The sequence below is a fragment of the Chanodichthys erythropterus genome, chromosome 1, assembly GCF_024489055.1.
Source record: "Chanodichthys erythropterus isolate Z2021 chromosome 1, ASM2448905v1, whole genome shotgun sequence".
Lineage (NCBI taxonomy): Eukaryota > Metazoa > Chordata > Actinopteri > Cypriniformes > Xenocyprididae > Chanodichthys > Chanodichthys erythropterus.
In genome coordinates, this window is record NC_090221.1 from 35437500 (window position 1) to 35576740 (window position 139241).

At 37.0% G+C, this 139241-nt stretch overlaps 6 protein-coding genes across 10 annotated transcripts; 4 read left to right on the forward strand and 2 right to left on the reverse strand.

Annotated features, from left to right (window-relative positions):
• The first annotated feature begins 19946 nt into the window (after positions 1-19946).
• On the forward strand, positions 19947-30842 carry pmt (phosphoethanolamine methyltransferase). Its single transcript, XM_067391737.1, has 12 exons — positions 19947-20234; positions 21467-21644; positions 22639-22794; positions 23649-23785; positions 24152-24309; positions 24379-24573; positions 25943-26032; positions 26282-26371; positions 28146-28268; positions 28816-28947; positions 29191-29307; positions 29536-30842. Exons 1-12 carry the CDS (start codon positions 20225-20227, stop codon positions 29644-29646), a joined length of 1497 nt encoding a protein of 498 aa, XP_067247838.1. The 5' UTR covers positions 19947-20224; the 3' UTR covers positions 29647-30842.
• A 508-nt stretch (positions 30843-31350) lies between these two features.
• On the forward strand, positions 31351-52657 carry zgc:152774 (uncharacterized protein LOC553526 homolog). 3 transcript variants are annotated; one of them, XM_067391941.1, is made up of 17 exons: positions 31351-31626; positions 31719-31791; positions 32832-32964; positions 33077-33297; positions 37331-37478; positions 38795-38951; positions 39772-39900; positions 40114-40233; positions 40405-40508; positions 41714-41890; positions 43387-43506; positions 44197-44274; positions 44420-44459; positions 45917-46083; positions 46701-47316; positions 51126-51391; positions 51876-52657. In XM_067391941.1, the coding sequence occupies exons 1-17, from the start codon at positions 31585-31587 to the stop codon at positions 52024-52026; spliced, it is 2742 nt and encodes a 913-aa protein (XP_067248042.1). In that variant the 5' UTR covers positions 31351-31584; the 3' UTR covers positions 52027-52657. The 3 variants fall into 3 exon arrangements, with proteins under 3 accessions (XP_067248042.1, XP_067247952.1, XP_067248138.1); XM_067391851.1 differs by having other exon boundaries at positions 31353-31626; positions 51873-52656; XM_067392037.1 differs by lacking the exons at positions 31351-31626; positions 31719-31791; positions 32832-32964; positions 33077-33297 and adding an exon at positions 37113-37145 and having other exon boundaries at positions 37333-37478; positions 51873-52656.
• A 1460-nt stretch (positions 52658-54117) lies between these two features.
• Positions 54118-83693, reverse strand: LOC137024508 (TBC1 domain family member 9B). Of its 2 annotated transcripts, XM_067392163.1 has the most exons (23): positions 83440-83693; positions 81920-82030; positions 78928-79046; positions 77987-78215; positions 77045-77303; positions 75614-75821; positions 75351-75530; positions 74456-74623; positions 73219-73369; positions 71237-71451; positions 70965-71082; positions 70667-70869; positions 69700-69782; positions 67573-67702; positions 67385-67483; positions 67237-67305; positions 65793-66033; positions 64990-65055; positions 64483-64554; positions 58700-58750; positions 58359-58418; positions 58177-58274; positions 54118-57180 (listed from the first exon to the last, which is right to left on the reverse strand). In XM_067392163.1, the coding sequence occupies exons 1-23, from the start codon at positions 83555-83557 to the stop codon at positions 56539-56541; spliced, it is 3690 nt and encodes a 1229-aa protein (XP_067248264.1). In that variant the 5' UTR covers positions 83558-83693; the 3' UTR covers positions 54118-56538. The 2 variants fall into 2 exon arrangements, with proteins under 2 accessions (XP_067248264.1, XP_067248348.1); XM_067392247.1 differs by lacking the exon at positions 58700-58750.
• A 1828-nt stretch (positions 83694-85521) lies between these two features.
• On the reverse strand, positions 85522-88822 carry bbs12 (Bardet-Biedl syndrome 12). The gene is made up of 2 exons (XM_067383378.1): positions 88794-88822; positions 85522-87514 (listed from the first exon to the last, which is right to left on the reverse strand). The coding sequence occupies exon 2, from the start codon at positions 87512-87514 to the stop codon at positions 85805-85807; it is 1710 nt and encodes a 569-aa protein (XP_067239479.1). The 5' UTR covers positions 88794-88822; the 3' UTR covers positions 85522-85804.
• Positions 88823-89019: 197 nt separating this feature from the next.
• Positions 89020-99825, forward strand: cetn4 (centrin 4). Its single transcript, XM_067392373.1, has 5 exons — positions 89020-89143; positions 89924-90079; positions 97478-97606; positions 99139-99276; positions 99517-99825. The coding sequence occupies exons 1-5, from the start codon at positions 89141-89143 to the stop codon at positions 99604-99606; spliced, it is 516 nt and encodes a 171-aa protein (XP_067248474.1). The 5' UTR covers positions 89020-89140; the 3' UTR covers positions 99607-99825.
• Positions 99826-129796: 29971 nt separating this feature from the next.
• On the forward strand, positions 129797-132855 carry il21 (interleukin 21). 2 transcript variants are annotated; one of them, XM_067383394.1, is made up of 6 exons: positions 129797-130114; positions 130216-130263; positions 131368-131496; positions 131631-131675; positions 131990-132073; positions 132381-132855. In XM_067383394.1, exons 1-6 carry the CDS (start codon positions 129989-129991, stop codon positions 132399-132401), a joined length of 453 nt encoding a protein of 150 aa, XP_067239495.1. In that variant the 5' UTR covers positions 129797-129988; the 3' UTR covers positions 132402-132855. The 2 variants fall into 2 exon arrangements, with proteins under 2 accessions (XP_067239495.1, XP_067239488.1); XM_067383387.1 differs by lacking the exon at positions 132381-132855 and having other exon boundaries at positions 131990-132318.
• Positions 132856-139241: the final 6386 nt, after the last annotated feature.

Consider the following 139241-nt stretch of genomic DNA (forward strand, 5'->3'; position numbering starts at 1 on the left):
GAGGTGTTTTATTATATCGACATATGTAGCTTTCTGAGATCCTTGTAAAGCATCATCTATTGTGAAGGGTCATTTCATTATGGTTGTTGTAATGCTGTGCTGGGATTTATTTTCAAGCAAGTATTGTGGCTATTAATGGATAAAGCTACTGTAAAGTTTCAGCAAGGATACTTTCCATCTAAACCATCTCTTATCCCTAGTAGTGAATGTATAGTGAGCAGTAGGAAATCCATATTCATCTGCACAAAGCCGAAGCACAACCAAAACAATGTTCTTCCGCAAAATGCAAGCAGCTTTGTTTGAACCACTAGAGGGCCACTAACCACTAAGTTACATAGTGTAGAAATAATAAATAGAATATTAATGTAAACATTCAAAATATATTGTATGGACTTTTGTTAATATTGTAAGTTTTTATTATTTTTATTTATTTATTTTACCTAAAAAGTGTATAAGTGTTACGTAAAACTGGAAAATTAAGAAAGGGAGACTGATATGTGTATTTTTACTGGACCCCTCTGAGTCCAGTAAAATGTGATTTTAGCTTGTCGTATTCCTCATTTGTAAGTCGCTCTGGGGAAAAGCATCTGCTAAATGAATAAATGGAAATGTAGTCAGCACAGGCTCTGCACTGGAGAGCATGTAAAGTATCTGTTGATTTCGCTGCATGGCTCTAGTTTGTCTTGGCCATGTTTAATCTTTGGTACACAATAAGATTCCCAGGACAAACCCAGACTTTACAGTCACTGGATGTTGTATGCAAATCAGATCAGAATTACAGTAGGAATCTCAGAGGATGCTTTTCTTATCTGTACTAACCCAAAGCTCCACAGCTTTACACCTGCAGTGTGACGCAGACATTGTGAAGCACAACGGATCGGAAGAACACCGGATGCATTTAAAGTCATATTCTATCCATCCTAAATAATATGCAAGATTTAGGCCCAGTTCCACAGACAAGGATTAGATTAAGCCAGGATTAGGCATTAAATTACTTAAATTAGAACATGTAAGTAGCTTTTATATATGTGTCTTAGAAAAAACATTTCTGTTGTGCATCTTGAAACAAAAACACACATATCTTTTTTTTAAAGATATGTCAGTGCAGGTTGTTTTCAGTTGAAACCATTCAAACATGCACTTTAGTCTAGGATTAGGCTTAAACCTTGTCTGTGAAACTGGGAATAAGATTAGTGAGTCCAAAATCATAGTGCATATAGGAAATAGCATGCCAAAGTTGCCGAGATTGTGTACTATTTCCAGTGGGTTTTCAAATTTCAAAACTATCAGTTTGCTCTTCATTTCTTCTCATTGTTGTCTATGAAAGAGATCTGTATTTTATCAAATTACTAATAATTTGAATTCAATATTTCAACAGTTTTTTTGAGAATGTTTACTACGCAGACCTTATTTACAGAAATATACTATTCAGAGAGATGTTGTTATAGGGACTTTCATGCACACCAATAATTTATTTTCCTCTGTATTCTCGGTGGTGGCGGAGATGCATTAATGCAAATATTGAGAGAAAATGTATCTTAAAAAACCTTTCCTTGTGTTTTCTCTCTTTCTCTTGACCCACCATAATCTCGCTGAGCCCACATATATTCAGGACTGTTTATCTATGAGTCCTTTAATTGAAAAATGAACCCCTCTGTTCCCACAAGCAAAGAGCCTCATCACTGGAGGAAGTGCAAAGATGGAGAGGAAGTTATTAAACCTTGATGAAAGGCAGAAAGAAAGAAAGAGAGCGAGCGAGCGAGCGAGCGATGTGTCTGACTGAAGGAAACTTGGCCCGTTTAGCAATGCTGCTTTCTGCTTTATGGCTGTTCAAATGTTTGGTGCTTGGAACAGTTTGTGTTATCAGTCAGTTCTTCCAGGCCATCGCTACAGAAACAGTATGGCGTTAACATCACATTGTTACAATATATCTGAAAATGTGTCTACTTTGATGTGAAGAGAGGAACGGATGAGAAAGAAAGAATGAAAAACGATGAAGCAGTTCTGCGAAACTCACTGCCACAATGCTTAAGTGGTTTTTAATGCATTGTTATGTGGTTGCTAGGGTATTATGGATGGTTGCTAAGTGGCTTCTTAAAGGGATACCTCACCCAAAAATGATCCCTTCACTGCTGGCAAATATCAATAAAACTTGGCTGCCTATACAGTAGAAAGGTTGCTGACAAAAAAAAACATTTTTTGGTGGATTGAGTAAAAATTGTTCATTTATATATATACTACCGACAAAAACTCTTTAGTGGTACGGTGGTGAAAAGTAACTCCTAAACCGCTAGACATAGGCTCAAGTGTCTTATATCGTTCAAATCCTTGATTTAGGACAGAAATGTATGTGTCGCAAAATTTTCTGGAATTTTGGATTTTCTGAAAAACCTACTTTTTGCGAACTAGTCCTAAGATTTTGGTCCGATCGGAACCAAACCAGTGTTAGCAAGAATCTCTGGAGTCTGATTGTCAATAATTTTCAAAAAAAGGGCCGCCAAAATGTTTAAAGTGGATGGAGCCAATTTTACTAAAATGGCTATAACTCGTGAATGGAATGAGATACTTTCATACTCAGAACATGTGTGTATGGGCTCAATCTTTGGTCACGTGGGGAAAAAAAAATAAAAAATCGCAGCAGTTGGCCACTTGGTGGTGCTATAAAAGGAAAAAACTTCTAAATGGCTAAAACTACTTCGCAGTCAGTCCGATTGACTTGAAAAATGGCATGCAGTGTCTTTGTCCAAGGTGCTGCGTTTGTCTATGAGGACATTGACGCATCTCAACAAACATGTCCGAAATCGACCAATGAAGACATTTTAAAGAAATTGGCAACCATTTTTCACATGCGTCAAGGATCTTATATCACGCAATTTTTCATGCATAACATTCATGCCACATGGTAGAACTCCTCTTTCTGAGCAACTTTGCCTCTAGGACCAGCACTGTCCTATGAATAGTTTGTTAAGTATTGGAGATAATTTCATAAAACAACTTTGGTGAACTAGTCCTTAGTTTTTGGCTCAACCTTAATAGAACCACTGCAGCAACATTCTTGGGACTCTCTGGGTTAATAATTATCAAATAAATTTGAACTTTGGCCTTTGGATAGCTATAGCAAGATCATTACCCAAAAGCCTATCATTCCTAAACGAAAACTTTGCATTATTAGGTGAGCATGTGCGGCACATGAATCTAAAGAAAATGGAAACTTTTATGGACATCAGGCAATAGGTGGAGCCATAAATGTTAAAAAGGTGTAAAAACCATATATTTATAAATTGCCTGTATTGGCTGTAAACGTCTTTTCCATCTATGACTGAGATGGTTACAGACTTGCAAAATTAAAATATTATACATTTTTTACGCATGTGCTTTGTGATTGAACCCCGATAACTGTCTTTTCATGAAAATGCCATGTTTGATTCAGTGTGTTACTTGCCATTTGTTTGTGAAATGTACTATTTCTGAGTGAAAATCATCCAGCAAGTGCAAAAAAAAAAATTAGATGTAAATGAGGATTAGGGCTCAAAGTATTAAAAAGCATTAATAATGATTTGAGGAAAAGCCAGTGCAAAAGACACTATGTTTTCATATAAACCTTCCTGTTTGGATTAAAAGAACAACAGAGAGATTGAGGAGCATTATGAGATTTGCATAAAGATGCCGATATCTGTGAGATTTGGCTGAAATGAGTTTGTTTACTCTGTAAAGGATGGAAAGGAAAATGATTCTCTGTGTGAAGAATGAACCTGCTTATCACCCATGTGATTAAAACAAAGATTAAACATGAAAAATGAGAAGGATTCAATAGAAAAACAGGAATGTGTGAGCACAAGAGAAAGAGCCTGCAGGAGTGTGCGACAGATTTTAACAAGTCTCTAAATTTACCATCGGCCCCTGAGATAGACAGATAGACAGACGAAAAAACGCCTGCAGGGAGAAGAGGAGAGAAACAGCAAACAAAAGGAAACAAAAGCCTATGTTCTGAGCAATCAGATCACTCACAGAGAGAAGAGGGGAGAAAGAGAATGAGCAATAGATTGATTCATTCATAGTCTCACAGAGCTCTAGTAGATCAAACAATGTTAAGTACAAATAATGAAGTGCAACTAGCCATGTAATCATATAGAACAGCAAAATAAATGGGTAAAAATGGAAGAGAAACCCCTTCACTATTTTGTATGTCTGTTGCATGTTTTATCCTGCTACATTTATGCTGGTGTTTATGCATTTACAAAATTACAAAAACGTTTTCATATTCGGCATTTGGCATATGAAAATTCTGCATATTGTTGGGTCTTTTCAGTTCATATAACTTAAACATTTTTGTTTCTTTTGTATGATTTAAGGACTGTGTTGGTTCACCACTTGATGCCCAAGCAAAACCATTTGAAAACCATTGACTTAAACTAAGATCTCATGATGCAAAAACAAAGAAAAGAGAGCCAAACACTATTGCTCTGGAGATGCTTTTTCATTGCACACGAGATTTACGAGAATTTAAATAAATGGGTGAAATGACTTATACAGCCAATTTGATTATAGGTAAAAATTTAAGGCAGCAAGTGAACTTAAGTTATTAAAGGTGCCATCGAACGTTTTTTTACAAGATGTAATATAATTCTAAGGTGTCCCCTGAATGTGTCTGTGAAGTTTCAGCTCAAAATACCCCATAGATGTTTTTTAATTAATTTTTTTAACTGCCTAAAACCTATTTTGGGGCATCATTAAATATGAGCCAATTTATGCTGTATGGCCCCTTTAAATCTCGTGCTCTCCGCCCACAGAGCTCGCGCTTGCCTTAAACAGTGCCTAAACAAAGTTTACACAGCTAATATATCCCTCAAATGGATCTTTACAAAGTGTTCGTCATGCATGCGTCAGATTATGTGAGTATTGTATACTGTTATATTGTTTACATTGATTCTGAATGAATTTGAGGCTGTGCTCCGTGGCCCCGACTTTTACGTAACAGTCAGTGTTATGTTGAGATTCGCCTGTTCTTCAGAGGTCTTATAAACAAATGAGATTTATATAAGAAGGAGGAAACAATGGAGTTTGAGACTCACTGTATGTCATTTCCATGTACTGAACTCTTGTTATTCAACTATGCCAAGATACATTCAATTTTTCATTTGAGGGCACCTTTAAGTTGTATTAGTTTTTTTTTACAGTGAGTATGTATTAACTTGGTCTCAGATTCTTTCCTAAAATATCTTATGAGAAATAAAAATACACACAAATGAGTCAATACTGAGTTTCGTCAAACAGTGCAACCATATTAATCACTCATTGTGCCTGAACCACAATTTGAACTGTATTAATCCAACTAACATGCTTTTTGGTTTGACTTATAATAAAAAAGCTGTATCGAGATGCATAAGTTGTTACCTGTTGCTGGAAATTCAGAATACTAAACCAAAAGAATACTAGAATAATAAAGTAAATCTTTGTTGTTGTTTTAAACAGACACAAATGAATCAATATTTGTCAAGAGAGTTAAAATGAATATGGTTAGCATTCGATGAGAAATGTTTATAACAAAATCTGAAATCTTTGGTGAAACTCTAAAGGAGATGCTTGTGAGATTAGTGGAGCTTTTTCTCAGGAAGTCTCAGTTTGCTGTCCATCTAATCTGATTGCCATAGGAGAATCTCAGAATCATCTAAGATATTAAATTTATGATTTGTCTTGCCCACAGGATGACACACAAGACAGTCTGCCTGAGCTACATCACACACACACACACACACACACACACACACACACACACACACACACAACTGTCACATAAGGGTCTTAGAAACAGCTGCTACCCTTGGAAACATCAGATCGTCTGGGGCACACAACACACACACACACACACACACACACACACACACACACACACACACACACACACACACACACACACCCACACACACACACACACACACACACACACACACACTCTCTCTCTCTCTCCTTTAGTGGATAACTGATTTGCTTTCATTTAACACATAAATTAGCATGCTTTGCAGGCAGACAGCAAGAGAGTGAGAGGCTGGGTGAGATGTGATTTGCTCTTCTGGCAAAGTGTTGCTGGGTATGAAATATTCTCTCTCGGTGCAATTAAATTCATGCATTATGGAGCAGTTCTCTGAGAGAGAGAGAGAGAGAGAGTGTGTGTGTGTGTGTGTGTGTGTGTGTGTGTGTGTGGGTGTGTGTGTGTGTGTGTGTAGGTGTGTGTGTGTAGGTGTGTGTGTGTGTGTGTGTGTGTGTGTGTGTGTGTAGGTGTGTGTATGTATGTGTGTGTGTGCGTGTTTTTGTGATTTATGAGGACACAAATTTGTAGGGGGATAGAATGTACAGTTTGTACAGTATAAAAACCATTATGCCAATGGAATGTCCTCACTTTGATAGCAAAACAAACATGTGTGTGTGTGTGTAGTGAGTCAGTGTGTGTGTGTGCTCTCTAATAAATTTTAAATTAGTGACCCCAAACATCTCTCTTTTTGTTTCAATTTCAGAGTACATTATCATTTTCATGATGTCTCTTAATAATGTCTCATAATTGTTTTATTTATCATACTGAAAAAGCATCAATACTAAGGAAATAAATCATTTTAAATCATTCAAATAAATAAAAATAATTAAATAACAAAATAATAAATTTGAATAATTTTGATCATTTATATCAATAATAGTATTACAAAAAAGTCTTCTTGCCATGACCTTTTCCAACACTATATCTTAAAGAACACTTATTTATGTCAATTTAAAAAGTATAAGTAATATTTATGTGCTTTACCTTTTGCACATATATTTAAAGGTGCCATTGAACGTTTTTTTTACAAGATGTAATATAAGTCTAAGGTGTCCCCTGAATGTGTCTGTGAAGTTTCAGCTCAAAATACCCCATAGATTTTAACTGCCTATTTTGGAGCGTCATTAAATATGAGCTGATTTATGCTGCGGCCCCTTTAATTCTCGTGCTCTCCGCCCACAGAGCTCACGCTTGCCTTAAACAGTGCCTAAACAAAGTTTACACAGCTAATATAACCCTCAAATGGATCTTTACAAAGTGTTCGTCATGCATGCGTCGGATTATGTGAGTATTGTATACTGTTATATTGTTTACATTTGCTTCTGATTGAATTTGAGGCTGTGCTCCGTGGCTAACGGCTAATGCTACACTGTTGGAGAGATTTATAAAGAATCAAGTTAAAATTGTAATAAAGTTGTGTTTATGCATTATACAGACTGCAAGTGTTTAAAAATGAAAATAGCGACGGCTCTTGTCTTTGTGAATACAGTAAGAAACGATGGTAACTTTAACCACATTTAACAGTACATTAGCAACATGCTAACGAAACATTTAGAAAGACAATTTACAGATATCACTAAAAATATCATGATATCATGGATCATGTCAGTTATTATTGCTCCATCTGCCATTTTTCGCTGTTGTTCTTGCTTACTTACCTAGTCTGATGATTCAGCTGTGCTGATCCAGATGTTACTGCCTGCCCTTGTGTAATGCCTTTTATAATGTTGGGAACATGGGCTGGCATATGCAAATATTGGGGGCGTACACCCCGACTGTTACGTAACAGTGTTATGTTGAGATTCGCCTGTTCTTCGGAGGTCTTTTAAACAAATGAGATTTATATAAGAAGGAGGAAACAATGGAGTTTGAGACTTACTGTATGTCATTTCCATGTACTGAACTCTTGTTATTTAACTATGCCAAGATAAATTCAATTTTTCATTCGAGGGCACCTTTAAGGAAAGACATGTCATTACTCATCACATGAACACTAATGAAACAATATACATGTATAAAATCAACAAAATGCCACACAAACCAAAACACATTAGAAGCGAAACACTTCAAGGGTAAGAATCAACTCAACTAACTGATCACTTTAACAGAGGAACAAACTCATCCTGACATCACAGAGCAAAACGTAACTAAACATGACAAACTCAACAACGATACTGCAAATAATCAAACCATATTAAGCATTCAATGGACCTGAACCACAATTTGAACTGTATTAATCCTTTTTTGTTTGACTTGTACCAGAATATATCATTACAAAAAACTGCATTGAGATGCGTATGTCGTTTATCTGTTTCTGGAACTTCAGAATAGTAATACAAAAGAAAACTATAATAATAATAATAATAATAATAATAAAGTAAAACGTTGTTGTTGTTTAAATGACTTGAATACAGACATCTCTTGAATACAGTATGACGATCAGAGGGGAGCAGCGGCTGGATTCGGATGGTTTCTCTCTCTTCCTCTGGACTCAGACCTCTGAGCAGTTCATTAACTGAGATCAATACATCATTTGAGGAGATCAAAGAGATTTTGATTTAGTTCTCTAACTGCTTTGATAGGATGGAAGATTGTTGGTGTGAACATCAATATAAACATGGTTGCAATCATTATAGTGTTTAATGATCCCTCAATAATCAGATGACTATATTGCATGCAATAAAAAAACACATCAGCTCACCTCAATAACAGGAATCGTTATTGAAACGGTTTCATTTCTAACCCTGGGTTAATGTAGCGCACAAGTCGTAGCTACTACTTTTATGTCTGTTTGGAGCAGTGTTGCCAAGTCTGCTGTTTTTCTTTGGAACTGGGCTACTTTAAAGGATTCACTTTCACAATTCACTTTCAAATAAAAATTAGCTTTACTCACCCTCAAGCCTTCCTAGGTGTATATGACTCTTCTTTCTGATGAAAACAATTGGAGAAATATTAATAAATATCCTGATGCATCCAAGCTTTGTAAAGGCAGTGAATGGGGGTCACTAGTATGAGCTGAAAAAAGTGCTTCCCTCCACATCCATCCATCATAAATATGTGCTCCACACTGCTCCGGGGGGTTAATAAAGGCCTTCTTAAGTGAAACGATGTGTTTGTGCAAAAAAAAAAAGATATCCATATTTAAACAAGTCAAATATTGAGCTTCTGTCAGACCTCCTTCCATATTCAGCATGCAAAGAACGAGTAAAGCTCTTGCAGTTCACAAAGCTTACATTACATCCTATGCCTTCCCTGTTCAACTTACGGAAAGTGTAACTGACGCGATGTTTTCTGGTGGAAGCTTGATATTTGACTTCATAACTTGTTAAATATGGATATTTATTTACACAAACACATAGTTTTGCTTAAGAAGGCCTCATACTAGTGACCCCATTCACTGCCATTATAAAGCTCAGATGCGTCAAGATATTTATTAATATTTCTCTGATTGTTTTCATCAGAAAGAAGAGAGTCATATACACCTAGAATGGCTTGAGGGAGAGTAAAGCATGGGCTAATTTTCATTTTAAAGTGATCTAATCCTTTAACACAGTTGCTGCGGGTTGTTTTTCCATGTCTGCGGGTTGAAGTGAAACCAAATAGCCCCTACGATGCAAATTTTACTGGGGGACGCCCCTGGAACACAATTGGGCTAGTTTTGTGTATCAGTTAGGTGGGTTTTGTTGTGAAAACCTGGCAACCCTGGTTTGGAGCTAAATAACCACTGGTTGCACAAAAAAAAAAGGGATATGCAGCATGTATATGTAATGCACCACTCAAGGGGGCGCCATTTTCCCGAAATCACTCTGAAATCACTTTGAAAATCTTCTTTAATAAAAAAGTTATAATCAAAAGCTTATTTGTTAAAAATAATGAAAGGAAACATCTTTATTTAACTGCTGTTTAGAGTAACCCCTCATCTCCGACTCACCCCGCTCTGTGCAGGCCTCGAACCCCAGTCTCCGCCATGGTGATGTTTATCCGCACAGCTCTTGCTGGCCTCTGATTCCTTAACATTTTAAATTAGTTCAAAACGAGTTATTTTATTATCAAGAGAGTAGCCTACATATCAACTGCTCACCCTTCGACATTACTGTCAGAGAGTCTCATGACCAAAATGAACAGAGGAGGGAGACGTTCTGGGATGCAGAACAGAAAAAGACAAAAGGAAAATAAAAAACAATACATTAAAATGAGGACAGCAATGTCCAAGTGAACAAACAGAGATTGGTAAGCTTCGCCTATCATTTTTGTTGAATTTTTTTCTTTGTAAGTCATGAAGTCAATTTAACATTTAACATTATTGTCTGCGAGGGCAAAATGATTAACGTTAATATCAGTTCGCTCAAAAAATAAAAAATGCTGCGGTATGTTGGTGAATGGGTGTTCGATTTAGGGATGAAAACTAGTCACCTTTCGCTGAAAATGACCATTTTTAATTCAAAATGGGCATTTGTGTGATTAATGTAGATTTTCTTTTTAAACTACTTCATACTTCAGTACAAAAAAGTACTGAACAAGTGTTATAATAGTGATTTTATAATGTTTAAATATGAATCCAAAAGCTAAACATGTGAAAAGAACTATATTAGTGAGTGGAAATGGCAAATGAGCCAATGAATGAGTGATCCTCTGCAGCCATCTACTGGTTATAGCGGTAATATCATGTCATTTTCATTTTAAAAGTGTTTATTTTCCACCAGGTGGAAGAAATCTTCCACTTAAGCATGGCACGTTTTCCAAACAGTCGCCAGGGGGTTAAAGGGGTTGTTATTATACACACTAAACACACACTATCAAAAAATGGGGGGAGGGGTGTCACATCCTCGTCACTTTTTTTTCACCCCTGATGAGTTTTCATCCCTCCAAGCATGAGCTAGTTATTGGGCTTTTGGCCTCATCTTCTGTTAATGCAGATGAGCACATTATGTCTTGCTGTGTGCAGTCAAACATGATATCAGAAACAATTGGATGTGTGAGTATTACCTCATCCAGATGTAATTTCATAATTAGTCATCGACTTGCAGACAGAATATACAGGGAGGCACCAACACTGACTTGCAAACCCCTCAGCAAATATGCAGTTTTGCTTCTGGTTACGTATATTTTCATTGTATATGGACAAGAGACATCATGAAATGACAGTAAAATTCAGTAAAAGATAACATTTTAATTTTTTGGGTGAGCTATTGTGCGCTATCGTGCATTTTCAGTGGCAGCACCCCAGTTGTGGAATAACTTGCCTTTTAGCTCGAGATCGGCCACTTCAGTACAGGTTTTTAAATCTTTACTTCTTTTTAAAAAAAGCTTATGGCCTTGAGTTACTGCTGTATACAGTTTATTTTGTGTGAATTTAGTGTGTGATTTGTTTTATTTTATTGCTAATAGCATTATTCTGTTTCTCTGTGCAGCACTGAAACTGAGCTAGCCCTTTAAATATGCTATATTTGAAAGAAATGTTTTGAATCAACAACAAACAAACAAAAAAAATACTGTAACTGCTTGCGTCAGTCTTTTTGCGTTCTGACAATTTCTAAAGAAAGAAACACAGTTTTAAGTTGATTACTATTTCCAACTTAAGTCACGCCCCCTAGTGGGGAACTATTAAAATTTCAAAACACTTTTGATGTAACAAAGCCTCGTTTACTGAAATCACGTAATTTTGGCATTTTGATATGCGCTCTGAACCACTGATTTGAAACAAAAGATTCGAAAAAGCTTTGAAGCTTCATGAAGCAGTGTTCTGAAATCGTCCATCACTAGATATTGTTGAATAAAGTCGTTATTTTGTTTTTTTTTTGGCACACAAAAAGTATTCTCGTCACTTCATAACATTGAGGTTGAACCACTGTAGTCACATGTTTTAAATATGTCTTTAATAGCTTTCCAGGGATGTGAAAGTGTTAATTGTCTTGCTGGCAATAGAGGCCTCACTGAACCAAAAATATCTTAATTTGTGTTCCGGAGATGAATGAAGGTCTTACGGGTGTGGAATGACATGAAGGTGAGTAATTGATGACAGAATTTTCATTTTAGGGTGAACTAACCCTTAAAACACTTAATTTCACTTCCTTTTCCAGTCCTATGCAAAACATCCTGGGAACTTGAAATCCACTGCCCAATTTCCAAAGGTACCAAGACAATTTTATTAAATATATATGCATATATTATTAAATATAAAACTTAATTTAATTTAAAAAAAACATTGAACAAAAAAAAGTTTAAATTACACACAATATTAAGTTGATGCAATGATCACCATTATTATGTCAACAGAACTCATTCAAATAATGCAACTTAAAAGATTTAACTCCATTAGTGAATAAAATTTTTGTTTTATTTGCAACCATGCATTTATTAAAGTTGTGGTAATGGAGCCGCTGAATTTCTTTTTAGAGTGTGCCACAATATGTTACTCTTACAACACAATTTCTCGGGTACAATGTGTGAACAGATTTCTATTCTGAGACACAAGGAGAGAAAACAGACTCATAATAGAACATGTGTAAATAGACTGAGAAAAGAGAGAAAAAAAATAACTTCCCACTGAACTGTGTTTCTCAAGGGACCGGTAAGCAACATTTGGCGCTGTCGTTTAAAGCTGTCTAATAATGCACACACACACACACACACACACAGCAGTGCATCAGCAGTGGTGTGCACAGAGCCTTCTTTGCATAAACAGCCGATTAACGTCGCCCCGAGAAGCGCTGAAAAACTGTCACAGACTCTGAAAGTGAATGAGGTGATTCTTCAGAGAAACAGACTGCAGTAAAACCACCTGCTTTAAAAGCGCTCCCGGCAGGCGCTATTCAGCTCCTCTTACTCAACAGCTGTGGTGCAAGCAAAATGAGATTAATTAAACACACGGTGGGATGTTGGACTTTGTCAGCAGCATGTCATATGAAATGGGGAAGTAAACCTCGGAGATCTTTGGATCTTCAGCAGTGATTTCAGGTCTGAGACAGGCAGTTCACCCAGAACGCTTTTTTTTGTGTTCCACTGCACTGCTTTCCATTGTTTTTCCATGTGAAACATGCACTAGATGGATGTATTTGACCATTGCACTTGCATATTGCGTTTTTGCAGTGCACCTTAAAAGAATATTTCACCCAAAAATGAAAATTATCCCATAATTTACTTACCCTCAAGCCATCCTAGGTGTGTATGACTTTCTTCTTCTTAGTGCCCAAGTTTTTGAAGCTCCAAAAGTGTAAAAGTAATCCATATGGCTCCAGAGGAGGTGCCATCAAACATTTTTTTACAAGATGTAATATAAGTCTAAGTTTTCCCCTGAATGTGTCTGTGAAGTTTCAGCTCAAAATACCCCATAGATTTTTTTTTAATTATTTTTTTTATAAGCCTATTTTGGGGCATCATTATAAATGCACCGATTCACGCTGCGGCCCCTTTAATTGCTCGCGTTCTCCGCCCCCTTCTGAGCTCTCGACTCTATCATTGCATAAACAAAGTTCACACAGCTAATATAACCCTCAAAATGGATCTCTACAAAGTGTTCGTCATGCATGCTTCGGGTCATGTGAGTATTGTATTTATTTGGATGTTTACATTTGATTCTGAATGAGTTTGATAGTGCTCTGTGGCTAACGGCTAATGCTACAGTGTTGGAGAGATTTATAAAGAATGAAGTTGTGTTTATGAATTATACAGACTGCAAGTGTTTAAAAATGAAAATAGCGACAGCTCTTGTCTCCGTGAATACAGTAAGAAACAATGGTAACTTTAACCACATTTAACAGTACATTAGCAACATGCTAATGAAACATTTTTAGCAAGACAATTCACAAATATCGCTAAAAATATGATATCATGGATCATGTCAGTTATTATTGCTCCATCTGCCATTTTTCGCTGTTGTTCTTGCTTACTTACCTAGTCTGATGATTCAGCTGTGCACAGATCCAGACGTTAATACTGGCTGCCTTTGTGTAATGCCTCAATCATGGGCTGGCATATGCAAATATTGGGGTCGTACATATTAATGATCCCAACTGTTACGTAACAGTCTGTGTTATGTTGAGATTCGCCTGTTCTTCTGAGGTCTTTTAAACAAATGAGATTTACATAAGAAGGAGGAAACAATGGAGTTTGAAACTCACTGTATGTCATTTCCATGTACTGAACTCTTGTTATTTAACTATGCCAAGATAAATTCAACTTTTAATTCTAGGGCACCTTTAATAAATGCCTTCTGAAGCAAAGCGATGGGTTTTTCTAAGAAAAATATCCATATTTAAAACTTTATAAACTATAATCACTGGCCTCCAGCAATGGACGTACGAGCGTTCACGAGAGAGTTGAGTTCTGGCGGATGGGTGACCTCTGAACCGACGTATGACGTAGCTCCTCTTCTCTTATGTTGAAATCCTCTGACGTTTTTCTTTTAAACTTCTCATTTTAGACTTGTAATTTGTGACCAGCATTTTTTTTTTTTGCTCTATCCTCTGCACTTCTGCATTTGTCTATTCTCACCTAAACTTACGCTACGCCCACATCAGAAAACAAAATGTCATACGTCGGGTCAGAGGTCACCCATCCGCCGGAACTTGACTCTCTCGTGAACTCGCGGACGGGCGTTGCCGGAAGCAAGTGATTATAGTTTATAAAGTTTTAAATATGGATATTTTTTTCTCACAAAAACCCATCGCATCGCTTCAGAAGGCCTTTATTAATTATTAATTTATTTATGAATTACTTTTACGATGGATGAATGCACTTTTTGGAGCTTCAAAAAACTTTCAATGACATTACAAAGCTGGAAAGAGCCAGGATATTATTAATATAACTCTGATTGTGTTCGTCTGAGAGAAAAAAGTCATATACACCTAGGATGACTTGAAGGTGAGTAAATTATGGGATAATTTTATTTTTTGAGTGAACTATTGCTTTAAGACCTAAAAGATGAAAATACATACAAGCAATTGCTACTAGTTATTTTGAGCTTATTTTAATGGGCTGACATGTAAACAGTGTCAGAATGCCGTTCCTGCAGCTCAAACAGGGACACCTGACTTGATAAAATGCATGACTTGAATTCAGTGTAAGTTGGTTTACTTAAAAAGGGTCTGTCAAATGCATGTAAATTCATATGGTCAGGATTCACTACACTAATTGCAAGTGTGCAGTCCTGTTGGTCATAGTTTAAATTGAAAATTATGTCATTATTTATTGTCTAACAAACATTGGACCCCTTTTGAAATTTCATTGTATGAGCAGAATATTTTTACAAAGTATCTTGTTAAAGGATTAGTTCACTTCAGAATTCAAATTTCCTGAATTTACTCACCCTCATGTCATCCAAGATGTCATTCTTTCTTCAGTCGAAAAAAAATGAAGGTTTTTGAGGAAAATATTCCAGGATTTTTCTCCATATAGTGGACTTCACTGGGGTTCAACGGGTTGAAGGTCCAAATGTCAGTTTCAGTGCAGCTTCAAAGAGCTCTACATGATCCCAGACGAGGAATAAGAGTCTTATCTAGAGAAACCATCGGCCATTTTTTTTTAAAAATAAATAAAAAAGATATACTTTTAACCACAAATGCTCATCTTGCACTGCTCTGTGATGTGCCACTCATTACGTAATCACATTGGAAAGGTCACGCGTGACGTAGACGGAAGTACAGAGCAAGTGTCTACTGCAAAGAATAAGTCAAACGCCCTTTAAAAAAAAAAAGGTTAAACAAAGACAATTTTGAAGTTGGAGGAGAAAATGAGATGGCATTTTTGCCCTACCGCGGTACTTCTGCCTACGTCACGCGTGACCTTTTCAACATGATTACGTAATGCATGGAGCATCACAGAGCAGTGCAAGATGAGAATTTGTGGTTAAAAAGTATATCTTTTTTTTTTTTTTTTAGAAAATGGCCAATGGTTTCTCTAGATTAGACTCTTATTCCTCGTCTGGGATCATGTAGAGCTCTTTGAAGCTGCACTGAAACTGACATTTGGACCTTCAACCCGTAGAACCCCAGTGAAGTCCACTATATGTGGAAATATGACATGTCTGTGTTTATTTCTCATTCAGCATTTATCTCAGCTATCTGTCCTTGCACTGCTATATGCTATTTCATATAGCCTCATGCACATCTATCCAGAAAATCTTTCCTCTTTCCCCTCATTAGTTTAAATGTTAAGCAGGATGTGATATGGGATATCACGCTCTCTTCTTAAATCATCTCATATGAGGGAATTTCAGATGCTGCCTGAACTTAATCACAATGAAAAGACATATGCAGCATATTTAGTGGTGTTTGCTATTTGAACAAACACCTTTTAAACTTCAGCTTTTACTTGACTAATTCATCAGATGAATCAGGCGAAAATCAGGTCGATTCGGACAAGCAAGCAACCACCTAGCAAACATCCAAAAATCACTAGCAACCACTCAGCAGTGCCCTGGCAACCACTCTGAACAAACTGGCATTATGATGGCAAGTGTACAAGCAAACATCTCTAAGATTTTGCTAAAAAAGCTTTTGGGCTGTTTGTGCTGTAGCATCTTTTGATTTCCTCTCAATAATGTTCAGTCAATGGAAAATAAAGAGCTTCTGCTGATCGGAACGATTTAGTGCCGCAAGATCATTAATTTGTTTTGCAATAATGTTCAGTCAACTGTTCTTCTTCACGGTCTGTGTGTGTGCATGTGTGTGTGTGTTTTCACATTTATTTTCTCTCTCTTGCACATTTTGCAGCACAACAGAACAAACCCGTCCTGCTGCATTGTTTTTGCTGAGGTGTGTGATTTAGACGGTAACACACCTTCCCCCCCAAAACAATAAATGACGGCAATAAACCAGCGTACGCTGCTGGATCTGCCTGCACCAAGGCCAACACATAAACAACAAAATCTGATTTCCAAGCTATGTGGAGTGCTAACACTGAAATTATTGGCATCATACTGTCAGTCCAGTGTTAATATGAGTTGTAACACATTAGTCTTCAATTAAACGTGCGCTACATTGCACACGGAGGGGGGTGAGTGTTTAACTGCTCAATTAAACCTGATTAACTTCATGGAAGACCTTGATGGCTTCTTGAGAATATATGTGGAAATATGATGCCATCTACTGGTGCTAAACAGATGTAACAGAGGGGCTTCAATAGTTGTGTCCTAACTGATACACTATACTCAACTGTGTAGTGTATGTTGAATACAGGCTGTGTCCAACATTTCACACTTCGGTTTTTTGGTTAATTAAGTGCATCATCCGGGTATTTAAACTTTTTGGATTTTTCAGTGTGATCACACACACTACTCACACTATTCATACATAACGGTATAGAATAGTGCATTATTAGTACGCCAATTGGGATGCACCTAATGACAAATAAGTATGTCCACAAAATCTACATCCATATTCATGTTGGCTTTATGTTTGTTTTTGTTTTTTGTTTTTGTTTTAATAAATACTATTTTCACCAATTGGTCTGATTTAATTATTAATGGACAGTGTTATTTCAGAATCATTAATATACTTTTTTATATAAGTCTATAAAGTTATTATTAATTTTAGTTATTTTAACCCTCTAATATGGGATATTGTAGTTTATTTTTAATGGACAGTGATATTTTAGTATCATTAATATACTATCATAATTTTATTAATACTTTAAATTAATTTTTATTTTGTATATTTTCTGTATTCATTTTAATTTTACTTAGAGTTTTAGTAATTCTATTCTTTCCAGTTTTATTGGTTTTAAATTAGTCTATATAGTTTTTATTAATTTTAATTTTAGTTTTACTTATTTTAACCCTCTAATGTGGGATATCATCATTTATTATTAATGGACATTGATATTTTAATACTAATATACTATTATAATTTTATTAATAATTTAAATTAGTTTTTATTTTGTATATTTTCTGTTTTCATTTGAATTTCACTCATAGTTTTAGTAATTTTATTTTTCTCAGTTGTATTGGTTTTTAATTAAGTCTATATAGTTTTTATTAATTTTAGCTGTAGTTATTTTAAGCCAACAAACATCACATTTATTATACTGTGCTTGTGGCATCACTTTAATTGGCTCACAATTAGTCTTGGTGAATACTTTGCATACAAATTATTCCATTAAAATTGTATCACATGAATGTTAAAGAAACAAGAAAGAAGAATAGAAGAACAGAAATAGAAAAAACAATTCAGACATAAACACACAAAGTGTTCTACTGTCAGTTGGTCTAGAATTATACACCAAAATTGGGTCTTGTAGTGAATCATTAGCTACTCAACTGTTTGTTTAACACATACAGGGGTTTAAATAACACAGGGAGAGACTGAATAATCTGTTCAAATCCCACAGACTATGATCAACATCACACCATAGTCCAGCACTGAGAGTCCAGGTCAGACCCACCTGTTCCCTGAACAGCTCATGTTCACACCCAAAGGTGTGCGTTGTTGGACCCATGATAAATATGAAGACCAGTAGAGTAATATCTGTACTTCACTGCCACGTGAGCAAATACAACAGAATCCCTACACATAAAAAAGCTGTAATACAACAGAATACATTAAATAAAGCATAAAACAAACATATAAAACAATAATGCACAAGTGTCTCTGTATAGTGTTAGTATTCTTATGTAATACATTACCAAGGTACTGATGGGTTTTCATAGAGGGCTTTGGTTTGTAGTAATGATGGGGTTTTTTTTATGAATAATTGGGGCATGCTGGGATTTTATGCCCTGTGGTGGGTTAATAAACAGCATGTCTTGCTCTTACATCATCTGTCCTTTGCTGAACTTTGCTGGGTTTTATCTCCACTATCTCACTACAAAGTTCTAGATAACATATGTAGTACTATTAAATTATTACACTGGTGTCATAACATCTTATTATTTTAAACCTGTGAGAAGAGTTGAATTGTCAAGCTGTTATAGCCACATGATTTATATTATTAAGAAAACCCTGTATAGCATTGTACTTAAAATCACAGACTTGTTTGGAGTCAGTAATATATATATATTTTTTAATGCTTTTGGAAAGAAGTCTCTTATGCTCACCAAAAATGCATTTATTTTCCCGAAAATTGTCAAGTTTTTTTGCAAACAGAACCGAAACACAGAATAGCCAGGGAAACTCAAAAAGATCTTTATTGAAAAATAAAAGTTAATACAAAAAAACTGGGCAATAACAAATCCTGCGACATTGACTTTTGACCAGGTTTCAGTTGGTCAATGGTGCAGTCGTTTCAGCAACACGCCAACAATGCACCTGAACACACCTCGTTTTCAGACCAGAATGCCCATGGGCGAACAGATGGGCATGAGTGCATTTCCTATTTAAACAATGTGGCGCTGGACGTCAAAATGATAACTGTGTCGGGCTGAAACTAGCAAAAAATACTTGCATCGCATTGCGCCAGGTGTATGATAGGGCCCTATGAGTGTCAGGATCCTGTCACCAAACTACACTGTAAAAAAGAATTGTTATTAGACCTTTTTTACATGTAGCCAGTAATAAAACGTTAAAAAATAAAACTATCCAGAGAAATGAATTCAAAAAGTTGCTCAATTGTCCAAACTCATCCGTATTGTGACAAATAACCCTTCTTCTCAAGTTTTCATCTGTAATTGCATGCCTGACAATATGTGAAATACTTCTGCTATATGGAATAATAATTGAAAAAAGATTATTCCAACATTAAACATAAAATACAATGCAAAACAACACAACAACAACCATTTAAAGCCTACACACGTGAGCACAATGGAAAAGATTGAATAAACAGATGAATTATCTTATTAACTGCTGGCTTCTTTCCAAACTTCAGCAGCGTTTGGCTCCAGAATGTATGAGGCAATGTTGCGCAAGGAGCGCGCATTCCTGTCCAGAGCGCGCATGGAAACGCGTCAGCACTTTTTCCAGCAGAAGCCGGTGCTCGTGTTGAGCTTTAATTATTGCGTTACGTTTTCCGTTTGTTTTATAATTCTGCATCGCCATTAACTGGCCTGAGGAGGGAGATACCTGCATATTTCTCTCTTCTCCAATATCTCTCCAATCAGAAAGAGTAAGGATATGGTCTCATTCAGCTCTGGCGCCTCCCTCTCCATACGTCCATGAGTGAACCCTCACTGAACGACATATAACAATCCGTACGTAGGTAAGGCTGAGGTGGGGAATCCTGTTCCGACATTGCGTATCATAAAACCTCCGGATTTAAATTAACATTATTATTCATGCGTAAAAGCGCAGGTCTCCGCCCCTCGATCGCCCTATAGTGGTCAGCTGGGTTAATGAGTCCTGAGCCATACAGACTCGGACAGGACAGCGCGCATGAGCATTTAAAGGGACACGGAGACGCGCTGAACAGATTGTTCTGGTGTAAAAGAGTTTGATTTATATCTGTATATTAGTGATTTCGTTGTATTTTATTTCACTGATCATGGCCCAAGGTAAGACAAATACCCATGGAACTTTTTTCCAGTGTCAATATTTTCTATTACACAAATATTGCCTTTATGAGATGATAAAATTAAACTTAGCTCTACCTGATGGAGCATTTTAAACATCTCACCTCTGTTTTCAGATATTTCTCAGTTTAGTCTTACAGAGTAGTTTAAATGAACACTCTAAAAATGCTGAGCCCAAATTGGGTTGAAAATGGACAAACCCAGCGATTGGGTTAAATGTTTGACCAACCTGCTGGGCAGTTTTATTTAACCCAAACTATTGTTTAAAAAATGACTGGCTTAAAATGAACCCAAAGTATGTTAAAAAGCAGACACATCATTAATAGAGGCAACAATAATAATCAAAAGGTGAACATTTATTAATACGCAATTTAATAAATGTTTATTGTTTTATTGTTATTCATTAAACTTATTAATAAATATTCATTTCCAACATATTTTGGGTTCATTTTAAGCAAGCAATACAGTCATTTTTAAACAATAGTTGGGTTAATTAAAACTACCCAGCAGGCTGGGCAAACATTTAACCCAACTGCTGGGTTAAAACAACCCAATCGCTGGGTTTGAACATTTTCAACCCAACTTGTTTTTTTTGTTTTTTTTTTAAGTTTATTTATAATTGTAGATACATTATGCACCCTACTAATATGAATATATTATGTATGAACTAATATGTACATTTAATAGGTACTAATATGCAACCTTTAGGGCTAAATATAAGGTGTATCTTTTGATCAGTGACAACTTTTGTGCCTTTTTTCTTCTGAGAATGTAGGGATCTACCTATTTTTATAGCCAACTGTAATTTGCCAAATTGAAATAAAATGAAAATACCTTTATAGGTGTAAATTTAATACTTTATTACACAACACTTACTCAGAATTGATGGCAACACTTTAGTATGGGGAACACATATTCAATATTAACTACAACTTTTTTTATTAATAGTTAGTAAGGTAGTTGTTAAGTTTAGTATTAAGAATGTAGAAGAAGGTCATGCAGAATAAGGCAATAATATGTGCTTATAGTAATAAACTATTCTAGTAGTATGCAAGCTAATAAGCAACTAGACCCTAAAATAAAGTGTTGGCGAATTCACTACAAATATGCATTGAAGATGTGCAGAATTACTAAAGTCAGTGTTTGTAAAGGTAAGCATGAATAGAACATCTATAGAAACATCCTCAGCATCCCTACCTGTTTTGTCTCTGTAGAAAGTGAGAGGAACACCATGATGGAGTTCTGGAAGGAACATTCCAAGCTGGCAACAGTGGAGGAGATGATGTTGGATTCGAACGCGCAGGAACTGACCCAACATGAGCTGCCAGAGATCCTCTCCCTGCTCCCTTGTCTGGCTGGTTCTGATGTGCTGGAACTTGGTGCTGGAATTGGGTCAGTGATCACATTAGATTAGACCTCGGTGATTCCCATTAGATCGCTGATACCATATGAGCATGCTCAGGTCATATGTAGCCTAAAATAAAAAGCAGAGGAAATGAGGTTTTGCATAAATATAGATGTTTTTTTTTCTATAATACTCATTATTCTCAATGCAATGAATACCCTATACAACTTATATAATATATCAAAGACATATCAATGATCCTTCAGAAATCATTCTGATTTGCTGCTCAAGAAACATTTCTGAAAACAGTTGTGCTGCTTCATATTTTTGTAGAAACTGTGATACATTTCTATCAGGATTCTTTGATGAATAGAAAGTTCAGAAGAACAGCATTTACTTAAAATAGAAATCTTTTGTAACATTATAAATGCCTTGACAGTATTTTTTGATTTGTTCTGTAATTCTCATTATTCTCAATGCAGTGGTTATTCTCATGAGATTCAACAAAAAACTACAGTACAACAAAACAACCATGATGCATGAATACTTTACTACCTAATATTTACAAGGTATCAAAGACGAAACAAGATATAAATGTTATCATATTTTTTCACATAATTGCATGAATTAAATAATGGAAATTATTCTTTATGGTCATAAAAAATGTAATGTTCCTAAAAAAGACTTCATTTTCTTTTAATATTGAGATGTATGACATATTCTTGACATGTTTCATTATATATTTAATTTTAAACCAAAATTTCCATCTTGTTCTACATCTGATTTCTTTATTTGAGCTCATATTGTCCCCTGTGTGGAATTAATTTTGAGAATTTTTAGAAAAACTGAAATGGTGTTTTCTTCTGTAAAAAAAAAAAACCCCAAAACATTTTACAGTATCCAATTATATGCAGCAATAAAATTGTATGTGCCAGAATGATCAAATTTAAATTCTGAGGTCAGATCTGTTTCTTGGCCAGTACTGAGCTTTTAAGCTCGCATTATTTGCTCCATTGTTACTGTGACCTTTGCTCTTTTCAGTCGGTACACACGTCACCTCATTGGCAAAGCCCATCATGTGACCGCTGTGGACTTCATGGAGAAGTTTGTGGAAAAGAACAGAGAGGAAAATAGTCACCTGGGCAACGCTGAGTTCATCCAAGCTGATGTCACAAAACTAGACTTCCCTAAACACAGGTGAGAGAAAAAACCTTCCGCAAAACATTGAAAACAATATATATTTACATGTATATAATATATTTTTGTTAAATATACATGCATTTGTGAGTATTTATATCTAAATAATAAATATACACAGTAAACATACAAATATTATGTAAACAAACTTTTATATTGGATGCAATTAATTGCCAATAATTGTTTGACAGCACTAATATATATACACATACAAATATACATAGACATAAATATATACACTAGTGTTAATTTTGTTAACGAAAACTATGACAACACTTATTTCTATTAGACAAGACAATGACAAGACGATACCAACATCATTAAACAATTACTGTGACTATGTGCAATATTGTTGACGAAAACATAGTTTAAAGAATTAAAACTTTACCAAAATACCTCTATATTTTCTTTAATAAAAAAAGAAGAGAAAGCGGTCAACCAATCACAACAGACTGTGTCATCTGACCAATCAGAGCAGAGAAAACCAATCACAACAGACTGGGTCATCTGACCAATCAGAGCATTCTCAGACATTCTCAATCTAAAAAGCATTGTTTGGAGAAAAATTAAAAAACGCCCCTGAGCAGTCATCAAAATGTTAGTCCATTTTCCTGGATGAGAAAGACAGTAAATTGTAAATATGAATATATGAGCTAGCTACAGAAAAACATCCCATCTCATCTTCATACATCCATCACTTCATGTCTCTCTCTCTCTCTCTCTCTCTCTCACACACACACACACACACACACACACACACACACACACACACACACACACACACACACACACACACACACACACACACACACACACACACACACACACACACACACACACACTTTCTGTTTCAGTTTTGACCTGGTCTTCTCTAATTGGCTGTTGATGTATCTGAGTGATCAGGAGCTGAAATCATTGGCTGAGAAGTTTCTCATGTGGCTCCGTCCAGGCGGCTACCTGTTCTTCAGAGAGTCCTGCTTCCACCAATCAGGTTAGAGAAACAATGTGAAATTTCTTATTTTCACAGATTATATTGCAATCTTATTCTCTGATGGGTGAAAAAAATAATTAGATTAAAAAAAATCTGAATAATGGGACAACTCTATATTCTATATACCTATAGTTATGCAAATAAACCATATTATTTATCTAAACACTGATATAAACATTTTTTTATCATTACTTGAGACTGAAACAGGTTAAAATATGAGATGATTTCAGCAATTGGTAACTGAATGTCTGGTGAAAGTGTCTCTGTGACAGAATGCATTTAGGAATCACAATCTATTGCTTTCATTATTGGTTTTAAGTTTAAGTTTTTCTCCAGGTTTAAATGTTCGTCTTTTTGACTCCACAGGTGACAGCAAGCGAGATTTTAACCCCACGCACTACAGAAGTCCTGCTCACTATAACCATCTGATGACGTCAGTGCTGCTGGACGAATCAGAGAAGATGGAAAAGAAATGCTACGGCTTTGACATGGTGCTCAGTAAAACAGTTCAGACCTATGTGAAGGTAAACCAAACTCTTATGAAGACATGAACTCTGTATAAAAACAATGAAACCAAAACTGTTTTGTTTTAGATGAAGAAGAACCAGAACCAGTTGTGCTGGCTCTTGCAGAAAGCCCGTCGTGATGCGATAGAGCAGCTTCAGGGAGGCTTTTCCACATTTCAGGAGTTCCTGGATAACCAGCAGTACACCCGAAGAGGGATCTTACGTTACGAGAAGATGTTCGGCTCTGGATACGTCAGCACAGGCGGACTCAGCACGACTAAGGTCAGCGGTGCAGAATATGCAGGGTCATACGTTGTCAAAATGTAACGTTAATTTAAATACATACATTAATATTACTGTTCAGCAAGATGTCAGTATTGTGTCAGCATTGTGCAAACGAGGCCACTGCAGAGCTGTTGTAACACCGAGCAACATTTGTTAATGATTAATTTTCAACAAATTGTTTAATGAATTGTTCAACGACTTATACAGAAAGTCCTGTGTCTGTTCATGAAGTTTTTTGAACTAATTAGTTGAACGAATCATGCAAATGACAGCTGCTTATTTTGTTCCTAAATGAATCTTTGTTTTGAACAACTTGGTGGAATGAATGATTCAACGACTTACTAAGGGTACGACAAGATGTACTAAAAATGAGAAAGTTTTTCCTTCATGTTTTCGTATACATACAACAAAATTGACAAAATGATTCCCAAAAACAACTAAAAATGCTGTATTCTGCTGCCAGGCCAGTAGTTGGCGATGTCACTTTGTAAAGAAATGTGCATGATTTCACCGTTTTCCCAAATTCACATCATTGTTGTTTACACAGAGACCTCCAGAATGTCATTGTCATGTAAATGAATGGGCAAAATGCATACATTTTTTACATTTTTACTTGAAAACAGTGTGGTGTAAACAGCCCCTCAGACAGCCCCTTAATTGTTTCCTTCCTAAATGAATCTGTGTTTTTTAACGAATTGCAGTTAAATGAATGATTCAATGACTTGTTTTTTAAAAACTTCTGCTTGTTTTGTTCCTGAATGAATTAACATTTTTAAATGCTAATTCATTAAAATAAATGATTCAGGACTCGTTCATATATGCAGCCACTTGTTTTCGTCTCTGAATGAATGACTGAGCATTTTTTTTGAATAAATCAATTGACTCATATAATACGGCCACTTGTCGCCACCTACTGGAGCAACTTTCAGAAAGAGTAACTGAAATGTTCATATCCACTCTAGATCACTGATACCAACTATTGCCTCATTTTTTCTCTGGACATGAAGTGGCGAACAGAGTTCAGCAACGAAATGGTCTACCAGACTAAAGTGCAACAAAATGTCATTGCAGTGCTTATTCCCAATTTTAACACACAATTTAATATTTAATATAGCATTAATCTTCCTGTTCATATGTAATAATGTAGTTTATTTTGCTGTCCTACCTATGTACAATTATATGTTTAGTTGCGTTGTTTGCCTTTGCCGTTATTTGCCTTTAGCATTGTCCGTTTTCCATGTGACTCATTATTCAGCAATGGAGAATTACTGTTCTCTGCATTCTCAGTGTTATCTCATCATTTAGTGAATAATTAATGGCTTGTTTTTTGTTGATCTCTTTGATATATTAATCTGTAACCCATCAGGAGTTTGTCGATATGCTGAACTTGACCGCAAAACAGAAGGTTCTAGATGTCGGCTGTGGGATTGGAGGTGGAGATTTCTACATGGCCAAGGTGAGCCAAAGGTTGACACATGATGGGTTTATTTGTTGCCACAGAACGTGTTTCACGCTCTTTAAGTCCACTTTCCTCAGGACCTTTAAACTTTCTAGAGACGTCGATGTTATGAAAAATAAATTCGGTTTAATCTCTATTTTAACAGGTGTTGTCTTACAATCTAACTACTTCATCATTCATTGGTCATTCATGATCATTCACAGCTGCTGTTTCTGATTAATTACTGACTATCTGTTTTAATGACAGACCTTTGGAGTGGAGGTTCTGGGGATGGACCTGTCCTCAAACATGGTGGAGATCGCCATGGAGAGAGCCGTCAAAGAGAAACTCCCATTAGTAAGTTTAGTTTTTTAGCAAATACATAGCAACACTTTGGCAACCACCCAAAACACTCTAGCAACCACACAACTAAGCACAATTACTCAAAACAGCTTCGTAACTGCATAGCAACACCCTGGAAACCACCCAGATCACCCTAACAACCACATAGCAAAGTACAACTACTCAGAAACCACATATCAACACTGTAGCAACCACCTATAACAACCTAGCAACTGCATAGCAACACCCTGGCAACCACCCACAACACCCTAACAACAATCTAGAAACTGCATAGCAACACTCTGGCAACCACCCAGATCACCTTAGCAACCGTGTACCAAATCATACACTACTCAAAACAGCTCAGCAACTGCATAGCAACACCCTGGTAACCACATGGACACCCTAGTATCTTCATAGCAAAGGCAAAAAACTACTCAGAACAGCTTCACAACTGCATAGCAACACACTGGCAAAAACCCAGATCACCCTAACAACCACATAGCAAAGCACAACAACTAAGAACAGCTCAACAACCACATATCAACACCGTAGCAACCAACTATAACAGCCTAGCAACTGCATAGTAGCACCCTGGCAACCACCCAGAGCATCCTATTGACTATATAGTAAAGCACAACTACTCAGAACATCTCAGCAACCACATATCAACATTGTAGCAACCACTTATGACAACCTAGCAGCTGAATAGCAACACCCTGGCAACCACCCGGAGCATCCTAGTAACTAAATAGCAAAGCACGACTACTCAGATCATCTCAGCAACCACATATAAACACTGTAGCAACCATCTATAACAACCTAGAAACTGCATTGCAACACCCTGGCAACCACCCAGAGCATCCTAGTAACTACCTAGCAACAAACTACTCAGACCAACTGCATAGTAACACCCTGGAAACCACCCATCACACTATAACAACCTAGCAACCGCACAGCAACCAAACATAACACCATAGCAACCACTTATAACAATCTAGCAACTGCAATAGAACACCCTGGCAACCACCCAGAAAGCCATAGCAACCACAGCAAGCCTATCAAACTACTAAGTACAGCTTAGTAACTGAATAGCAACACCTTGGCAATCAGCCACATTACTGTAGCAACCACCTAAACAACCTAGCAACTGCATAGCAACACCCTGGCAACCACCCATAATACCACAGCATCCACCTATGACAAAACAGAAACTACAACGGCCATGGCAACCACACAGAAAACCTTAGCAAGCCCACAGCAACAGCACAACAAACTACTTAGCAACCGCAAAACAACACCCTAGCAATATTATTCTACAATCTGACTTCATTGACCCTATTGTATGAGAACTGAACTGAGCTGGACGATGACATCACTGTTTTCTCCAGAGCTGCTGTATAGATAAATGAACTAAATTAATAACTAATGATTTTTACAATGGAACTGAATCAATACTGAAATTAAGCTGGACAATGACAATGTTTTCTTCCAGAGCTTCTGTTCAGCCAGAACAATCTTTGTTGCATAATGTTCCTGTTATCACGGTAAAGCTGCTTTGAAACAATCTGATTTGTAAAAGGGCTATAAATAAAGGTGACTTGACATTATGGCAGTGAGTTTTTCCACAGGAAATGTAAAAAATCTGTTATTTAACATGTTTTTTTTTATATATATATACATTTTAAATATGTCTAGCTTTAAGAATAAACAGAGCTGCATTCTGGGACCGCTTTGGCTGTCGTTCTGCACTTCCTGATAGTAGATTAACTTTGTCTTTCCACTGCAGGTGCAGTTTGAGGTGTCGGATGCCACAAAAAGAAGGTTTCCGGAAGACGCATTTGATGTGGTTTACAGCAGAGACACGATTCTGCACATCAGGGACAAACTTGACCTCTTCAGAAAATTTTACGTGAGTGTTCACACAGGTTAACAGGTGCTTGTGTGCATGTTTTCATGCCTGTGAATTTATATGTGGTAGAAGTAGCTTATATTTGTGTATGTGCATGCTTAAGGCTTGTGTGTTTGTATGAACAAATACAAATGATTATCTATATGTGTAAATGTACTGTCGGTGGGTAGCAGGTGTTTGAGTGTGTGTGTGTGTGTGTTCCGGTGAATATGTGTGTTCGGTGTTTGTGGTTTTTAACAGTTAACATCACCTTGAGCCTCCTTTATTTTTTACTAAGAGGATTCAAATGAGATGACACATTACCTATGGCCTATAAAAACAAGCCTTTGTGTTTGTATTGATCTATAGTGGATAGTATCCAACTAGGCAAATGCAATGACATAGTATGCAAATAAAGCTTCTCAGTAAATAAGACTATAAGGGCAAACTGTATGTGCATTTTCTGCCCTCTACTGGACAAATCATGTATTGTCATAGGAGTGCATGGTAACATATTGTTTATTTTGAAGTGAACCATTGCTTTAACTTGTATATGCATGTTTTTCAGTCATGGCTGAAACCAGGCGGTAAGCTGCTGATCAGTGACTATTGCTGTGGAGAGAAGCCCTGGTCTCCAGCGTTTGAGGATTACGTCAACCAGAGGGGATATATTCTCTACACACCTCAGAGATACGGACAGGTGGGACATGGGATACACTAGTACAACTAACAGACCTAATAAAATCATAGTGTACTATAAAAGCTTGCCGGAGACACCGGTTCGAATCCCGCTCAGAGCCATTACATTTGGTGCCGTGACCCGGTTGGGAGTGAGGTTTAGGGGTATGAGTTTAACAGAGGCAAGCTAGTAAGAGCTGTGCATGTAAATCTCCCATGCAGGAGACCCCATGACCATGGTAATGTGTCTGTGTTGGTTTTTCAGTTCCTGAGCGAGGTGGGATTCAGTAATGTTCGCGCAGAGGACAGGACAGTCCAGTTTATTCAGGTCATAAAAACTGAACTGCAGAGAGCCGAGGAGAAGAAAGAGGAGTTCATACAGGTAAACACACACACACACACACACACACACACACACACACACACTACTTTACATTTACAACCTCACATTTGCATACACACTGTTGGAGGAATTTTATTTCCCCTTTCCCCCCTTTTTTATTTTCAGTCATTGAAAACGTTGAGCATTCATTAAAGTTTGTTTGAATATTGTTGGAAATGTTGTGCACGCATGCTGATAGAGCTCTTGTAATCACTGTCTCCTCCACAGGAGTTCTCCAAGGAAGACTATGATGCCATCATAAAAGGATGGACAGAAAAACTGCAGCGCTGTGAGACAGGAGACCAACGCTGGGGGCTCTTCTATGCCACCAAAGAATGAGAGAGAGCAGCAATCCAACTAATGATCAAATCACTATTTTTCAGATTAAACTCACTGTTAATTCTGTGAATTATAGAACAGTGTTGCAACATTTGAGTATTTTCAGAGCCGTAAGACCAACATACTGTTATGCAGCATAAGTGATAAAATCCTCAAAATCCCATGTGCAGTGAAAGTCTATAAAGTGTACAGCTGTTCTAGCACACAATGAGCTTTAGATCTTATTATGAGCTGCAGGAAAATAAAACAGAACAAACAAACAATAAAATGTGCCATTATCTCCCAAGACACATCCATTTTTTTGTTTTAGCTAATATCTCCTTGCAGAGAGAATCCTTTTTTCTGTCATGTTTTGGCTAATGAAATATATATATATATATATATACACACATACAGTCAACCCAATAATTATTTTTGATATATTTTTACTAGTGGGTGCAGGACACTATAGTTCATTTCTGTAAGTGAGGATAACAAAATAAAGTAAACTGTGACATATTACAGCCAAAAATTCTTCATACAGTGAACTACCAGTAAAATTGATAAAAATTTGGAACCCAAAATTATTCTGAGACTTTGACCTGACCATGTTTTGCTGTGTTATCTGACATAATTAATATAAGTTTTTTTTTTTTCTGACAGTTTAACTGTTACGTGTACTGGTGTAGAGAGACGAGGCAGATACGGATTTCCACAATACATATACTACTTTAATATAAACAAGGGCAGGAACACCAAACATACACTTAACATAAACAGAGAACCGACAAGGAGTGAAAGGAGTGAGTGCAATATATGGGGAGTGCTGACAATAGAGTCCAGGTGCAGGTGATGAGTGATGATGAGGAGCTGACGAGGGAAGTGAGTGCAGGTGAAGAGACAGGAGGATCTTGGGAAATGGAGTCCAGGGGTCAACTTTGAGTTGAACTTTTTAAACTATAGTGAATAAACTGTATTAATGAATGAAATTTTGGTTTGACTCACACACACATATGCATACACACATATATTTACAAACTTTTATAGTAGATGCGATTAATTGCCATTAATCAATTTGACAGCATTAATATTATTAAAATGGGTTATACTTTATTATACTTTATTTTAAGATGTCTGTGTACAGTGTAATTACACATTTAATACTGAGTAATAATAATTAGCTGCATATACTTGCTATAGGCTTAGGTGTAGGGTTTGGTTTAGGGTTAGTTGCATGTAATCATGAATAATTTATAGTTATTACTAAAATATCTACATGTAACTTAAGTAACAAGGACACTGTAAAATAAAGTGTTACCTTAAAATGTATTTCATACATCTATAATATTAATACTAAATTATGGTAACACCTTATTTTAAGGTGACGTAGTTACACATTACTACATGATATTAATAACATGATAATAATAAGTAACTAACCCTTAAACCAAACCCTAACCATAACTAAAGTATAATATAGATAATTACTATTACTCAGTACTTATTTGAGTAAGTACAATATAACTATAAACATCTAAATAAATTTTGTTTTATTTGTGTGATAAACATGTTTTATCAGATTACCCAATGATAATGAAATAAATGTTTTATATATATATATATATATATATATATATATATATATATATATATATATATATATATATATATATATATTAATATATAATTCCAAAACAATAATTATATGATAAAAAATTTGAATATCCATTATGATCTTGTTAACATAGAGGAAACATCATCTCTTAAAAGAAAACCCCCCTTTGTAGATGAAGCTGTGCTCTGTGCAGCTCTGGATGGGAGTGTCACCTCTCACACACACTCACACACACACACACACACACACACACACAGAGACACTGAATGAGGAAGCGCTCGAGCTGCACGGATGAAGAATGAACCATCTGCATCTCTTCTCATCTGACGTGTGTTTTCACCCTCATGATGGCGAGACTGAGCGAACACGGGATCCGGCTGAGCTCTGTGTGTACTCTTTCTTATCTTCTCTAAAAGTATTTTCTCACGCACTACCATGTACTTAACGATTGTTATATTGCGTAATGTTGTTTTTATAGATGAGCCCGTCGTACCTGGAGAGCAACTCCACCAGTCACACATGGCCCTTCAGTGCGGTCGCTGAACTCATCGGTGAGCAAAACACAAATGCATTTACGTGTCCGAAGGAAAAACTCCGTTTTGTAAGGAGACAGTGATACTTTCGGTTTAAACTTCCGCCAAATCTCATTGACAATAAACGCGCACAACACTGGATAGACCTTTTCGCACCTGTTGCAGCTCGCATGATGGAGTTTGTAATCAAAGAAAGATGCTTTAATCGTCATTAATGGCGTGATGTTAGAACCACATCATGCATTTTGCGCGGTAATGTTACGTTTTGGATTGTAGTATCACATGTACACTGGTTGCGTAGGACACTTAAACATGTCTGGATGTCATTGCATTTGATGACAAAATCATTTCTGTTGCTGTAAAGCAAAACTAAAATCTTGGGCTCGTGTCTCAGCGAATGCATCAACTTATACGTAATCCTGTAAGCCCGTTTCTATAAATGCATCTAATGCATTAAGATATTAAAGCAAGTTGCATTAATGTAAATAAAGATGCACGAGCTAGCACACTTTACAAACACAGCAGAAGTCTTTTGGGTTTGCTGAAACAATAGATGTAGTGTAGTCACTCTGTGTTGTGAGACACGTTAATGACAGTTAATGTGATGAACTACACCTGTGGTTTCTCTGTTATGATAGATAGATGGTTTATGGTAAAGGCTGATGGAAATATGCGACACTTTCAGGATCAGATCTCAGTACCGTTAGAGACAGGAAACTGGCGTTCACAACATGGAGATGATGGTGGAAACATTTCTAAATGTGCTTGTCTTTGATCACTTAATAATCAAGATATGAGGTTTAACTAAATCCGTCTGAATACGTGTGCAGTTTCTTGTCTACATCCTGTTAAACGGCTTGTGTGTCTGGTTTTGGCTTGTAGACTATTAGTTAAATTTAGAGTTCTGCAATTTTGCAACTGCTTGCAGTTTAAGAGAAAAAAAAGGAAAGTGATTTTTATGGCAAATTGCATTGCGAAAGAAAAAAGTAAAGCACACGTTGTGCATTTCAGTATACATTTTTCTCAAATGATTTGAATAATCCAAATTCTCAACGTAGATAATGCATCTGACCCGGGCGTCACAGCCAAGAACATCTGGATAGATGTCGTGACGCTCAGAGAACAGCTGTGCCTCAGTTTTATGGACAATGGTAGTGGAATGACGCCCAACAAACTGCACAAAATGCTCAGGTGCGTGAAAACAGCCACACCAATGACGCCTCAAATCATGCATCTTGTTCAGCGATTCATTTTGTAAGCATTTTTCAGGGTGGTAATGGTGAATCTTTCTTTCTCTTTTCAGTTTTGGGTTCACAGAGAAAGGCTCTGGTAAAAGCAGCCATCAGCCCATCGGCGTGTACGGAAATGGATTTAAGTCAGGCTCGATGCGTCTGGGCCGCGACGCTCTGATCTTCACCAAGAACGGCGGCTGTCAGAGCGTAGGCATGCTGTCCCAAAGCTTCTTACAGGCTATTAAAGCTCAGGCTGTGATCGTACCCATCGCCCCGTTCAACCAACAGACCAATATCCTTCTGTTCAGCAGAAATACTCATTTATGTAATTCAGAATGGATCTCCCAGCACAAAATTCAACCAATTAAAGGGTTAGTTCACCCAAAAATGAAAATTCTGTCATTAATTACTCACCCTCGTGTCGTTCCGCATCCGTAAGACCTTCGTTCATCTTCAGAACACAAATTAAGATCTTTTTGATGAAGTCTGAGAGGTTTCTGTCTCTCCATAGAGATTCAATGGAACTACCACTCCAAGATCCAGAAAGGTAGGAATGACATCATTAAAGTACTCCAGTGGCTTAAATTCAATTTTATGAAGTGATGGGAGTGTTTTGTTTGCACTAAAAAACATAATTTATCACTTTACTTACAAATATATTGATCTGCAGTGTGCGCTCACAAGAGCTTCAAGAACAATTGTGCATCAACTCAATGCACATGCACAAGTGTTCACGAGAGCTTCAAGACGCATGCGTGTCGTGTTCAGACTCGTGCATCAACTCAACGCACATGCACAAGTGTTCACGAGAGCTTCACGACGCATGCGTGTCGTGTTCAGACTCGTGCATCAACTCAACGCACATGCACAAGTGTTCACGAGAGCTTCACGACGCATGCGTGTCGTGTTCAGACTCGTGCATCAACTCAACGCACATGCACAAGTGTTCACGAGAGCTTCAAGACGCATGCGTGTCGTGTTCAGACTCGTGCATCAACTCAACGCACATGCACAAGTGTTCACGAGAGCTTCAAGACGCATGCGTGTCGTGTTCAGACTCGTGCATCAACTCAACGCACATGCACAAGTGTTCACGAGAGCTTCAAGACGCATGCGTGTCGTGTTCAGACTCGTGCATCAACTCAACGCACATGCACAAGTGTTCACGAGAGCTTCAAGACGCATGCGTGTCGTGTTCAGACTCGTGCATCAACTCAACGCACATGCACAAGTGTTCACGAGAGCTTCACGACGCATGCGTGTCGTGTTCAGACTCGTGCATCAACTCAACGCACATGCACAAGTGTTCACGAGAGCTTCACGACGCATGCGTGTCGTGTTCAGACTCGTGCATCATCTCAAAGCACATGCACAAGTGTTCACGAGTGCTTCACGACGCATGCGTGTCGTGTTCAGACTCGTGCATCAACTAAACGCACATGCACAAGTGTTCACGAGAGCTTCACGACGCATGCGTGTCGTTTCCAGACTCGTGCATCAACTCAACGCACATGCACAAGTGTTCACGAGAGCTTCACGACGCATGCGTGTCGTGTTCAGACTTGTGCATCATCTCAACGCACATGCACGAGTGTTCACGAGAGCTTCACGACGCATGCATGTCGTGTTCAGACTTGTGCATCAACTCAACGCACATGCACGAGTGTTCACAAGAACTTCAAGACGCATGCGTGTCGTGTTCAGACTCGTGCATCAACTCAACGCACATGCACAAGTGTTCACGAGAGCTTCACGACGCATGCGTGTCGTGTTCAGACTCGTGCATCAACTAAACGCACATGCACAAGTGTTCACGAGAGCTTCACGACGCATGCGTGTCGTTTCCAGACTCGTGCATCAACTCAACGCACATGCACAAGTGTTCACGAGAGCTTCACGACGCATGCGTGTCGTTTCCAGACTCGTGCATCAACTCAACGCACATGCACAAGTGTTCACGAGAGCTTCACGACGCATGCATGTCGTGTTCAGACTTGTGCATCAACTCAACGCACATGCACGAGTGTTCACAAGAACTTCAAGACGCATGCGTGTCGTGTTCAGACTCGTGCATCAACTAAACGCACATGCACAAGTGTTCACGAGAGCTTCACGACGCATGCATGTCGTGTTCAGACTCGTGCATCAACTCAACGCACATGCACGAGTGTTCACAAGAACTTCAAGACGCATGCGTGTCGTGTTCAGACTCGTGCATCAATGCACTTGCACAAGTGTTCACGAGAGCTTCAAGACGCATGCGTGTCGTGTTCAGACTTATGCATCAACTCAACGCACATGCACAAGTGTTCACGAGAGCTTCACGACGCATGCGTGTCGTGTTCAGACTCGTGCATCAACTCAACGCACATGCACAAGTGTTCACGAGAGCTTCACGACGCATGCGTGTCGTGTTCAGACTCGTGCATCAACTCAACGCACATGCACAAGTGTTCACGAGAGCTTCACGACGCATGCGTGTCGTGTTCAGACTCGTGCATCAACTCAACGCACATGCACAAGTGTTCACGAGAGCTTCAAGACGCATGCGTGTCGTGTTCAGACTTATGCATCAACTCAACGCACATGCACAAGTGTTCACGAGAGCTTCACGACGCATGCGTGTCGTGTTCAGACTCGTGCATCAACTCAACGCACATGCACAAGTGTTCACGAGAGCTTCACGACGCATGCGTGTCGTGTTCAGACTCGTGCATCATCTCAACGCACATGCACAAGTGTTCACGAGAGCTTCAAGACGCATGCGTGTCGTTTCCAGACTCGTGCATCAACTCAACGCACATGCACAAGTGTTCACGAGAGCTTCACGACGCATGCGTGTCGTTTCCAGACTCGTGCATCAACTCAACGCACATGCACAAGTGTTCACGAGAGCTTCACGACGCATGCGTGTCGTTTCCAGACTCGTGCATCATCTCAACGCACATGCACAAGTGTTCACGAGAGCTTCAAGACGCATGCGTGTCGTTTCCAGACTCGTGCATCAACTCAACGCACATGCACAAGTGTTCACGAGAGCTTCACGACGCATGCGTGTCGTTTCCAGACTCGTGCATCAACTCAACGCACATGCACAAGTGTTCATGAGAGCTTCACGACGCATGCATGTCGTGTTCAGACTTGTGCATCAACTTAACGCACATGCACGAGTGTTCACGAGAGCTTCACGACGCATGCGTGTCGTGTTCAGACTTGTGCATCAACTTAACGCACATGCACAAGTGTTCACGAGAGCTTCACGACGCATGCGTGTCGTGTTCAGACTTGTGCATCAACTTAACGCACATGCACGAGTGTTCACGAGAGCTTCACGACGCATGCGTGTCGTTTCCAGACTCGTGCATCAACTCAACGCACATGCACAAGTGTTCACGAGAGCTTCACGACGCATGCGTGTCGTTTCCAGACTCGTGCATCAACTCAACGCACATGCACAAGTGTTCATGAGAGCTTCACGACGCATGCATGTCGTGTTCAGACTTGTGCATCAACTTAACGCACATGCACGAGTGTTCACGAGAGCTTCACGACGCATGCGTGTCGTGTTCAGACTCGTGCATCAACTCAACGCACATGCACAAGTGTTCACGAGAGCTTCACGACGCATGCGTGTCGTGTTCAGACTCGTGCATCATCTCAACGCACATGCACAAGTGTTCACGAGAGCTTCACAACGCATGCGTGTCGTTTCCAGACTCGTGCATCAACTCAACGCACATGCACAAGTGTTCACGAGAGCTTCACAACGCATGCGTGTCGTGTTCAGACTCGTGCATCAACTCAACGCACATGCACAAGTGTTCACGAGAGCATCACAACGATAATAATATTTTGTCAGTTAGTCAATAATATCAGTTTGTCAATAATACAATGTCAGTTCTCACATGAACGCACTGTGGATAATATTATTTTGTTAATAAAGTGGTAAATTATGTTTGCGTAAGCCGCTGGAGCCACATGGAGAACTTTAATGATTTTTTTAGGACCTTTCTGAACCTTGGAGTGGAAGTTGTCTCGGATCTCTATGGAGAGAGAGAAACCTCTCAGACTTCATCAAAAATATCTTAATTTGTGTTCTGAAGATGAGCAAAGGTCTCACGGATGTCGAACGACATGAGGGTGAGTAATAAATGACAGAATTTTGGGGTGAGCTAACCCTTTAAACACAGTTTGCAATTCTAAAAAAAAAAAATAAGATGCATGGATTTGTTTTGGATGCATGTGTGCTGTTTGTACTCTATTCTTACAGACTGTTCATCTCCATCCTCAGTAGCACAAAGCATCACCCTTAACTCCCTTCTCACAGACGCTGGTGGTAACCGAGGATTCGGAGGCGAGTCTGAGAGCCATCCTGAAATATTCTCTCTTCCAGAGCGAGTCTGAGTTACAAGAGCAGCTGGACTCCATACAGGGCAAGAAAGGAACCAAGATACTCATCTGGAACATCCGCAGGTCTGTGGCACAGTTCTAAACTAGTTGCAAGGAAGCGGTCAGTCGTAGTGATAAAGATGACAATGTTAAAGAGTAAATGCAGACAGAAGAACCATTATGTTCAGTCTCATCATTAGTTTGCATGTGATTTGAATGTTGCGCACAGGCGAGTGCACTGACTCCTGATTTGTGTTTGTTTTGAATATAACCCTGAACTGCTTAGTTTAACAAAGTTATTTTAATCACCCAAAAGCATACAATTCTCTCAACTCTAGCAAACAGCATATTTAAGCAATCAGAAACGCAACTGCCCGTTGCATAATCATAAATTTGTGTTGATTTTTATTTTATTGATGCAAATTTAGTAGCTTTTATCTTTTATAGTTTTTCACTGTATTTACTGATTGCTGTTGTTTGATTTGAAGGTGTTAGATGTTTCATTTAGCAGATGCTTTAAACCAAAACTACTTACAAAAGAGGAACAAAAGTCATTTGTCGAAGAGCCAACAATATTCTTATATAACCAACAATATTCTGATAACTAGATTAGAAAGCAAGCTAGAGAAGAGGAGACATGCACAGAAGACTAGAACCAATGTTTATTAGACACCTTCCTTGCTAGATTAAACGCAACATTCAAGCATGATTTATCGAATTCTGGTAAACTAAGAAAGGGCTGAATCTGATTGGTTGACGAACGTTCTTAAGGTGTGCAATGATTTTCAGGGAAAAGCACGGCTAATGTAGTTCCATGCAGGTTTTGACCGCATTAGAGTTCCATATCACATCGCCAAATGATTTCAGTTATTTCAAAGGTCCTTACAGAATACAACAGCAAAAAACCAAAACCCACAACGACACTGACCAAGCAAATTAACATAGTAAACAATAGGGTAAAAACGACAAATTAGTTTCATGTTTTTTGCCACAAAATAACATTTCATTATGTACGGAAAGCACATATTCTCTTTCACACACTCGCGCAGAAACGTGTCATCAGCGCTGCTCTGATGATTTGATCAGTAAAATAGTTTATCAACGTAAAATCTACATGACATTTCTCACTAGCGAGGTAATGCGCTGTTCTTGAAGCAGATAAACTAACAGTTTCTATTAGTAGAGACTCTGCTGCCGAACACTGTCGAGAGACACAGATAATTCACACACACACACACACACACTCTCTCTAAAACCTGCATTAATAACCACATTAGTCTGGTATAAATGGCTCAAGCCTCTGTTTCTTCCTCTAAAATTACATTTTGAAATTAGCAACGAAGGAGTATGATGATGGAAGTCTAATCTGGAAATCTAATCTTCATCATTTTATCTGACAGAAATAAAGATGGAAAGCCAGAGTTTGACTTTGACACCGATGTGGAGGACATCCGTCTGCCGGAGATCCGGTCGGAGGAGATGCAGGGAAAATGGAGGAGAGATTACAGGCAGCGCAGAGAAAGTAACAGCGTTCCCGAGATGGAGTTTTCTCTCAGAGTGAGTGAGAGAGAGGGACGGCCAACAGAGCGAGAAACTTCCTGATATTTATGGCCTGTGGTTGTTTTACAGTGTGAATGCAAATGTGTGTGTGTGTGTGTGTGTGTGTGTGTGTGTGTGTGTGTGTGTGTGTGTGTAAATTTTAGGTGGAGCTGAGAGAATGTTTGTACAGTGTCACAGTGTGAACTTTGAGACTGTAAAGTAACTTTTTGGTGCAGAAATGTGAAACAGTGAAACAGCCAGAACTGCAATATTCAAATCATAGACTATTATTATGAGTTACTTTTTTTATCTGAGGTACAAAATATTTTCCACAAATGTAAATACTGTCTTCACATGCGAAATGAACTTGCAGTCCTTTTCTTCTTATAGAGGGCTGCAGTGATAATGTAGGCTTTTTGTAGGCTGACCCTGGTTCCCTCTGCAAAAACCCAATAGGATTTTTTCATTGGCGATCCGGATGCAAACATGCCGGGGTCCAGATGCGGACCACGGTGCACCATTTGAATGTCGTGGTTTAGTGTAAAACATGTAGTTGCATATAATTCATTTGGGATTTTTTGGTTGGGGGAATCACGATGCAGGTTTAACATCATGATGTCGGCGATGGACGATGGCATTGTCTATCGGCCCAACCCTATTCAGAACGAGAAATCGTTTTTGCAGCTTGTTTTCTATAAATGCTATTTTTTTGAGGAACTTTTGAATATGTTTTATCTCAAAAGTTCAAGGACAGTTTGATATGAGCCCTTTAAGATCAATGCAGACAAGATTTAAACAAACATTAACACAAATATATTTCCTCTCTCTGTCGCTGCAGGCATATCTCAGTATACTTTACCTGAAGCCCAGGATTCAGATCATTTTGAGACAGAAGAAAGTTCAGACTAAGCTGGTTGCCAAGAGTCTGTCCATGATTGAGAACGACGTCTATAAACCCCAATTCATTGTATCCTTACACTTCCCTCAAAACCGGAAGTTAAAGTTCCCTTAAAACCTGTTTCTGTGTTTTACATCCAAAGCAGGTTATGAAAATCAACTGAAAATGGAAATACCGTTGGGAATGTTGTTTTAGTTTGGATTTATTTGTTATGTCTTTTCCCATCATTCCCCAGTCCAGCTCATTTGGACATTAAAGTTTTCTTTAAATGCTACCGCTCAGAATGAGAGAGTGAAAATAACTTTTGGATTCAACCGGAAAAACAAGGAGCACTATGGAATTATGATGTACCATAAAAACAGACTGATAAAGGCCCATGAGAAAGTTGGCTGCCAAATCAAGGTACTGGAATCATTAATCTGCACAAAAAACTTATACATTTAAATTGTATTATTAATTATTTATTGTACAAAAAACCAGTGCAGAAAACCTTCAACAGATTTTTAAAACATTAACTGGCAATTTGGTGGAAGTATCACTGTGACTCACCACTTCCTGTCTCTCTCCTTTAAGTCATCAGGTCAAAGGTCAGGGGTCGGGGTCATCGGAGTGATAGAGTGTAACTTCCTCAAGCCTGCTCATAACAAGCAGGATTTTGAATACACCAAAGAGTACAGGTGCATTTCAGCAGCTTTCCACAAACTTTCACATGCGACACTACACCAGCACCGGCCGGCTCGGATAGCTCCTGATTTGAATGCCAGACTGACATTCTCATATCATTCAAATCTGCTGCTTCAGAGAGATTATTTTATTGTACATCTGAGATTCCAAAAACTGATCAAACTGATCAAGAAAAACTGATCAAGTTAACAATATAAGTAAAAGAAATGTTTTTACATTCTTGTTTTTTTTTTGTTTTTTTGTTTTATAAAAAGTATAATTTTATTTAATTTCATATAAAATATTTATAATATATATGCAACAGGTATGTTGTGATCAACTATAAAATATTAAAAAATGTATATATATATTTAATATAAAATATTTTAATTGTTATATATATATATATATATATATATATATATATATGCAACAAATATGTTGTGATCATCTTTAAAATATAAAAAATAAAATACAATAAAAATATTTTAAAAATAATATATATTTCATTTAAAATATTTATAATATATATGCAACAGATATGTTGTGATCAACTTTAAATTATTAAAAGTAAAATATAAAAATAATATATATTTAAAATAAAATATTTTTAAATGTGTATATATATATATATATATATATATATATATATATATGCAACCGATATATTCTGATCAACTTTTAATGTTATATGAAAAATAAAATGAAAATATTTTAAAAATATAAAATATTTAAAATGTATATTATAATTTCATGTAAAATATCTTTAATTGTATATATATATATACTATGTCTGTCAAATCGATTAATCGTGATTAATCGCATCTAACATAAAAGTTTATAAATATATATGTGTGTGTGTGTGTGTGTGTGTGTGTGTGTGTGTGTGTGTGTGTGTGTGTGTGTGTGTATATATATGCACATACATACACACACACACACACACACACAGGTACTCACGTGTGTGTATATACATATATACTCAAACTTATGTTAGATGCGATTCATCGTGATTAATCGATTTGACAGCACTAATTGTACATACATTTATATTAAATGTATACATATATTTAATACATGTACATTTACATTTACATTTAGTCATTTAGCAGACGCTTTTATCCAAAGCGACTTACAAATGATGTACATGTATTTAATTGCATTTTGGTATTAATCATTTCCATTTTTAACTGCGCTTTTTCACCTGCTTTTCTCATAGACTTACACTAGCTGCTCTTGGTCTCAAACTGAATGACTACTGGCGTGAAAAGAAGGAAAAGAAAGCCAAAGAGAGAGAGTTTCAAGCCTTAGAGAGAAAAAGCAAAGAAGGTGATACTGAGGAAACAGAGGAAGAGGATGATGAAGAGGAAGAGGAGGAGGAGGAAGAAGAAGAAGTGTATGATTTTTTTTCCTCCAAAACTTTTCACACTACAGTTTTCTCATACCTGCTTTGCTCTGCTACTGAAAGTTCAGCCATCTGTCAGTCAGATGGCCGGAATAGCACCGGCCTCGCTGAACCGTGGGTTTGTGGGTAAAAAATGAGAGATGGTGCAACTTAGCTTACTAAAAACTGACTATTTGTCTGTTAGACCACAAACCTTGCACATACATGCATCACAGAAAAAACTCACAGAAAAAAGTGTGATGTCTTGTGATGGCAGAGGTCGAGTCAAGCTGTTAAATGCAGGTGGGCGGTGCTGAGAAATGTGAAACTGTTAATCACACGGCTAAAACAATAGCGTGGTTTATAGCAGCAGTACATCTGTGAAGTCTGAGAATAAATCATGCAACAGCTAAAACAATTGGATACACATGATTGATCACACATTTGCATTAAGGTTCCCATGATTGCTGTTTTGTTTTGTCAGCATTGCAGTTTAGATGATTCTTGCAAAGACCTAATCAGAATACAAGAATAGTTTTCAAACACCATCAAAGGAAAAACAGTTTTCTTCAGCAAAACCCTCTGTGAATAGAGTGCTGCAGTGATGACGTATTTTTGTAGGCCAACCCAGACGTTTGCATCACCCTGGTTCCCTTCCCTGCTGAAAAATCGAACATAAACCAGCATGAATTCCATGTTGGCCCAATCTGCTTAGAGCTGGTGCTGGACCAGCCCATCTGACAGGGAACGTTCTCAGAACGTTCTGGCAAGGTTCTCTCAAAGTTATGAACAAACATTCCAGTAACGTTAATAGAACGTTTGCTCAAGGTTATCTTTAATAATGTTCTTAGAACATTCTGCCAAGGTTCTCTCAAAGTTACGAACAGTAACGTTAATAGAACGTTTGCTCAAAGTTATTTGGTCTTTAATAACGTTTGCACAAAAACGTTACTTATACATTGTTCATGGAGCATTTTTCCTGAAATTTTCGGAACGTTCAGATAATATTACAAAGTAACATTTCCATAATATTTGCAAAATTATAAAATGTAAAGTTTCCTGAATGTTCACTATGTTTTTTTTCAGAGAAAGTTTTTCAAAACTCCTTTTTTTTCAGTATTACGAATGTATTTTATGTCGATGATTAAAACATGAAATTATCTTAAGCTTGTGTTCACCACAGGCCTTATTTCAGCTATTTAACCAAAAACCATTCAAAAAAACAGGATGATGGAGCTGATTGTGCTAAAATGCAACTCGTTTTTGGTTTTTGGCTATAAAAATATGTAATTCCTGCAGCTCTACCTGCCTTTGACAAGCAATAAATCAAGGCTGAACTAAAGGCTAGTGGCTTTTCTTAAAAGGGACAAGCCCCAACTTTCTGTTTCAACTAAAAATGCATCAACATATGAACAAACCTGCTGCCGTCAAGCTCTTTCATGACTGAAATATCTCCAGAGAACAAACTCTGAACAGCTGGTGTATTAATGGCTTTCTCCTATCATAAGGGATGTGACATGGATTCAGTGCGAGGAGTGTTTGAAATGGAGAGGAATCACCACTCACCTGTTCGCTGGAAGCGTTCCTGATCCGTTCAGATGCTGCATGCACCCGATCCCACGCTTACGGTGAGTCTGTGCCCATATGATTCCGAACGGAACACTATTATGCTACACATGCTTTATTTTCACTATGTTTACTGTTTGCAATAAGCAAATTCACTGTCCGTGCACAATAAGCATGAAGTACCCGTCCCGGATGATCCTGCATTCAACCAGAGCACACTGTGTGAATGAAATAGTGTATCCCACAATGCAATGCTCTCGACCTGACATGTGACAAATGAACTGGAAGTATTATATGCATTGCTTTTTATCTCTATCATGACTTAACTGATTAAACTGACAAAACTTTAAGGAAAAAACGTAACATTTGTTTCAGAGGTAACTGGGCTTTGGTAACTGCTTGCTGAATTAACATGCAACGCTATGACATCATGTGCACATCTATGTTTAGCGTACTATTTTTGAAACACAGTAAAGAAGTTCCCCAGGATTCTTTGATGAGTAAGAAGTTCAAAAGAACAGCATTCATCTGAAACAGAAATCTTTTTCAACATTATAAATGTCTTTACTGTCACTTTTGATCAATTTGACGAATCCTCGCTGAATAAATATCAATTTCAATAAAATAATTTTAAAAAATAACAGACCCCAAACTTTTGAACAGTAGTGTATACAGCATAGTATGCCCTAAACCGCACAATAATATTATATTCCAAAGCGTGTCTTATTTATTCTTGGGTTTTTGTTGTTCAGGAGCTGTTTGTTACCGGAGGATACGGACGAGAATGCTGATGTCAGATCACCCAGCTATGAAAAAACATTCAAAAAACAGTTAAGACAGTATAAATATCTCTAAGCTTTACACTAATGGTGTGGTTCCACATTCACATGCTGAAATTAGAGTATGATTGAACACAATACTGTCAATGTGTGTGTCTGTGTGTGTTTAAACTGCTGTCTGTTTTCTTCTGCGCAGGGAAAATGCCTCAATCAAGAGAAGAGGAAGATCTATGGAGGTATTCACCTCTATTTCTGTTTCAGATGAGGAAGTACTCATTTCTAAGGACAGGAACTTTGGTTTCTGACTTCTCACGAGTGTCAGGGTGTGATCACAGTCTCTGTGGGCTTGTTGACTCAGTGTGTGTGTTTGGTCTGTATAAATGTTTTCTGTAGGTCGTGTGTGGCCATCTTCTTTTGCATATGACAGACATGACAAATAATTTGTGTGCGCATGAATGTGAGAGCTTTGCCTATGCAAACAAACTGTGTGTGTGTCAGTATCAGGAAACTGCAGTACTTTGAAACTGTAGTTTGCCAAGCATCCCATAATTTACAGTTTAACTGCAGTCTGGTCAAATAAATCAATATATAAAATATATTATCTGTTTTTTTTTTTTCAGATAGATAGATAGATTAGTGCTGTCAAATTGATTAATTGCGATTGATCGCACCTAACATAAAAGTTTGAAAATATAGGCTATATATATGTGTGTGTGTGTGTGTGTGTGTGTGTGTGTGTGTGTGTGTGTATATACACCGATCAGGCTTAATATTATGACCACTGACAGGTGAAGTGAATAACACTGATTATCTCTTCATCACCTGGTCTGATGAATCACGTGGATGGCCGGGTGCGTGTGCATCGCTTACCTGGGAATCACATGACACCAGGATGCACTATGGGAAAAAGGCAAGCCGGCGGAGGCAGTGTGATGCTTTGGGCAATGTTCTGCTGGGAAACCTTGGGTCCTGTCATCCATGTGGATGTTACTTTGACACATACCACCTACCTAAGCATTGTACAGCCTTTCATGGAAACGGTATTCCCTGGTGTCTGTGGCCTCTTTCAGCAGGATAATGCTCCTGCCTTAAAGCAGAAATGGTTCAGGAATGGTTTGAGGAGCACAACAACGAGTTTGAGGTGTTGACTTGACCTCCAAATTCCCCAGATCTCAATCCAATGGAGCATCTGTGGGATGTGCTGAGCAAACAAGTCCGATCCATGGAGGATCCACCTCACAACTTACCGGACTTAAAGGATCTGCTGCTAACATCTTGGTGCAGATACCACAGCACACCTTCAGGGGTGTACAATATTAAGAAGGTGGTCATAATGTTATGCCTGATCTGGGTATATCTATCTATACACACACACATATATATTTACAAACTGATGTTAGATATGATTAATCGTGATTAATCAATTTGACAGCACTATATAAATTATAGTGTTTATAATACATAATGCATCTATAAACCACCCTATTACTATATAAAAAAAGAAGAGCTGCATTAATTAAGAAATAAGAAACTGTGTTCTAGTAGTTGGTTCTCATGGCTGCAGTTCTTTACAGAGGCATTTATAGAAATTATCTACATTAATGTGAAACTCCACTTCTTATTTTGGTTTTGACACATTGCTCTCACTTCAGACTATATTAAGTGTGTGTATGTGTGTGTGTGTGTGTTGTAGATGACTAAAAGCCCAGTGCAACTTCTCTGTAGAGGACTATCTGAACCTACATCAGTGAGCAAACAGGATGAGGTCACCGTTGTCATGACGACAGATACACAGGATACAGATGAGGATGGAGTCCAAGTCACTGCCACAGAAGAGGAAGATTCTTCACCCTCCCCGAGGTCTGAACTCAGACATTTCCATGCACTAGTGGTGTTTGATAAGCAAGAATCTCTTTGACCGTCGCTCATCTTTAGGACGGAAGCTAGTACAGATGCAAATGCTCAGTCAGTGCATTAGTACTCAAGGGCATGTGATTTAAATTAAATTAAATGAAGTTAAATTTAATTTAATTAAAAATGAAGTTGAACTATATATACACAACTCTGAGAAACACATTTAAAAATGTTCTTAAAATAATTAAATAAATACTTATGTATAATTTTGCATTATTATTCAAGAGAAAAACTGTAAAAAAGTTTAAAAAATATAAAAATAAATAAAAGTTAAAATATACCAGATTTAATGATGGTGGGTAGATAAAAGATAGTGATTAACTTATTAAATGTAACTAAATACTCTTTATAACTTATTAAAAAGTAAATATTTTGCAGATAATATTTTACACATATTTAAAATATTCTTTATCTTTCTTACAGTATAAGTGGGTCTTTATACATGGAATTATAAAGCTTATTTTATAATTTATTGGATCCCAGAAAGGGAATCATCATATTTTGGCTTCCATGGCATCATGGCGTCTTGGTTTATCTGACTTTTTACTAACTTATTTTTTTAGAAAAAAAAGGAAAGATGCATGTTCACACACTGAAAAGGGCAATCAATCTCCAAACCATGCTGGATCTCCAGACGTCCCATCTGAGGGAGAGACAGAAACAACAGACAAAACGCATGAAGTTTCAGAGACAAACACCGACACATCACCAGCGGTGGATGCGGCGGCTCAGGAGGAGAGCATTGAGCCCGAGGCCGCTGTGCTCGAGGGCCCCGTAGAGCCCCAGACGTCTCAGGGGCCACAGATGGCCAAAGATCAGCCGAGGATCCCGCCTCACCCGCTCTCGCCACACACCTCCATGACCATGGCTCAGACGGTGGTCGTCACTCCTCTCAGCCGGTCGGGATTTCAGCCCGTGTCTCCGTTACCGACGGACGGCTCAGACCGCACCGCTCTCGCTCAGAGACTCGCTCAGCTGGAGCGGGAAGCGAAACGGTTAAAAAGAATCCTTGGCATTCGTGAGCCGGAGGTTGCCATGGTAACAGAGGCAGAAGGGAGCGGGCCTTCTGATTTCACCACGGTTGAGGAGCGACTTACGCAAAATGGAAGTTCAGTGTCATGTGAACAAAATGCCGAAAGATTGAACCCAGTGTCAACAGAGGAACTTTCTGCTTGTCAGGTAAAATTAAAATGTGTTTGAGTTTAAAAACAAGTCAAATTTATTTATATAGCAATTTTCACCGTTTCAAAGCAGAAAATCATGATGTTAATGTTTATGTCTTATTATCTTCATGCCTTGTTGCATTAACAGATTAGAGTTGGATGATAATATAGTTAAATTTTGCGATGATGATCAAGCAATTGAGATTTACTATATGGGTGATTCTTACAAAATCTTAGTTTCAAACATGGAAAAGTTTTTAAACATGAAAAATGTAAAAATGTTTGCATCAACAAATTTCCTTTTTTAAACATTCAGAGCAAGGTCTTAAGTGTTTGTGATCATTCATTTTAAAATATATACTGAAAACTATGTTTTTTTAACATATTTTTCCAAAACAAATCTTTAAATATGTCATTACCGCAACAGTCTGAAAATGCCAATAACGTTAGGAAAGCTTTAAAAATTGATTATTAACAGTCATGCACAGTTACTTGAAACTCTGAAATAATATATATTTTTAAATTAACATTTTTATTTGATTTTGACTGATTTTTCTCATTACCACAACATCTGCCGCCATTTACAACCAAATATTTGTATCATTTTATTGAAACGTCATATTTTCAAAGTGATGTGGCAAACCTTAAAAAACAGATTTTTTAGATTCTGCACATGCATTTAAAAGCAAACTACTATTTTTCCAATTTTTTTTTAAAATAAACATTAAATTATCACCTGTTGCGGTAATGATACATAAGTTACGGAAATGAAAAAAAAATATTAAGAATGAGGTATTAATATTAAAAATATTAAGAATGAAGTGCAGTTAAAAAATAAAAAACTTTAATGTAGAAAATAAATTAGATTATATTGGCACAATTGTCGATGCAAATTCAATAAGTTTGATTTTGCAGTGCTTCAAAAATATAGTCTTGATTAGGAATGAGAAGTTTTTATAAACCTTTTACCAGCCTAAACAAGTGCATGTATGCAGATGTATATGTATCCAACTTTATAATAAAGAGCAGGGCGATAATGTGGAGAAATCAGGCAGTTGAGATTTGCTATATAGTATATATCGATTTACATGTATGTATGTGGATAAAGTTAAAGGATTAGTTCATATCAGAATTAAAATTTCCCAAATTTACTCAACCCCATGTCATCCAAGATGTTTATGTCTTTCTTTCTTCAATCAAAAAGAAATGAAGGTTTTTGAGGAAAACATTCCAGGATTTTTCTCCATATAGTGGATTTCAACAGGGTACAACTGGTCCAAATGTCAGTTTCAGTGCAGCTTCAAAGAGCTCTACATGATCCCAGACGAGGAATAAGAGTCTTATCTAGAGAAATTATCGGTCATTTTCTAAAAAAAATTAAAAATTATATACTTTTTAACCACAAATGCTGGTTTTGCACTGCTCTGTGATGCGCCACGCATTACGTAATCACGTTGCAAAGGTCACGCGTGACGTAGGCGGAAGTACCGAGCAAGTGTCTACTGCAAAGACTAACGGCCTTTACAATTTTCAAAGGTCGTTTCAGTCAAGAGTTTTTCACCCTACCGCGGTACTAACGCCTACCTCACGCGTGACCTTTCCAACATAATTACATAATGCGCGCCGCATCACAGAGCAGTGCAAGATGATCATTTGTAGTTAAAAAGTATATAATTTTTATTTTTTTTGATGACCGATGGTTTCTCTAGATAAGACTCTTATTCCTCGTCTGGGATCATGTAGAGCTCTTTGAAGCTGCACTGAAACTGACATTTGGACCAGTTGTACCCTGTTGAAATCCACTATATGGAGAAAAATCCTGGAATGTTTTCCTCAAAAACCTTCATTTCTTTTCGATTGAAGAAAGAAAGACATAAACATCTTGAATGACATGGGGGTGAGTAAATTAGGTAACACTTTAGATTACAGCCCGGAAAGTACTGTGTAATTGTAACGTTCAATAATTATAGTGTAACTATACAGTAAGTATGTGTAAGTATAGGGGAACAATATGTGAAGTATTGGGAATAAAGGGGTAATAACCGGGAAAAATAACAAATTATTCATACTTTTAATATTTTATAACTAAGGGGTACTTATGACATTACGGGCCGTAAATTAAAGTGGAGCTTGTTACCCTCTTATTTCATGTAGTTACAGGGTAAATATGACATTGCGGGCCGTAAATTAAAGTGGAGCTTGTTACCCTCTTGTTTCATGTAGTTACAGGGTAAGTAATTAATAAAAATAAAAAAATAAAAACGCAAACAGTCATATCACTTGGAAAACTTTATTTGAAAAACAACTTATTTCAAAACAGATTTAAAGTTGCAACACTTCTTATTCGTTTCTCTTGCTTAGCTTCTTCCTCCTCTTGTTCCTCTTCTTCTTTCTTTCCACTGATGAATCTTAAGAGGGAATCCCATTTGCTATTCTGTATTTAAAAAATACAGAACACCCGGAAATGTGCTCACCGTTTACTCATCTTTTACCCTCATGCCATCTGAGATGTATACGACTTTCCTTCTTAAGATGAACACAAAAAGGATTTTAGGAAAAAAATAAATCATCTGGGAACGCTTTATAATGCAAACTCACGTGTTCCTAAAAGTCGAAGCATCAAACAGCACAAACAGCAATAACTATAGTAATCCATACGACCCTAATGGATGAATTGATGTCTTCTGAAGTGAAACGATACGTATTTGTAAGAAAAATACCAAATATTTGAATATTTTTAAAACTTTCGACCAACTGTCTCCTTGCGCGTGCATGCGAGGGTTGAGAGTTTATGCTTGACGTAACTTGAAGCGTGACGTAGGCATGCCGAGAAACTCACGCAGATGTTGGATGCCGTCAGTTTTTTTTTTTTTTTTCATTATTATTATTTTAGTAATGCTCACAACAAAATACACAGAATAGCAGATAATGAGAATGAGAAACAAACAAGACAGAATAACAGAGACGGCAGTTCTCGCGCGAGTTTCACATGAATCTCCCGCGAGAACGTCATGAAAGCTTCACGTTGCTTCGTCGAACGCGAAGTCGACTCTCATGCAGGCGCTGGTGACAGCTGGTCGGAAGCGAAAAGATGAATAGCCTAAACCATGAGAAAATTTCGGGGTGTACTGTATTTTCTTATAATACAGAACAGCAATGAGATTCCTTCTTAAGATTCATCAGCTGAGAAACAACAGCAGGAGGAAGCCAAGCGAGAAACAACAACAACCAAAAAAAGGACAAAACTTGTTACTTTCTGTCAGGACTTTAGAGTTTGAAATGAAAAGTTGATTTAAAAAAATGAATAATAAGTGTTGTAGACCTGTTTTTAATAAAGTTGTTTTTCAAATAAAGGTTTCGGAGTCAGTGATATCAGATTGTTTGCATTTTATTAATTACTTACCCTGTAACTACATGAAATAAGAGGGTAACAAGCACCACTTTAATTTACGGCCCGTAATGTCATACTTACCCTGTAACTACATGTAATAAGAGGGTAACAAGCTCCACTTTAATTTACGGCCCGTAATGTCATACGTACCCCTTACTTATATGTCATAAGTACCCCTTAGATATAAAATATTTAAAGTATAAATAATTTGTTATTTTCCTGGTTGTTACCCCTTTATTCCCAATACTTCACATATTGTTCCCCTATACTTACACATACTTACTGTATAGTTACACTATAATTATTGAAAGTTATGCTGTAAATTCGTTGTAATTACGCAGTACTTTCCGGGCTGTAATCTAAAGCGTTACCGTAAATTATCAGGAAATTTGAATTCTGAAGTGAACTAAACCTTAAATACCTTCAATCTGTAGAAATCAGAAGAACAGGAAAACAGGCCTCCTGCGCAGCAGAGCAGTTCATCCCCAATCCAGCAGGAGGCAGAAACGAGTCCTAGAGACGAGCTCTACTGGAGTAAGACAGTAGCCAAACTCCAGAGTGAGAACCAGGCGCTGTTAACTGATCTGACTGAGCTGAGAACAGAGAGAGACCAACTGCTGAACCGAGTGAGACAAACAGAGAGAGACACACAAGAGAGGAGAGACCAGAGCACCAACACACCCAACCACACTTACAACAGGTGTGTATGTCTGATTACAAAATCACTTTAAAACTTTGATTGTATTCTTCATTTTTTTCTGACCATATATATGTTATATATTCACAAATTCCGTATCATATATATTATTTAGCAATGATGCATCAAAGAATCCTGAAATAAAATGTATCATGGTTTCCACAAAAATATGAAGCAGCACAACTGTTTTCAACATTGATAATAATCAGAAATGTGTCTTGAGTAAATCAGCATATTATTTCTGAAGGATCATGTGACACTGACTGGAGTAATGATGCTGATTCAGCTTTGATCACAGGAATTATATTTTACTATATATTTGCATAGAAAACAGCTATTTTAAATTGGTTTTATTGTATTTTTCCCATCAAATAAATGCAGCCTTGGTGAGCGTAATAGACGTTAAACATTAAAAATCGTACCGACCCCAAACTTGTGTATTTTTTATGTATATGAACATCTGTCTGTCGTTGCTCCCTGACAGCAGTGTGACGTTGGAGAGGCTGCGGTCCATCCGTCGGAATGTGGTTGCGTTACTGTCCTCAATCCTACCAAACCTGGATATGCAGGGAATCAGCTACGACACGATTGATGTAGACAGCATCCTACATCAGATCATACAGGCCAACAACCTGTGATCCTTCAAGCATGATTACAGACGGCTGCCTTATAACAGACGACAAGCGTATCGGATCAGAGAATAACATTCATCTGAAGCCAAACAGAAGGCAGAAGTTTGAAAGACAGATTTAAGACGAAAGGTCACAGCAGCATTGGTGCATGCAAAAACACAGCATTAAAAGTTCTCTTTAAAAAATAAGTTATATGGCAGGTTAAAGCTACATTTCACACACAAACACGTTCATATAATTATTCTGAAAGCTGATGAATTTATATAGATGCTTTGCAACAATATGCACAGGTGTATGAGCCCTGATATTTAATGCATGACATTCATATAACTTGCTTTTTGCATGCAAGCTGTCTCTTTAGTGCAGCAAGTCAAAGTACTTTCACAATCATGTCACAAACGCTTGAGGTTTCACACACACAATTCACTGCCTCTTTCAACGCTCAAACGCATGCATGTGCATGCTACTTTTTGCCTGTACATATTTAAACCTGCTGTTCTTTAACAGCTTTTAATACAAACATTTGTTAGTATTATTATTTTCTATAAAAGTTTTTTAAATTTTGTAACCTGATGGTCTAATTTTGCAAACTGATAATAAACCACGTTTTTTATTTGAACTTTCAGCTATGTCACTTTTGTTCATTAAATAATAAAAGTGTTGTTTTGTAAGAGGTTTCTTGGCACATTTCTTGCAGTCAGTGTTGGGTGTAATGCATTACAAGTTACATAATCAGATTACTTTTTTCAAGTAACTAGTAAAGTAATGCATTACTTTTAAATTTACAACAAAAATATCAGCCCGAGTCTTATTCACTTTTGGTGTGAAAGGGCCTTTACATTTTGCCAAAAATAGAACTTTTTGTTGTTATAAAAACAAACAAACAAACAGCCCAACCCAGATGAGAAAAAGTAACACAAAAGTAACATCATAATTACTTTCCATAAAAAGTAACTAACAAAATTGTAATGCATTACTTTTAAAAGTAACTTTCCCCAACATTGATCATGGCTATGATTACAATGTTTGTCGCCCTGTCGAAGAATATGCAATAATGCGCTTTTTGACAAATCAAGTTAAAGGTACACAATGTAACTTTTTTTGTTCAAAATTAGTCAATACATCATCAATCCTTCTTCCAAAACGTGTTTTCACTACGGTAAGCCTATTAGAAGTGTTTATACTTTAGACCTAACGGGATGGTTTTCACAGGAAATTGCATACACTCATCATTCGTTCATGCATGCCTCATATCCGTAAATAGAAAAGTTGCTCCGGCTACTTTGACATGTGGGAGTGGCAGAGGATAGTTGTCACAAAGAGCGAGAAAGGATGACATGGAGCAGCTAAATCTCCAAATTCCAAGGAATCTCCTGGCAAAAACAAACGCAACAGAGCTTGTAATAAAACAAGAATCAACATTGGTTTGGCTTTTCAGAGATGGTGAGAACTGAGGGATTTGAAACATTGTAAAAGCGACGCAGAGATGGCGTTTTTATTACTCAACAGGTGAGTAAGGTATTTAACAAACTTTCATATGTAGCTCTCGAACAGAGTTCATTGTAAAGCATGATCTATTATGAAGGTTCATTTCATTATGGTTGTAATAGCACTGTGCTGGAATTTTTTTTCAAGGAAGTACCGTGCCCATTAATGGGTATAGCTACAGTGGCCCTGTCCCAAATGGCATAATTCATGTGCACTTGTGGTTTTTTGGACTTCCAATGGCCGCATGTCCATTAAGTCCACAAGACCATAGGGTGTCCCATTTGTTATTTTAGGTTTCAGAAGGGTGCTTGCGAGTGCCCGATACGCGCCCTCGATGTACAGTTTTGCCGAGACTTCTGCCCGACAGTCAAAGCAGCATTACGCCACAAAAGTGTGGACTCAGAGGAAGATCACAAGAGCTTAGGGTCCCATTTGGGAACATCTAAACACAGGTACTGCAAACCATATTCATCCAGCCACGCAAAGCCGAAGCACAACCAAAACAATGTTCTTCCGAAAAATGCATGCAGTTTTGATCTGAAAAGTTAAATAGTGTAGGGCTAACTAAGTGGATGTGCATGAAAACACTAAATACACTCAGGCTTTCCATAACTTGATTTTTATTACATAATATTACACAATACTGGTTTAATGACAGTAAGTTTTGAAACAACTTGAGTGGACATCAGATAATAACAACTGCAGGTCACAGACAGAAGCTTATAGAAGGAGAAACTCTCCACCAAGAGAACAAGAATTCACTCCTTTTGCGAAATGAATGATGAAAGTGGAAACAGTGTTAGTTTATGCATTAATTAACATAGTTAATTAGAAACACAGTGAAGTGAAGCCAGAGTTATTTTCACAGTTAGACAGAGGTCACGGGAGATTCATTCACATTCAGATTTACCGTAAATGACAAAAGTGCGTTTCATAACGGAAATGTGGAAATGGGTCGTACCACCTACATCTGCAGCTATTATCCAATTTTAAAAACATTTGATATACTTTAATGCCTCATTGATTTAAAATCTCTCATTTCTATTGGTTCGAATCTTGTTTTCAGAATTTGGATATCATGTTCATATTTTAAAGCTCTTTAAACAAAATTAATACTGAAGCCTTTCAGGATTTGTTCGTTATGGAGCTGAACAGGCTTAATTTAAAGCTAATTCGCTAAGTACAAAAGCAATTGTTAAAAACCACAAATATAGAATAGAAACGGGACAAACAAAAGCAAAGCGATACATGACTGAAAACAAACAAGAACGATCACTGCAAACGATCTGACGTTAAAACTTCTGATATTAGAACGTGATATGTGACTATTTACAGGTTGAGAAGCTCGATTACATCTGATTAAATGCAAGCTTCCAGATTCTTTCAGTCATGTGATTTGAGATCAGGATGAAAAGGACAAGTCTGTCTTTAAACAACAGGTTCTAGATTCATCTCAATGCAAGTTTTTTTTAATCATGAACCTAGTTCTAGAACATAATGCTATGGCTGAGAGTTCTGGAAATATCCAGGCCAAAGGTTATAGAGTTCTTCATTTGATTAAAAGGAAGCATAGCGAACAAGAAATGAAAATATAGTTCGCAACTTTTACTGCATTTTCCAAAATAAATGTAACAGGGCTTTAGTTATAAAACACAAGCAAAACTAATTTCTGTAAATCAGTCGTAAACCATTTTACGGAATGTTCAACGAACGATTGTACAGAATTTTTATGGAGGAACAAAATCTGTCAACTTATTTTATTTAATGCTATAATTTATATAAGAATGGTTTAACTAAATTCAATGTATCAATTTATTTTAATACAATTTAATATGAATATCATGTAAAGCATACTGAATTTTCTCTTTTAATTCAACACGGGATGCCTTAAAATGACTTGTAAAATTATTTAATACAATTTACATGATTTTAATTTAGTGCATCAATTTACTGTTTTACAAATTTCATTTAACATTATGCAACAGTTTACTCAGATATGGTTGCATAAATGTTTTTGTGCATTCCAATTTACTAAGGTTTTTTTAATTTCAGTGTTACAATTTGCATACAAATTACGAGTGATTTACACAAATGCACTCTGCTTGATTTTCATGAATGAAGCCCAATGATTGTACTTGCTTTGGCCTGACAGCAGAAAATATTGTGGCGAATAAACAAGAAACAAGTCTTGCTTTACATGGTAAAGGCCATTATAGTGCTAAATTAATCTGCTACATTTTTTTACTGTACCTATCATTACGGTTCGGACGAGTCAGCGCTGTAATGTTTGTGTAGCTTCTGGCAAATAAACATCTGAACAATGACGACATCCTCTCAACACCACAACAAACATGAGCAACGCTGTCCTCAACCAACGGTAAGAGTCTTTTAAGCAAGGCAATGACCTACTTAGAAACACTAAATCTGATTTTTAACACACAGAAACACGGCTTTGAACCAAAGCTGAGTGCAGAGTGAACAACTGTTTCCATCCGAGGTGTTAAAGTGAATCTGAAGAGTTAAAGCAGACCTTTATGAGGCAGACGCTTCATCACCTAAAGGACACTTCTTACCGCCAAACACATCGATATATATCCTGCTGTAGCACACGTGCAAGAAAGCATTAGTGATGTACACTTTTAGTGTGAGATAATCGCTCTCATTCCTACCTGGGACTCAAGACGAGTGTGCAAATCAAATATTTAGTGTGGCGTTTCATTCGTTAATCTGTATAATGAGCCGAAGCAGTATAACATACACAGTTCCTATAGATATTTAGATTTGTATGGGCCATATCCCATAATCCTCCATTCCAGACCTGCAAGTTCACGCGTTCAAATGATGAAACCCAGCAAAACGGGACACTAGGATGGAACGTGGTCATCTAAAACCTCTTTTAAACATCATTTGTAGACTATGACGCAGAAGTATCAAACTCCTACAGAGAGCATCCGGACATACATACACATATGCTTGTTTTGCATCTGTATGTGTGTGTTTGTGTGTTCATGCATGTCTGTATGAGTGTAATCATTGTGTGGTCAGAGAGAAATCATGATCGCTTGATGAACTGGTCTGTCTTTCCACCGCTCTCAGCAATTTGCACGCCGCTATTTTGCTCTGGATGTCGTGTTTCTTCTCGAAGTAGTCAACCAGCGATGTTTCCGTCAGGAACGACGCTAAAACCTGCTCGAATGTGATCGACCAATCGGCATCCGGTGCGCTGCCCCGCCTCCGATCCACCCCGTCGCCACCCTCTCCGCTCATGCAGCCAATCAGCACGGTGTCGTCGGCGATGTCCTCGCACTGCAGCGAACCGGCGCTCACCACGGAGTAGGACGAAACGGATGTGTCGTCTTTGGCGTCTTCGTCGGAGCCGGCCGCCGTGGGAGGTGGCGTCTCTAGCTGTGCCTCCGCCAGGGCCTTGGAGACCAGGGACTGTCCTGATCCTCCCTCCCCGGACGAGTCCTCCCTCTCTGGCTGCAGAGCGTCGATGGTGGAGGGCAGCTGGGCCTCGGCTTTCCTTCCGCCGTTGTTGGTGAATTTCTTGCCCACTTCTCCGATGCGCAGCAGGAGACTCGCCACCGTGGCGATGCCGTGATACAGCTCCTGCTCCATGGGATCTTCACTGAACATGTTGTAGAGAGTCTTACACATCTCAATGAACTGCTCCTGGAAACGTATGAACACATGAAAATGTGTTGTAGTCACTCATGTTCATGTCAAGGCCATTTTAATTGGTTAAACACTGCAGTACAAGGTTGCTACTTTTAATACTGATTTGATGTGAATGTAAATAACAGATATAGTCAGATATAATTATTAAAATGATTTAAAGTGCCCCCTATTGTGCTTTTTCAGATATCACCTTTCATGTAGTGTTTTTATAGCCGTTTGTGAATGTAAAAGGTCTGCAAAGATCAAAGTGCAGATAAATGTTTTGTCTGAAATGAGTCATCATGCATGTAGGTCATCACCTATGTAGGTTTGTGACAAATTTGCACTTTGACCCACACTCAAACGTAAGTGTATAGTTGTAGCTGAGACTGAAAGATCCACTTTGATGCTCTTCTAAAGGATGAGATTGAAACGGTAAAACGGACACCATTGTTACTGTGCGTATCGCTGTGTATCAAGTGCTGAGGAAGAGCTGAAAATCATATATGATAATGGGCCTTTGGTTTCCGACATGCGCTGTAAGCAGCTGACCAATTACAACAGACTGGGCCATCTGACCAATCAGAGCAGCTCTCAGAAAGGCGGGGCTTACAGAGACTGAATCCTTGATCGAACATTTGAGACCTTGTGAGAAAAGAGCTGATGCTGCAATGGATATTATGAGAAAATTAAACCTAATTTCGTAGGAGACTTCAAAACATTTAAAATAAGATCAAATGGGCACTTTAAAAGAAAAATAAGGTTACTAACGGTTATTTAACATATCATTGGGTCTAAAAACATTAAAAAGCTTATTATACAGGTCTTTAAACTGGATAATAGCATAAATTTCTCCATATTTGTGTTTACATATTTTTCTTTTTCATCTCAAAGTATGAAAACAGCCCAACTGCACGTTCATGATCAAATTTGACGTGTCAATAGCTACATTTACATGCAAATGTAAATAATCATGCCTTCATGTAAACATGTTAAGTGAATATTGGTCACCTGATTCATCCGCGGCAGATCTTTGATACTCTCTTTCTTTGGCTCTTTTTCTTTGGCCCACATTCTCAGATAGTACTTATAGTCCTTTGGCTTTTCCTCTGAAAAACACACATGAGCTGCAATGAGACACTGCCATTAAAACAACCACCAGAGTCATGAAAAGACGAGTATTATCAGTGCACCTTTTCTGTCATCGGTGTCTCCGGCTGCTGATGTTTCTCCTGCCTCTTTCAGCTCCTCTCCTATTAACACATTAATACTGCATTAATAAACACTAACATGATAATGACATTTAGCCATTAACCATTTAAAAATGTCCACCAGAAAGGTTTTAGTAAAAAAAAAAAAAAGAAAAAACACACCACAAAGGTAAGATAATCCCATGTGAAAGTGAGAGGGTGAGATGATACAGACTTGAAAACACCAAAACCGACAGAGGCGGCGGTTAGTGAAAATCTGTACTGATGCCCAAAAACACCATCAGAGAGAGAAAGCACACTCGAGGTGACGGACAGACACAAACCTGAGGTCACTTCCTGTGCCAGGAAGTCCAGATGAGACAGGAAGGGAGGATCTGGAGTGATCAAATGAGAGAGAGAGAGAGAGAGAGAGAGAGAGAGAGAGAGAGAGAGAGAGAGAGAGAGAGAGAGAGAGAAAGAAAGAAAGAAAGAAAGAAAGAAAGAAAGAAAGAAAGAAAGAAAGAAAGAAAGAAAGAAAGAAAGAAAGAAAGAAAGAAAGAAAGAAAGAAAGAAAGAAAGAAAGAAAGGTGTTAGAGATTAAAAGAAAGCGGGGGGGATAAGGAAGACAACAAATGAGGAAAATGAGAGTGCAGAAGATTAATAATTAGTTATCGATCAGTAAACCTGGAGCGAACCATCAACAGATACATGCGGGACAGATCAGAACAGACAAAACATGCTCATTAAAAATAGTAACATTCATAGAACTAAAAGAAAGTTATATAACTCAGAACAATTAAATTTGTCAACATTTAAATAAATGTAATATTCTCTCAGATAGTGTTAAAGGAATAAAATACAAGATCAGTACAAGTGAAGCTCCATTGGTTGTATTTGAATTCATCCCTCCAAAACAATTATTGTGCTTACAGAGACACTTGGACACAATAGATATGACGATGCAACAAAATAAATTAAATAAAAATGAAATATTAAAAATGACCGGTCATGTTGTACCACCTCTTAACAGAAAACATGACATTTTTGGCTTTAAAAGTCAACATTAAATGGAAGTTTTGACCAACTTTACTACTGTACTGTATATTTATGATACATTCCAATGAGAGAAATTATTATAAAACAAGAATCAAGGACGGGTTTGATTTTATTTGGCTTTTGTTGATTGGATTGTGAAAAATGAGTGCTGTGTACTAGAATACACACAGATCTGAATGTGATAAATATCCAGTGAACAAAAAAATTTACATAAAATTATTTTTTATAGGCCGACAGAGATAGACGGATTAACAGATGGATGGATGGATGGATGGATGGATGGAATGACAGACAGATAGACAGATAGATAGATAGATAGATAGATAGATAGATAGATAGATAGATAGATAGATAGATAGATAGATAGATAGATAGATAGATAGATAGATAGATAGATAGATAGATAGATAGATAGATAGATAGATAGATAGATAGATAGATAGAATGACAGACAGATAGATAGACAGATAGACAGACAGACCAATATAGCGACAGATAGACCGATAGACCGATAGAACGATAGATAGATGACAGACAGACAGACAGATATAGATAGATAGATAGACAGATAAACAGATAGATAGACAGATAAACAGATAGACAGATAGACCAATAGAGTGACAGATAGACCAAAAGAACGATAGACCGATAGAACGATAGACCGATAGAACGATAGATAGATGACAGACAGACAGACAGACAGATAGATATAGATAGACAGACAGACAGACAGATAAACAGATAGACAGACAGACGAATAGAGTGACAGATAGACCAAAAGAACGATAGACCGATAGAACGATAGACCGATAGAATGATAGACCGATAGAATGATAGACCGATAGATAGATGACAGACAGACAGACAGACAGATAGATATAGATAGATATAGATAGACAGACAGACAGACAGATAAACAGATAGACAGACAGACCAATAGAGTGACAGATAGACCAAAAGAACAATAGACCGATAGAACGATAGACTGATAGACCGATCGATAGATGACAGACAGACAGACAGATAGATGGATAGATAGATAGATAGATAGACAGACAGACAGACCGACCAATAGAGTGACAGATAGACCAATAGAGTGACAGACAGACCAATAGAGGGACAGATAGACCAAAAGAATGATAGACCGATAGAACGATAGACCGATAGAATGATAGACCGATAGATAGATGACAGACAGACAGACAGACAGATAGATATAGATAGATATAGATAGACAGACAGACAGACAGATAAACAGATAGACAGACAGACCAATAGAGTGACAGATAGACCAAAAGAACAATAGACCGATAGAACGATAGACTGATAGACCGATCGATAGATGACAGACAGACAGACAGATAGATGGATAGATAGATAGATAGATAGACAGACAGACAGACCGACCAATAGAGTGACAGATAGACCAATAGAGTGACAGACAGACCAATAGAGGGACAGATAGACCAAAAGAACGATAGACCGATAGAACGATAGACCGATAGATAGATGACAGACAGACAGATAGATAGATAGTAAGATAGACAGACAGACAGACAGATAAACAGATAGACAGATAGACCGACAGAACGATAGACCGACAGAACGATAGACCGACAGAACGATAGACCGACAGAACGATAGACCGACAGATATAGATAGACAGATATAGATAGACAGATATAGATAGACAGATATAGATAGACAGATATAGATAGACAGATATACGGATAGACAGATATACGGATAGACAGACAGACCAATAGAGTGACAGATAGACCAAAAGAACGATAGACCGATAGAACGATAGACTGATAGACCGATAGATAGACAGACAGACAGACAGACAGACAGACCAATAGAGGGACAGATAGACCAAAAGAACGATAGACCGATAGAACGATAGATAGATGACAGACAGACAGATAGATAGTAAGATAGATAGACAGACAGACAGATAAACAGATAGACAGATAAACAGATAGACAGATAGACCGACAGAACGATAGACCGACAGATAAACAGATAGACAGATATAGATAGACAAACATCAAAATAAACCAAATCTTCAAACAATCTAAAAATACATATCTGGAACATTGGGATGAGAAAACTAAAACACAAAGTAAATTACAATTCTATCGAACACTGAAATCAAATTATGAATTAGAAGAATATCTCCAAAGTGTCAAAGACACAAAGCAGAGACGGATCCTGACCAAGTACAGGCTCAGTGAGCACAGTCTAGCCATCGAGACCGGCAGACACAGAAAGAGCTGGCTACCCAGAGAGCAAAGGGTGTGTGTTCACTGCAGGACAGGAGAGATCGAGACAGAGATGCACTTCCTCCTTCACTGCCAAAAATACATATCAATTAGAGATCTCTACTTCACCAAATTCAGTAACGTAATAAAGAACTTTACAGCCATGACTGAAGTAGAACAAATAAAGTTAATATTAGGAGAGGGACCGACAGCAGCACTGGCTGCGAGATACGTGTGGATGTGCCACAGCCTGAGAGACAGCAGGTGAATGTGTGTAATGTGTGTGTCTGACCTCAGTGTGATTCCCTACCGTCCACCACAGTGACCCTCCGTACATGTGTGTGTATATTTGTTTAACCACTGTGGTAACAAATGTTCAGACATGTTCTATTGTGTTACACTGTTAATTTAAGTTTGTTATGTTGTAATATTTGATAGCATTATAATATTTTATATTTTCTTCTATTATACAGATGTTTTTATTATTGTTATATGTATGCTTTGGCAATATTGTATTATTTACAGTCATGCCAATAAAGCAATTTTGAATTTGAATTTGAATTTGAATATATATAGACAGATATAGATAGACAGATATAGATAGACAGATATACGGATAGACAGATATATGGATAGACAGATATATGGATAGACAGACCAATAGAATGACAGACAGACAGACAGACAGACAGACAGATAGATAGAGAGATAGATAGAAAGAGACAGAAAGATAGATAGATAGAGATAGACAGAAAGACAGACAGACAGACAGACAGATAGATAGAGAGATAGATAGAAAGAGACAGAAAGATAGATAGATAGATAGATAGAGATAGACAGAAAGACAGACAGACAGATAGACAGAAAGATAGATAGATAGATAGATAGATAGATAGATAGATAGATAGATAGATAGATAGATAGAGATAGACAAAGACAGACAGACAGACAGACAGACAGACAGACAGACAGACAGACAGACAGACAGACAGACAGACAGACAGACAGACAGACAGACAGACAGATAGACAGATAGATAGATAGATAGATAGATAGATAGATAGATAGATAGATAGATAGATAGATAGATAGATAGATAGATAGAATGACAGACAGATAAACAGATAGACAGATAGACCGACAGAACGATAGACCGACAGATAAACAGATAGACAGATATAGATAGACAGATATAGATAGACAGATATAGATAGACAGATATACGGATAGACAGATATATGGATAGACAGACCAATAGAATGACAGACAGACAGACAGACAGACAGACAGATAGATAGAGAGATAGATAGAAAGAGACAGAAAGATAGATAGATAGAGATAGACAGAAAGACAGACAGACAGACAGACAGACAGATAGACAGAAAGATAGATAGATAGAGAGATAGATAGAAAGAGACAGAAAGATAGATAGATAGATAGATAGATAGATAGATAGATAGATAGATAGATAGATAGATAGATAGATAGATAGAGATAGACAGAAAGACAGACAGACAGATAGACAGAGACAGATAGAAAGAATGAAAGATAGAATGACAGACAGACAGACAGACAGACAGACAGACAGACAGACAGACAGACAGACAGATAGAATGAAAGATAGAATGACAGACAGACAGACAGACAGATAGACAGAGACAGATAGAAAGAATGAAAGATAGAATGACAGACAGACAGACAGACAGACAGACAGACAGACAGACAGACAGACAGACAGACAGACAGATAGACAGACAGACAGATAGATAGATAGATAGATAGATAGATAGATAGATAGATAGATAGATAGATAGATAGATAGATAGAATGACAGACAGATAAACAGATAGACAGATAGACCGACAGAACGATAGACCGACAGATAAACAGATAGACAGATATAGATAGACAGATATAGATAGACAGATATAGATAGACAGATATACGGATAGACAGATATATGGATAGACAGACCAATAGAATGACAGACAGACAGACAGACAGACAGATAGATAGAGAGATAGATAGAAAGAGACAGAAAGATAGATAGATAGAGATAGACAGAAAGACAGACAGACAGACAGACAGACAGATAGACAGAAAGATAGATAGATAGAGAGATAGATAGAAAGAGACAGAAAGATAGATAGATAGATAGATAGATAGATAGATAGATAGATAGATAGATAGATAGATAGATAGATAGATAGATAGATAGATAGATAGATAGATAGATAGATAGAGATAGACAGAAAGACAGACAGACAGATAGACAGAGACAGATAGAAAGAATGAAAGATAGAATGACAGACAGACAGACAGACAGACAGACAGACAGACAGACAGACAGACAGACAGACAGACAGATAGAATGAAAGATAGAATGACAGACAGACAGACAGACAGATAGACAGAGACAGATAGAAAGAATGAAAGATAGAATGACAGACAGACAGACAGACAGACAGACAGACAGACAGACAGACAGACAGACAGACAGACAGACAGATAGACAGACAGACAGATAGATAGATAGATAGATAGATAGATAGATAGATAGATAGATAGATAGATAGATAGATAGATAGATAGATAGATTCTGATTTCATAGACTTTGAACTCCATCATAAACTTTAAGTCCATGATATTCCACTGTAAGCTCATCACTGTAACCATGATTCTGCTTTTGTGCAGGAAAAACTGTAAAATCTCTCTCTGTGGAGCTTGACTTGTATTGAACCTGGAACATTTCTTTAATGTTGATTTGAACGGATGTTCAGGGAATAAGCGTGTCTCAGTGTTTGTACCCTGTGGCGTGTCGTCGTCAGTGAAGAACTGCGTGGCCTCCAGCGCTGACTCTGCTTCCTCTGGACACAGCGCTTCAGAGAGAGACAGATCTGATCAGAACGTCACGTCACAGACACACCCGCTCGACAAACCTTCTTATCTTTTCTTCAAATCTTCTTTACACACGCAGACCAAACGAACAAAAACGTGCTAGTTCTCACTTTAATTAGCCTCAAACACACTTTCACACACACACACACACACACACACACACACACACACACACACACACACACACACACACACACACACACACACACACACACACACACACGAGAGTGTTTGCTGAGAGCGGCGATCCAGTATTCTCACGCTCTGCTGATGTTTGCTGTACACTGGTGTCGGTCACACCTCTGTACTTCACACTAAAAACACTAACAGTGTTCTTTAAAAATGTCTTTTGTTTTTCTCTGTTACACTCTTTCTGTGGCCTGTTTAGTAAAAGTCTGGTGTGACTGTAAACGTACCTGGAGGCAGGTGGAGTTTGTAGAGAAGCTTGAGTTTTTCCGTCATATCGCCATGATACATTCCACCTGAGAGAGAAACGAAGCAAAAAAGGTTGCGATGAAGAGGTCTAGATAGATGAAGATGAAGTTTTGTCTTTAAGTTGCTGTTGACTAATTATACCTTCTATTTTCTATAAATATATTCCTAATATCATATGCAACCAAACAGTGTTGCAAAATGTTGCAGTTTTTGTAATCATATCAGAATGATTTCTGAAGGACCATGTGACACTAAAGACTGGAGTAATGATGCTGAAAATTCAGCTTTGATCACTGGAATAAATTACATTTTACCATATAGTCACATAGAAAACGGTTATTTTAAATTGTAATATTTCACAATTTTAGTGTTTTTACTGTACTTTTAATCAAATAAATGCAGCCTTGGTGAGCAGAAGAGATGCTTTTTCTTTCAAAAAAAAAAAAAAAATCAGTTTAAATCAATTCACGGAAAGACACTTTGAACCACTGCATACAAAATAAAAATAGATCAAACCTTAATTGTCTTACAACTTGAAAGAATGAAAGTATTATGAAAGTAATGACAGTGATGCAAAAAAAAATGTAATTTTATATTAATTTATTGTGAATACTCAATATCTAGACATGAGTAGTACATTAATGATTATTTACAAATCAGCCAATTTTTTAGAAGCAGTATCTGAAGTGGTAAAAGATTTTTGGAATATTGCAGTATTTATTATAAATTTTTTTATCCATACACATCATTATTGTTTTAAATTCAACTCAATGACTCTACTCACTGAGTCCGGTGACAAACTCTTTAAAGTTGATGAGTGTGTCTTTGTTTTGGTCGAGCAGGCGGAAGAGTCGGCTAGAGAGCGTGTTGGTGTGAAGGCCGCAGCTCCAGGGTGCCAGAGCGGAAAAGAGCTGAACGAACTGCCCGCAGTCGATGCGGTACTGTTCCAGATACGGCAGGCTGGGGTCGTGACGCTCCGCCGCCGTGCTGCTCGCACCCCAGTAACAACTCATGATGTGTTTCGCCTGGGACACACACAAACATTCACACAATTACACTGACAATAACTAGAGCTGGACAGTATGACAGTATGTATGTAGCTTGGACAGTGTTGGGGGAAACGCATTACAAGAAACTTGAGTTATGTAATCAGATTACTTTTCAAGTAACCAGTAAAGTAACGCATTACTTTTTCAATTTACAAAAGTTTCTTGAAGTAAAACTTTTTCACATTTATTGACTGATAGCTCTGATGTTCCCATGTTGTAAAAAAGCCATGAACCATGAAAAAAGTAACACCAAAGTAATGTTTCACATTATTTTTGCATTAAGAAGTAATGCAATTAGTTAAATTTTTAGGGAGTAACGCAATATTGTAATGCATTACTTTTAAGAGTAACTTTACCCAATACTGGGCTTGCAAATAAACAATCATCCAATTACATTACATCAAGAAAAGAGAAGCACCTTTCATTTGGATGAATGGATTAAAAAAAAATTATCAAATAAAAAAAATAAACATATTTTATATATTATATATTATATATATATATATATATATTATATATATATATATATTATATATATTATATATATATATATAGCCATGGAAAAAATTAAGACCACTCCAAGTTCAGAAATCAATGTTAAGTGGTCTCTTAATTTTTTCCATAGCTATATATATTATATATATAAAAATAATGTTACCATTCCCATGATCTAAACTATAACATACTATACTATAGCTTACACAACTATAACAGTATACACAAATACACAGACAGCTAGTGGTTTCTTTAGTTCAAAATGAGCATTATGGTGCTTGGAAGAACAGATCAGATAAACACAAAAATAAAATAAATAGATAAATAAACTCATAAATAAATTAATTAATAAAAATGAATGTAATACTAATATTAATATTTATTTAATTTTTCAATGCCATATTTTCATGGCAAAAACAAACTTAATAGCAATTTATTAAATTAAAAATAAGTTATTAAATTAATAGCAAAGTCATACAATTAACAAAGATTTAAGATTAATACAAGACAAATATTCTAAAATACACAGGTGATTTTTTTTTTAATACATCAGTTAAACATCTGTGTATAAAAATATTGTCTGTTTAAATTATGTAATAATAAAATCACACAATAGTCAATATTTATTATTATTATTAAAAATTAATAATCAAATAAATATATAAAATCAGAGTTTTATCTTACCTTAAACAGAACATAGAGTTCTTCCAACTCCTCAATAGTGAAAGCAGACTCTGTCATGATAGCTCTCACCTGAACATCACAAATACAAGATCACATGTGGAAATGTCTTAAATTGTTAAATATATCCTCTCGATTCACACACACTTACCACACTCCTCTTGGCTGTGTCTTCTAGTGACTGTATGACCTTTAACCTTTGTTTGAACCTCATCTGTTCAATGACGTCGGCACGCAGGCTACCAAACTTCTGCAATTAGACAAAAACGACATAATCCGTTAAAAATAATTACAGTGGAATTGTTCAGGAAAACAAAGCACTAGGCCCTGCCTCCTCACCTCATAGGACGCTTTAATGAGCTCAAAGGCGTCAATCTCAGGTGGAGGGTTGTTGCCACTGGTCAACAGAGCATGAAGGTGGGGAATGGGTGGAGAAACTGTCTGCTTATTCACAACATTATCCAAATATCTACAGGACAGAGAAACAGATACGACAGCACAAACATTATTAAGAACATCTTCACAAACCTCAGACAGTAGAAGAGGGCAAAGAAAACTTTTTATTTTTAATGCAACAGTTTATTGAACCTTTAGCAAAATTTTAAAGGTGCCCTAGAACTTTTTTTTAAAAGATGTAATATAAGTCTAAGGTGTCCCCTGAATGTGTCTGTGATGTTTCAGCTCAAAATACCCCATAGATTTTTTTTAATTCATTTTTTTAACTGCCTATTTTAAGGCATATTTAGAAACTTTCTAAAGATTTTAGGTTACGGCCCCTTTAAATTGCGCGGTCTCCACCCACTCCCGAGCTCTCGACTCTATCACAGCATAAACAAAGTTTACACAGCTAATATAACCCTCAAAATGGATCTTTACAAAGTGTTCGTCATGCATGCTGAATGCGTTGGATTGTGTGAGTATTGTATTTATTTGGGTGTTTACATTTGATATTGAATAAGTTTGAGGTTTTGCTCTGTGGCTAAAGCTAACATTACACACTGTTGGAGAGATTTATAAAGAATGAAGTTGTGTTTATGAATTATACAGACTGCAAGTGTTTAATAATGAAAATAACGACATGACTCTTGTCTCCGTGAATACAGTAAGAAACAATGGTAACTTTAACCACATTGAACAGTACATTAGCAACATGCTAACGAAACATTTAGAAAGACAGTTTACAAATATCACTAAAAATATCATGATATCATGGATCATGTCAGTTATTATTGCTCCATCTGCCATTTTTTGCTGTTTTCCTTGCTTGCTTACCTAGTCTGATTATTCAGCAGTGCAGATCCAGACGTTCTGCCCTTGTGTAATACTAACTGCCCTTGTGTTATACCTCAATCATGGGCTGGCATTATGCAAATATTGGGGGCGTATACCCTGACTGTTACGTAACAGTCGGTGTTATGTTGAGATTCGCCTGTTTTCCAGAGGTCTTTTAAACAAATGAGATTTACATAAGGAGGAAACAATGGAGTTTGAAACTCACTGTATGTCTTTTCCATGTACTGAACTCTTGTTATTTAACTATGCCAATATAAATTAAATTTTTAATTCTAGGGCACCTTTAAAAGAAAGGCATATGTGTGTTTTTGTTGAGCATCATATTTGACACATCAGGCTTTTATGGCTCATATAGTATGATATAGTGAGAAAATGGAGCTCAAACTCAAGGAGGAAAAACAGTTAAATGTTATACAGAGGACCAAACTGAGCAAAATTACGCAATTGTGTGCAGTTTCTGATATTTATATGGACAAAAAGATGAAAATTCTGATGCTTATAGGTCAATGTAAATCAATGAAATCTTTATAACAGTATTGCAGATATATAAAATGCATATAAATATCAGTCGTCACTCTATATCTACCAATAATGTCTATTTAAGATGATATTTAAATACTTAGTTTTATGAGCTCTATAGTTTTTAAACATAATGCAATGCAATACAATCATGATTGAGAGATGAACAAAAACCTGATTATCATATTTGATACTCACGTTTAAACATGATTTTTCTAAAAAAAAAAATCATGTATGGATAATCAAGTCAAAAAACGTTGCTTCAGTCCAGTAAGTGTTCATCTTGAAATATTGCTAACAATATAAAATGTTTACTTCATAAAAATCAGTAAATATTTCAGAGCTGAAAGAGGACATTTGTACAATTATACTAAAAGGCCTTTTACTTGCTATAAAAGTATAAACTATCGATCAGACGACAGAAGGACTTTATCAAAAAGGTTTGGCGTATCAAAAATGATACTTTAGGCTTTATAATGCGAAAACTGATTTTCGATTTTTTTGAAAACTGATGAAATTTAAAAGAAGAAAACATTAAATGCTTAATGTAAATATCATCTAATAAACTCAAAACTATTAAAATAATACTGGCATTACTCTTTATTCATATTGTACATATAATGAACTATGTAATGTTGTATTATCCACACTCACCGGCCCAGAATGGTCATGGCCTCTCCCTCATCTGAACAGGACAGCAGCTGATCCATGTTTGCATGTAGCACAGCTAATGACACCTGGACAAGAGTCATATTTACATGTCAGACATCATTTGAGAGACTTTCTAATAAAATCATGTTCTAGGAAACTCCTACAGTCCATAGGACTAAACTGCATGATTCACGTGGATTAGTTAGTTTTTACGATCTCTTTATGAACTCTTTGAAGCGTCAAAGTGTTAGTTGCGTAGCTGTCAATGGAGGGAGAGAATTTCATTAAAAATATCTTCATTTGTTTTTCGAAGATGAACGTAAGTCTTACGGGTTTAGAATGACATGAGGGTGAGTACTTAATGACAGAAATTTTATTTTTGATTGAACTAACCCATTAATGGTGAAAAAACAATAAAACTGTAAACTTGTGTGACAAAAAAATGGTCAGAGATTTCCTGTATTATGCAAGCAGGATATATCGGCTACCATATCAGTATCAGCTGATATATGTTCATTTTCAATGCTATCGTTATCGGCCCGATAAGAAAATTTGACCGACATATTAAACCTGATAAATAATGGACTATTTCCTTCAGCTGAAACACTTCAGATGTGCACTGTCTGCCATTATGGTTTTGAATTGTTTGAAATATGATTGAAATCACTTCAAACCGGAAAATACAGTGCAACGTACAGCACAAGTCTGTCATATAGACTACATAATATTATAATGAGAACATTATAATTGTGTGCTTGGGACATGGCTTTTAATGGTGAGACTTTTTGTTTTTGTAATCAGGCTCTCAAAAATTATATAAAAATTTGGATTTTGATTTATCTGCCAATATAACGGTTATCGGCTTTCAAATATAAAGAATTATCGGTTATCGTATCAGCCAATATTTTCATATTAGTGCATCCCTATCCTGTATACATGCTAAACATTTTAAAAAAAAGTTTTTTTGCACCTGGAAAATGACTTTAATGCCCTCGTAGAAGAAGCAGTCGACCAGCAGCACCGCGCTGTCGAAAGGCATGACGGACAGGAAGAGAGTGAGAAACCAGGACAGAGAGATAGTAGAGATGACGCCCAACTCCTGCATGCGCTCGTACAACAGCGGCAAACACTCGCGGGTGAGCTCCTCGAACACTCCCTGATCCACCAGCGCTCCTGGCACAGAGAAATACATGAGAAAATACTGGTGAGAAATATATACAAGCAGAAAGTCACAGCTGCCATCATGTGCTTATATTTGCGTGACTGACCTACAACTCTAGTGTTGTAATAGTCGGGCAGCATCCGTTCACACAGAGCCACAAGCAGCCAGAACGCCTCCTCTTCAGTACAATACAACAACAACACAGACGTAACAATGTTCATCGCCTGGAGAGAGAGAGAGGGAGGACACAGAACACTGTTAAACAGACTCTCTCAAACCACTTTTCTCAGGTAGTCACTGATAATGCATCATCATCAGAATGCAAGACAATAAGTAAAATAAATATACACTTATTTGTGAGTGTGTGTGTGTGTGTACCTGACAGTATCCAATGCCGGGGTTCCTGTAAGCGTAGGCCGTCAGGACTCGTCTCAGCGCAGCGATGCCCATCTCATTCTGAAAGGCGTGATGCTCAGGCATGGAGCGGTGGAGGTCTCTCTCGATCTCCTCCGTCGCTAGAGTACATTTACCCATCGCCTGCTCAACCAAACTGCCGTAGTAACCCGGGTGTGTGGCCATCTCATTCTGAGCACCTGGAAAATGGGAAAAAAGAGGACAAATAAAGCCTGGAATGAAGGGCAGAGCAGCTTTCACAAATCATCAACATGACAAGAGGTGACACCGATCTTTTTCTGCTGACAGTGTGTGATATCTCACACTGATGTGTAAATCTTTGACAGTCACATATACGAGCAGAAGAAGTCGACACACATTTGGACAAGCACACTACTCTCACTCGCATGTTAACTGTGTACAGTATACAAAAACATTCTCTAATGATGTACTGCTGAAATGTGCAGGATATAAACAGCAGAATATTGTATGTATCCCATAATGCAATGTGCTCAACTAGATCTTCCATTTCTAATGTGGCAAATGAACCTGAATAAACACAATTTTTAACTTGTCTTTCTTAACATTAAAAATGTAAAATATTTCCTTCTGAAACAAAAAGCAAAACAATCATGTTACAACGTAATATCAGTGTTGGTATTGTTAACTAAAACTAGAATCAATTTTATTAATTGCAATAAAGCTGAAATAAAATAAAAATAGAAAACAGAAAAACATTTATTTCAAATAGATGCCAAGGCAACACTTGTAATTTTTGTTTATGATTTTTTAAGTTTAAGCAGAAATTACTAAAAACAGAAAAAAGTAAATGAAATAAAAAAGTAACAACAACTACAAAAATGACTAAAACTTAGCCTATTCAAAACAAAGGCGTAGCTTGATGACGCCAAGTTTGAGCGCGGAAACTTGGGATATGTGGTCTCCACCTCAACGGATGGTGCAAAAGAATAAGGATTGGAGTCGGGAAGAAATCATGCTCATGGATGTGATTATTAACGTTACTGTAGTGTGAATCAGAGCAGGAGCGAGTGTTGTGGAGCTGAACAAGGAGCTGGAGCGATTGATCAACACACGCCTCACGAGCAGCGGGACTTTTATTATGACACAGTCGCCGGCGCTGCCACTTTTCCGGTCATGAGTATGAGGTAACGCAGCTGTTTATCATATTACATATATTTGAGAGTGTTGAAAATGATGTTATAACGTTACTCTGTGCGTTCACTCGGCGGCTGCTGTGAGACACTGTTACACACTGCAGTAAGATAGATCCATTTTACAATATGATATTAAATGCTGGATGATTGTGTTGATAAATGACATGAAATTAATTTTAAAACGTATTGTATGATGGAGAAAATTCTTACTGTTACTAAAAATAAAGCTGCATCTGATTATGCTATGTTAGCTACTTCACAAAACAGTGTTTTTCTCTGAGGCATGGTAAAGCATGTTACTCGCAAAACATCAAGAAAATTAGATTTGAACAATAAGACTAAACATGTTGAGCTATATAACAACAATTAGTTTTCTGTCTATAAATATATCAAAACAGTTGTTCCCTTGTCTATTAAAACATGTAAATATTAAAGCGTCTTTGGTGTTTCCATGGGTAACGTGGGTATGACGCAATTGACAGGCGACTCCTCACACGTCCCGGAGCCTTGGTTAAAATTGCAATTTTCTCACAATTTACAAATAGTTGCAAACATTTGGGATATTGTTAGTTCTCAACTGAACAAATGAACAACTGAACAAAAAATATAAAGAAAATAATGATACTAAAACAGCTGTAAAGCACAAATAAAAATATACTAGAATTCCAATCCAAACATTCACCCTTTGATTACAGAGATCTTTGCTGTTGAGGACAGAGCAGACTGCCTCTTGAAAAGCACCGTCAGTGGTCTGGCTGAACGGCGCCTCCTGGTGTTTGGAGGATTCATTACCTGAGAACAGCAGCCACAGCTCTCCTCTCAAACTCTCAGGTATCCCGTTCAGAACCAGCTCTCTCGTCTTTGACGTGCGGTACATACACACTCCACGTCCATACTCAAAGAAATGGATGTTCCATGATTCCTCTTTCATCTTCTCTCTCGTCTGGATGAACAGAAAGAGGAAGGTCAAAACAAAACTGAGGAAACACCAGGCAACTCATGTCCTACACAGCCGTGCTAGTTCCACATCACTCATATTGCAAACTCCCTTCTTACATAAAAATGATTTCAACTCAAATCTATATTTTATGTCTATTTCCACAAATGTTCAAAAGTTTGAGGACAGTAAGATTTGACTTTTGAGAAAGAAATTAATACTTTTATTCAGCAAGGATGCATTAAACTGATCAAAAGAGACAGTAAAGAATTTATAATGTTACAAAAGATTATATTCCAAATAAACTTTCAATTCATCAAAGAATCCAAAAAAAAAAAATGTATCATTGTTTCCACACAATAATGAAGCAGTTTTCAACATTGATAATAATCATAAATGTTTCTTGAGCAGCAAATCATCATATTAGAATGATTTCTGAAGGATCATGTGAAACTATGGAAGAGGATTAGGGCCAAGCAATAATAAAAAAATTAAACCATCTCGAGATTAAAGTTGTTAAATTACGAGAAAAAAGTTTAGATAAAATATTGAGAATAAACTTGTTAAATTAGGAGAAAAAAAGTTGTTAAATTACGAGAACAAATTCGTCAAATTATGAGAAAAACTTCGTTAAATTTTGAGAAAAAAGTCGATAAAATGTTGAGAATAAAGTCATTAAATTAACGAATTTATTCTCGTAATTTAACGAATTTGTTCTCATAATTTAACGACTTTTTTTCTCGTAATTTAATGACTTTATTCTCAACATTTTATCTCGTAATTTAACGAGTTTATTCTCAACATTTTATTTCAACTTTTTTTCTTGAAATTTAGCAACTTTAATCTCGAGATGGTTTTATTTTTTTATTATTGCTTGGCCCTAATCCTCTTCTGTACACTGAAGACTGGAGTAATGATGCTGAAAATTCAGCTTTGATCACAGGAATTAATTAAGCTAGTTTAAACTGTAATAATATTTCACTGTTTTTACTTTACTTTTGATCAAATAAATGTTATGTCATATATAATTTTATGTGTAATTCTTTGAACCACTTCACATGAGGTCTGAAGAGCGTGAGGGGTGTGTCTCACCACTTTGGGCCCCAGCTCCTCCGGGACGTCCTGCTGATAGATTTGCAGTAGGCCCTGCTTGGCGGTGGGCAGACTGGGGCTGTAGTGTTGGTTTTGGGGCATCTCTCCGAGCCCCAGCACAGAAGGGGACGGGGGCAGAGACGGCGGCGTACTCGGGCTGGGATTCTCCTGGAGATGGAGGTCACATGACATGTTTACAACAGACCAGCAATGGCGAATGTAAAAATGAGTTATGCTTCAATGGGGCAAATGTCTGTAAGCATGAAAACTAAATAAGTTCAAAAGTTTGAGGTCAGTACAATTTGTTTTTTTTTTGTTTTTTTTTAAGGAAATTAATACTTTCATTCAGCAAGGAAGCAATTCAACTGAATTGCATTTATAATGTTGCAAAAGATTCTATTTCAAATAAATGATGTTCTTTTGAACCTTCTATTCATTAAAGAATCCTGAAAAAAAATGTATCACAGTTTCCTCTAAAATCTGAAGCAGCACAACTGTTTTCAACATTCATAATAAATCAGAAATGATTCTTGAGCATCAAATCATCATGATTTCTGAAGGATCATGTGACACTGAAGACTGGAGTAATGATGCTGAAAATTCAGCTTTGATCACAGGAATAAATTACACTTTACTATATATATTCACATAGAAAACAGGCATTTTAAACTGTAATAATATTTCACAATATTGCTGTATTTTTGATCGAATAAATGCAGCCTTGCTAAGCAGAAGAGATGTCTTTCAAAAACATTAAAACATTAATCTTACCAACCTAAAACTTTTGAAAGGAACAGTATATAACATTAAATACTATGCAAATTCCTGACATACATCACCTTTATTGTCATAGCACAGGTTAAAATATTCTACATTCTGATGAATTCTGACTTACAGATTGAGCGTTTAGGCCACACGGCCTGTCAGGCGTGCGCTGCAGGAAGTCAGAAATTCGCTGTACCAGGAAGTCACGGTCTTTGAGGTTGGCAAACAGGAAGGTCATCTTGTTTTTAGTGCTGATCGACAGTGGACTGGGCAAAACACTGCTGCTGTCTGCTTTTTCCACTATGGTCACCTACAGGGAGAGAATGAGGGAGTGACACAACTATATGCGAGTGTGTTGTACAAGTGTGTGTGTGGGTGTGTGTGTGTTTTTACCTCTCTCAGTGGAATGATAAGCTGACACAAATCTTCCTCTCGACTGGCAAAGCAGATGTAGTTGTTAGAAACGAACATTTGACCAACGACATGCATCTTAGTGAACGGCGTCCAGAGCGTACAGTCGGTGTGTCCATCCAAACGCTCGTCCTGCGTGAGCCGGAAAAGCGCCCTGTACCGCTCGTTCTTTGCACGTGCATCCAAGTCCCTGAAACATGTGAAAACTTGCTCAGTTTAAAGTAGCTAAACCAAGATCTGTTTATTTATACTGACTCTTTAAAAAAAAGCATCAATTATATTACTATCAAATTACATTATTTTTTAAAATCATACTTGTTTGGCACAAAAACTAAATGAAAACACACATACACAAAATAAATAAATAAATAAATAAATAAAGTATACACATGGTCTGTCATGTTATTAAATTTTTTAAAATCTAATTAATTACACGATGTGGTGATTAATTAATCTAATTGATCACAAATTAATCGCACATCAAATTTGGAAATTACCCCCAAAGATCATTTAAAGTCATTATTGTGTTAAATGACAAAAGCGTCAAAAAGTATCTTTAGAAAAGAAATGCTTTTATTTGATTTAATATAAAATTTATTGCACAAAATATTTAGGCTTGAGTGGCCATGAGGGTGAGTAAATGATAACATTTTTGGGTGAACTGTACATTTTATTAATATGGAAATATTAAATAATTTTTAATGAAATAATACTCTAAATAGGAAACTAAAACTGCCATTAAGTAATGGTAAATGTCTAAATGAGTAAGTCATTGAGTCATTTTTTCATCCGATTTGTTCAAACAGCTGATTCATTCAGGAATTAAGGAAATGGTTCTCTTTATGAATGAGTCATTGAATCATTGGTTCACTCGACTGCTTCCCTCAAAACACAGATTCATTCAAAAACTAAACACCACTGTGTGTTGCTCTGAGACACACAACAGTTCTGCTATGGCTTTACAGTTAATATTTTCATTGACAAAATTAAGCAAAAACAGACAATACTGTGTCTAAAATATAACAATATTAACTTTTTATTAACAATATTAAAACTATGCTTATTCGGGACTTATTCGGGTTATTAGTAACTCATGTGATATTGCTGAACTTAATCATGATATACTGTAAATATGAGACAAAAACTCATACAGGGGCATTTTTGCACTTCATCACACAGTTGTTGCCCTGCTTCATGTTTGTCACCAATCAACTATATGAAATGTAAGATAAAATATGTAGGTCGAAATAGGAACAAAATAAATGAATTATTTAAATCAAAATCCCTAATATATATATATATATATATATATATATATATATATATATATATATATATATATATATATATATATATATATATATATATATATATATATATATATATATATCTCATGTCATGCGGTTTGCTTACCTCTTGAGCGCAGAAACGTTTTTCAGGGTCTTGCCGGGTTTGGGGAGGAAGCGATCGGCGGCGAAGCTCTCGTTGTCCAGCAGCTGTCTCATGGCGATGTTGGCCAACTGCTCCATCAGTTTGAAGGTCTCGTTGATGTTGAGGAACATGGAGAAGAAGTGCTCGGTGTCACGAGTGCTCACGCGGATGCTCTCCGGGAAAACCAGCGTGGCGTTCTTGTCTAACTGCGTGACCTCCGTCCACTGCACCACCAGTGAAACTGCAGTGAGAGGAGATGGTGAAGAGAGAAAGAAGGAAGGAAGATGCAGTTAGAACATTTGAAAAACAAGAAAGGGGATGAACAGATTTTATCAAGCATGGCAGAAGAAAAGAAGCATGCATTAACACAATTTCACACTAAATAAAGAACATTTAATTCAGTATGAATCAGCCCTTTTCAGAGTGCTCAGAAGACTCAAATGACATCACTAAATGACTCTCTGGAACACTGATCCTGATTGTTCAGTCTTGGCCTTCTGTGGTTGAATATTTTTGTATAATGACCACTAACAAGATCTCCTTACTGTGCTTTAAATAGATTTTAACTCACCATGAAATCAAAAAGGACAGTTCTTGTTTTTTTTATTGAATATTGCAGTATTATTAATTATTTCCCCATAGCATATTTTTTTTAAAATTCATGTTCCTAGTTATCTTGAATCAGAATAACTTCCCCTCCCTCTTACAACGATATCTCTTCTCTGATGATGAGGGCGGGGCAACCTGTCACTCACATGAGATCCTCCAATAGCAAACCACAGCCATCCAAACAATTCCTCATGGACAAAATCAAGCCCCGCCCTACATTTGTTCTTGTTCCAGAAGCCGTTCGTGTTCTAATTTTCTTTTGTCATACAATAAATTTAGTTCCACGGTACATTTTGAAGTCTGCATGTGCCTCACCCTCTTTTCCCAGCAAGAAAGAGTAGAAGCAAAGGTGGTTGACGGACAGGTAGATCCAGCCCTGCCGCGGGACTCTTCCCTTCCAGTAGCTGCAGGGGTAATAGTTCACCAGCTTCTCTTCCTCCGGCATGCCGAACAACTTCCGCATCTTCAGCTCAGCTTCACGGAACTTCCCAGGATCTTCGTCTTCCTGAGGTTTGCCGCTTTTATTCTCTTCAGCAATGATGCCCTGCGAAGAGAAACAAACTTCAGATGACGTGTGTGTTTTAAGAATCATTTTGCATTCAGATAGACCTGTTCAAATGTTGAGTCAGTAAGATTTTCTAATTTTTTTTAAATAGTCTCTTCTGCTCACCTAAAGCTGCATTTATTTGATCGAACATACAGTAAAAATTGTGAAATATTATTGCAAATTAAAATAGCTATTTTCTATGTGAATATATTTTCAAATGCAATTTATTTCTGTGAATTTTTAGCATCATTAGTCTCCAGTCTTCAGTGTCACATGATCCTTCAAAAATCATTCTAATACGATGATTTGCTGCTCATAAACATTTATTATTATTATTAACAATGTTGAAAACAGTTGTAATTCTTAATATATTTATAGAAAAAGTGATCCATTTTTTTCAGGATTCTTTGATGAATGGAATGTTCAGAAGAACAGCATTTATTTGAAATAGTATCTTTTATATATTTAGAACATTATAAAAGTTTTTACTGTCACTTTTGATCAATTTAATACACCCCTTCTGAATAAGTATTAATTTATAAAAATAAACCTTCTGAACGGTAGTGTACATATATATATATATATATAACATTTAGACCTAGATCAAGATTTGAGAAGCTAACTGACTATAATTTGTGAAGAAATTAATTGATGTTAATCCAACAGCTCCAATATATTTCTTAACTTGGACAAATGAAACAAATCCCACCTGTATTTTGCCCTTGACGAATGTGGTGATGTCATCATCATTGTCAAAGATGGACAGAGTCTGGAGTAGATTTGTCTCAAGCCACTCCCAGTGTTCAGTGATCTCCTTCCGAGATGAGCCTGAGACACACAAACACACAAACACACACACACACACACACACACACACACACACACACACACACACACACACACACACACACACACACACACACACACACACCCATCAGAGCAGCTCTGTTAACCGTGCCACGGCTTTTAATATGTCACTCAGATTCAGGGCTGCAGTTAAAAGGTCAGGTGAGGTTTATATGAGATATGGTGAATGTTAATGTGGGCCGTGTGACTCAACAACACAGTCACTCTCCAGATTTTCATCACTGTTCTGCTGCAGACCACACTGAGATGTTGCCACAAAATGGCCCTGGGTAAAACAACTACTTGTGAAATCAAAGAGTAACTAGGCTATTTAGGAAAACAGCAAGACAGTTTCCTTTGTTACCAGACTACCTAAACCATGTGTCACCTGACTAACCAAATCTAGACAAATCAATTTGTCTGACAAAACTAAGACAAATCAACTGTTATCTAGATTGGCAGCTCTTGATCACCTGAACACACAGTCAGTACTAGTTTACAGATGTGCATTTTTGTCATTTTGATGGTTTAATCATTGGTGTACTCTGGGTGGACGGAGACTGTTCCGTCCAGGGTTATTATCACTAACTAAAACAACTAAAACCATTAAAAAAATGTCATTACTTGAAAAAAAATATACATTAACTTAAAATTAATATAAAAACAAAACAAAAAACAAGGCAACGTTTCTCATTTTCATGAAGCACTAAAAATAATCAATCTAAAGCTAAAAACTAGAACGTAATAAAAAAGAAAAAATGAAATGAATTATGAATAAAAACTATAATAGTGAATCAATGATATTAAAATAACACTAGCTTTTTTAACATTGGTCTGCGATCATCTGCATTTGGCCGTTGCATCTCACACAAGTGTAATGCTTTAAATTGCATGTTTAGATATAATTTATGTCTGTAGCACAAACAGTGCAGGACAAGTTGCACAAAGTTTAATAAAGAGATTGAGCTTTTGAAACATCAAAGCAATTTGATTTACTGATTCGAAATGTTCGAAGTATTGCATGCTGGCAAAACCTGCTGGTCAAACATTTGTAAATGCAACAAAAACTCATGCATAAAGACGCCATTTAAAAACCAATTGTAAAGTGTAACATTAATTGCATTCTACAAATAATCAAATACAATTAAACATGAAGTGTCTGTATGTGTGCTTTTATTAATTTGCAGGGCTTGTTTTGTGTGTTTTATGGAGGGATTGGCTAATCAGGCCAATAAGAGACAAATAACTTCTTTCTTTTTGTATTATACTAATGTGTCATTAAAATGTCCACATTATAAAACATATCCCAGATTAGTTAAAACCAGACAGACATCGACACTAAGCCATAATGGCAAAACATCAAAAATTTGAAACATTTCAAAACAGTTATGAACTAGAAAAGCCTTGTTTACTGAAAACACGTGACTTTGGCAGTTTAATACGTACTCTAAACCACTGGTTTGAAACAATCTACAATTTTAACTAATATATATATATATATATATATATATATATATATATATATATATATATATTATAATATATATATTTATATTTATATATTATAATATATATATTTATATTTATATATATATTTATATTATTATTATTATTATTATTATTATTATTATTAATATATATATATATATATATATATATATATATATATATATATATATATTATAATATATATATATTATAATATATATATATATATATATATATATATATATATATATTTATATTTATATATGTAATGATGCATCGATGTAAAACAAAGCATCGCTCAAATGACAACAATATGAAGCATCAATGCAACATGTTAAAAAAAGCATTTTTGTGTAAGATATACTAGAGAAACTGTTTAACTGTCTAAAAAGATGTCAAACTATCACTGAGCTGTCAGCAGGTTTTAAAAATTTTATTTTTGAAATTTATTTTTCTGTTTAAAACTATTTTTACCAACATCTGGCGGACCAGTATGTCCTGATGGTGATTTTTTTTTATGATGATTTACTTTTTTATATTCTTTAAAGAAAAAAAAGAAAAAAATAAATATATTTTTTTGTTGTGATGTCTCATTTGAGATACAGAATTGGTAATTTTCAATCACTCATTAAAAATTCAGATAAATATATTGATCAAGGGCTCCAGAAATGAATCAAATCATAATTGTATCACAGCATGATTTGAGGTAGGCCATCTGCAAATTTCGTATCGCTGGCTAAGAGAACTTATGTCAGACTGTACTGTGATGAAACGTCCAATTTTATTTTTAATATACATTATATTTATTTATATAATATTTTATATTTATTTTTTTTTAATATTAATAATAAATAATTTAATATTGTTAATATTATGATAAATATATTTATTAATTTTGTTTGATAATATATTGATTTATATTATAATTTATATAAATATAATTGTTTCTTTATTACGCAAGCATTACTGATAAAACATTTTAAAGCTAAAATCATGTGTTGCTTTTTCATCATTGCTGGCAATTCTAAGTACTCAAGCATGCATGCATGCACATCCCTATTTTGCAGTATTTATAATTAATTATTTATCCGTAGACATCCTTATAATTTTAAATGCATGTGCCTCATAATTTTGAATCAGAATAACTTCCTCTCCCTCTAGCAGTGACATCTGTTCTCTGATGATGAGGGCGGGGCAACCTGTCACATGAGATCCACCAATAGCAAACCACAACCATCCAATCAATTCCCCACAGACAAAATCAAGCCCCGCCCTACATTTGTTCTTGTTCCAGAAGCAGTTTCACTCTGATATACAGGTACGTCACAATAGGGAACTTCTATTACATGCTGACTTAAAATACAGACCACAAGCGATGTTCCAGAAGATCTGAGACTCTCCCGTCTGGTGCAGAATCCTGTACGGAGCCACACGAGCACTCGAGTCCAACACTACATCCAGTGTACCCACCAGCAAACCTGAGAGAAAAAGATAAAAGTTAACAAATCATAGGTCACATCCACATGCTGTGTGCAGGAAAAAACCTCAAAGTCAATAACAGCCATCTGAGCGCAGTGGTTTCCTTCAGTTCTCACTGCTGACACACACACATTCAGCCAGATAAACACACTGTGTGTGAGAGACAGCGAGTTTCAGAGGAATTCAAGACATTTGACACACACCGTCTTGACTTCCTCTAACAGCAGTCACATGGGCAGTTAATGTGTGATTCTGATGGAGAGATAAACACATAATCTGGATCTTAAAAAGGAATGAAGGGTTATTTCGATCTGTAAAACACTGAATATTACACAAGCGTGGAACACATACCGCAACTAATAACAGTCTTGCAGAAATTTGCCAAAATACCCATATGACGCAACTTCCAGACAACAACAGGTTAATGCTGAGGTCTCCAAAAAGTAATTGAATTTATAGTCAGGTTCAGAGGTGAATGCAGTCATTCTGCTGTCATGTGAGGGACTCGTCTTAAAAAGTGCATGTTTGTGTCTGTTTGGTTTTAGGTGCCAGGGAGACACATGTGAATGTCTTTCTCAGGAGGGAATACAAGTTAATATATCTCATTCTCATTCTCATGACACCCAAACCATTTATGATAAGTTTTTTTGTGCCACAAAACTCAAATATATATATATATTTACATGAGTTATATATCATAAATATATATAAATATCTTTTGATATTTAATATTATCCTGAATCCCTAATATACCCATATATATATATATATATATATATATATATATATATATATATATATATTTATATATATATATATATATGTGTGTGTGTGTGTGTGTGTGTGTGTGTCCTTAATATATATCCTTAATATACCTATATATGTGAAATATGCCCCTCCCTCTCTCTCTCTCTCTCTCTCTCTCTCTCTATCTATATATATCTATATCTATAGGTATATTAGGATTCAGGATAATATTAAATATCAAAAGATCATCTCTGAAGTGTAACAAACAGAAACAGAGAAAGTTGTGGGTAATAAATATTAGGCAACTAGAAATATTAAACTTCAATTTCAACCATCAGTTATTTATGCACTACTGTGTTCCTGAACAATAACGAAAAACAGCATACAGTAATAATTGTAAATGTTACACGTAAGATAAGAGTGTATGTACCTTTATATATCTCATAAATTTCTCAGATATAAATAAACAGATGACGCAAACAACGTCAGCATCAATGAAGAGATGCAACATAAACAAACCCACCTACAGATTTCTCCCGAATGTTACAATGAATTAGTTGCAAGCATATATCTACAGTATAGTACAATATACTTCATTATTCATGAGTAATCATGCATGTGGCAGCGATGGTTTATATTTAGATGAATATCTCGCTCGTACCCGTGATGCCTCCTCCGCGTCCGTGTCCCTTCCTCCTCTGCAGGATGAAATACGGATTCGCCCGCTCGCTCACCCACAGCGCGTTGGCCAGTAACACCTCCTCCGGGGTAATCCACATGGCTTACCGGACACGTTCACTCTCTAGCTGCGGTAAATGTGTGAGTTTTAATCATGCCAGAATGGACGGGACTCAGCTGATGTTTGTCTGCATGAGCCGCCCAACTCACTGCGAGCGAAACCTGCCACCGTGGAGCCAAAACGGCCGCCGGAGTTAATGAAAAAATTCAAAATAAAAGCCTTTACCACTACGGATGGATGATAATATATAATTAAATATGTGTTTAAAAAATCATATTTATTGTGACAAGTGCTATACAAACAAAAATTATTTTAATTTAACTTTTTTTTTTCAGATTTATTATTTTTTAAAACCACAATTTAGTCTATTTACTAAAAGAGTTGAGTTGTAAATGTAATATTAAAGGGATAGTTCAATCAAAAATTAAAATGATCCCATTATTTACTCACTCTAAAGCCATCCTAGGTGTCTATGACTATCTTCTTTCAGTAGAACACAATCAGAGATATATTTAAAAATATCCTGGCTATTCCAAGCTTTCAGACAGCAACATAATGCAGCCCAGATCCGGCCCACATCTGGTGCAACTGGAATACATGCAGACCGGATCTGTGCCGACATTATGTTGCTGTCATGGTTATAATGGTAGAGAACAGGGGGCCTGTTTTGAAGCCCCATAAAATGCATCCATCCATCATAAATATAATCCATACAGCTCCAGGGGGTTAATAAAGGCCTCCTGAAGTGAAGCGATAGGTTTTTGTAAGAAAAATATCCATATTTAAAACTTCATAAAGTAAAATAACTACCTTCCGCCAGACGATCGTATATATACTGCGCAAGTCGACTGAGTAACCTCTGAAGCGATGTATGACGCAGGATGTAGGAGTATCATAAGCTTAGACGCCTCTCGCAGTTTAAACAAATAGGGCTGTGCAACAAACTCAAGCTCCTCTTCTCTTATATCAAAAACCTCTGACATTTTTCTTTAAAATGTCTTGTTTTAGACTCCTAATTCATGGCTAGTTCATTGCATCATGCGTCAGGTCAGAGGTCACTCTTCCCCCACAAATTGATGCGTACGGCCATCTGCCGGAAACTAGTTATTATAGTTAATATAGTTATAAATATGAATATTTTTCTTACAAAAGACACATCAGAAGGCCTTTATTAACCCCCTGGAGTCAGATGGATTATATTTATGATGGATGGATGCACTTTTTTGGGGACTTCAAAACACGCACCACATTCACTACCATTATAAAGCTTGGTAGAGCCAGGATATTTTAAAATACATCTCAGACTGTGTTCGTTTCAAAGAAGATAGCCATAGGATGGCTTGTGGGTGAGTAAATTATGAGATAATTTTCATTTTTGGGTGAACTTTCCATTTAAAAGATAGGTTCCTAACCTGTATAATTGTGCTGAACACAAAGGAAGATATTTGGAAGAACGTTTGTAACCAAGCAGATCTTGCCTCCCCATTGACTACCATAGTAGGAAAAAATAATAATACTATGGTAGTCAATGGGGGGCGAGATCTGCTCGGTTACAAACATTCTTCCAAATATCTTCCTTTGTGTTCAGCTGAACAAAGACATTCATACAGCTTTGGAACAACTTGAGGGGGAGTAAATGATGACAGAACTTTCATTTTGGGGTGAACTATCACTTTAAGCGTTGAGATGCAATGCAAATTTATGTCCATATGGTGGCAGTGTTGTACGGTAGAAAAAATAAGTAGTTAGAATGGAAATTACAGATGCGCCCCAATTAGCATTCAAAGTTCTTTACAAATTACATGGAACACCAATATAGTTGGATATATAGTTGGATGGATGGATGGATGGATGGATGGATGGATGGATGGATGGATGGATGGATGGATGGATGGATAGATAGATAGATAGATAGATAGATAGATAGATAGATAGATAGATAGATAGATAGATAGATAGATAGATAGATAGATAGATAGATAGATAGGACAGAGATGGATGGATTATTAGATTATTAATTTCCTAATGTATAATTTACATGTATATTTTTGCATCAAATAAATCTGACAAAAATGAACAAAAAAAAAAAAACACAAAAAAATCCATGTTGTATTCTATTTTACTTTTCCATTAGAACAGCACACATATTGTCATTATCGTAGCACATTTTCACAAAACATTTTCAGGTGTTGGGCTACTTAGAAAAAGTTATTTGGTTTCAACTCCATTCTGACATAAAAAAATAAATAATTATACAGACAAAAAGCTATTAAATATGTGTCCGATGTCAAAGATACATGAGCTTATTGTAAACATGTTCTCCTTCACTGACACCTGTAATGATCTCTGTGTCAGACTGAAGCACTAGAAAGACCAGATCCAGAGCTCTTCTCCAGGCCTCAGTCTTCACTGTCACGTTATCATACACACCAACCCCATCTGTGTCCCTGAAAGCTTGTAATATGGGTTCTCCACCTTTATAAAGTCTCATCTGATGTGCAACAGCAGTCCAAGCCTCTGCTTTAGATGCCACCGACCCGCTGTTCAGCATCAAAGTGGAGACGTAGTCCATCCAGGCTTCGGCCATCAGCTCCAGCACCACATTTTCCTGCGGGTTTTCCGTCTCTCTCCGTTTGTATTGCTGTAGCTGCTGGATGCAGAGGAGTTCAGTGGCTCCTGCACCACGTAGCAACTTCCCATCTGTGAGCGCCTGGTGCAGCCGGTGAGCACAGCTCCAGAATTCATCCTCCAAGATTTGTAGTTTAGCAGGAACAGAGCTGGTTATGACCGCAGTGACCAAAGACGTGCTCGCAGTCGCGATGCTAACGGACTCATTTTCCCCACATCGACTGACTTTCACTCCTCGGCCCACGCAGCGCCTGTCGAGCTGAGTGATGTACGAAATTGGGACGGCCCCTGTGCATGTGCTGAAGTCCTTCAAAACGGTGCTTTTAACACCTTCAATAACCAGTACGCTTGAGCAGCGCTCTTTGAGCTTCACATCAACCACACCGCTTACAAGCACAACACCTATGCTGAACTCATGCAGTGTTTTTAATGCATTCTCAATCCAACGCTCTTCCAGACTCACACTTGGCATGTTAGCACGATCTGTGATGTGCGTGACATTCACAGGCCTGTTGAAGCCCACGTGGCGATATTTCTCGCACAAGTCGCCGTTCACCAAAGCGATATTTAACGCCTGACCCTGAAGGCGCTGAACCACCGAGGCCTGTTCGACTGATAGCAGAGTGACGTACCCGTGTAACACGTGTGAATGCTCCTCGGGCGGGCCCGGTATGGAGCACGTAACCAGTTTTTGGATATCCAAAAATCTGTTCTGTGCTTTAGTTTTGGATTGCAACTTGCAAGCTTTTAAAACTAAACGCATGGAGGCTTGGCATCCGTGGCCGACGGCTTCCGCTATGCCCGTTACGTCATTCAGAGCTGGTTTTGTGTTTTCAGCTTGTGCATCATGTGAGCTAAAGTGCCTGCTGTGTTTGAGGGTGGTCAACCTGAGATTATGAAGGTCCTGAAGCTCAGATTTAAGAGCTGGACTGGGTTTGTGCTCCTTTAATCTCTCGCAGGACACTTCCTGCACGCTTACAGCCGATTGTTTGCACGCCTCCAAACACACCTCCAGTCCTTTGCTCATGGCTGTTTTGATGTCCGACACACTTATTCCTCTGTTGAGACACTCCAGTGCAACTCGACTCCAGACTCCAGCCAGAAACATCAGCGCGCCCGTCCCGGAGTGGAAGACCTTCTGCTGGGCCCGTACCGTCTCATGTAGCAGTTGTCCGATCGAGCCGTCTAACTCCATATGCTCGAGAAGACGTGGACAGCTGCCGACCAACACTGCATCCCTGGCGTCTTCATCCTGGATGAACTTCAGCCGTTTGTTGGGGCCGAGAAAGGCACGTGTGGAGGATGATATGGCCTCTAACTGCTGGAGTCCGATATGGAGGCGCTGAGCGACAGTGGCATTTCCAGACATCTGTGGAAGAGGAATAATGGCATGGCAATAGTCATTTAGCTGTGTTCTGATAGGGTTGAAGGAAAAAACAATGCTAAATTTAAATAATAAAATGCAACTAACCATATACATGAATAAAAATTATACAAAGTTTTTTTATTTTCTTGAATATTTAAAGTCCTTCACTTCTTTTGGGGGATTTCTGTAATCCTTTATTAGACTTAATCATTTGTACATTTATAATTTGCATGTATTTTTGTATAAAAATTTAAAAATAAATAGAAACTAAAATCTTCAGTTTTCTATTCTTTGTTAACTTTCTTCAACATTTTCATTCTTTTCTCTTTTTTTTCTCCATTTATTTCAGGTCATGAAATATAACATAAATATTCACAACAGCACACAAAATGTTATTATTATAGCCCATTTTTACCAAACGCTTGCAGGTTTTGGGCTAACTGTATAGAAAAGTTCTTTAGATCATTTAGCTGTGTGTAGATAAGGCTAAATGCAAATAATAAAATGTAACCATATACTTGTATACATATATATTTAGCAAAATAAATATCTTTTTAAAGGAAGCAGACACTGCTTGAAATATCTTCCAGTCAAAATTATCTGTCACTTGGTTTCTTTTGTGATGAATTGTTGGCTGCTGAAAGCAACCTTAAAATAAATTTTTCTATTATAATTGCATTTGATGTCGAATGTAAAATATGGGCCCAAAAGCAAATCAGGACACTTTTATGACATACAGTACCATTGACATTCATTAACACTTTACATCTAACACAGAGATTTTATTGTCAAGTAGCATTAATTTATATAGCACTTTATACAATACTGATTGTTTGTAATAAACAGGAAATGATGACAGTGTTAATGTTGCAAAATTCCTCTCGTCCGTTAGTGTAAGTACAGTCATATTGATAATATTTTCTGAATATTAATTAAGACCCTATTTTATATTTAACGTTAATAAAGCAGAGTTACGTGAATGTTGCGCACACTTTTCACAAAGACGACTGTAATTAGATTAAATGCTTAAACTAAGCATAAACTAAGTTGATAAAGACAGCAAATGCAGTTATATTTAAGGTAAAAAAACGGACTCTTTCTTGTACGACATAATGGTCGAGGTTGTGCATCTAGAAATGTCTGATTAGCAAATTAGCTTCAATTTTATTTTATGCAAGCAAAACAGAGCATTTAAAATATCCAGGTATCTTTCGAATCAAATTCGAGTCATAAACACTAAAGCTATCGTATATAATGGCCTATACAAACCGAAGCTACAAACCTTCAACGCAGAGCTGTATTGTTTACAACTGGGTCCATATTCTGAAATGCGCATGCGTACTGCACTACTACTCTAGCTAGACTCGTTGCTAAGAGACGGACGCCAAACGAACCAAACTGTCAATTACACATAATATTCCCCGCCCGCTCATGTTTGATTGGTGGAATACGTAATTCAGAGAGTACCTACACATTCTATTGGATCAATCTGCTGTCACTTACTCAGACGCCACGCCCATCCAAACGCGCTCAAGGAAACCAACGACACTGACAGCATTTCGTTCTCTTGTTTACTAACATATCACACAAGTTGCAAAGCTGTGGTTTGGTTCTGCTGATACTTTCGAGATGGTAAGTATAGTTTAGGTTACTTTTAAAAAATTGCGAATGAATTCACGTGAGAATAAACTAATTAAAGGTTAATACGCTGTTTGTTAGCCTAAGCTGTTAGCTTGTTGGCGTTATTGTTGTGGAAACCAACAGAGACTGTCGTTCACTTCATTTGTTGAGATGGATGGCGAAAATTGTGTTTTTTATTTTATATTATGAATGATATACATTTTTTGAGGTGCACATATTCCAAACTGTACAGTAAATGTGTTTGCCTGAATCTAATGAATTAAATTGAAGTTTTGTAAATCTACCCGTGTGATTATAAAACTAATCAGCTCTTAAAGCCTCTCCCCAAATGTAGATTACAGATTACCATAACTTATGTAAACGTGTGATTTAATTATATAACCTTTATTTATCCTTTCAAGTTGCAAATTCAACTTCCAAGTTGCAATCCAGAAACACCATAAAAAAACAAAAGAACAGGTCTTTGAATATCCAAAAATTGCTTAGAATAGTCTATGTATTGTAAGTGTACAGATAATTATAAAACATGCTAAAATACTGTATATGCAATATACAAAAAGAAACAGAGGACATTTAAGATGTGATCACTCGTATCTGTTTTTCCTCCTCTGCTGCAACATGGACAGTATTTTTAGTTCAGTTTATATTCTGATTCTATGATTATTACAAACAAAACTCAATAAAACAGTACTAAAGCCATGTAACAGGTAATGATAACACCCCCTGGTGGATGTATTGCTGAATCTCTCTCTTTCTGCTTTTATTTTCAAGGCTTCCAGCTTCAGGAAACCCAGTGCCACAACAAACCAGCGAAAGAGAGCAGGTCCCAAACCAGAGCTGACAGAGGAACAAAAGCAGGAGATCAAAGAGGCATTCGATCTGTTCGACACAGACGGGTCTGGAACGATAGATGTGAAGGAACTGAAGGTAGAAAGGGTTTGAGAACTGTATCACTAATGTTAGCTAGTAAAGACCACGAGACAGCATCTGAACTTAAGAAGAGGGTGAATCTTGGAATGACCTAATCGCAAAATGCCAGCTGAGTGACTAATCTTACTCCTTACCTACTACAGGCGAATGAATTACTAATAGACTTAATAGATTTTTATCTTTAATAACAGAAATTAGAATTATTTATTGACCTGAAATTTCAAATATATAAAGACTATTCTATATACATAGTTTGTTTTGTAAACAGATTTATACACAGGCATAATTTATTTTTGTCCTCAAATCTAATTTCAAGCATTTAAAGGGATAGTTCACCCTAAAAAGAAAATTAAAGGGTTAGTTCACCCAAAAATGAAAATTCTGTCATTAATTCCTCACCCTCATGTTGTTCCACACCCGTAAGACCTTCATTCCTCTTTGAAACACAAATTAAGATATTTTAGTTGAAATCTGATGGCTCAGTGAGGCCTCCATAGGGAGCAATGACACTTCCTCTCTCAAGATCCATTAATGTACTAAAAACATATTTAAATCAGTTCATGTGAGTACAGTGGTTCAATATTAATATTATAAAGTGACGAGAATATTTTAGGTGCACCAAAAAAAACAAAATAACGAATTATTTAGTGATGGACGATTTCAAAACACTTTTATGAATCAGCGTATCGAATCAGCGATTCGGAGTGCCAAAGTAACATGATTTCAGCAGTTTGGCGGTTTGACACGTGATCTGAATCATGATTCGATACACTGATTCAAACGCTCTGAAGTTTCCTGAAGCAGTGTTTTGAAAATCACCCATCACTAAATAAGTCATTATTTTAAGGTGCACCAAAAATATTCTCGTTGCTTTATAATATTAATATTGAATCACTGTACTCACATGAACTGATTTAAATATGTTTTTAGTACATTAATGGATCTTGAGAGAGGAAATGTCATTGCTGGATATGCAGGCCTCACTGAGCCATCGGATTTCAACAAAAATATCTTTATTTGTGTTCCAAAGATCAACGAAGGTCTTATGGGTGTAAAACGTTAGTAATTAATGACAGAATTTGAATTTTTGGGTGAACTAACCCTTTAAGTCATCATTTGCTGTTTTTCTAATGCCATATGCCCTTCTTTCTTTTAACAAAGAAAGCTCGCGCTCATCCATATAATGGAAGTGAATAGCTCCCAGCAACAAACATTTTTAAAAGAGATGCAGAAGTATCACAGAATGGTCCAGTGCTACACGTCACATATATTCCAAGTATTCTGGAGGTATACGATAAGGGTTTGGTGAAAAACAAACATTTAATGTATTATTTAATGAAAATCCTGACCTTGGTTGTTGGTCTTCTGTGGGTTCATGAGACACTATTAGCGGCGATGTTGACTCGCCCAGAAAAACATAAAAGCTGTGAGAAATAAATACCCGACATGAAATGCAATCCACATACCTCCTTCTCTGCCCAGCCAAAAAAAGTCTCTGTTTGGATTTTAATTGGCAAATACTTAAAAGCCTATGGATGGATCATTATTACAGTGATTATTATGTTTCTAGCATGTTATATGTTTGGCAATGGTTCTTTTAACCCTAAAAGATGGAGTGTGTAGCTTTTCATTTCTTAAAGGTGCCCTAGATTGTTTTTTTACAAGATGTAATATAAGTCCTAGGTGTCCCCTTAATGTGTCTGTGAAGTTTCAGCTCAAAATACCCCATAGATTTTTTTTAATTAATTTTTTTAACTGCCTATTTTGGGGCATCATTAACTATGCACTGATTTTTTCAGCACGGCCCCTTTAAGAGATGCGTTCCCTCTGCCACAGAGCTCTCAACTATATATACATCGCAGTTCACACAGCTAATATAACCCTCTAATGGATCTTTACAAGATGTTCGTCATGCATGCTGTATGCATGCTTCGAATTATGTGAGTAAAGTATTTATTTAGATGGTTACATTTGATTCTGTGTTAGTTTGAGGCTGTGCTCTGTGGCTAACGGGCTAAAGCTAACATTACACACTGTTGGAGAGATTTATTAAGAATGAAGTTGTGTTTATGAATTATACAGACTGCACGTGTTTAAAAATGAAAATAGCAACGACTCTCGTCTCCGTGAATACAGTAAGAAACGATGGTAACTTTAACCTCAATTAACAGTATATTGGCAACATGCTAATGAAACATTTAGAAAGACAATTTACAAATATCACTAAAAATATCATGATATCATGGATCATGTCAGTTATTAAATAATAATAATAATAATCCTTACATTTATATAGCGCTTTTCTGGGCACTCAAAGCGCTTTACATATTGAAGGGGGAATCTCCTCAACCACCACCAATGTGCAGCATCCACCTGGATGCTGCACAAAGTTATTATTGCTCCATCTGCCATTTTTGGCTGTTGTTCTTGCTTGCTTAAGCCGAGTTCAGACTGCACGATTTTAGGCCCGATTTTGGCTCGCCGACAGGTTTTGAGAAATCGCCGACAAATGCCCGAAATCACAGGCAAATCGGTGCTCGTTCACGCTAGTGACAATCACGCAGTGTGAATGAGCAAAGACGCGATCTGAGAGAATCGCCGACGAGTCGCCGACGCCCATTTGGCATGCTAAATATCTGGACCTGTCGGCGATTCAAAATCCTGCTGTGTGAAAAGTGTTCTGACTGAAAACTACATCGGCGATGACTGACAGCCAATGAGAGAGCAAGATCCAGAGCAGCGGGGAGTTCGGGGAGGAGTTATAGACCACAACATCAGCAAGCATGGCTTCATTCACATAAACATTACAATTCTATCAAACAGAAACAAAGCACAAACATTTGCTTGACCATCCGCAACAGCAGCACATTGAAAAGTTATGTATTTAGCTCCAACTCTCATTGCAGAACACACAATCCTTGTACTTTGCGTCTCCCCAAACATTTCCTCCATATTCTTCTTTTCTTTTTATTGTTTTCACTGCAAATCAGCGCACAGGCAATTCGTATTTCAAGCTTCATGCGGGCTACTATTTTTAATAATAATCCCACCGTGTGTCTCAATCAGCTCCCTAGTTCAGTAGTCAGGGCACTGATCAGGGTATCAGCCACATTCACTTTCATTATGTACTGATTCACTACCTAGGGAGCTAAGGAGCTGATTGAGACGCAGGGCCAGTCTCACGTGAGAACTCTGGTCTTGCGCGCGTTGTTTCCTTATCAGGTCTCGCGTGTGTTTGGTTGTGAAACGTAGTTTGCGTGCCAGACAGAGTTGTCGGCGATTCTTCCTATTGTAAAGTCATGCAGTGTGAAACCTTCTGTCGCCGATCCATTGTGCAGTATGAACGCAGCAGCGACTGAATGCTGGCCAAGATAGTCATGCAGTGTGAAAAGAACAGTGACCCGACTACTTTGAAAATCGTGCAGTCTGAACTCGGCTTTACCTTGTCTGTGCACAGATCCAGCCGTTAATACTGCCTTTCCTTGTCTAATGCGTCGAATGGGCTGGCATTATGCAAATATTGGGGTCATACATATTAATGATCCTGACTGTTACGTAACAGTCGGTGTTATGTTGAGATCCGAGTGTTTTCCGGAAGTCTTTTAAACAAATGAGATTTACATAAGAAGGAGGAAACAATGGGGTTTGAAACTCAATGTATGTCTTTTCCATGTACTGAACTCTTGTTATTCAACTATGCCGAGATAAATTCAAATTCTGATTCGCGATCAGACCTCACTAAATAGTGCTGAACACAGTTGGACATAGTGGTGTATTACAGGTAAAAAATTATATAAATACTGTTCAGTTTCTCACACAAACCGATCGTTTCGTGTCTTAGGATATCAATGTGCCGTCACAAGCCGCAGGGTTTAATTTGGATTTGTCAATGGAAGTGTTTTCGACTCTTATTGATCCAAGTTCCCATTCAAACGCATTGTAAGACTGACAGACGGCAGCGGTTGGAGCTAAAAATCATAATTTGTGTTATACTGAAGAAACAAAGTCACCTACATCTTGGATGCGCTGGGGGTAAGCAGATAAACATCAAATTTTCATTTTTGGGTGAACTATCCTTTTAAGTATTTGCCTATTAAAATCCACACAGCAACTCTTTTTTTTGGCAGTGTATTTGTTGTGTTCGTCATAACAAGAAGTTATTAAGCTCAGTCATTCTGACTGACAACCAGAGTTTCGGTCTGGAAATAATTAACTCTGTAAAGAAAGAGCACGGATTCTTTTTGGGGATTTCTAGGTGTTGTATTTCATGTTGCGCTTTTATTAATCTTGATTTCTCACAACTTTTTTTGAACATACGGCATTAGAACACCGGGGTGAGTAATTGATGACTTAATTTTCATTTCAGGGCCCATATGTATAAAACTTCTCAGAAATGCTCTTAAGAATAGTATTAAGTTTTGACTTAAGTGCCAAAAAATTCTTAGTAAAGAGTAGGAGTTTTCTAAGAGTAGGAAACTTTTATAAAGAGGCTAAAAGCAACTTTTAGTAAAGTGTAAGACGGATTCTTAAGCGCTGACTTAAGTGTTGTGAACTAAGGACTACAATGATGTCAACTCAAAATGGCCGCCCTTAACCTCTGAATCAGCCAATAGCAAGCCTGGAAGGGTGAAGTCACAGCAGCACAATACCAGTCATTTAATGTTATTATAAAAAACGATAATAACAATAATATATATAAAAAAACACAAACGTTTTAATATTTAAATTGATTTAAATGCAATAGCTTTGCATTGTACAAAATGATCACAAATTAGTATTGATGATGTGGAATCTTTTTCTATTGATATATGTCTCCTCATTTTCAGTTAGAGCAATGATGTGTCATGAGTTCATCAATGGCTCCAACAACTGCAGGGAAGCCCACAGTCAACATAAAAGTGGCTTTCTTTTGCCGCATGGTTTGATGGTCAGTTGGAAAGTCAATGAACTGCCATAGAGTAGAGGCCAAATGTGATGTCCATATGAAAATTGACATCTTCAACCTTAATTCAACTTAATTAAACTTTTAGAAATGTGTTAAAAGATGTAAGCACATCGACTAGCTGGAGTCATAGTCGTTTCATGTGTGATAATGAAATGAAATTTCAAATTATTTCAAATTATGTTTGGCCAGTCTGTCATACAAAGAAATTATGAAGACATGCAAAAACAAGAGAGAACCAATTAAATATGAAAAATGAATTTTGCTGTATTCAATGTCATATTTTAAAACATTTAAATAATATAAAAATAAAAATATTTTTTCTCATATTTTGATGGTTTAAGCGTAATTGTTTCTGATTAAAGAAACTCTTGTTTGTATTTACTCTTGTGTACTGTATGTACATCGTTTGTGCTTCCTTGTCGTTCCTTCATCAACTGCGCTTTATTTTTCGTGAAGCATTTTGTTTCGTGTCAGCTGTGATGAACAGACATCCACTCTCATTGCGTGTGTAACAGAGGCCAGACTCTGAGAGTATTGCAGGTAAACTTCTGCACACTGACGCCCGCTAGAGAATGAGGTGTTTAAAATCATTGGTAGTGCATTCGCCTCACGTGCCAGCAGCGATCGGACCGGGGTTCTTGACCGACTCAGAGCAGGGTGGCGACTCAGAGGTTAGGATTGGACTGTGGGTTTTGGAGGCGGAGCAATGAATAGAGGGGTGTGTTTGTTTGGGTTGATTTCAAATATCAAATATCAAATATCAGAAATTGCAAAAAGCACCTTTAAATGTATTAAAATGCATTGAACATTAATTATTGGTTAAGTAATATTTATTACATTTATTTAAAGTTATTACATTTCTTATTAGGGCAGTTACAAAAAGAATTGTCATTTTATCAACTCCATGTCATCATATAACTCCAATACATCATATCTTCATTGGAAAGCATATATCTCCTCTTTTTTGCTGCCATCTTGTTACTCTTAACTAGGTTAAGACACCTCTCCATCTCTCTTAAATAATTTAAGAGCTAAGACGTAGTCTTGACACTTAGGAACCTTTATGAATCACACTTATTCTTAAGTCTAAGAATAAGAGTAAAATCACAATATTCTTAGAATTTTGACACACTTAAGACTAAAATTTTACTCTGAGCAGCTTTATACATTACGGCCCAGGGTGAACTATCCCTTTAAGACAAGACAACACTACAGGTTATTACGATAAAATAATTAAAGGCACACTATGTAGTTTTCGCCTCTAGAGGCCGCTTATACAAAACAATGGCGTAGCTTGATGATGCCTTGATTTTGCGGAATCATGGGGGGTGTGGTCTTCACGTCTACATCTGGGAGAAAAAATCAGACAGGATTTGGGTAGAAATCATATTCATTGATGAGCTAATCAGATTTATTAACATTACTGCAGTATGAAGCAGGGTGTCATTGGAGCGTAATGAGGCAGCTGGAGCAATTGCTTTTATTATGCCACAGTCGCCGCTTCCTCTGGTCAAGTGTATGTGGGGTAACACTGTTTATCATATTAGATGCTTTTGTGTGTTGAAAGTTTTATATTGCTACTCTGTGCGTTCCCCTGGTGGCTGCTATGAGGCACTGCAGTAAGCTAGATCGATATTAGGCATGGTAAAACATGGTACTCACGATAAAACAAGATTTAAACAATAAGACTTACTGTGTTGAGCTATATAACATTACTAGTTTTCTGTTGATGAATGTATCCAAACAGTTGCTCACCTGTCTAATAAAACATGTAATATGCTGAAGCATCTTTGGTGTTTCCATGGTTTCTACAAAATAAAACTGGAAGTCGAGGGTAACGCGGATATGATGTCATTGATAGGCGACGTCCTGGTTAAATTGCTCATTTCTCTGTTTTTAAACATTCTTGAAAACGTTTGGGATAATGTAATACACAAGTCAACAGTGGTTCTTTGGATATTTCAATCAAAATATCTTACATATTGTGCCTTTAACTAATAGATATCACCATACTTCCCTAGTTGACTGATTACATTAAGAATTACAATTTTTTTTTTTTGTATAACAAGTTTTCTAAAATGTTATGTTTATATGCAAATGAGGGATTATGTAATTGAATATGCACTAATTTGCATAAATCATAATTCGAGAAGAGAGATCTGAACACTGGATAAAGCCAGGTTCAAAATTCTTGTTTTATTTTGTTGACATTAGTCATGGATTTTGGATTTCTCTTTTTATCATAAATCCATGAATCAGAAAATACTGTCAACAGCCAGAAAAATAACATTTCACCATGTTTTTAGGAATAAAATGTTGCATAAAAAGAAGGCTTTAGAGCAAAAGGCTTAAAAATGAGGTGAAACATAAATCCATTCAAATGCGTGTCCAAACGTGCTGGTTTCACAGGTACTGTATGTACTAACTGACTACTTGACGTGTTGCCATAGGTTGCTATGAGAGCTCTGGGGTTTGAGCCAAAGAAAGAAGAGATAAAAAAGATGATCGCTGACATTGATAAAGAAGGATCGGGCGTTATCAACTTCAATGATTTCCTTTCTATGATGACACAGAAAATGGTAAGTCCGCAATCTAACCTCTGTAGTACACCTCAGATATTGCCATGGAGAATGACGTCAATAATTTCTCACTTATGTGATGTGAACCCATCAGACGTAATATACTTAACATTCAGTAATTGGTGTTTATACCACTTTAAAATATATTTTCAGTGTGCAAGACTGTTTTACAAGTGAGAGCAGGGAAGAAATGTGTCCCAAACATGTCAAGTTGAGGAAGAGCAAAAGCTCAGAAGTGGCTCCTCCAAGTGGAAGTTAGAATTGAAAGTATCCATTTTATAATGTTAGTTTCAATGTTTCAGTCTTTTATTTTAACTCGGGTGTTCCGTGGTTTGTGTTCGCAACTTAAATTAAATACTTTTTATTTGTTAAGTAATTAATTTAATAGATTATCCAAAAATAGGCTTTAACGTGATTATGTATTATATCAGCATTATTTTAGTTTTACTATAGTTTTTGAATTAGCTTTTTATATTTATATTATATTTTTACATATATTTTTAGTTTCATTTTTAGTCATTTGGTATGTGCTTTTGTCATTTTATTAGTTTTTTTGTTTGTTTTTATTTTAATATTGCTATTTAATAACTTTATTTCAGTTTTAGCCTAGTTTTTTATAAAACTTCAAAAAAAGGTTCATTAGTTTACATTAGTCACTTTAGTTAACAACACTTCTACAGCATTTATTAATCTTAGTTATTGTTAATTTCAACAATTGCTAATACATTATTAAAATCAAAAGTTGTATTTCCTAACATTAGTTAATGCACTGTGAACTAACATGAACAATCATGAATTTTTATTAACTAACATTAACAAGGATTAATAAATATTGTAATAAATGTATTGCTCATTACTAGTTCATGTTAGTTAATGCATTAAATGAGACCTTATTGTAAAGTGTTATAGTTTTTATGTATTATTTTATGTATTAGAACTATGTTCTAAAATCTCAGTTTTATTGAATTTAAAATGTTGTCTCACCGTATAGCTGCTACCTTGGCCAGGTCTCTTTTGTAAAAGAGATTTTAATCTCAACGAGACTTCCTGGTAAAATAATAAATAAGTAAATTATCTTAGTGCTTCAGCTCAAACTTATTTCAGTTTTTTGTCAAGGCAACATTTCTTATTTTCATTCAGGTTGTTAAGATTTTTTTATTAATGTTTTATTTCAACGAACAGAAATGTTTTTAATAGTTTTAGTTTACGATAGTATACACGGCAGGTGACGTACGTACGCAATTTCCCGCGAAAACCATACCGTCAGGTCTAAAATATAAACATTTATAATAGGCTTACCATAGTGAAAAACACATTTTGGAAGAAGGATTGATGATGCATTGACTCGTTATTTAAATTTTGTTGATTTTGAACAAAAAAGTTATGTAGTTTACCTTTAAATTCCCAGCAAAAACAAAAATCTTGACGCTGTATACCGTTACTGTGATATAAAATTACTCATACTGTGATTTTGGTCATACTGCCAACTCCTACACTAAAGTGATCTGTGTGTCATTTATCTTTGACAACAGAGCGAGAAAGACTCAAAAGAAGAAATCCTTAAGGCTTTCAGGCTTTTCGACGATGACTGCACAGGCAAAATCTCTTTCAAAAATCTCAAGCGAGTGGCCAAAGAGCTCGGGGAGAACCTCACAGACGAGGAGCTACAGGTGTGTCAGCTTCAGATGTGGGGAAATACACACAAAAAAGGATGTTCCTCACAGATAGATCGGTGTTTCTCCTTAGAAACTGGCTGGTTAGTCAGTGGGTAGTAAATGACATAAGATCAGATAAGATCCCTCATCATGGAGGAACAGCTGACATCTTTAGGAAATATTGCAGTATAACAACATGTTTTTGAAGTTTGTTTTTTAACATGATCGTGTCTCGGATTTTTCTTTTTGAAACAGGAAATGATCGACGAGGCCGACAGAGATGGCGACGGAGAGATTAATGAGCAGGAGTTTCTACGGATCATGAAAAAGACCAGTCTGTACTGAATCCCCCGTAACCGTCACTAAAGCTATTATAACTGTAAGCCTCTTAAGGGAATTAAAGTGTTGTTTTGTGTTGCTTTCTTTTTTACAAGGTTGTAAAAATATTTTAATCTATACATATTTTGTACACTATTAAATAAAAATGTATTTGCATCTGTCCGGTCTGTCTGAACGTCTCCACATAATGACCAAGCCCAAAAGTGAAAAATGCATGAGAATAAAGAGCATATATGTTATATACGGATAAAGAAAAATCATTTAGAGACCCAGCATTTTGTCCGCTGTCTACAGTTTTAAATCCTGGTGTATTTTAAAGTGGAAATCCTTTTCAGAACCAAATTTTAAAAACTTCTTCTACTTTGTCAATTTATTTTTTTCTATTAGATAACATAAAACACATTCATATAAAATAGGCACTATGTAGGAGATGGGAAATATCCATTACACTACAGGTTAATGAGCCAGATAATATTAAGATGACCTGCAATGCATTTTGTGTTGCATTTTAACATTAACAGAGCATTGCAGGCTAACACACATACACACACACACACACTTATATATATATATATATATATATATATATATATATATATATATATACACATATATATATATATATACATACATACTGTATATACATTCATTCACAGACATACAACCACATACTGTCATCATATATATACAGTGCCCTCCATAAGTATTGGGACAGAGAAGACAACATTGCTCTGTTAGCTGTGGTGTAAATATGATTAAAGGATTAATTTGAGGCAGAAGTACAGAATGTCACATTTTATTATTGGCTGTTTCAACATAAAATGTTTTACCAGCTGAGAAGTACAGCACTTTTAGAGTTTCATCCCTCTGCCTAATGTGAGCTTAAGTATTAGGACAGTTTAACTTGTAAGTGTAAAAGCTAATATTTAATTGTAAATCCCTTGAAAGCAATCACAGGAGCGAGTCTGTGACCCATAGACATCACCAGACTCTTGGTTTCACAATTTGAAATACTTTTCCAGGCCTTCGTTTTCAAAAGTTGCTTGTTTTGGGGAGTTTCTGCATGTAGTTTCCTCTTCAGGTGGTGAAATGCTTGTTCAGTAGGATTTAAATCTGGAGACTGACTTGGCCAATCTAAAAAAAAATCTTTACCATGATAATCTTGATTGAGTTAGCAGTACTAGTGTTTGGGTCTTTGTCCTGTTGCCAATTGAAGCACTTCCCAGTAAGTCTGGTGGCATTTTCTTGAACACTGGTTGGCAAGAATCTTTTGTACACTTCTGAATTCATTCTTCTGCTGCCATCATTGAACAAGTCATCAATAAAGATGAGTGAGGCTGTTCCAGAGGCAGACATGCATGGATTTTTTTCTCCACACTTTTGCTTTCCTACTTTGATAAAGGTTAATTTTTGTCTCATCCCATTCTAAAACTCGACTGGTGTGTTTTTGGTACTGATCAGATGTTTGTTCTTGCAGTGTATCCTCTGTTGGTGAAGTCTCCTGCGAACAGCAGATTGTGAGTCCAGCTTTCTGGAGGTTGCTAATGATTTTACTGACAGTTATTTTAGAGGGGTTTTTTTTTTTCACAGCCCTTGTCATTTGTCTTTCATCAACTGCTGTTGATCTTCTCAGATGACCTGGTTGTTGTCGGTTGCTGAAGCTTGCCAGTGGTATCTGTCTTTTTCAGGACATGCCAAACTAAAGGCAGAAACTCCCCAATACAAGCAACCGTTGGAAATGACTAAAGGCCTGGAAAAGCATTTCAAAGTGTGAAACCAAGAGTTTGGTGATGTCTGTGGGTAACAGACTCGTTCCTGTGATTGCTTGCAAGGGATTTACACCTAAATATTAGCTTTTACATTTACTCTGTCAAACCGTCCCAATACTTCCTCCAGAACCCACACACTCGTCATTAATTAAACAAACACTTACAGCCCAAACATTAGATCATTTCTGAAACTGGACAGAAACAGATCAGAAAAACTGTAAGTATCTATGATACTGCTAACATCAATCGTGAAAATGGGTTTATGAAATTTCACTTCAAGTCATATTTATTTTCATTTTTCTTATTACAGTCTTGAGCAAGACGAAACTGAAAAAAGTTCCTCCAGAACCACATAGTGGCATGATACTGTCACATGGGATTTTTCAGGCAGCAATGGATAACATTCAATAACAACACAACACAGCACACGCACACAAAAAAAACTTGAATCACCTGATTGCGCAACTTGTTTATTTTTTTTAAACTGTCCCACAAATAAAGTAAAAACTAAGAAGTCAAGGGAAAAAAGATTTTTTGTTAACAGGCCAAATAATGTTTAAATTAAAATCTAAAACTGTCAAAAGGAGTCTGTATTACATTGTAAAAAATATATATAACTTGCTTCATTCATAAACAGAAATCAATCAGAAAATGTGAAACCAACTAGTATGTATATGTGAGATCGGTCTGCTCTAAAGTTTATGGTGTCTATGTTGTTCTGCTTTTTCACAACAAGCCACATCATTTGAAGTATCATCCACATCTGTGAAACGAATTTTGCTTTAATGTGCTTTAATATTTAGGGTAAAATCCTAACCCTAAAAAACGAGCAATGGTAAAAGTAAAGCAAATACCACTAATAATGTAATTTTTTGTCTTAAAATGCTAATTCTGTAGTTCCATATGCAGTATTATAATATATTATAAGTATTTCACTTTATTTAACACCAAAGGGCATCTATGATATGTGTGTTTAGACAAGTAAACGTGTCTAAAGACCTGTGAGAGCAGAAACATCCGAGACCATCTTGCCATCAGTATGACTCAATGTGAGTGAAATGAATGATACATTAATGAAATGACTGAATGCAAACCCTGATGACTAAGCCATCAGTAAAAGTGATTTTGCTCTTTATGTCTAAAAATGAAGCCGCAAAGACACGCGCACCACCTGACCCTTAATACAGGCCCATGAATCTTCACAGCCAGCTAAAGTGACATTTTCCAGAAGTCAAAAATTATTAAATAGAGCAAATACCTATGTGATAAACAGGATTTTAGTCACTGTTATTTTTTCCAAGCTCTCTGCGAACTACAGAGGCGTTAGCGGATCCGCTTGCATCAAGGTGAAAGTTTGTTTACAAGTTTCAGACACTATAAATTCTAAATGGAAAGTAGGAAATGGTAAAGCAATGTGCGTCAAAGCGTTGAAATTTCAACACTACCTCTGAATCTGAAGGTGGGATCACTCGACTGATGGGTTTGATAACAGGCCGGAATGTGTCCATCTGTAACATCCATCCTATTTTTAGTGCATCAGATCTTTTTTTTAGGTTTTTTTTTTTTTTTTTTTAATGCTTATTGGTGGCTTATACATTTTATCTTCAAGCCATATGAATCACGACAATTAAGCAGCACCAGACTGAATAAAATGGCACATTTTAGTTGTTAATTATTATTTACTTTAAGTATTCAATTTGTGGAAATTGTACTTGTACTGGAGTTCTACTGAAACTGAATACTTGTTCTCTTCTTTATTTTATATGACCAAGAAACAAAATCATTCATTTGACTCTTTCCAGTTTCATAGACCTTCAAACTCTCCTTTTATCCAGCAATGAGGTTCCATTTGTTTACATTAGTTAACTACCTTAGTTAATATGAACTAACAATGTACTAATACTTAATTTAGTAAATCATAGTAAATGTTCATTTTAACCTTTACTAATACATGATTAAAATCAAAAGTTGTATCTGTTAATATTATTTAATGGACTTGAGCTGACATGAACTGAAAATGAACAGTTAATAAGATTAATAAATACTATAACAAATGTATTGTTCATTATTAGTTATTGTTTGTTAATGTTACATTCAATTAATGGTACACTCTAAAAAAGGCTGGGTTAAAAACAACCCAAGTTGGGTTGAAAATGGACAAACCCAGCAATTGGGTTATTTTACCCCAGTGAATGGTTGTTTTAACCCTGGGAATGGGTTGTTTTAACCCAGCGATTGGGTTGTTTTAACCCGGCAATGGGTTGTTTTAACCCAGCGATTGGGTTGTTTTAACCCGGCAATGGGATGTTTTAACCCAGCGATTGGGTTGTTTTAACCCGGCAATGGGTTGTTTTAACCCTGGCAATGGGTTGTTTTAACCCAGTGATTGGGTTGTTTTAACCCGGCAATGGGTTGTTTTAACCCCGGCAATGGGTTGTTTTAACCCTGGCAATGGGTTGTTTTAACCCAGCGAATGAGTTGTTTTTAACCCAGTGAATGGGTGGTTTTAACCCAGCGATTGGGTTGTTTTAACCCTGGCAATGGGTTGTTTTAACCTGGCAATGGGTTGTTTTTACCCAGCGATTGGGTTGTTTTAACCCAGTGATTGGGTTGTTTTAACCCGGCAATGGGTTGTTTTAACCCGGCAGTGGGTTCCTTTAACACAGCGATTGTGTTGATTTTACCCCGGCAATGGGTTGTTTTTACCCTGGCAATGGGTTGTTTTAACCCAGTGATTGGGTTGTTTTAACCCGGCAATGGGTTGTTTTAACCTGGCAATGGGTTGTTTTTACCCAGCGATTGGGTTGTTTTAACCCGGCAATGGGTTGTTTTAACCCTGGCAATGGGTTGTTTTAACCTGGCAATGGGTTGTTTTTACCCAGCGATTGGGTTGTTTTAACCCAGTGATTGGGTTGTTTTAACCCGGCAATGGGTTGTTTTAACCCCGGCAATGGGTTGTTTTAACCCGGCAGTGGGTTCCTTTAACACAGCGATTGTGTTGATTTTACCCCGGCAATGGGTTGTTTTAACCTGGCAATGGGTTGTTTTTACCCAGCGATTGGGTTGTTTTAACCCAGTGATTGGGTTGTTTTAACCCGGCAATGGGTTGTTTTAACCCCGGCAATGGGTTGTTTTAACCCGGCAGTGGGTTCCTTTAACACAGCGATTGTGTTGATTTTACCCCGGCAATGGGTTGTTTTAACCTGGCAATGGGTTGTTTTTACCCAGCGATTGGGTTGTTTTAACCCAGTGATTGGGTTGTTTTAACCCGGCAATGGGTTGTTTTAACCCCGGCAATGGGTTGTTTTAACCCGGCAGTGGGTTCCTTTAACACAGCGATTGTGTTGATTTTACCCCGGCAATGGGTTGTTTTAACCCAGTGATTGGGTTGTTTTAACCCGGCAATGGGTTGTTTTAACCCGGCAGTGGGTTCCTTTAACACAGCGATTGTGTTGATTTTACCCCGGCAATGGGTTGTTTTTACCCTGGCAATGGGTTGTTTTAACCCAGTGATTGGGTTGTTTTAACCCGGCAATGGGTTGTTTTAACCTGGCAATGGGTTGTTTTTACCCAGCGATTGGGTTGTTTTAACCCGGCAATGGGTTGTTTTAACCCCGGCAATGGGTTGTTTTAACCCGGCAGTGGGTTCCTTTAACACAGCGATTGTGTTGATTTTACCCCGGCAATGGGTTGTTTTAACCTGGCAATGGGTTGTTTTTACCCAGCGATTGGGTTGTTTTAACCCGGCAATGGGTTGTTTTAACCCTGGCAATGGGTTGTTTTAACCTGGCAATGGGTTGTTTTAACCCCGGCAATGGGTTGTTTTAACCCGGCAGTGGGTTCCTTTAACACAGCGATTGTGTTGATTTTACCCCGGCAATGGGTTGTTTTAACCTGGCAATGGGTTGTTTTTACCCAGCGATTGGGTTGTTTTAACCCAGTGATTGGGTTGTTTTAACCCGGCAATGGGTTGTTTTAACCCCGGCAATGGGTTGTTTTAACCCGGCAGTGGGTTCCTTTAACACAGCGATTGTGTTGATTTTACCCCGGCAATGGGTTGTTTTAACCCAGTGATTGGGTTGTTTTAACCCGGCAATGGGTTGTTTTAACCCCGGCAATGGGTTGTTTTAACCCGGCAGTGGGTTCCTTTAACCCCGGCAATGGGTTGTTTTACCCCGGCAATGGGTTGTTTTAACCTGGCAATGGGTTGTTTTTACCCCGGCAATGGGTTGTTTTAACCTGGCAATGGGTTGTTTTTACCCAGCGATTGGGTTGTTTTAACCCAGTGATTGGGTTGTTTTAACCCGGCAATGGGTTGTTTTAACCCCGGCAATGGGTTGTTTTAACCCGGCAGTGGGTTCCTTTAACACAGCGATTGTGTTGATTTTAACCCCGGCAATGGGTTGTTTTAACCCAGTGATTGGGTTGTTTTAACCCGGCAATGGGTTGTTTTAACCCCGGCAATGGGTTGTTTTAACCCGGCAATGGGTTGTTTTAACCCGGCAATGGGTTGTTTTAACCCGGCAGTGGGTTCCTTTAACACAGCGATTGTGTTGATTTTACCCCGGCAATGGGTTGTTTTAACCCTGGCAATGGGTTGTTTTAACCCAGTGATTGGGTTGTTTTAACCCGGCAATGGGTTGTTTTAACCCCGGCAATGGGTTGTTTTAACCCCGGCAATGGGTTGTTTTAACCCTGGCAATGGGTTGTTTTAACCCAGCGAATGAGTTGTTTTTAACCCAGTGAATGGGTGGTTTTAACCCAGCGATTGGGTTGTTTTAACCCTGGCAATGGGTTGTTTTAACCCCGGCAATGAGTTGTTTTAACCCTGGCAATGGGTTGTTTTAACCCAGCGAATGAGTTGTTTTTAACCCAGTGAATGGGTGGTTTTAACCCAGCGATTGGGTTGTTTTAACCCTGGCAATGGGTTGTTTTAACCCCGGCAATGGGTTGTTTTAACCCTGGCAATGGGTTGTTTTAACCCAGCGAATGAGTTGTTTTTAACCCAGTGAATGGGTGGTTTTAACCCAGCGATTGGGTTGTTTTAACCCTGGCAATGGGTTGTTTTTACCCAGCGATTGGGTTGTTTTAACCCAGTGATTGGGTTGTTTTAACCCGGCAATGGGTTGTTTTAACCCGGCAGTGGGTTCCTTTAACACAGCGATTGTGTTGATTTTACCCCGGCAATGGGTTGTTTTTACCCTGGCAATGGGTTGTTTTAACCCAGTGATTGGGTTGTTTTAACCCGGCAATGGGTTGTTTTAACCTGGCAATGGGTTGTTTTTACCCAGCGATTGGGTTGTTTTAACCCGGCAATGGGTTGTTTTAACCCCGGCAATGGGTTGTTTTAACCCGGCAGTGGGTTCCTTTAACACAGCGATTGTGTTGATTTTACCCCGGCAATGGGTTGTTTTAACCTGGCAATGGGTTGTTTTTACCCAGCGATTGGGTTGTTTTAACCCCGGCAATGGGTTGTTTTAACCCAGTGATTGGGTTGTTTTAACCCGGCAATGGGTTGTTTTAACCCCGGCAATGGGTTGTTTTAACCCGGCAGTGGGTTCCTTTAACACAGCGATTGTGTTGATTTTACCCCGGCAATGGGTTGTTTTAACCTGGCAATGGGTTGTTTTTACCCAGCGATTGGGTTGTTTTAACCCAGTGATTGGGTTGTTTTAACCCGGCAATGGGTTGTTTTAACCCCGGCAATGGGTTGTTTTAACCCGGCAGTGGGTTCCTTTAACACAGCGATTGTGTTGATTTTACCCCGGCAATGGGTTGTTTTAACCCAGTGATTGGGTTGTTTTAACCCGGCAATGGGTTGTTTTAACCCCGGCAATGGGTTGTTTTAACCCGGCAATGGGTTGTTTTAACCCGGCAATGGGTTGTTTTAACCCGGCAGTGGGTTCCTTTAACACAGCGATTGTGTTGATTTTACCCCGGCAATGGGTTGTTTTAACCCTGGCAATGGGTTGTTTTAACCCAGCGAATGAGTTGTTTTTAACCCAGTGAATGGGTGGTTTTAACCCAGCGATTGGGTTGTTTTAACCCTGGCAATGGGTTGTTTTTACCCAGCGATTGGGTTGTTTTAACCCTGGCAATGGGTTGTTTTAACCCCGGCAATGGGTTGTTTTAACCCTGGCAATGGGTTGTTTTAACCCAGCGAATGAGTTGTTTTTAACCCAGTGAATGGGTGGTTTTAACCCAGCGATTGGGTTGTTTTAACCCTGGCAATGGGTTGTTTTAACCCCGGCAATGGGTTGTTTTAACCCTGGCAATGGGTTGTTTTAACCCAGCGAATGAGTTGTTTTTAACCCAGTGAATGGGTGGTTTTAACCCAGCGATTGGGTTGTTTTAACCCTGGCAATGGGTTGTTTTTACCCAGCGATTGGGTTGTTTTAACCCAGTGATTGGGTTGTTTTAACCCGGCAATGGGTTGTTTTAACCCGGCAGTGGGTTCCTTTAACACAGCGATTGTGTTGATTTTACCCCGGCAATGGGTTGTTTTTACCCTGGCAATGGGTTGTTTTAACCCAGTGATTGGGTTGTTTTAACCCGGCAATGGGTTGTTTTAACCTGGCAATGGGTTGTTTTTACCCAGCGATTGGGTTGTTTTAACCCGGCAATGGGTTGTTTTAACCCCGGCAATGGGTTGTTTTAACCCGGCAGTGGGTTCCTTTAACACAGCGATTGTGTTGATTTTACCCCGGCAATGGGTTGTTTTAACCTGGCAATGGGTTGTTTTTACCCAGCGATTGGGTTGTTTTAACCCAGTGATTGGGTTGTTTTAACCCGGCAATGGGTTGTTTTAACCCTGGCAATGGGTTGTTTTAACCTGGCAATGGGTTGTTTTTACCCAGCGATTGGGTTGTTTTAACCCAGCGATTGGGTTGTTTTAACCCAGTGATTGGGTTGTTTTAACCCGGCAATGGGTTGTTTTAACCCCGGCAATGGGTTGTTTTAACCCGGCAGTGGGTTCCTTTAACACAGCGATTGTGTTGATTTTACCCCGGCAATGGGTTGTTTTAACCCAGTGATTGGGTTGTTTTAACCCGGCAATGGGTTGTTTTAACCCCGGCAATGGGTTGTTTTAACCCGGCAATGGGTTGTTTTAACCCGGCAATGGGTTGTTTTAACCCGGCAGTGGGTTCCTTTAACACAGCGATTGTGTTGATTTTACCCCGGCAATGGGTTGTTTTAACCCTGGCAATGGGTTGTTTTAACCCAGTGATTGGGTTGTTTTAACCCGGCAATGGGTTGTTTTAACCCCGGCAATGGGTTGTTTTAACCCCGGCAATGGGTTGTTTTAACCCTGGCAATGGGTTGTTTTAACCCAGCGAATGAGTTGTTTTTAACCCAGTGAATGGGTGGTTTTAACCCAGCGATTGGGTTGTTTTAACCCTGGCAATGGGTTGTTTTAACCCCGGCAATGAGTTGTTTTAACCCTGGCAATGGGTTGTTTTAACCCAGCGAATGAGTTGTTTTTAACCCAGTGAATGGGTGGTTTTAACCCAGCGATTGGGTTGTTTTAACCCTGGCAATGGGTTGTTTTAACCCCGGCAATGGGTTGTTTTAACCCTGGCAATGGGTTGTTTTAACCCAGCGAATGAGTTGTTTTTAACCCAGTGAATGGGTGGTTTTAACCCAGCGATTGGGTTGTTTTAACCCTGGCAATGGGTTGTTTTTACCCAGCGATTGGGTTGTTTTAACCCAGTGATTGGGTTGTTTTAACCCGGCAATGGGTTGTTTTAACCCGGCAGTGGGTTCCTTTAACACAGCGATTGTGTTGATTTTACCCCGGCAATGGGTTGTTTTTACCCTGGCAATGGGTTGTTTTAACCCAGTGATTGGGTTGTTTTAACCCGGCAATGGGTTGTTTTAACCTGGCAATGGGTTGTTTTTACCCAGCGATTGGGTTGTTTTAACCCGGCAATGGGTTGTTTTAACCCCGGCAATGGGTTGTTTTAACCCGGCAGTGGGTTCCTTTAACACAGCGATTGTGTTGATTTTACCCCGGCAATGGGTTGTTTTAACCTGGCAATGGGTTGTTTTTACCCAGCGATTGGGTTGTTTTAACCCAGTGATTGGGTTGTTTTAACCCGGCAATGGGTTGTTTTAACCCCGGCAATGGGTTGTTTTAACCCGGCAGTGGGTTCCTTTAACACAGCGATTGTGTTGATTTTACCCCGGCAATGGGTTGTTTTAACCCAGTGATTGGGTTGTTTTAACCCGGCAATGGGTTGTTTTAACCCCGGCAATGGGTTGTTTTAACCCGGCAATGGGTTGTTTTAACCCGGCAATGGGTTGTTTTAACCCGGCAGTGGGTTCCTTTAACACAGCGATTGTGTTGATTTTACCCCGGCAATGGGTTGTTTTAACCCTGGCAATGGGTTGTTTTAACCCAGTGATTGGGTTGTTTTAACCCGGCAATGGGTTGTTTTAACCCAGCGAATGAGTTGTTTTTAACCCAGTGAATGGGTGGTTTTAACCCAGCGATTGGGTTGTTTTAACCCTGGCAATGGGTTGTTTTAACCCAGCGAATGAGTTGTTTTTAACCCAGTGAATGGGTGGTTTTAACCCAGCGATTGGGTTGTTTTAACCCTGGCAATGGGTTGTTTTTACCCAGCGATTGGGTTGTTTTAACCCAGTGATTGGGTTGTTTTAACCCGGCAATGGGTTGTTTTAACCCGGCAGTGGGTTCCTTTAACACAGCGATTGTGTTGATTTTACCCCGGCAATGGGTTGTTTTTACCCTGGCAATGGGTTGTTTTAACCCAGTGATTGGGTTGTTTTAACCCGGCAATGGGTTGTTTTAACCTGGCAATGGGTTGTTTTTACCCAGCGATTGGGTTGTTTTAACCCGGCAATGGGTTGTTTTAACCCCGGCAATGGGTTGTTTTAACCCGGCAGTGGGTTCCTTTAACACAGCGATTGTGTTGATTTTACCCCGGCAATGGGTTGTTTTAACCTGGCAATGGGTTGTTTTTACCCAGCGATTGGGTTGTTTTAACCCAGTGATTGGGTTGTTTTAACCCGGCAATGGGTTGTTTTAACCCTGGCAATGGGTTGTTTTAACCTGGCAATGGGTTGTTTTTACCCAGCGATTGGGTTGTTTTAACCCAGCGATTGGGTTGTTTTAACCCAGTGATTGGGTTGTTTTAACCCGGCAATGGGTTGTTTTAACCCCGGCAATGGGTTGTTTTAACCCGGCAGTGGGTTCCTTTAACACAGCGATTGTGTTGATTTTACCCCGGCAATGGGTTGTTTTAACCCAGTGATTGGGTTGTTTTAACCCGGCAATGGGTTGTTTTAACCCCGGCAATGGGTTGTTTTAACCCGGCAATGGGTTGTTTTAACCCGGCAATGGGTTGTTTTAACCCGGCAGTGGGTTCCTTTAACACAGCGATTGTGTTGATTTTACCCCGGCAATGGGTTGTTTTAACCCTGGCAATGGGTTGTTTTAACCCAGTGATTGGGTTGTTTTAACCCGGCAATGGGTTGTTTTAACCCCGGCAATGGGTTGTTTTAACCCCGGCAATGGGTTGTTTTAACCCTGGCAATGGGTTGTTTTAACCCAGCGAATGAGTTGTTTTTAACCCAGTGAATGGGTGGTTTTAACCCAGCGATTGGGTTGTTTTAACCCTGGCAATGGGTTGTTTTAACCCCGGCAATGAGTTGTTTTAACCCTGGCAATGGGTTGTTTTAACCCAGCGAATGAGTTGTTTTTAACCCAGTGAATGGGTGGTTTTAACCCAGCGATTGGGTTGTTTTAACCCTGGCAATGGGTTGTTTTAACCCCGGCAATGGGTTGTTTTAACCCTGGCAATGGGTTGTTTTAACCCAGCGAATGAGTTGTTTTTAACCCAGTGAATGGGTGGTTTTAACCCAGCGATTGGGTTGTTTTAACCCTGGCAATGGGTTGTTTTTACCCAGCGATTGGGTTGTTTTAACCCAGTGATTGGGTTGTTTTAACCCGGCAATGGGTTGTTTTAACCCGGCAGTGGGTTCCTTTAACACAGCGATTGTGTTGATTTTACCCCGGCAATGGGTTGTTTTTACCCTGGCAATGGGTTGTTTTAACCCAGTGATTGGGTTGTTTTAACCCGGCAATGGGTTGTTTTAACCTGGCAATGGGTTGTTTTTACCCAGCGATTGGGTTGTTTTAACCCGGCAATGGGTTGTTTTAACCCCGGCAATGGGTTGTTTTAACCCGGCAGTGGGTTCCTTTAACACAGCGATTGTGTTGATTTTACCCCGGCAATGGGTTGTTTTAACCTGGCAATGGGTTGTTTTTACCCAGCGATTGGGTTGTTTTAACCCAGCGATTGGGTTGTTTTAACCCGGCAATGGGTTGTTTTAACCCCGGCAATGGGTTGTTTTAACCCGGCAGTGGGTTCCTTTAACACAGCGATTGTGTTGATTTTACCCCGGCAATGGGTTGTTTTAACCCAGTGATTGGGTTGTTTTAACCCGGCAATGGGTTGTTTTAACCCCGGCAATGGGTTGTTTTAACCCGGCAATGGGTTGTTTTAACCCGGCAATGGGTTGTTTTAACCCGGCAGTGGGTTCCTTTAACACAGCGATTGTGTTGATTTTACCCCGGCAATGGGTTGTTTTAACCCTGGCAATGGGTTGTTTTAACCCAGTGATTGGGTTGTTTTAACCCGGCAATGGGTTGTTTTAACCCCGGCAATGGGTTGTTTTAACCCCGGCAATGGGTTGTTTTAACCCTGGCAATGGGTTGTTTTAACCCAGCGAATGAGTTGTTTTTAACCCAGTGAATGGGTGGTTTTAACCCAGCGATTGGGTTGTTTTAACCCTGGCAATGGGTTGTTTTTACCCAGCGATTGGGTTGTTTTAACCCTGGCAATGGGTTGTTTTAACCCCGGCAATGGGTTGTTTTAACCCTGGCAATGGGTTGTTTTAACCCAGCGAATGAGTTGTTTTTAACCCAGTGAATGGGTGGTTTTAACCCAGCGATTGGGTTGTTTTAACCCTGGCAATGGGTTGTTTTAACCCCGGCAATGGGTTGTTTTAACCCTGGCAATGGGTTGTTTTAACCCAGCGAATGAGTTGTTTTTAACCCAGTGAATGGGTGGTTTTAACCCAGCGATTGGGTTGTTTTAACCCTGGCAATGGGTTGTTTTTACCCAGCGATTGGGTTGTTTTAACCCAGTGATTGGGTTGTTTTTAACCCGGCAATGGGTTGTTTTAACCCGGCAGTGGGTTCCTTTAACACAGCGATTGTGTTGATTTTACCCCGGCAATGGGTTGTTTTAACCTGGCAATGGGTTATTTTTACCCAGCGATTGGGTTGTTTTAACCCAGTGATTGGGTTGTTTTAACCCGGCAATGGGTTGTTTTAACCCTGGCAATGGGTTGTTTTAACCTGGCAATGGGTTGTTTTTACCCAGCGATTGGGTTGTTTTAACCCAGTGATTGGGTTGTTTTAACCCGGCAATGGGTTGTTTTAACCCCGGCAATGGGTTGTTTTAACCCGGCAGTGGGTTCCTTTAACACAGCGATTGTGTTGATTTTACCCCGGCAATGGGTTGTTTTAACCTGGCAATGGGTTGTTTTAACCCGGCAGTGGGTTCCTTTAACACAGCGATTGTGTTGATTTTACCCCGGCAATGGGTTGTTTTAACCTGGCAATGGGTTGTTTTTACCCAGCGATTGGGTTGTTTTAACCCAGTGATTGGGTTGTTTTAACCCGGCAATGGGTTGTTTTAACCCCGGCAATGGGTTGTTTTAACCCGGCAGTGGGTTCCTTTAACACAGCGATTGTGTTGATTTTACCCCGGCAATGGGTTGTTTTAACCCAGTGATTGGGTTGTTTTAACCCGGCAATGGGTTGTTTTAACCCCGGCAATGGGTTGTTTTAACCCGGCAGTGGGTTCCTTTAACACAGCGATTGTGTTGATTTTACCCCGGCAATGGGTTGTTTTAACCTGGCAATGGGTTGTTTTTACCCAGCGATTGGGTTGTTTTAACCCAGTGATTGGGTTGTTTTAACCCGGCAATGGGTTGTTTTAACCCCGGCAATGGGTTGTTTTAACCCGGCAGTGGGTTCCTTTAACACAGCGATTGTGTTGATTTTACCCCGGCAATGGGTTGTTTTAACCCAGTGATTGGGTTGTTTTAACCCGGCAATGGGTTGTTTTAACCCCGGCAATGGGTTGTTTTAACCCGGCAATGGGTTGTTTTAACCCGGCAATGGGTTGTTTTAACCCGGCAGTGGGTTCCTTTAACACAGCGATTGTGTTGATTTTACCCCGGCAATGGGTTGTTTTAACCCTGGCAATGGGTTGTTTTAACCCAGTGATTGGGTTGTTTTAACCCGGCAATGGGTTGTTTTAACCCCGGCAATGGGTTGTTTTAACCCCGGCAATGGGTTGTTTTAACCCTGGCAATGGGTTGTTTTAACCCAGCGAATGAGTTGTTTTTAACCCAGTGAATGGGTGGTTTTAACCCAGCGATTGGGTTGTTTTAACCCTGGCAATGGGTTGTTTTTACCCAGCGATTGGGTTGTTTTAACCCTGGCAATGGGTTGTTTTTACCCAGCGATTGGGTTGTTTTAACCCTGGCAATGGGTTGTTTTAACCCAGCGATTGGGTTGTTTTAACTCAGCGAATGGGTTGTTTTTACCCTGGCAATGGGTTGTTTGATTTGTTTGATTTAAGTATTCATAAACAAATAAACATGATACTTCTAGATATTGTGCTTTTTGTACTCATGCAGCACCATGCCTTTATAAGTGCAATGACCTTCCTTTCTTCCTCCCACAAGTTAACTATTTAACTGACAAATAACCTTTAAAAACATATATTATTTGCCGGCTCTTCTCAGAAATCTCCCATGTCACCGTGCAGCGCCGTGTAAGCGTACCCTGCATGATCTTGTGCCCCGCTCTTATAGGAAAATTAGCTTTGAAGTCACAAATAATACTCCCACATATGGGCCTCTGGACAGAAACTTGTGTCTTGTTTCCTCTAAATCTCTGTGTTTCCATAACAACATTGTTTTCAGAAGCGGCGATCAGTTAACCCCTAAATGCCAAGGAAATGTCACTGTTTCAGACATGACAATAAAGTGTTAATTGAGTACGAGACCCCTTTAGTTTTCAGTCAGACACCAAACCGTTCGCACTGTAAAGAGCAGAGGCTGACAGCATGAACTGGTATGTACACTGTTTTGGCCTGTTGTTGTGTAGAAATAGCACAGATTTACTGTAAAAGGGTCCCATTGTGTGCAGTCAGTTTAGTGTGGTGATATTAAAATGAATGTTTGAGCTCATGTGCTTTTAACTAACTGCAATGACAATCAATTCAGTGTATGTATCTACAGTATGTTAAAGTGGATTTATATTTTCCTGCTTTAAACTGATTGCAGTGCTTTATACATACTGAATATTGATGTACCTGTGGTGCGCAGAAAGGGCGTGACTTACTCACTCCAGTATTTGAGAATCTGAAAGTGGAATTACCTGTGACAAGGAACATCTACGTCACCTGTAGACATCGAACACTGCTTTAAATCAATGACAAAAAAAGCTATCTGGCATATTACTGCTATGTTAAGCAACATATTTCATTTCATTGGTTTAAATGCACATTTCTTTTCATTTAAAAGAAAAGGTTTATGATTTCTGGAGTGTAACTGCTGTTTATGATGTAATATTTAAGGCATCTTACATAAACCTTCATGTAGATTAAATATTCACATGTTATTGTAACACAAATGCTTAATAGTTCCACATCATAATTAATTTAATTTTTCATATTCATATATTATACTTTACATCCAAGCCTTTTAATTGTAATTTAGGCTTTATTAAAATTATTAAATAAAAGCAATATCTGTATTTTGTTTTTTTAAATCTTTTTATTATTTAATGCATAGATGTATATTTTACATATATAAAAAATAAAATAAAATTATATATATATATATATATATATATATATATATATATATATATATATATATATATATATATATATATATATATTTATTTATTTATTTTCATTTTAATTAATATATACAAATAATAAATGTAAATATAAAAATAATAAATATAAAATATATGTAATTTTTTAAACCTAAATATATAAAATCTCCAACAATTCTGGATTGAGTCTGAGAATATCAGAATCGATTCTGACCTACTTTTTATTCAGATGCGCGATGGCGCTGAGTGTGCTTTAGAAACACCCGGATTCTGTTTGCTTCCAATTCCTCACAAACATAAACAACTCGAACCTTCTGTAAAATAATCTTTCATAAAATTCGGAAAGGTGGAATTACAATGACATTCACGGGCTTCACTGCATGCACTGTCAGCGACGCACGCTTTGTGTGATGTTGCAGTGCGCGGTCTCGCCCGTCAATATTTTCCTTACAAATGCTCTACGAAGACATAATTTATGTCACTTGGAATGCTGTGGGCTTATATATTTAAAATATGTAACTCATTTACAGGCTGCTTTCAATTTCAAATGCTGCCACTTTGTTTGTGAAGAGTGCTCGCGCATGCGGCTGTGCGCGACTCTGTGTAAGTGGTTTAATGTAGGCTACTTGCGTCTCAAAATGGTTTTATGGCACAAAATTAATGTAAACACAGCCATTTATGTCTTAAGGGATTAAATGGACAGGACAAACTGCATTATTTATTATATTTCAAAAGAGATCCGTGCGTGAATGCAGCTTATTAGAAACAATCAAAAGACAGTAAACATGAGAAAGAAAACGTTCAGATAATCTGCAATACAGAAAGCACTCTTTGTTTATTGCTTGTAATATGTTTTGTTGCTGCTCTTTATTATTTGCCACTTGCTTGTATGTTTTGAAGTTATATTAGTTTAAAATTCTTAACATACAATTGTTTTAATTACATTTTTTCAATTTGTAATTATTTTAAAAAGCAGGCCTACTTATAATTAGTTATATAAGGATATGTAATGGTAAGGATTTTAAGGTTTTAAGTCAGTAAACTAATTAATTAATAAGAAAAAAAAGTAGATCAAGAATATATATATATATATAGTTTATATTAAAAAATTATATTTTACCTAGACTTAAATGCACAGTGTATATATATATATACATATATATATATATAGATGTTGATATATATAATTTTCATGTATTTTTTTTTTGTCTTTTTTAATTAATATATATACAAGTAATATAATAAATAATATATATTCAACTCAAATTAATTTGTATAGCGCTTTTCACAATACATACATAGCTTTACAGAAAATGCATGTCAGCATTACAATTTAGAGTGATCTGTTATCAGAGGTGACTGTGTCCAAGTTATGTTTTTCAGAATTGTACATATACAAATCATAGATATGTATTATTTAAAAAAATGTATTAATTTAAAGCAGAAACAATTAGCTCAATGAAGTAAAGAATACATGTTTTTAACAAATGATTAGAAAATATAGAAAAATGTAACATTAGTGCATGCTGATTCATATGTTGATATATGTAGATTTAAAATATTTTTATACATATATATATATATATATATATATATATATATATATACTGTGTATATATATATTATATATATGTATGTATATATACTGTGTGTGTGTGTATATATATATATATATATATATATATATATATATATATATATATATATATATATAAATGTACTTTTAATATATATTATATTATATTTATTTTATATATATTATATATATATATATATATATTTATTTATTTATTTTATTTTTATTGAACATCTACAAATAATATAATAAATTATATATATATATGCAATTTATAAACTATATATATATATATATATATATATATATATATATATATATATATGTATATATATATATAAACTATTATATATTTAATATGTATAATTTGGTGACTTATGTAATACTTACTTTGTATTTTTATGTACAAGGATGACTTTTTTGTGCATGTGATATTTAAGCATACAGTCAAGAGCAGTTCAGTGAGAGTGTTAATTCTTAAAAAAAGACCAATACTGCTTTAAATATCATCACAAACAATAATCATCACGGCATCTGATTCTCCAGATTAAGAAGTAGGACACAAGGAGCCACACGCTCCATAGCCAAGCGTAAACAAGCAGTGCCTCTATTCCCAGCGTACACATGGCCAGGTCGGCCGTCCCCCGCCCACATCGCTCTATCTTCCTGTGCTCTTACCGTAATATCCGCAAAATCGACATGTCTCGCTCTCAGTCTGAATAAGCCGGAAAACTGATTCACCTGTGTCCTCACACATGCCCCCAATATCAGCCGCTTCATTCTGCCGTTGCCTTCAGCTGGCATCAGTCTGCATCCACAGTGCCACTGGAGGTTGTTGTGTCTACGTGTCTGATGCTCTAGAGAGAAAGTGAAAAAGAGAAAATACACAGTCAACTCTCAACCTACACTGAAATGCAACTCTCTGCGCACAGCGAGCTTCATGCTAATGTACAGTAAATAGGCCCACGTATAGAGCTAAGAAAAGAATATGCAACAATATGGTTCACGTGATGAATAAACTCTCAAGAAATAAACATAAGACCTGAAATACTAACACAATTACCTGAAAACAGGGTTAACACCTCACATAACTGATCTCAGCACTGTAAGTCTCTCTATGGGCCATTTAAGATATTACAAGAGTTGAGACAGTAATAAAATTGTATTCAGTATTCATATATGCTAAATTAATGTGTGTTAGTTTGGATGCATTTTGGTCTTTAGGTCAGGGGTTTTTTCAATCACTTGTTAATGGTGAATTTTAATTAAAAATCTGTGAATAAACATTGACTAAACAAGATGAGGGAGCCATGAAACATTTAAGGAACAAACTGATGATTGATCTAAAGCACTCCAATTCATATCTTCCTACTTAAGCTTTTTACATCAAGGTGCTGTTGTGACTATGGGACATTTTAGTCTGTAGACCTTGACTATTAAAATATATGTAATGTTTTTCCAGTTGCATTTAGTATAAATTGATTGCAATTTGATGCTGTTATTGTGGTGATTCTGATTATCTATCATTAAAAAATCTGTTTTGAAATAATATTTATGCCTGTTTGAAAATAAATGAACAAAACTTTACAATTGAGTCTCATATGCTAAACAATAACAATAAAATATTATTGATTACAATAAAACAATGAATTAGCAAACAGACTGATGTAAAAGTCTCGCCAACTTATTATTTTTGAATGAGTGCTTATTTTGCAAGCACTAAAAAAAGTATGTAGTGTGAATGTGTGTAGTGTGAATGTAATCTACATCAACTATGTTATTATTGTCATGTGACCTACCAGCATCAGTTGCGTTGCTTCACTGCGATTCATTAATCCTCTCCCGTGACCTCATGGGATAGAAAAGTGTCCATCGGATGCACACTTCAGAATCTCACCGGAAGTAGTGGGACATCCAGGTACTTTTTCCCTTTTTTATGAGTACTGTGAATACAGACATACTTTTGTGACATTATGTTTTTTGCTTACTATATAGTAGTAAAGTATGCATTTTCATATGCAGCCACTGTGATTCTTACCCACAAGCGAGCGTGAGAGCGCGTCTCAGTTCATTATTATTTGTGCACCCTCATTTGCTTTCCTAGCTGTTAAATCCAATGATGATTAAAGGAAAACAAACAAGGACAGAGGAATTGAAGAAAGACATAGGCCAATTTGTACAATGGAAAGTCTTGTCAGCTGCATTACTTGAGTGCGCTTAATCTGCAAAACTTGATTCCTAATAAATCTAAATAAAGCTGTTGAAGTATGTTAGATTTATTTTTTATTTAAATCGCACTTTTTTTTTATTTAAAGCTTTTGAATTCATGCGTGTCAGCTGTTTAGACAAAAAAAGGTCTTTCAAACAGAATGCTCCTGTGTTTCGTGGCTCGAGCCTCTTCAGGATTTTTTTCAGGTGTGTCTCAATCAGCTCCCTAGTTCAGTAGTCAGGGCACTGATCAGGGAGTCGGCCATTTTTGATTGCAAAATCCTTCCAGTGCACTGAAATGTTCGCTCCCTGAAGTCCTACAATGCACTGTGAAAACCATGGAGCATTTGAGTCCAAAATCGCATTCTTTCTTGAGTAGATATTATTTTGAATAACGAATTACTTTATGGCCGCTAAAAAGGTATGTTCTATATAGTATGAATGTAATTTGGACATACTACAAAAAAAAATGTAAAATGTCCATCATATGCACACTTCAGAATCTCGCCAGAAGTAGCAGATCATCCGGGGACTTTTCGAATACTCTTTTATAAGTACTGTGAATTCAAACATACTTCTTTTGTGACTTTGGTTTTTATTTAAATTCCCCATGAAATCAAAATTGAGCATTCTAGCTATTTTTGTGGATTATAAAAATAGCTAGGATGCTTATTTTTATTTTATGATTTTGTCATCTGGTTGTACCTAGGATAGTTAAGTCCACTAAAGGAGGGAGAGCGTTTTCACATTTGGCTCCAAAACTCTGGAATAGCCTTCCTGATAATGTTCGGGGCTCAGACTCGCTCACCCAGTTTAAATCTAGATTAAAGACGCATCTCTTTAGACAAGCGTTCACATAATGCATCTCATACCAGATCAATTGCACAATTGCTTAATGTTATGAACAGCAGCTACACTAATTATTCTCCATTTACTCTTCTGTTTTACCTCGGGATGGGTGACTAGAGAGCATTTCAGCTTCAGTTTGGATCCAGCCTCTTAAGAAGACCTCAGATGACCATCACCTGTGAAGAGACGCCACCAACTCCTGCGAGGACTTCAGAAGACGCAATCATCTGGATCTACATGCACATTGCACAATTTCTATATCCTAATTATTGTTAATATGTAATTCATTTTTCCAGGAGCTCATCGCTTCTACGTTCAGTTAAACTGCTAACAGTGATTGTAAATTAATTGCCTAAATTATTACATTATTTGCTAACTGCATTCTTTAAATTGTGATGTTGACATGCATTCTCTGTAAAGCTGCTTTGAAACGAAATGTACCGTGAAAAGCGCTATACAAATAAATGTGAATTGAATTGAATTATTGTTTTGAATTCATGTGTCTCGTAATCTTGAATCAAAGTAACTTTCCCTTCCTCTTGCTGCGACGTCTGTAGAGTTCAGATGCAAAACTCTGTCTGACGTTTTCTTTTAAATGAGCATTTTTTTCAACCCGAATTCTGGAAATGTTGGGACGTTTTTAAAATTTGAATAAAATGAAAACTAAAAGACTTTCAAATCACATGAGCCAATATTTTATTCACAATAGAACATATATAACATAACAAATGTTTAAATTGAGAAATTTGACACTTTTATTCACTAAGGGTGTACTCACACAAGGCACGGTTGCCTTGAACCGAGCCCGAACGCGATTGCAAATTTGACATTCTCGTTGGAAATCACAGATGCAGTGTCCTCCGGGCTAAAGAGGAGCGAGACCTTCCAGCGTCTTATCAGTGTTCAGTTCAAAAGCCAGCATCTCTGATGGTATGGGGGTGCATAAGTGCATACGGTATGGGCAGACTGCATGTTTTGGAAGGCACCATGAATGCTGAAAGGTTTTAGAGCAACATATGTTCCCCTCCAGACGATGTCTATTTTAGGGAAGGCCTTGTGTATTTCAGCAGGACAATGCAAAACCACATACTGCAGCTATTACAACAGCATGGCTTCGTCGTAGAAGAGTCCGGGTGCTGAATTGGTCTGCCTGCAGTCCAGATCTTTCACCTACAGAGAACATTTGATGCATCATTAACACGACCACAAACTCTTCAGCAGCTGGAAACCTATATCAGATAATAATGGGACCAAATTCCAACACCAAAACTCCAGAAACTCATAACCTCGATGCCCAGACGTCTTCAGACTTGAAAAGAAGAGGAGATGCTACACCATGGTAAACATGCCCCCATCCCAACTATTTTGAGAGCTGTAGCAGGCATCAAATTTGAAATGAGCTCATTTTGTGCATAAAATTGTAAAATTTCTCAATTTAAACATTTATGTGATCTATGTTCTATTGTGAATATTGGCTCATGTGATTTGAAAGTCTTTTAGTTTTCATTTTATTGAAACTTAAAAAATGTCCCAACATTTCAGGAATTCGGGTTGTACCAGGCTTAGGTTCAGTAATTTCAGGTTTCACTTTAATGGCAATGAAAAGTTATTAGTCAGTTATTGAAATTCTTTATTAAAAAAATAGGAATAGTCCATTTTGTTTTCATATTGATTTCTACGCCCCTGGTTCCACTGTGCCACACTGAATGAAAACATTAAAATGAATGGTCTGTTGAACATTGCCTTAAAACATTTAATAATAACATTTTTTGTGAAATATACAATATACAGTGTGAATCTGTAATGCATGTTTAGGCCATTAATGATTACATTTTCCCAAAGATGTCTTCATCTGTCATGTGATCATGAGTTTTTTTTTATTGTGTGTGTGTTAAAGAGAGGAATATAGTTTATTTTTATAATGATCATTCATAGCTCAGAAGTTCTCAGCTAAATGGAGATCTCAGTTATGTGTCATTTAAGTAAGGTAATAGACACGAATGACTCAATAGCTGTCATGCAGTAAGAGCAAATTGCAAAAAAAAAGAGAAAAGATTACACTTCCCCCTGTTCTGAATAATCATCTATAACCACTAGTAAATGTGCATATATGGCATTAAGTAGTGTATGTCAGTTATATATTGTAGTTTTTGTTCCTTAATGTATGTTGCATATAAACGTGAAGTTCCTTATTTGCAGCAGCATCTAAAAGCGTAAACCATAACGTGACTCAGTCAAGTCAAAACTGTTTGGTCGAGACTCGATCAAGTGTGAGTCAATTTGTTTGTAACCAGCTGTTTTGTTTTGTGGGCTGAATGTCATTTTAATGCAACTGTAACCCACCTCAATATCAGCATGTGTGAAAACATTAGAAAAAGACCATACCTTTTAAGGAACCTTGCTCTGACTAAAAGACTAGTTTCACCAGTTTTAGTGCAGGCTCTAATATTCAAATCATGTGGTTCAAAGCCTTGTTTTAACAGAAAAACAGTGAGTAAGAATACTGTTCAGAATTTTGCTTGGTTTCATCTTTTGATGGAAATATGGCAACAGAAACTGACTCATAACTTGAAATATTCTCTCTATTTTAGCTATAGGTTATCTTTGATCAACATTAGGGTCTTTCCCACATTTAAGCAAAGACTCTTGATTTTTTTTTTTTTTTTTTTTTTTTTTGAGTTTTAGAAATGCAACTTTTTAATGTGGGAACTTAATAAAAGTTCTTTTTGCGTTTTGCCTGCATGTCAATTTTGTGTTGCTGTCGATTAAACTGTCGAAATACATAAAGCCACAGTTTCCTTTAATGGAAATATTGAGTATCACCTTTTAAGGTAAACAAAACTGTTCTCTCAATCTCTTTCTGTCATCTTGCTTCAGACACTTTTCCACTGCATTGCATTATTTTTGTATGCAAATATTGTATAAGAATTTGGGACTTTTGTGACGTTAGTCATCACAAATTTAAAGTATAAGAAAAAAAAGTTTAAAATTAAACACTTTTGCTTTTGCAAAACAGAATGAGACTTTGAGGTTAACAAAACAAACTGAAACAAAAACAACACAGTATGAAAATGAAAATCTCTATCTATCTATCAATCTATCTATCTATCTGTTAAAGGGTTAGTTCACCCAAATGAAAATTATGTATTACTCACCCTCATGTCATTCTACACCTGTAAGACATTTGTTCATCTTCAGAACAGAAATTAAGATATTTTTGATGAAATCTGATGGCTCAGTGAGGCCTCTATTGCCAGCAATGTCACCAAAAAAGTATCCAAAAAGGTACCCAAAACCTATTTAAAAGAGTTTGTGTAAGTACAGTGGTTCTACCTTAATGTTATAAAGCAATGAGAAAACTTTTTGTGCACCAAAAAACCCCCCAAAAAACAATAATATCAACAATTTCAACAATATCTAGAAATGGCTGATTTCAAAACACTGCTTCATGAAGCTTTGAAGCTTTACGAAGCTTTTGTTTCGAATCAGTGGTTTGGAAGTGCCAAAGTCACATGATTTCATCAGTTTGGCACGCGATCCGAACAACTGATTCGAATCAAAAGATTCGTAAAGCTTCGAAGCAGTGTTTTGAAGTTGGCCATCACTAGATATTGTTGAATAAATTCACTCTTTTATTTTTTTGGCGCACAAAAAGTATTCTCGTCGCTTTATAATATTAAGTATCTATTAAATATTAAGTATTATAAAATATCTTAATTTGTGTTCTGAAGATGAATGAAGGTCTTACGGGTGTGGAACAACATGAGGGTGATTAATAAATGACAGAATTTTCATTTTTGTGTGAACTAACTCTTTAACATGAAATACATTTGAAATACAGTTAGTCATGAGACCCTAAACTTATATTTAAAGGGATAGTTCACCCAAAAATGAAAATTATCCCATGATTTACTCACCCTCAAGCCATCCTAGATGTATATGACTTTCAGACAAACACAATCTGATATATATATTTAAAAATACCTTTAGTCCTCCAAGATTTATAATGGCAGGGAATGGTCCAGATTTTGAAGGGGAAAAAAAGCATCCATAAAAAAATGAATCCATACAAATCCAGGGGGTTAATAAAGACTTTCTGATGCAAATCAATGCATCTGTGTAAGAAAAATATCCTTATTCAAAACTTTATAAAGTAAAATGACGAGCTTCCAGCACAACGGCCGTATGCATCTGACGCAGATCCAAAAAGCGCTAACATCTGCGACATATTACACAATGACATCTCTGATTGTGTTCGTCTGAAAGAAGATAGTCATATACACCTAGGATGGCTTGAGGGTGAGTAAATAATTTTCATTTTCAGGTGAACTATCCCTTTAATAGCATTTTTCTGGTTATTGTAAATATGCATGCAGATTTTACCCATTTATTAATCAATAAACTAGTCATGTGAAAAAGAAAGGACACCCTTTTTAATTCTATGGTTTTAAGTATCAGGACATAATAAAAAAAAAATCATCTGGTCAAATACTACCTCAGATGAACAACAACACATAACATATTACACCATGTCATTATTTATTTATTTAAATGGAAAAGCCATGGGTGACAAACTAAGTTTACCCTATGATTCAATTGCTTGTAGATCCACTTTTAGCAGGAATAACCTGAATTAATCATTTTGTGTATGACATTATCAGTCTCTCACATCATTGTGGAGGAACTTTTGCCCACTCCTCTTTACAATATTGTTCCAGTTCATTGACATTTGTTAATGCACAGCTCTCGCCACAGCAATTCAGTCAGGATGAGGTCTGGACTTCACTGGGCCATTACAACGCCTTGATTCTTTTCTTTTTCAGCCATTCTGTTGTAGATTTTCTGGTGTTCTTGGGATCATTGTCCTGTTGCATGACCCAATATTGGCCAAGCTTTAGCTGTCGGACAGATGGCCCCACATTTGACTCTAGAATACATCAGTATATAGTGGAGTTCATGGTTGACTCAATGACTGAAGATGCCCACAGGTGCTGCGGCTGCAAAACAAGCCCAAATCATCACCCCTCCACCAGCATGATGGACAGTTATGGGCTGTGTTTGGTTATCTGTGCATTATGGGAAAACATCTCCACTCTGGTCTTGTCTGTCTAAAGGACATTGTTCCAGAAGTCTTAAAGGGATAGTTCACCCAAAAATAAAAATGTGATGTTTATCTGCTTACCCCCAGGGCATCCAAGATGTAGGTAACTTTTTTTCTTCAGTTGAACGCAAATTATGATTTTTAACTGCAACCGCTGCCGTCTGTCAGTCAAATAATAGCAGTGATTGGGAACTTGAACAATAAGAGTCAAAAAAACTTCCATAGACAAATCCAAATTAAACCCTGCGGCTCGTGACGGCACATTGATGTCCTTTTTATTTATATAATTTTTTACCTCTAATACACCACTATGTCCAACTTCGTTCAGCTTCCGGTGAGTGAGGTCAGATCGCGCTCTGACAACGGAAGTGATGTCTCGCGCTCATTGAAGTATATGGGCGAGACATCACTTCCGTCTTCAGAACGCGTTTTTTGACCTAACAGGAAGCTGAACGAAGCTGGACATAGTGGTGTATTAGAGGTAAAAATTATATAAATAATGTTCGGTTTCTCGCACAAACCGATCGTTTCGTGTCTTAGGACATTAATGTGTCATCACGAGCTGCAGGTTATAATTTTGATTTGTCTAAGCAAGTTTTATTTACTGTTATAGTTGAAGTTCCCATCTACTGCTATTATTTGACTGACAGACGGCAGTTAAAAATCATAATTTGCGTTCGACTGAAGAAAAAAAGTCACCTACATCTTGGATGCACTGGGGGTAAGCAGATAAACATCAAATTTTCATTTTTGGGTGAACTATCCCTTTAAGATTTGTTCAGATGCAACTTTGAAAAAACGACTAAGCTCTGCTGCCATGTTCTTTTTAGACGGAAGAAGCTTTCTCCTGGCAACCTTTCCAAACATGTCATACTTGTCCCGTCTTTTTCTAATTGTACTGTTGTGAACTTTAAAGGGGACCTATCATGTCCCTTTTCACAAGATGTAATATAAGTCTCTGGTGTCTCCAGAATGTGTCTGTGAAGTTTCAGCTCAAAATCCCCCACAGATCATTTATTATAGCTTGTCAAATTTGCCCCTATTTGGCTGTGAGCAAAAACACGCTGTTTCTGTGTGTGTCCCTTTAAATACAAATGAGCTGCTGCTCCAGAAGAGGGCGGAGCTTTAACAGCTCAACAACAACAAAGCTGGAGAATCTCACGCAGCCAAAATGAGGATTGTCAGTAACGGTGTTCAGCCTTACATTGTTCAAACCGGAGTCGACACTGATGGAGAGACTCAGGAAGAAGTTACAACTTTTAGACGTTTCTGAATGGTTAGTGGATAAATTTGAGCCCGATCACATGAAAATGCGTATCAATAGTACGAGTTTGTAATATATAGAATAGAATATATACGGCAAAATGAGTTTTGCCGTGCTTATGGTACGCAGTTTTTCGTGTGCATATGATACGCACTTTATGGCGTATTATACGTACGCAACATCTGCAAAGTTACGACACTCAAAGTTCAATGCAAACAGCTTTGCTGATGTCTTTCCTCCTTGGCATTGTGTTAACACACACACCTGCAGACTCCAGACCAGCAAACTAAAAAAAACGAAATGATCAATTATTTTAAATCATTTGATTAGCAGTGCCTGGCCGTATAGTCCATAGTTTGTCACACATGGCTTCCCCATTTTGGCCTAGTTTTAGTAATATGTCATGTGTTGTTGTTTATCTGAGGTTGTATTTACCTAATTTTAAGACCTGCCAAGGACCAGATTATGTTTTATGATGTCCTGATTTGTAAAACCACAGAAATCAATAGGGTGTCCTTTCTTTTTTTCACTCGATTGTATGTATGTATACATATAAATATAAAAATTATAAAAATTATATTTGTAAAATTATTAGGTTCTAAAGGTCTTGCAGGTAAATAAAGATCCATCTTTCCAGAAGTCTTATAATATCTAAAAGTGTATTTTTTTTTTAGTGTGAATCACTACTGCTCATGCCAGTATATTCTTGGGTTTTACACCATCAGCCACAAAAACACTGATCTGTATCTCAACTTCTGTAAAGTCAACATGAAACAAACAACATTCATGTAAAGTGGCATGATGCCAAGCAAAAGAATATTCAACAACGACAACAAAAAAACAGGACGGGATTTGATCGTATCCATCAGGAATTGATTGGATGGAGATGGGTTAAAAATCATTTATTTTTTCAAAGATTTATGTTAATTTCCAGGTCTACACAGAATCTGCAGAACTGCACAGAAAGATTTCCACAGAACTGGAATATCCGTCACTCATAAAATTCTACATATTCTTTTATGGAATATTACAGCTACAGTCATTTGATTATCTCTGCTCTATTTAATGCACTTTACCATGTTTAACCTTATAAAACCTACTGTTTCATATTATATACACAAATTTCTATAAATGATCAACACGATCAAAACTGAAAAACCAGTATCACACAATCTCCTCCAGTCCTATGTCGTGATTGAAAGTTTATATTTTTTAGCAAGTAAAAGTCTTTAAGTATAATTGTACAAACGTCCTCCTTCAGCTCGTGCATCACGTGTCTTTCTGCTGTCAAATCTGCACTGATTTTTATAAAGCAAACATAAGAATAACTTTTATATTGTTAGTAATATTCCAAGATGAATATTTACTGGACTGAAGCAACTTAGTTTTACTCGATTATCCATACATTATGTATTTATTTTTTTGTAAAATCGTGTTCAGATATGAGAATCAAATATGATCATCAGGTTTATTGATCATCATCTCAATCATTGTATTGCATTATATGTTTTAAAACTATAGAGCTTTGATCATAAAACTAAGCATTTAAATATCATCTTAATAAGACATTATTGAGAGATATAGAGTGAAGACTGATATTTATATATATATTTATGCATTTTATGTAAGTAGTCTGTTTTACATTTATAAAGATCTCATTGATTTACATTTCAAGCATCAGAATTTAATATTACTACTTTTTGTCCATATCACTATCAGCATCTGCACTAAATTGCATATTTTTGCTCAGTTTGGGCATCTGAGGTGTTTTTTATTATTATACTAAAGTATATGAGCCATAAAAGTCATATGGTATATAACAAGTATATACAAAAACACACATATGCAAACTTTTTTTGTATATATATATATGTATATACATATTCAGTCTAAAGGTTTAATAAACTGTTCCATTTAAAAATTTAATCTGAAAATATTCCAGGAAATTCCATCTAGCCTTCTCATTGGTCCTCATGCATCACACACGTTTGGGACGGATTTTCATCATCAGCCACAGAAAACACAGATCTGTATCAGTGAATTTTTTACATGTTTTAAGTATGTCATGATATCGATGTCACCCCTAGACCCCATCCCACATCCTCACACATAAACCCACGCGCTCATTGTGCTTTCCAGGTTGAGGGAAACGATTCAGATCTAGACATGACTGACAGAGGAAAGTTTTGAATCATGCCGTTTAAACCTTGAGCACAAATTACTTCCATGATCCTGCTGAAGGGAGGAATCCCCAGCGCGAACCTGTCCTGTCTGGGGGTCACTAGGGCCTTCCCCTGCCGCTGTGACACTATGGGTATGTCAGCCACCAACCTCCGCCCCCCACTTCCTGTTCAGCGCAGCCCGCGATTGGCCGGCGGAGGGGTTCTTTCACAGGCCTAGTGTGATCTCATTTCCTGCTCTATGATGTGATCGCGTCTTTCAAAGTGTGTCGTGACACTGCGGAACTGAAGCCACAAGCTGTGTTGTTTTAGTATCATTGAGATGAACGCAAACTGCTATTAGTAAAATGCACAAATAATCACAATGAAGTAACACAATTGAATTCAACATAAATAAAACAGTAAAACATATTTTTTGGTAATATTTATATTTATTTTAATAACATTTATTTTTATTTTTTATTGTTAAATTTTTTTTGTGAAAGTTTTTTGGTCATATTGAGTAGTTTTTGTTTTGTTTTTACAGTTTTTAATATTTTTATTTAAGTTTTAGCTTTAATTATTTCAGTACATCAACCTTAGACTAAATGAAAATGAGAAATTATGCTGGGGCAAATAGCAATTTATTTTATTTCCAAGTAATTAAAATGTGTTTTGTTTTTATTATTTATTTTATTTGAGTAGTTTTGGGGGGTTTTTTCACATACACCTGTCATTTTTAAAATCTTTTTATTTAAGTTTTAGCTTATTTTAGTACATCAAGTTAGACTAAATGAAAATAAAAAAATGGCGCCAGGGCAAGTAGCATGTTTTTTATACAGTATATATATATATATATATATAATTTATTTTATTTCAAGCAATGGTTTTAATTTTATCTAACGGTAATAACCTTGGCCACAAGCAGGTTTGACATCCAAACACAGGTCATTCAATGCCCTGCAGGTTTTGGGTGCAAATATTTCATTTCCAGGGTCTATTCTTATCTCACAAGATGAAAAGTACATTAAGCTTCCTGTTTTTGTCTATAATCAATATGGTTTGTGTGGGAAGCCGCAAAGTAAAAAGCACCTTTGTCATATCCACTTGTGCTCGATGATGCTGCACCTATAGTTGCACACACATGTTTCTGATGCTGATTCAGAATGAGAAGAGGAACTGACAGCATTTTGTAGTTTCCTGCCAAGTGTGCAGAAAGTCTGGGTCAGGTTCACACACACACACAGAAACACACACACTGCATCCGTACACCCCCGCGCACACGCCTCTCGATTACATCTTTGTCAACTGACAGTCTGACGAAGGCCAGTGGAAAAGAAAAAAAGTAAATTACTCATTGTAAAAACTCGACTTTCCAATTCTCCATAGAGAAGCGGTTTTGCTCCGTCCTCAAGGATACTTATAAAAAGGTGATTGTGTACCTGTTGACAGTATGAAGGACATCAATCCAACTAGCTTTAGAGAAGGCACAGAAGAAACTTTGCAGCTTAAACATGAAGGCATCCGTGTGTGTTCTGTTCGCAGTGGCGTGTTGGTTCGTTTCGAAGGCAGAGCAGTCGCCGACGCAACTCACGCTCAAAAAAGTTATGAAGGAACTCGAGAAGATTAATAAAGTAACGGTAAGTTGGTTTCCAAAGATCTACGGCATACGGATCTGCAGCATTATTTTTTATTTTTACACATTTCACATCTGATTTTCTTCTTCTTTTCTCTAAAAAAGGACAAAAACGCAAGTTTGCTCTACTCACCCACCACCAACGATTTGAAGGTAAGAAACTCGTTTTCTTCTCTTCTGCTCCATCACACCAAATTTTAGGGAATGCGAATGTCTGGACGAGCGCATTATTAGGGTTATAGTTTCATAGCGGTTTCTGGATGACTCAGTGATTCGGCCTGCCGTGATATAAACACGCTTCTGTCATTATGCAGCCCACCTCTACAGAGCGGGTTTCGGGTCAACGCGCTACAGACTAATTGATTTTTTTGAATGCATTCAGAACGTGTGGGTTGATTTCATACAAGTGAATGACGTTTCGATGAATCCAGTTTGCTGAGCTGAAATCAATACAGAAATCACAACTTTTAGTCATGCTTTTCTTGGCAAACACCCTCTTGTTTTGCGATTGCTACTTTTAAAGTCATTTTGTTTGAGTCGGTCAGGAGAAAGTTTTCTTCATTTAGGAGAAATCTGATGAGTAATATATGACAGTGAAAGTAGATTTTAAACCTGCTAAACTTAACCTGCTTCTATATAGAACTCTGGAGTTCTTAAATGATTGCATGATACTTTCATGTTTAACAGGTTATTTCATGTTTTTCTAGGAATAAAGTATGTTTACAAACTGCTTAATTCATGAAATTTAATTCAAATACATTAAAACAAAATTAATTTAGATTAAATCCATAAAATTAACCCCTAAAAGCTTCAAGCGTCTGATGGAATCCTTTATAAGAGTGAGATTTTTCTTCTGCTGCTTATTATTAGTATACAAATTTTTAGTTCCATTTGTTTCGTAATGGCTTCTTACTGAAAGTGGCAGTTTCTGTGAACTCTTAAAACAGAAAACGTTTTGGGTTTTGTGTGGAAAGAAAGAGTTTCCTCATACTTTCTGTGAAAACTGCTCAATAAGCAGAAGGGAAAAATGAAGTCAAGATGTATAGATTTCTGCATGCAATACCGACAGGAAGAGAGAGAGAGAGAGAGAGAGAGAGAGAGAGAGAGATCATTGTTGGGTAATTTCAGAAAACAGATTCAATTCCTTGACCTGAGGCTTTTGTATGGTGTTTGCCCAAAAATCAATTCCATCTGAACTCATTAAGAAGTTAAAAATGTACATTTGTGTTAAACTGTCGGCTTTGTTTCTTTCAACAGGACTGCTGCATTAGATCTGCTCTGGAGTGCTTTAGCTCCCAAGTGATGAGCCTGAAGTTGACTGAATACAAACCTACACATGTAAAGTTACTGAGGAGCATCGCCCGGGAGTCACCAAAAAGAGTCATTGTGAGTGTGTGTTTATGTCTTCTGCTCATTGTATGGAAGAATTTGTGAACTGCATTTAAATGCATGCATGGTTTAAACAGACATACACCTCAGAAATGATGATTTATTTATTCATTCGTTCTTTATTTTCACAGGTGGATAATTTGCCCATTTGCAAGCCGGTAGTAGGTGAGGAAAAGGTGAGAAACACAAACAACACATAACTGCTGGACATTAAAATTGAAAATGAAAATTTTACACTCTTAAAAATGAAGGTTCTATATTGGCATCAATAGTTCCATGAGAACCACTAAAGGTTCTTTACAGTAGAAAAATGTTCTTCAAAATAAGAAAAAAATGGTTCTTTTAGGAACCGAACACTGAAATGTTCTTCAAGGAACCAAAAATGGTTCTTCTATGTTCATTTTTGGAACCTTTATTTTTAAAAGCGTTTACATGGTAAAAATGCAATATGATTGCATACAGTTCTGACTCATACAATGCTCTGTTTCAGGAAGCTCAGTGCAAATCCTGTGAATCGTACAGCCAGGTTAACAGCCAAATGTTCGTGCAGAACTTTCAAACTCTTCTTCAAAAGGTTAGTTCAAAACCATCACCCCAATTTCTTTGCATGTACACATTTTCTCATAGATTGACAAAAATGGTCATAACATCTAAACTAACTGGATTTATTCAAGTCATAATTATTGCTAAATACATTAATTTATACCAACAAAATGTTTTTTATGGGTTAAATCGAGCTGCAGGTTAGCACACGTTTTTGTGAGATACCCACTGGCCAAGTGGTGCTTTTCTTTAACTGTTCATTGGAATGGAAAAGATCCCTCAGAAAGCATAAAGAGAGATAAGAAGCACCATCTAATGACCTACTTTCCTTTTTCTAGATCTATGCCAGTCAAGCATAGAGACGAGAAGAGTGAAAAGACTATATGACACTACCCACCCACCCGCGGCAGAGAAGAGTCTGCTCCTGCTAATCTATTTATTGATTATTTATTGAACATTTTCTTGTTTGTTTGAACTGGGAGATCTGTTAAAGGATTGCTCGTGTCATTAATGTGTTTTTTTTTTAGGAACAGGGTGGCAAGTGTTTTGAACTTTCACCGTTTTAGGATGTAAAATGTATTATCTTTGTTTTACCGTCACCTTGTGGTGAGATCTCAGCACTGCTGCCTTCATGACAGCCCTGTTCCTTGAAAGAACCCAAAGGGTGGTTTCCCTGATGAAGATTGAGCCTTATGCAACAATACAAGTGCTTTTGAGTAGATCTTTATCAAGTATTCTAGGAATTCTATTCTTAGTCTTTGTCAGGAAAACCACTCCTATAGATAATATGTTACCAACATATCTTTAAAAAGCAGATACACATTTATTATTATATGTCTCACAGTGAGATGCATGTATTTTGGATGATATTTATTGACATTAAAATATTTCTTAATGTTTACATCATGGCTGTGGTAGTTATTTGGGGTGAATTATCTTTGTACATGAATGCTGGCAGATGTTTTCACCGGTTACACAATTTTTCACAATTGCTAAAACCTCATCCCTATGATCCAAATTCTCAAATGCTTAAACCCATTTGTTGAATAATCACTCTTTCTGCAAAACCTTAAGCAAGTTGAAGTAGAAACACCATTTGCAAATTTCAGGCGCTCTAAACACATTCTCACTCACTAAATCACATATTGCACTTGTGTTGGAAAGCAGTAAACAAAAGAGGCAAAAGTTAAACAACAGTTGCCATCGTTTTCACACAACGGCCCAAAAATGTTCACACTTGTTGCCAATGATCAAACCAAGTGTGCACAGGAGCACTAAACGTTGATTCAGACAGTGGATGGAAACAATCTGAGAAGTAGAGGAGGAAAAGTAAGTGTAAATGGTGGTGGATGAGGAGGAAGAGCACAATCTGGAGAGTGTTGTCAAGCCTGGATCCGGCGCACCAGACGGTTTTTCCCTTTGACTGAGATGAAGTTCACCCAACATGAGGAGGCAGCATGAATCTGATTTTGCAGAGTACCATAACATGCATTTTCATTAAGAGTTTACCTTATGGGCTTTTGCATTTGGACTACTGTATTTTTACAGTATACAACATGCTGAATATACACACATTCAATACTATACAATATTTAATACAATAGTACACAAAAAAAAAAATGTTTAAGCCTTTTTGCAAGATTTATTCATTTCAATTAATATTAAAATTCCATCAAATTGAATTGTACAATCCTTACAAGAAATGGATAAAAATAGAGCTTAATAAAACATTTTGTATAAATCTTAAAGGGTTAGTTCACCCAAAAATGAAATTTCTGTCATACTCACTCTTGGGTGGTTTCAAACCAGTAAAACCTTCTGAACACAAATTAAGATCTTTTTGATGAAATCTAAGTTTTTGCGTATCCCCTATCCACAAGTTTCTGGGAGGCGCTACTGTAAAAAAGAACATGGGTACAACTTCCGGTGAGGCGGCGGAAGTAACATACCAACTGTATTTTGTGTGTTAATTAGCGAAGAGGCTAAGCGTTTTCGGATCATTGTTTACTTTGTAAAATTGCAAACCTTTGAGAGATGTCTTTACGGCACTCAGGAACATTATAGTTTAGTGCAATTATTAGTTCATTAATAATAACACAATACAATAAACAATTTCAATGCCTTTAATTGTACTTTACTGACCTTCCACAAAACTGCTGCTGCATGACTACAAGAGCATCCTTGCCCTGCAATACATGAACAACCCGCAGTCTGTTCTTCACCTGTGACTGATGCAAGCACCTATAATATGACGTGATACAGTGGCATGAAAAAGTATGCGAACCTCTTGCAGAATCTGTGAAAATGAGAATTATTTTAATAAAATAAGAGGGATAATAAAAACTGCATGTTATTTTTTTGTTTAGTACTGTCCTGAGTAAGATATTTTACATAAAAGTTGTTTGCATTTAGTTCACAAGACAAAACAGTAGCTGAATTGATTAAAATAACCCCATTCATAAGTATGTGAACCATTGATTCTCAATACTGTGTGTGGTTACCTGATGATCCATGACTGTTTTTGTGTTTTGTGATGGTTGTTCATGAGTCTCTTGTTTGTTCTGAGCAGTTAAACTGAGCTCTGTTCTTCAGAAAAATCCTCCATCTCCTGCAGATTCATCAGTTTTCAAGCATTTTTGCATATTTGAACCCTTTCCAGCAGTGACTGTAGGATTTTGAGATCTGTGTTTTCATACTGAGGGACTCAAACTCAACTATTAAAAAAGGTTCAAACATTCACTGATGCTCCAGAAGGAAACACGATGCATTAAGAGTTGGGGGTGAAAACTTTTGAACAGGATGAAGACGTCACAATTTTTCTTATTTTTTTTAAATATCATTGTTTTTCATTTAGTACTGCCCTTCGGAAGCAACAGAAGATACTTGCATGTTTGCCGGCAGAAAAATTAAGTAAAATTTACCTTGATATTTGAATTAAAAAGTTTTCACCCCCCGACTCTTAATGCATCGTGTTTCCTTCTGGAGCATCAGTGAATGTTTGAACCTTTTTTAATAGTTGAGTTTGAGTCCCTCAGTTGTCCTCAGTATGAAAAGATGAATTTTCAAAATCCTACAGTCACTGCTGGAAAGGGTTCAAATATGCAAAAATGCTTGAAAACTGAAGAATCTGCAGGAGCTGGAGGATTTTTCTGAAGAACAGAGCTCAGTTTAACTGCTCAGAATAAACAAGAGACTCATGAACAACCATCACAAAACATAAAAACAGTCGTGGATCATCAGGTAACCACACACAGTATTGAGAATCAATGCTTCACATACTTATGAACGGGGTTATTTTAATAAATTCAGCTATTGTTTTGTCTTGTGAACTAAATGCAAACATCTTTTATGTAAAATATCTTACTCAGGACAGTACTAAACAAAAAATAACATGCATTTTTTATTATCCCTCTTATTTTATTAAAATAATTCTCATTTTCACATATTCTGCAAGGGGTTTGCATACTTTTTCATGCCACTGTATTTTACTCCTACTGGGTCGCGTTTCCACTGTCAGATATGTGATGCTATGCTAAACCATTGCAATAATACACACGTTTATGGGAAATACCAGAGAATCATTGTGGAATGTAGAAAACTCATGTATGATTATAATCGTGTATATATATATATTTTTTTAAATGTGCCCTGTGCCGAGTTTATTCTCAACATTTTAGTTCAACTTTTTTCCTCAAAATTTAACGTGTTTTTTTTCTCGAAATTTAACAACTTTAATCTCTCGAGTTTTATTTTTTTATTATTGTTTGGCCCTAATCCTCTTCCATAGAATAGGTATGTGTTCTCTTTTTGTGTGAACATATCAGTTTGATTCAGCATGATTGATGTGCACTCCTGACAATTTACTGTAACAGTTTTTATTGTAAAACATTGTTCAAATATTGATGCTGGAATCTTAAATCTTCAAAGTAAAGGCCAAACTTCAGCGAGTTTCGATCGCTAAATCTTAAATGACTGTCAACCGTTGAATGAATGAGTGTCACGTCCCGCTTGTTTACTTTGAACCGGAAGACGCTCCCACTTTTGACGCAAGGCCTCATGGGGCGTAGGAAACTTGTGGAGAGGAAGCAATGTAATTACCACATTCAAGGTCCAGAAAGGTAGCAAAAACATTGTTAAAATAGTCCATGTGACTACAGTGGTTCAACCTTAAAGGGTTAGTTCACCCAAAAATGAAAATTATGTCATTAATGACTCATGTTGTTCCACACACGTAATCATCAGAACACAGTTTAAGATATTTTAGATTTAGTCCGAGAGCTTTCTGTCCCTCCATTGAACATGTATGTACGGTATACAGTCCATGTCCAGAAAGGTAATAAAAACATCATCAAAGTAGTCCATGTGACATCAGTGGGTTAGTTAGAAGTTTCTGAAGCGTCTAAAATCCATTTTGGTCCAAAAATAACAAAAACTATGACTTTATTCAGCATTCTCTTCTCTTTCGGGTCTGTTGTATATCCGCTTTCACTCCACAGTGACGCTGCTTCTTTCCTGTTTTACGGCGGTTGGCATCCAACTTATTACCGCCCCCTTCTGGACAGTGACGCTGACGCTGTTTGTATTTTGGTATTGATATATTTTTTAAAATGGCGCGTAGGTGTGCATGTCGCGGGGCAGTAATGTCCATGTGACATCAGTGGTTTTTTTGAAGCATCGAAAATACATTTTGGTCCAAAAATAACAAAAACTATTACTTTATTCAGCATTGTATTCTCTTCCAGAATCATTTCCATTGAATTGATTCCATCTGTCGACGTTGGTAATGCACTTTTACGTCGTTGTTTTTGGCGATTAGGACATCCGCGACATGCACACTTACGCACCATTTTAAAAAATATATCAATACCAAAATACAAACAATGTAGAATAGCTTGAATACAGCGTGCGTCTCCCTCAGACTGTAAACGAAGTGTGCTCAGGCACACTAGATAACACGTCAGCAGCGTCTTACATCAGCAGCGTCACTGCGGAGTCGTGAACCCGGATTGACAACAGACCCGAAAGAGAAGAGAATGCTGAATAAATTAGTAGTTTTTGTTATTTTTGGACCAAAATGAATTTTTGATGCTTCAAAAACTTCTAACTAACCCACTGATGTCACATGGACTACTTTGATGATGTTTTTATTACCTTTCTGGACATGGACAGTATACTACACATGCATTTTCAATGGTGGGACTGAAAGCTCTCGGACTAAATCTAAAATATCTTAAACTGTGTTCTGAAGATAAACGGAAGGTCTTACGGGTGTGGAACGACATGAGGGGGAGTCATTAATGACATAATTTTCATTTTTGGGTGAACTAACCCTTTAAAGTGGAACTCAGTAAGATTTGCGAAGCTCCCCCTACAGGTTCCTTCAGTGAATCACACTGTCGTAAATACTCCAAGAGCAGCTCTGGACTACAACACTCACCAGCGCAGTAGTTTAGCAAATACAGTACAAGAAATCTTGATGGAGGTGAATAATTTTCGAAATTGTCTTATAAAGTCATAATATATACATTGTTTTTGAATTACCGTAAAGCATTTTGTCACTCTCGCGTGAACGTGAACATGAGGCGAGATTGTTTCGGGTCGGTGCAGCTCAACTTGCAAGTGCTGTTTTCTGGCGTAGACGTGCCAGAGGGGGTTAGTGCTCGCCTCACACACACCACACCAAGTCAATGAAGGACTTAGAAAACTATTTATGAAGGTAAAAAAGTTACTTAGTTCTGCTTTAAATGTTATGAAGCAACAAGAATACTTTGTGAAAAAAGCAAAAAATAACGACTTTATTCAACAATTTCTTCTCTACCCTGTCAGACTTGTCAGACCGAGTTTATGTCAGAACGCCGGCTCGTAATTGGTCAGCTCCTGCATCAGCATCACACGCATGCGTCGTGCTGAACACGTGAACGTGTGGGCCAATACTGAGGCAGCGTTCGGATGTGAACACAGAAGAGCTGAACTGCTTTCACTGCATCAACTGCATACGAGAATGACAGCATAGAGAAGAAATTATTGAATAAAGTCATTATTTTTGTAGTTTTTGCACACAAAAAGTATTCTCGACGCTTCATAACATTAAGGTTGAACCACTGCAGTCACATTGACTATTTTAACGATGTCTTTACAACTTTTCTGGACCTTGAATGATGGTGATTTAGTTTATGGGGTATAAAAAAAAACTTGGATTTCATCAAAAATATCTTAATTTGTGTTCCGAAGATGAAAGAAGCTCTTGCGGATTTGGAACGACATGAGGGTGAGTAAATAACGACAGAAATGTTATTTATAATTTTTTTAATTTAACTAACCCTTTAATGGAACAAGGGGTATTCCATTCCCTAAAGCTTTTTAATCTTTTAAAATTCTTAAAATGAACACCGTATGTAATTTACTATTACAGTTATTTAAAAATGCTAACACACAGTGTTACTTGAGGCCCACGCAGTGAAACCCTTCACTCATGTAGCTAATCTTCAAACCACATCTGCAAAACTACAAGCACATTATATGCTTTAAACTCAGTCTGCATGTGTTTTTTGCAAAATGCTAAACACAGTTCTCTACATTAGACATCAAAACACTTGTACATAATTTGATCACTTAGAAATCAAAACTCAATATTTTCTGAAAGAAAGTTTTTATATTTTTTTTAATATTGAAATTTACATAATATAATCAAAACTCATTGTTTTGAGAAACATACATTTTTGACTCGTCTGCATGTCTGTTTATTTTGTAAATGTATACTAAATATGCACACAAGTCACCTTCAGCACTTTAAACAACAAAGCAGCTTCACAATAGTAACAAATTTAACTAGCCAAATAGTGTCATTATTCAGCTCAAGCTCAGTGTTGATTACAGTTATTGAACTGTACTTAAAGTTTTTTAAATGTGCAAACATTTTGAAGTGTTTGGTTTGGCATCTTGTGTGCATGTTTTGTGGTTTTGTGTGTAAGGTTGTGAGAAATGGAGCCCATAGTTTGGAATTGTGTGTAAGCAGTTTTGTGTAAATCTTAAAAAAAAAAGGACTTAACATTTTTTAGTGTACATAAAGTATACAATATATTCACCTTACTAAGTTGCAATTACTATACTTGATGTAACTGCAAAATTTGTTTACTGTATCCAACATTAATTTGTCTCCATTTTTTTGATGTAGTGTCTAATGAATGTTCTGTAGTGTT

Excerpts from the sequence above, each read along its gene's own strand:
- pmt (XM_067391737.1), top strand. Across the intron at positions 24,574-25,942 it reads GCGGACTCAGCACGACTAAG|GAGTTTGTCGATATGCTGAA; the intron begins GTCAGCGGTGCA and ends GTAACCCATCAG. Across the intron at positions 28,269-28,815 it reads ACCTCTTCAGAAAATTTTAC|TCATGGCTGAAACCAGGCGG; the intron begins GTGAGTGTTCAC and ends CATGTTTTTCAG.
- zgc:152774 (XM_067391851.1), top strand. The coding sequence starts at position 31,585 with ATGATGGCGAGACTGAGCGAACACGGGATCCGGCTGAGCTCT. Across the intron at positions 40,509-41,713 it reads GAATACACCAAAGAGTACAG|ACTTACACTAGCTGCTCTTG; the intron begins GTGCATTTCAGC and ends CTTTTCTCATAG. Across the intron at positions 51,392-51,872 it reads CCCAACCACACTTACAACAG|CAGTGTGACGTTGGAGAGGC; the intron begins GTGTGTATGTCT and ends GCTCCCTGACAG.
- LOC137024508 (XM_067392163.1), bottom strand. The coding sequence starts at position 83,557 with ATGTGGATTACCCCGGAGGAGGTGTTACTGGCCAACGCGCTGTGGGTG. Across the intron at positions 77,304-77,986 it reads TTTCTTGCTGGGAAAAGAGG|TTTCACTGGTGGTGCAGTGG; the intron begins GTGAGGCACATG and ends CTCTCACTGCAG. Across the intron at positions 75,531-75,613 it reads TTATCATTCCACTGAGAGAG|GTGACCATAGTGGAAAAAGC; the intron begins GTAAAAACACAC and ends CTCTCCCTGTAG.
- bbs12 (XM_067383378.1), bottom strand. The coding sequence starts at position 87,514 with ATGTCTGGAAATGCCACTGTCGCTCAGCGCCTCCATATCGGACTCCAG.
- cetn4 (XM_067392373.1), top strand. Across the intron at positions 90,080-97,477 it reads TAGATGTGAAGGAACTGAAG|GTTGCTATGAGAGCTCTGGG; the intron begins GTAGAAAGGGTT and ends GTGTTGCCATAG. Across the intron at positions 99,277-99,516 it reads TCACAGACGAGGAGCTACAG|GAAATGATCGACGAGGCCGA; the intron begins GTGTGTCAGCTT and ends TTTTTGAAACAG.
- il21 (XM_067383387.1), top strand. The coding sequence starts at position 129,989 with ATGAAGGCATCCGTGTGTGTTCTGTTCGCAGTGGCGTGTTGGTTCGTT. Across the intron at positions 130,115-130,215 it reads AGAAGATTAATAAAGTAACG|GACAAAAACGCAAGTTTGCT; the intron begins GTAAGTTGGTTT and ends TCTCTAAAAAAG. Across the intron at positions 130,264-131,367 it reads CCACCACCAACGATTTGAAG|GACTGCTGCATTAGATCTGC; the intron begins GTAAGAAACTCG and ends TTCTTTCAACAG.